This window comes from Phascolarctos cinereus, unplaced genomic scaffold, assembly GCF_003287225.1.
Source record: "Phascolarctos cinereus isolate Bilbo 61053 unplaced genomic scaffold, phaCin_HiC Scaffold_9;HRSCAF=440, whole genome shotgun sequence".
In the NCBI taxonomy this organism is placed as follows: domain Eukaryota; kingdom Metazoa; phylum Chordata; class Mammalia; order Diprotodontia; family Phascolarctidae; genus Phascolarctos; species Phascolarctos cinereus.
The window spans coordinates 137081046-137225224 of NW_027556402.1; the positions used below are offsets into that span (position 1 = coordinate 137081046).

At 35.2% G+C, this 144179-nt stretch overlaps 2 pseudogenes; one reads left to right on the forward strand and one right to left on the reverse strand.

The window, feature by feature from the left end:
- Positions 1-14691: 14691 nt before the first annotated feature.
- On the reverse strand, positions 14692-84187 carry LOC110217452 (NADH dehydrogenase [ubiquinone] 1 beta subcomplex subunit 8, mitochondrial pseudogene; annotated as a pseudogene).
- A 15897-nt stretch (positions 84188-100084) lies between these two features.
- LOC110217414 (protein FAM136A pseudogene) lies at positions 100085-100482 on the forward strand (annotated as a pseudogene).
- Positions 100483-144179: the final 43697 nt, after the last annotated feature.

Below are 144179 nucleotides of genomic sequence, written 5' to 3' on the forward strand. Positions count from 1 at the left end.
GCTTACTTAACAATTTCAAACTTCATAAGTGATAGCCAAATAATCCCAGCTAAAACTTCCCTTTTAAACAGACAAGATTTGGAAGTTCTCATTTCTTAAATTACAGTACTTAAAGGGAAATGTTACAAAATGGGATCATATAGAATGCTCCAACAGCCTGAACCATTTCTTTTTCCCTTTCTCAATCTAACATTCCAAATTATGAGAGAAATTACCCTTCCAACAACACAGCTGATACAATTGCTTACCAGATTACATCATATAGGAAGATCCAGAAAAATGTAAACAGTACATTAAAAATTTGAAACAGACCCCCCCAAAAAAAGAAAACTTTCTTTCTTTCTGAACCCCTCCACCAGGTCCAACAATCTCCTGAGGTCACTCCCACTCCTATAGACTGGCTTTTCTTTATTATCTATTTTAGCCCTTCATTTTCTCTTACTGCTCTGATAGCCTCCCTGACATTCCCAATCAAGACCCTTGGCCAATGGAGGCCTAGACTTCCTCTCATATGCTAGTTCCTTAAGAGCCTGGCCCATATGGCCTATCCCCCAACAAACCCGGTATTTAGCCTAAAGAAGGAATGGGTTGTTTTTTTTTTTTAATTTTCTAACTGAGGTCCTGGTATATGAGAGAATACTTCATTAATTCCAAAAACAGTACATTCCAAGTTGTTCATGATAAAATATATTTGTAGTACAGGGTATATGTTATAAAATTATTTTCACAATAGTAATAAACTTTTAAACAACCCATTTTCAATTTAGATGAATGCACTTCTAAGTCACTTTGTTTAGAAAATCATTCATCACATAGTTAATATGTTGAAACTATAACTTTAAACCACCATATATTTTCATAATAGTCAAGATTTTAAATGAAAATCTGCTATTATAGTAATTATCATTTTCATTATTACTTGCTTATAACCAAATATACCTCACGAGATATTTAACAGTTTCAAATTATCTCCTTCTTATCACTAAAAGGCCCATTCCAGGTCGAGTTACTTTAACACTACTTCTACCTCACAATTGTCCCTCAAATTTTACAATCTAAGAGACTTTTAGAAATTCAATACAATTTAGAAACATAGTAATAATTTTTGGAACACAAACAATGAATTTTAGATGACATCAATTGCATTTCCAGATCATCACATATAGAGATTATCAATCTTATTACTCTTGGTACTTTTAACAATTACATTAAACAATAATAATTGCAGGTCTAACATATGCCTTTGTATTAAGCATTTTGCAATCATTATACCATTTTTTTTGTCCCATAACAACCATTCTTTTTTTTCCTAATAGAACAGTAAACTTAAATCCAATCAGATCTGAATTTGTAATTGTTGATGATAAACATTTAAAAACATTTTTGTTTTAAATCCAATATTCTTTGGCCCTTTAAGAGGAAATATTCTCCATAAATTTTAAAAAGACATGTGGTGATAATTCCTGCTGTAAATAATTATCTTCCCTTTTCCTTCCTACTTCCTTAAGGGAGCGAAGAAAAGGTGCCCTCTTCTTTTTAAAGGCTTATCAGATAAAGCCACGCTCCTGAAAATCTCAGGCCTGTTAACCAGGCATAGTCAGTTTTACCGCCAGATTTAACAAAGCCTTCCTACAGTTTATCCTGAGAGGTGGATGGCTTTTTAACCTTTTATGACCTTATTGGTTTTCAAATTAAGTTACAACATTTTCATTTTCCAATCTTTCTAGTTAAAGCAAACCCAAACTTCCTCACACCTTCTCAACATGCTTAAACCATCTAAAGCTGACACAAAGGCACCCAGAACAACCATTCAGGGGTGGAGAAATTTTGAGCACATAGCTTAGCTCAAAACACCCTACCTCCACCAAATTACATTCACCAAGGCTGGGCAGCTTTCCTTTGCAGTTTTGAAATCTGAAGGGAGGTAAGAATTGAAAATCCAGAGAACAGCACTTTGCCTCTCTCTCTCTCTCTCTCTCTCTCTCTCTCTCTCTCTCTCTCAATCTCTCTTTCTCTCTCTCTCCACAAATACCCTTTACAAAGTTATTATGCATTTTTAAACAAGTCACTGAAATCTTAAAGTATTCACATTAAAATATAGAAAAACCCTTATTTTTACAACTTTAAACACGTTGCCTTGATATCTGATATATTGGTGGAAGGGATACAAAGACAGCAATTCAAACTCTAAGCCTTGGGATCTGACCAAACCTGAATTCAAATTCTTCTCAGCCCCTTCCCTCTCTTGCAGACTCCAAACCCTTATCAGTACCTCCCTGCTTTTTTGATTTCATTACTCATTATCTAACTTTTTCTGGTATCCCAACTTGGCCAGTGTTGGGACCACCCCAAAAAAAATCTTAATCTCTCACTGAAAGCCTAAAGTGGGAGTTCTTTCCCACTGTTCTTTCTCTAATTTCACTTAATTTTTTTTTCTGGTAGACATAAAACATTTACGTACAGAGAGACAGACAGACAGACAATGTGCACACGACTCTAATTCTAACCTTGACTAGTCTTTCCTTCCAGTAGGAAGCACATTCTGACTCTCCCCCTGCCCCCCTAATAGTTTCCATTATCCTGTTTAGTCCCACTACCACAATTTGCTAGCATTCTCTACCCCACAGTGGACTATTTCAGGGAATCTTGGGCAGGGGGTCCTCCTTCCCCTCCCTTGGCACCTTTTCCTTTGAGCTCCTCTCTCCCATTTCTAGGTTGTTCCTCTAAAAGCCCCACCCAGGCTAGCCTCAACAATCCCCAGAAATGAGGTTCTCTAGACCAACAAGGCAGGTACTCTAGGCACAAATTTGTCCCTGCTTTAATCGACTTGTCGACTTTACGTGGTCTGTGGCCTGTTCTTCCCTTCTTCCCAGGATTTGTTCAAACACTCCATTTGGCAAATACTAAAGTCTCAGGTGTCATGTGCAGCCAAGGGGAGTCAGAGAGAAAAGCAGAGGACCACCAAAAATTAGTGGAAGCGCTCTTCCTCCACTTAGCCCTCAAATAATCTGTCTGGGGCCTCATGATATTTCAGACCAATTCCTCACATTTGTTATAAAAACCCCAGATTCAATTCAGAATTCAGCCAGAGACTGGGCTTGGTGAATTCCCCGGACAAGAGTTAGCTGTGTCATAAGGAAATCACAGTTGTGGAGTTAGAGAAGAGTTACCTTTACTGTCAATTCTCATGAGAACTGGGTGTGTTCCCTTATAAGAATTACACACCTTTACAGGATCACAGCAAGTGGTTATATAGGATTACTTGGCTTTAACCTCTAACTTGTCCCAATATTCCTCCATGTCTCATTTAGCATCTGTGTTTGCAATGTAATATCTATTGTTTCTACAGAGTCTGTGAAAACCAATCTCCCCCTCATCTTGTTTACATATTTGTGTAAACCAGTAAACTAATAAACCAACCTCACCCTGTCTTGTTTTCTTATAAATTCTGTGGGAAACAAACTGTTAGTGTTTATCACATAATCCATCGATAAATCAACAATTCACCATCTGAGACATGCCACAAACTACTCAGAGAATGTGATATGGTGGGAAGTCAGCATTGGGAAAAGCTGAGAGGACAATTTTAGCCTTAGTTTGAGATGGGAGCCTTCTGGCTCAGTTTCCCAATTATGCTCTTTTGAAAAGGAATGTTACCCACCTGGCTATTCCTGAGTGTGGCTATGAGGTGGTTTTGATACTGCATGGTTGGAAAACAGAATTATCTGAATCCAAACAGAGCTAAGAATGTTTTATCCTGTCATTTGGGCCCTGCAATCTTTTCTCTCAGATTTGTGTCTTCCAGATTACAGCCCATTCACCTACAATTGATAGGAAATAGAGGGTACCAGCCAATGTCCCCCCAAGGCTTCCTAGATGCAAGCTCTGCTTGGTTCCAGGAACCTCCTCTTTGGGACCTCCTTGAGGCAGAGACGGCTCTACATCGCTTGCCAGCAGGAAGCAGTTTCAGAAGCTGAGACCTTTGTTCCTCACCCCAAAAAATTTGGGCCCCATTTGTTTTAGGGGGGAATGATGAAGATGGGAGTTAGACCCCAAAAAGGAAAAACCCTGGACTTTCCCACATGGCCATATCTTTGGCATTCACCTGAGGCTATAATCCCATCAACTGGCCTTTCATTGTGGTGACACCCAATCTCCCAATTCTGTTATTCTTAACCTAGCCTAGCTTTCCATTGTCTTATCTCCCAATGGCCCCAGGCCATTTCCCACCCTTACTCCTAGCTAGGCTCCATTCTCCCTTGGGCATGTGGTCCAGATAAGAGGAGTTCTGTTCACCCCAGCTTACTGGTCACCCCATCCACATCCTCTTTAGACCCCTCCTCCAGTCACCCCAAACTACTTGGCCACTCCTAGATCCCTCCCACAGTCTTTCTGTACATAAGTCCATCTTGTCTCCATTAAGATGCTCAAATTCTTGTAATCTAGATATAGGCTCAGATTCTTACAATCTACCACTGTTCAGATTCTTATAATCTAGCCAATAGCTTACTAACGTTCAGACTCCTTAAGAGTCTGCCCAATATGACAGATGTTCTAATAAACCTTGTCTTTGGCTGAAAAAAAAATAAATCAACAAATGCTGGTGGGGATGTGGGAAAACTGGAGCACTAATGTACTGTTGGTTGAGTTGTGAACTGATTCAATCATTCTGGAAATCAATTTGGAAATATGGCCAAAAGGCTATAGAAATGTGAGTACCCTTTGACCTAGCAATAACATTACTAGGTCTGTGTCCCAAACAGAGTTTAAGAAAAAAAGACCCATATGTATAAAAATATTAATAATAGTTCTCTTTGTGTTCACAAAGAATGGAAATTGACAGGATATCTATCAATTAAGGAATGGCTGAGCAAGTTGTGGTACATGATTGTAATGGAATACTAATGTGCTAGAAGAAAAAAAAAATAAGCGGGGTGGTTTCAGAAAAAAACCTGGAAAGACTCGCATGAACTGATATAAAGTGAAGTGAGAAGAACCAGGAGATTATTGCACACAGTAACAGCAATATCATATGATCATCAACTATGAATGACAGCCATTCTCAGCACTACCATGATCTAAGACAATTCTGAAGGATGTTTGTTTGTTTGTTTTATGAAAAATGCTTTCTACTTCTAGAGAAAGAACTGATGCAGTCTGAATACAGATCAAAGAATACTTTTTAAATTTACTTTTTTTTGGTCTGTTTTTTTTCACAACATGACTAATATTGAAATATGTTTAGCATTACTGATGATGTATAATCTATATTACTTGCCTTCTCAATAAAGGGGGAAGAATGGGGGAGGATATAATTTCAAATTTAATTTTTTAAAAAAAAGTAAAATTTGTTTTTACATGAAATTGGGAAAAAAATAAATGTTAAGAAAGAACTAAAAGAAAACAATATGAAGTAGAGAAGTAGGATAGCCTCATAAGTCACCTAACAGCAATCCACATAGGCACTACCTCTTCTTTTGTCCATATTAATTTTCATTCTTCTCCTCATCTTTCAGAGTCATAGAAACATTCCAGCACACAGGATTTTGTCTTCTTTCCTTAGTTCCGCACTCTTTAGTTGTGTCTTCATCGCAACTTGTTGGGCTCTAGTTATTCTAGAGCAAGGAACCAATGGGCACAGTAAATAAGCCAGAGAAGGTAATATATATAGACATCTGTCTTAATAAGTTAAACCTGTACACTTTTAAATAGGTATACTCTCTTCTCTGGGGAAAGAAGGGAGTGGATAGATAAGAAAATGAAACTAAATTCTCTTAGGAAGACAAGGAGAATGTGATAATTTACTTATTAATATGCATTAGGTAATTTTAGACAAATAGACAAAGCTTTCCACTCCTTCCCTTCCTGAAAAATTTGCATACTGAGGTTTCCTATTCTCCCCACCTTATGTTTGATGTTTGATGAAAAAAATGTTACATTTAAAAAAGGAAAAACTGTTGTTGTTGTTGTTGTTGTTGTATTTGTTCTTCATTCTGGAAGAGGATCATGACATCAGGAAGGTGATGACATGACTTGCAATTGACTTTGATTGGGGGGGGGCGCTGTGCAAGGTCACCAGCTCCATTTTCTCCTCCAGAACATCTGCGTCCAGTGGCTAGCTATTCATCATGATGACTGGGGATGGCCCACGATGCAACAGAAGACCCTGGCCCTTTCAAGCTAAGGTCTTTTTCAGGTTCTCACTTTGAGTGAGGTTATGTCAATTCAATAAATAGGCCTCTTTAAGAAGTGAGTAAAGGAATGGCCCCTTTAATAATAAAAAAAAGTCAAACTGAGAGGGGAAGACCCTCAGGGTGGCTGGCCAAAAGAGAAACAATTACTATTTACATTCACTGTGAGCCAGGAAGACCCAAAAAAAACAGCCATTAAGTGGTGCTTAAGCAGGTACCTATTGCATGTATGTGCTCAAATTTCTTTTGACTGGTTCAAATAACAGTGCATATGCAAATAATAACATATGTTCAAAAAATAGGCAAAAGCAGAGAAAGGCTAGAGAGAGGTATAACAGAGTTTAAACGGGATGTGGAATTAGAGAGGAAGTTAGTACAAAAAAAATAAATTTCATTGAAGGACCAATCATAAGTTTTTAAAAGGAGAAAAAGAAAATGTAAAGACCAGCATATCAGATAAGTGAAAAGAGGAAAAACAAAGGGATAAGATCAGACCACTTCAATTTGAAATTATTATTACTAATCTCATTCCTTTTATTTCCATGGCTTCTGTTTAATTTTTAACAGAGGATGCAGGACAAAGAAAAGCAAAGATAATTAAAAATATAAGGGAGAGAACATATGCAATTAAGAATCATATCCATGAATATGAATGGGATTAATTCACTCATGAATAGAAGAGGGTAGCAGAATAACATAAACATATTATGTTATAGAAGAAGAAAATAATGATAATAAAATTCTTGCCTTTGTGTATAAGTTGAATAGCCTCTAGGGAAATAATATTAAAAAAAAAGAAAGAAGGAATAGTGTACCAGATCTGAAACTACAGTACAAAGCAATAATCATCAAAACTATTTGGTAATGCTTTAAAAAATAGAAAAGTTGATAGAAGTAACAAATTAGGTACAAAACCCCCCAGAAGTAATCAAACATAGTAGCAATTTGTTTCACAATCCCAAGGACACCAACTATGATGGTAAAGGCATACTATCTCCAGTTTGCTGGGGAAACTGGAAAACAGAATGCAAAAATTATGTTTAGAGAAACATGTGGCAGCATAAAAATAATCAACTCCAAATGGATATGTGACATATATGTGTATATGTTACATGTGAATACATATACATACACACATATATCCACATGTAATAGCTAAGAGGAGAAGGTAAGGAGATACTTTACTTAATTATAGATGGGAGGAATTTTTTGAACAATGGATAGAAATGATAATAAGCCATAAAATGAATGGTGCTAATTATATAAAATAGAAAAAAAAATTCATATCAAAAATAATGTTATTAGAAGTGAAAGAATCATTGGTAAAATTATATATATATATATATATATATATATATATATATATATATATATATATATATAAAATTTATCACATAAAAATTTGAGATCCAATGTACATAGGGAATTCATACAAACATAAGAATAAGATGTATTCCTGAAGAGATAAATTATCAATTCTATAATACTATCAGTTTTCAAAAGAATTGAAAGAAATGCCAGATTCCAGTTTGTAGGATACAATGAAAGAGATGAAGATATAGTCTGGTAGTCAAAATGAAAAGCGTGTCCACAATGTATAATAAATATATTGTTTGATATTTTTTAATTGTAATGTTTTATTATTATCATTATAATTATCATCCTTATTGTTGTTGTTGTTGTTGTTAGTAGTAGTAGTAGTAGTAGTAGTAGTAGTAGTAGTAGTAGTAGTAGTAGTAGTAGCAGCAGCAGCAGTATGCAACCATCTGTTAATGATAGCTAGGCCTAAAAAGAGGAAGTCAGAAGTTTGGAGAATACATCAATATAGAATGTCATGAGTGGCCTCTCAGGTAAAAAATCAGGAGAGATAATTAGAAGTCCTTGAAGATCCTTTTATACTTAAAAAGCCCTCCCAGGCCATCATACTCATTAGAGTATGTATTCTTTGAAATAAGACCTTACAATTACACTGATACTTTCTTTTAAAATTATATGAAGAAATCATTCATAATACAAGCTAATGCAATATGGTCTAGTATATGTGATGCTCTCTAGAAATCTGCTACCAAAGAATCTGAGTTCCCCTTCTCCTCATAAAAGGCATTGAATATTCTAACAATGGAAAGAGCATTTCAAGAAAAAGAGAATAATAACCAGTCAAACAAACACATTCATCCTTTCTCCCTGGCCACCACAAACCAAGTTCTCTCCCCACCCCCCAAAAAAGGAAAAATGTAAAGATAATTCCCACATACAGAAAGTCAAATTTTAGGGATTAAAATGAATTCTTTCCTAATAGGATTAAGAGCTTCTAAGTGCCACAGTGGATGGATAGAGTGCGAGACCTGAAGTCAAGAAGACATATCTTCTTGAATTCAAATCCAGCATCAGACATTAGCTATGTGTCCCTGGGCAAGTCACTTAACCCTGTTTGCCTCAGTTCCTCGTCTGTAAAATGAGCTGGAGAAGAAAAAGGCAAACTACTATTGTATCTTTGCCAAGAAAACCCCATAGGGGGTCACAAAAAGACAGACATGACTGAACAATAGGATTAAAGGGTCTTTATCTGATATAATCTTTGGTTAATTGGTAGCGGAAAAGTCAAAATAACTTTACCTGAATTTTTGACTGAAAAATAAAACTTATTAGAGCTTCAGTTCCTCAGTGACCCTCATTCATTTATTAAATTTTCCCAAGAATGATCATTCTTCCCACTTTGGTTCTGTTTCCAGAGTCTGTGATTCCCTCAGGAAATTCTGCCTTCTTTGCAGATTAATGAAGTATTAAAAGGTATTAATGTAAAAGAGAAGTGGTACCTGGGGAATGTGAAAACAAGTATGGAGTTTGAGGTTCATAAGGAAGAAATAAAGTTGAGAATTATGTGGAGGAATTTGTAGTTTCTAAGATAAGAGAAGGTATTGAGTTTTGTAGGACAGATAACAGATTTAAAGGTTGTAAGCCAGGAGAAAAGTTTGGGGTTCATTATAGGAATTGAGTGAATCAAACAGACTCCATCTTGTGATTCAATTCTGGCTCTAGCTCAGTTCCCTTTCTGTTCAGTCCTGGGTGTAATCCATTATGAGAATACTTTTTGCAATGGGAATTACGAGAAAAGTTTATTACATCGTTTTAACTTAGCTCTGCATGGCTGGGAAGCTCATCTATTGCTAGAAATTAGATTTGTTTAATGCTCAACTCACACCTAAGTTATACTGATCAAAAGTCTAGTTAGGTCCAAAGATTGATGCAAGGAGTTTTATCACAATTATACATTTCAAACAATTTATATGGCTTCTCTGAAATCTGGCTCCAGGTTGGTTAATCAGCCACTCTCTCATATTTCTTATGATTGAATGTAGATATTTGGGAAGGAGTTGAAGAGCTCTTTTTCTGTTTTCATGGAATGGCCCCTCTTTGCTTCCCCCCACTCCCTAAAATTTGAAAAATCTCTAATCTTTCTTCCAATTAGGAATCAAGTTACCTAATCTTGTATCCTGGTTTATATTCTGTTAATTGTTTTCTGTTAATGTGTAAAAATCTGTCTTCCCTTATATTCTGGGTGTAGTGTCAAGTAATGGAGGCCTGGTGCCAATTTGTTTTGCAAGCCTCATGCATTGCTTAAGAAATTGATATTCTCAGGAACCTTGAACCTTTGTTTCCTCAGTTATTTCAGATTTCACCTGCCACATCATTAGACAGAAAAAAATCTGAGGAAAGAGAAGGACTGTTATTCTGCCAGAAATTCTGCTTTCACTTTATTGTTTTTCATTATTGGTACAGAAGACAGAATGAAATAAATTACTGAGTATTTTACATTGGAATAGTTGATCCGAGCTCTCTCATTCCTCTCTGAAAATAAGTTTATCAGTCAGCTACCTCTGCCTTTCAGGATTTGGCTTATGTGGCATCTAGTACATATGAAAGGACTCTGACACAGATGATGACTTCCCATCCTGCTTCCCCCTAGCAGATCTATACTCCTTTATTCCCTGAGAGCCCTCTCACCATCCTTCCACTAGCAATAAAGTGTTCAATGTAAACTTAGACAACTTATCACCATCCAAGGTTTCTGTCATTTCAGTTAACTCACTTACTCTTGTTTGTTTGTTTGTTTGTTTTCATTTTAGGGTAGATAGATAGATAGATGATAGATAGATAGATAGATAGATAGATAGATAGATAGATAGATAATCTCATGCATTTGGAATAGTAAACCTGATTTAATTGGTATGAAGGTAAATCAAAGTTTCTTCCCTTGATACAAATGCCCTCCACTTCTGTACCTTACAATCATAGTCTTTTGCTAGGCCCTAGTTGATAGAAATGATTTTATGTTTGACCACTGATTAAGCTGTCCATAGGAATTTCTTATGTACTCAATGACTGGCTTGGTCAGCTACATTTAACATTAATAATGTGATGTTTTCAAGCTTTCAGTTTCACAAACTTCATCTATTCCAAGTATGCAAGGTTAGCCAACTTTACTAATCATAATATCTTTATGATTGATAAGAAGGAAGGGAAGAGTTCCAGTATAGACCACCTTCTGGTAGACTGCTCCTATAATAAAGCACCGCCACTCAGTCCTTCCTGAATACCCCCAGCAATATCAGATATAAGGGCAGAACCCTAGGACATCTGAAATCTTAATTGGGGGTTTACATCTCATCATACACCCAAGTCACCTTCATTTTTTGTCCATGGGATTGTAGCACAAAAATATTACACATTTGTGTGTCTATAAGTAATAAATATCTAGACTCAATCCTTTGATTATTTATATTCCTTCTCCAGTACCTCCTCATCAATGATCCCTTTACCCTTAGAGGGTTGTTTGGGGTCACTGAAAGATGAAGTTACTTGTTACCTGTTCCCATTCATAAAGTTACTATGTGTCAAAGGCTGAACTTTTCCACGTCTTCCTTATTCCAAGGGTGGACCTCTATCTATAACTATACTATCTTCCCATATAGAAACTAGTTGTTCAGTCATACCCAACTCTAAGTGACCCTGTGTACTATACTTTCCATAGGGTTTTCTTAGCAAAGTTACTGGAGTGGTTTATCATTTCCTTTTCTAGTGGATTAAGGCAAACACAGGTTAAATAACTTGCCCAGTCACACAGCTAATATGTGTCTAAGGCCAGATTTGAACTCGGGAAGCCTCCAGTAATATATGAGCAAGTTGTAACTTCTTAGAAGTTTTGATTCTTTTCTAATTTTAAAAGGTCTCTAAAGTCACTTCCAACTTGACAATTCTTTTCTATGTGAAATAGAGAATCATTGTGTTGAGAGGGAAATGAGGGCAAAAGAGTATTGAAATTCTGAGAGAACAGAGAGAAATCAAGGTACTTAAAGTGGTGATGAAAGGAAAGGACCAGGAATAGTTGAAGTTATGGTGTAGTAAGAGGTAGAGGAATATATTTTGTAAGAGATGGGGATTTTTAAATTCAAGAAATTGGAGGTGAATTTCCCTTAAGAAATGGTAAAGTAAAAAGCCCAGAGTATAGCTATTCTTATTTTTAGAGTTTAGAAATAAGGAATTATAGGAACATAAAATAACGCTGAAGCAAATTCTGTGCCAAATAAAGAATGCAACATATTGAGGAAATCAAAGATAATTTTTATGTAAGAATGGCTTTAAATGGCTTTTTAATTAAAAATAAAAAATCTACAGTACATCATGCAAAAGTCTATAAGAAAAGAGGCATTCAATAATTTGTATAGTTTGAATTGCATTTCTAATTTTTAGCTCCATACAAATGAACCACTAGGCAGAAAAAATAAAAATGACACATTTTTCATTGTGCAAGCTTTGATGTTTTATGAGCAAAAGTCATTATTTTATTTTTGAAATGAAACCCACATGATCAAATACTATTATAAAACAAAGTGATGCCAATTACATTTTCAGATTAGTTAGTCTTTGGAAACAGAAGTAAGTTGGCTTCAGGATAATGTAACTTACATTAACATTCATTTAGAGCCAGTGAGAGAAAAATAAAATATTTTTTTCTTGACAGTATTATAGCATAAAGCAGGTTCAGCTATCGAACAGGCCCTTGTAAAATATGAAAAGTCTTACACATTCTTCTGTATTCCCCCACTAATGAGGCAGTGTGAAAAAAATTCCATATTTTAAAATATTTTGCATAGCCTTTTAAAAAAAACTTTCCCAGAGTGTCTCTCACCACTTCTTTCATCAAAATAGACTTGTTTCTCTTTGAGAAGTTGACATGACAGTGAGATTTCAAAAAACTGAGTATGTTCCTAAGTCATATGATGTTACATAATATCTATAAGTTTTTAAATAACATTTTTGCTTTCAATGACAGACATTTGGAGCACTAAGAAGGCAAGCATTCAGGGATTCCAGGGTAACTATTTAATAGGTGGAGGAAAAAAATTGTGTTTGTGTGTGTGTGTGTGTGTGTGTGTATAAAGAGTAATGAGAACAAAAGTATGGAATAATGGGTCTTTTTATGATTGTATATGATGTTAGATTAGTCTTCTACCTGCAGTTATGATTAAATAATGAGAGAATAATAGTCAGACAATCTTTTTCATGTTATTTCTCCTACACTTTGCCATCTGTCTGATCTTTGTGACCTTTAGACCACTAGACTTTGTCAGCTACCCTAATGATAGACACTCTGAATTCCCAGGCCTTGCCATTTGAGAAGGCAGTAGTCTCTCTCCACCCCCTAACCTTACCATCTATTTTTTTAAAAATTAGATTGCTTTTCTACCTGCCAAGACAAGCTCAGAAACTATATAATCACAATTACAAAACACTTTTCACACAAATAAAGTCAGATATAAACAGTGGTAAAAATATCAATTGCTCATGGGTAGGCTGAGTCAATATAATAAAAATGAGAATTCTACCTAAATAACTTATTATTTAATGTTATATCAATCAAACTATCAAAATTATTTTATAGAATTAGAAAAAATAATAACAAAATTTATCTGGAGGAACAAAAGGTCCAGACTATCAAGGGAATTAATAAAAAGAAATAAAAGAGAAACTGGCCTAGCCTTCCCAGATCTCAAATTGTACTATTAAGCAGCAGTCATCAAAACTGGTTGGTACTATCTAAGAAAGAGAGTGGTTTATCAGTGGGATGAGATAGGTACACAAGACACAGTAGTCAATGACTTTAGTAATCTACTTTTTTTGATAAACCCAAACACCCCAACTTCTGGAATAAAGACTCACTATTTGACAAAAAGTGCTAGGAAAACTGGAAAATAGTTTGGCAGAAACTAGGCACAGACAAACATCTCACCAAGTCAAAGTCAAAATGGATGCATGATTTAGACATAAAGGATGATAATATAAACAAATTTGGAGAGGAAGGAATAGTTTACCGATCAGATATATGGAGAAGGGAAAAATTTATGACCAAACAAGAGACAGCATTATGAAATATAAAATGGATAATTTTGATTACATTCAATTAAAAAGTTTTTGTACAAACAAAGCCAATACTACCAAGATTAGAATGGAAGCAGAAAGCAGGGGAATAAGCTTTACAGCAACACTCTCTAATAAAGGACTCATTTCCAATACATATAGAGAACTGAGTGAAATTTATAAGAATACAAGTCATTCCCCAATTGATAAAGGGTCAAAGGATATGAACAGGCAGTTTTCAAATGAAGAAATAAAAGCTATCTACAATTATATGAAAAAATGCTCTGAATCACTATTGATTAAAGAAATGAAAATCAAAACAACTCTGAGGTACCACATCATGCCTATCAGATTGGCTAATTGACAAAACTGGAAAATGATAAATGTTGGAGAAGATGTGGGAAAATTGGAATACATGCATTGTTGGTGGAGTTGTGAACTGATCCAACAATTCCGGGGAACAATTTGGAATTATGCCCAAAGGGCTATAAAACTCTGCATACCATTTGAACCAGCAATAACACTTCCAGATCTGCATCCCCAAGAGATAAAAAAAAATGCAAAAAGGATGCACATGTACAAAAATATTTATAGCAGCTCTTTTTGTGGTGGCAAAGAATTGGAAATTGAGGGGATACCCAACAATCTGTGAATAGCTGAACAAGTTGTGGTGTATGAATATAGTACAAAACTCTTATGCTATGAGAAATGATGAGCAGGAGGACTTCAGAAAAACCTGGAAAGATTTGCATGAACTGATGCTGAGTGAAGTGAGCAGAACCAGCAAAACATTGTTCACAGGAATAGCAACATTATGTGATGACCAACTTTGATAGACTTAGGTCTTCTCAGCAACAGAAGATCTAAGACAATTTCAAAAGACTCACGATGGAAAATGCTATCAATATCCAGAGAAAGAACTATGGAGTCTGAATGCAGATTGAATTATACTGTTTTTCCTTTTTTTCTTTTTTTCTTTTTTTTGAGTTTCATTAGGTATTTCATTAAGGTTAAATCTTCTTGATTGAGTAGGCTTGCACAGGAGAAAGTCAGTGGCCCTGCAGGCTAGGTCCTTCAGATTTCATTCACAGTGTATCACATTCTCTGGCTCTGCGTTGGGATCACCCCCTTGCTGCAAGTATAGGTTGTTGTAAGGATATCGCTTTGCTTTGGAACCACAGGCCGGTAGGAGGGAAAAACCTTTACTAACCAGAAAACGAACATCATGAAGCCGAAGAAGCCAAAGAAATGCTTACATGTAGTGTTCCAGGAGACAGGTGTGGGGGACATATCAGCACGATTCCGAGTGTACACATCGAAGTCAAAGTGCATCGGTTCACCCCAATTCATCCTCAGTTCTGAATGGTCCTAGTCATACCATGGGTCTCGTTCATGCTGAGGGTAGTCTGGAACCTTGGGATATCATACCCGAAGCCATTGTCCGGTAGGGCTCCTAGTCCACTACCTGCGTGTTGTCCTTCGTGGCAGCAGTGGTGCGCTTCTCCGGCGTGCGGGTGTACGGTCCTGGGAGCATGTCCTTCCTGAGGCCCGAGGCTGTCCGGGCCTGAGAGGGGTCACCCGCCAGTCCGCTGCCCCCAGCCATGGGATTCCCTGGGACGCAGCCATGGAGGCCGCCCTCTTAACTTTCTTCCTTCTTCAAGATTCGCCAGCGCAGGCGCTGCCCCCCGCTTTTTTTTTTTTTTTTGTCTTTTCTTTCTCATGGTTTTTCCCTTTGGTTCTAATTCTTCTTCACAATATGACTAATGTGAAAATATATTTAATATAACTGTGCATGTATGGCCTATATCTGATTGCATGCCATCTTGGGTAGGGGAGAGGGGAAGGAGGGAGAGAAAATTTAAAACAAAAAATATTATAAAAGTGAAAGTTGAAAACAAAAAATAAATACATTAAAATTTGCAAATAGGCAAAAATAATTTATTTTAAACTTAAATACTAAAACAAATAGAAAAGAAAAGAAAGAGAAACATATAATAACAAAATAAGAAAAGAAAAAAGCATTGTCATGTGCACAACAGAACATGAGATGATTCACAGTATACAGCAATAAATTTCCATTTCAAGAAAGCCTATCTAACAAATACTACACATCCTGTTCAGAACTGCCCATCTTTTCTTTGCTTCCTTGTAAGTTTTCTTTTGTTCTCTGCTGTGTATTTTTTACTTTATTTTTTTCTACCTTTCCCCACCCAAGAGAGCTGCAATCAATTGTGTTTCTGTGTATATGTGTGTATATGTATGAATATGTATGTGTATGTATATATACATATATATGTATGTGTGTATGCATATATGTATTATATATACATATGTACGTGTATATAGCTATATATGGGTATATACTATATGCGTATATAGCTATATACATATATATACTATATACATACACACATATGTATGTGTGTATATATGTATGTATGTATGTGTATATATATACATACACACACACACACACACACACACACACACACACACACACACACACATATATATATGCACAGAGAGAGAGAGTGACTTGGACATATGAAGGAAAAGGTTTTCACCAACAGAGAAACAGAGGACATTCAAGTCTAGTACAGTTTTACATAGATGCATATGAATGCATATGTGTATATGTTAGTATATATGACATATATGTGTATAAGTGTATGTCCCCAACTCATAATTTCCTATACCACAGCAACCTTATACTGTTTGGTTATTTTAAATAGTTTAAAATAATATTGATTAATATGACTGACGTATAACCTTATTTTTCCCTTTTGATTAAATCTATTTTAGCTTTAACTTTGATATCATGATTACCACCCCTGCCATTTTTCCCTAATAAATTGTATTCTGATCTTTATTTTGTTTGTGTCTATCACATATTTCTCATCCCTCCTGACTGCTCTACTTCTACCCACTACCTTGCCCTCCTATTTCTTAACCTACTCCTCACATCAAAGATCCCTCCTTTATCCTCTCCCCCACCCTAAAACACATCTTTTATCCTCTTCCTTCCTCCCTATCTCTTTAGCCTTTTATTTCTATCTGTATTTAGAAAACTTATATGCCCTTCTAGATATATATGTATTGTTCCCTTTTTCCTTATCACATATTTTGAAAGCATCTTTCCAACCAGTAGGCCATGCTCTCTTCTCTGTCATTGATGCTAGGGGCCATCAGGCTTTGCCATTTCCCTTGAAACTGAATCTTTTTATATGCACTGACTGTCCCTAATATAATATAAACTCTTTGAAAGCAGGGACTATATTACTTTTGTCTTTACATCCTTCACACTTGGCATTTACTATACACAATAACCTCCAATTATCAACAACTATAGAATATTGAGATAATCTAGTTAAGACAAAAGGAGGGATGATACAAATTTGAAGTTCCAAAAATATGGAAAAAAAATGATGAAAGGGATGTTTGAAGGGATCAAACTTTCAGACCCAATCTCTAGTCAATCTTAAGGAATCTTAATTTTAATGAATCTAATTATTTTATGGAAATCCAGAGAGATAACAGAAATACAACTTCTTAGAGGTGAAAGGATGATTTAGTGCAATCTTCAGAGAGTTAAGAAGCTTTTCTTCAAAATCCCTAATGATCTCTTAAAATGGCAAAAGTCAAACTTTTACCTCTAGACCTCCAATGGAGGAGAATCCAGTACATTTTGATATAACATATTGCACTTTAGAATGTTCTAATTGTTAAGCAGTTTTCCCTTTTATCAAACCCTAATTCTTTCTTTCTTTCTCACAATTCTGCCTTTTATGTGGCCAAGCTGAATATGTTTATCCCATGTTCTTGATGATTAACCCTCACCTGAGTCTTCTATTCTGGAAGCTAAATATCCCCAAATCATTCAACCAACCAAATTTACAAAGCAATATTCACATAGATATAGATATATATCAGGCACTATGCTAGACACCGAAGATACAAATACAAAAAAATAAGACAATCTCTAATTCAAAAGATTTATATTTTCTGGGAGAGACAACATGCATGCATGTTTATGTGCATACATATACACACATACATGTTATATCCTATATATTCATTTATATATGTATATCTGTATGTGTGTATGGTTGTCTCTGCCTCTGTCTCTGTGTCTCTGTCTATATTTAAATATAGATATCTAGAGAGGGATAGAGAGAGAGAGAAATAAAATAAGTATATATGGAATAAATGCAAAATAATTACAATGTAGGACAAGGGAGACCATTAGACATTTGAGCCATTTAGGCAAGGCTCCATGTAAAAGGTGGTGCTTAAGGTGGATCTCAAAGGAAGAGAGGTAGTCTATGAGATAAAGTTGTGTACATATGCATGCATGCATATATCTATGTATGTATGCACTTATGAGATCTCTATGTGTCTTTGTTTCTGTCTCTGGGTCTCTGTTTCTATCCTTCTCTGTCTCTCTCTACACACACTCACAAAGTACATATGAAACAAGTGAAAAATAAATACAAGGCAGATTAATACAAGGTAGTGAAGCAAATCACTAGGAGTTGGGACTACTTAGGAAAAGCTCATATAAAAGGTGGTGCTTGAGGTATCTCTCAAAGGAGGAGAGATAGATAGTCTATGAGGCAGAGATGAGTTGAGAGTACATTCTAGGCATGGAGAATGGTCAGTGTAAAAGTACAGAGAAGGAAAATCAAGTACCATGTGTGAGAAACAGAGTTAATATTACTGACTGTAGAAAGTGAGGAGAGTGATATATAGTGGTGCTGGAAAGATACTTTGGGTTCTGACTGCAAGGTGTGAAAAGCTTTAAAAGCCAGAGATGTTTTTATTTTATATTTTCCTAGTGATGATGGTGAGCCACTAGAGTATATTTATTGCTGAAATGTCATAAACACTACAGGAGGACATCTGGGTTTGAAAATCATTTTGGCATCTACGTGGAGGATTTCCCACTGGAGGGGGGTAAGGCAACAGGGAGACCAGTAGGGAGGCCATGTAATAGTCAGAGGAAAAGGTGAGAAGAAGTTAAAATAAGGTGGTGCCTGAGTGAAAGAAGAGGAGTCAGATTTGAGAGATGTTTAGAGATAGAAATACCAAGATTTGGCAATGGATTGAATATATGGAGTACATAAGAATAAGGAGTAAAGGATAATGTCAAGGATACAAAGCTGGGAGACCAAAAGGATGGTGATGTCTTTGAAAAAAATAGGGAAGTTTGGAAGATGAGAGTGTTTGGAGAAAAGGTGAATCCAGTTTTTGACATGTTGAGTTTTAGATATCTATCTCCAAGACAATCAGTTTAAGCCATCCAATTAACAATTAGTGATGAAAGGCTTGGGGGAGATATTTGGGTTCAGTATATAGAACTGTGAGTGTTCTGGACAGAGATGATAAATTAAGTCCATGGAAGGAGGTGAATTCATAGAAGGAAGAATGAGAACAAGAACAAGAAGAACAAAGAGGAGGAGAACAAGGATGACAACAATGAAGATGACAAGGAGGATGATGACAACAATGACACAGAGAAGGTGCTTTATTGCATTTCCTGACACAGTGCCTTATACATGTAGCCACATGTGAATTCCATTAGACAAAGCAAAGGACTAATTAGGCTGTCTCACAGCAATGGTTTATCATTTCTTTCTTTGCCCTTGATTGCAACTGGTTCAATTTCACTGTGGCCTTGAATGGTCCTTTAAAATCTTCCTCTTAGCAACAACCATTGCAGTGTCTATAAAATTTATGGAATGTGCATCCTAGGAAAGAAACAGGAGGTAGAATGTACTACAGGTCAGGCCAACATCACCATCGTGAACACCATCACTCCTTAGACAACTCATGGCCCAAGAGTTTTGGAGATGTCAAATCTTCCAGCCCAGTAACCTTAGCCATTATTCTGGGAAGTAATTCAGGAAAATGAAGGTTGGTAAGTAATCCTATAGGTGCTAATTAAGGAAGATCCAGAAAAGAAAGGGTTTTTTTTTTTTTATCATCAAATCTCTGCCATTGTCAAATGATTCAACATCAGAAAGGAATGTGATTTTCTTAATACTAAACACAATGAATGAATATCTGTTTTGCCTCTGTATCCTAAAAACATGTGATCTTTCCATCTGACTCACAGCTGAAACCATTCATGTGTGTTTCCTCTATTAGAATATGTCCTACAAAACATGTACCGCTTTACTTTTCTAATTATATCCTTAGCACATAGCACAGTGGTTTGAGCATAGTAATACTTAATGCATGCTTCATTCATTCATTCTTCTATTTATTATTCAAGACCTACAACTTGTGGTGCATATTTCCCTGGAGTAGTCTCCATCCTTAAAAACTACATGATTTAAAACAAAAAAAGGAGTACAATGAATCAAATTACTGTGGCACCAAATCTACCACTGACAGAGAAATAATTAGAGGGGATATCAACTCAACCTGGTGTCAACTGTGCAAAGTCAGAAGTTGAGTTAGCTCAATATAAGTAGAACATAAACACACATCACACACACACTCACAACAATTACTCAATCACAATTATTATTATTGTCCAAAGACATCCACCCTGAAATTCTCTTTTATATAATGTTTTAAGGTTTGCAAAGGACTTTATAAATGTTATCTCATTTGAGTTTCACAGCAAACCTGTAAGGTTGATACTATTATTATCCCTCTTTTAGAGAGGAGGAAAAAGCTGAAGGAGGTTGTGACTTGTCCACAGTTACATAGCTGGTAAGTATACGAGCAATGATTTGAAATCAAGTGTTCTTGAGTCCAAAGTTAGCATTCTATACTCTGTGCCACCTAGTTACTATACATACCACTTCAGTAGGCATTTAATCAAATGCTTTTTAGTTTATTGAATTCTGTTTGTTTTGGAATTCAATATATTTTTTAAACTTTTTTCTATACTTTATAGTAGATCATTTACTTTGGCTGAGCAAATAAGGAAAAAAAAGTGTAGTATTCTATTCTCCATTTTCCATTGATATAACACTATTGATGGCATTCTGACTATTTTTTTTAACATTTCAATGTAATAATTTTTATACAAAATTACAAAATGTTTATGGTGTGTATGATGCAAATGTATTTTAAATTTATGCTGAATTATCATCTGGAAAAATTTAGGTTACAATTGTGTAACACATTCCTTAGTTTAATGGTACAAAAATTGTGTTGTCATTGTTGTTGTTTTGAAGAAGGAATGTGAATTAAATGGTGTGGCAGATGGACTTGGAGTTGAGTTACTGCTCCAGACATCTAAAAACTGTGTGACCTCAGACAAAATCACATAACTTTTTTGAGACTTAGTTTCCTCATCTATAAAATCAGTGTGTTGGGCTCAAATATGTATTCTAAATATATGATCATATAATACTTTTTCAAAAGATAATTTTCATAGGCAAAACTTTGGTAAATTTTCTAACCAAAAAAACAAGATTTATAATATGATTATATAATTTTAAAATATGAAAATTATTTCAATCATTTGAATATAAATCATGTTTGAAAAATTTCAGGAATCGCTTTTGGGGAATAATGCTTTTATCTTTATCTATATCATTATATCTTTGTCTAAAGTCAAATTCTATAAAAAGTTATATTAAGTAAAAATTTCTGTCAGAATCAGTTCTGCTTTTTGTAAAGGCTAAAGGTAAGTTCATATGCTTGGTAGTTCAAGAAAAAAGTACACTCATATTACAAAATATATTTTCCATTTTCAGTGTAATGTCTTTGGGTTTCTATGACATCTACCTTCCCTTATAAGTCACTCATTTCTTCAAAGGAATAAGTGTAATTTCAGCAGCAGCAGTGTCAAGAGCATTATTTAGGCACATAGAAGTGGGGAGAATCACAAAATTCTATGCTGTCATTCTGCAAGCATCTCAGATTTTTTTTTAATAGAGTCATTGAAGGTATGGAGTATGCAATTTCATTTTTATATTGATCCAAATAACAAAACGTCATTTTTTAAAATGGCTCCTGAAAATGAAGAGAAACTGTTGATAAAATCACAACAGCCTCATCTTAAAAATTAGTAAGAAGAATAATTAATGTCAACATCTTTACATTCTGTTTCACTTTCATTTTTAAATAAGTTTTTAAGTATTATCTTAAATGCCTCATTACTTCAAGAATGTATGATTTCCTCTGTATTTTCACTTCTTACACCAAAATAGATTTCATCCTCACTTTAACTTAGAAGTTATTTGTTCACTACTGTGACTGGAAAAAAAAAATCATCCTTCAGTCAACTGGTTATGAATCCCTCTAAGTATAGCTTGGTAATTCCTTAAATATTAGAATTCATCTCTACCTCAATATACAAAACCTTTATTCTTTTGGCAGTGATTCAACACCCATTTGGCAGGGTAGATGACTATGCCACACAATGAAACATCAGAGTATTATTAAAGTGGAGTTTTATCTTATAACAATGAGAATATGTTCATGGAAAACTAATTTTAAAATATGTGACGTGGGTAAGTATCTCATTTGATCTAGTTTTAGTGTCTTGGTTTTAGTCCCTTGAGCATGTAATATGTGCCTACATATAAAAATGTTCTACATATAAAATACATACATAAAGATGTTCTACGTATAAAAATAGTGTAGTGGAAAAAGCGCTAAATTTGAAATCAGAAAATGTTTTTTGGGATTCAGTGGGTTGGCAGCTCACTTTCACTTAACCTCTGTGGACCTTACTTTCCTTAAATATAAATTGAAAGGAATTTACTAGTGAATTTCTAATTAAGTATTGCTTTATGAAAATTGTTAGTAATAACAACAAACAATATAGAACTTCAAGTTTTCCAAAGCATTGTACATGTTATCCTATTTGTTCTTCATGACAACCCTATGAAATTGATACTATTAATTTCATTTTACATAGGAAGAAACTGAGGCAAACAGAGGATAATTGACTTGCCCAGGCCATAAAACTAAGCAGAGTCTGGGGCAGGATTTGAACTCAGATCTTTTGACTCTAAGATAGGACTCTGTCCACTGTGTCAAGGTGTCTTTCACAATAATACAAGGTCCCTTTGTTCAGGGAGTTCATTATCTATTGAGAGAAGTGAGATATACATTAACATAGTTTTTTATTGGAGGTAACCAGACTTAAGTGACTTGCCCAGAGTCACATTGCTAGTGTCTGAGGCCAAATTTGAATTCATTTCCTCCTTACTTCAGGGCCAGTGCTCTATTCACTGTACCACCTAGCTGCCCTTAAAATAATTTTTAAAAATAAAATGAAATATACTAAGTACATAGAAATAATTTTTCCTGTGTTATGATGTGTTCATGTTTAATTATATGGATGCGAAAAAGATGTGCATACTTTGAATAGTATTTGTACTAGGAGTTCAAAAGATTTTATAAATCGTTAGGTTTGGGAGAATGCTCAGATTTCATAGAGACTCAATCCTCAGCTGTAGGTTGACTAATTTACTAATAGATTTGTGAATAATGAGATGGATTTTTTATTTAAATGAGTATTTTAAAAGGCAAAACAAAATGTTTAACACCAATGAAATTGCAAAAACAATTAAACAAAACATCAGTTTTATGGTGGTATAAAGTGATGAAGAGATTCAGATTGTTGTAAAGAGTAGAAGTTTAATTACAATGTTCTAATTTATAGAGAAATAAACTAATCTTTTCAAAATTATATTTAATTTTACTCATTGTTGCTACTCACAGTTTCAAAGGTGGCATTTCCTATGTGTGTGCCATGACCAAGAATAATACTTTGACCAAACAAATCAGACTATCAAGCAAACTGGGAGAGCAAGGAATAGTTTGCCTATCAGATTTGTGGAAAACAGAAGAATTCGTGAAAAAATGGGAAATAGAGAACATTACACAAAGCAAAACGGATAACTTTGATTGCATTAAATTGAAAAGGTTTTGTGCAAACAAAGCCAATGCAACTAAGATTAGAAGGAAGGTAGAAAACTGGGAAAGAATTTTTACAACCAGTCTCTCTGATAAGAGCCTTATTTCTAAAATACATAGAGAATTAAGTCAAATTTATAAAAATACAAGTCATTCCCCAATTGATAAATAGTCAAAGGATATGAACAGGAAGTTCTCAGATGAAGAAATTAAAGCCATCTATAGTCACATGGAAAAATGCTCTAAATCACTATTGATTAGAGAAATGCAAATCAAAACAACTCTGAGGTACCACATCACATCTATCAGATTGGCCAAGATGACAAACCAAGAAAATGACAAATGTTGGAGAAGACGTGGGAAAGTTGGAACACAAATGCATTGTTAGTGGAGTTGTGAAATGATCCAACCATTTTGGAGAGCAATTTGGAACTATGCCCAAAGGGCTATAAAAATGTGCATACCTTTTGACCCAGCAATAGCACTTCTAGGGCTGTATCGCAAAGAGATCATACAAATGGGAAAAGGACCCACATGTACAAAAGTATTTATAGCAGCTCTTTTTATGTTAGCAAAGAATTGGAAATTGAGAGGATGCTTATCAATTGGGGAATGGCTGAACAAGTTGTGGTATATGAATGTAATGGAATACTATTGTGCTATAAGAAATGATGAACAGGTTGACTTCAGAAAAACATGGAAAGACTTGTATGGACTGATGCTGAGTGAAATGAGTGGAACCGCGAGAACGTTGTACACAATAACAGCCAAGTTGTGCAATGACTAATATTGATAAACTTAACCCTTCTCAGCAATACAAGGATCTAAGATATCTCCAAAGGCCTCATGATAGAAAATGCTATCCACATCCAAAGAAAGAACTATGAAGATTGCATGCAGATTGAAGGATACTATTTGATACTTTTTTTTTTCATCCGTGGAGTTTTGTTGCCTCTTTCTGGTGGTTCCTCCTATTGGTTCTAATTCTTACTTACAACATCACTAATGTGAAAATACGTTTAATAGGAATATATATGTATAGACTATATCAGATTGTGTGCCGTCTTGGGGAGGATGGTGGGGAGGAAGGGGGAGAAAATTTTAAACTCAGAAGCATATGGAAGTGATTTTTAATAAATCAAAATAAATTAATTAAAAAAAAAGATTCTTAGATTCTTAAAATATAGCCAATACTTGAAGACTCCTAGATTCCTTAAGAGTCTGGCAATATGGTAGATCTTTAGTAAATCTTGTCTTTGGCTGAAAAAAAAAATAAATCAGATTGTCATATAATTATTCCAAAATGTTTATCCAAAACAAAGCTCTACCTGTGATATTTAGGTGAAACTGAGGTCTTGGGAGCTATGCTAAGGATAATATGAACACATTTTGCCCCAGTAGAAAGAATGAAGTACAATTCTGGTGGTAGATTGAAAGTGCTGTCTGAAGACAAAATTAATTAAATACAGTTTCATCACCAATGGTCTTACATTATAAATGAGGCTTTTAGCTATGGTAAGCCAAGAAACAAACACACAACAACTAAAAATGAAAAACCTCAAATACCTGTGGCACCCATCTGTGACAATGGGGGCAGAACTATAAAAAAGGGGACAGAAGACTCTAATGATAGAATTTTTGGAATGCTCATATACATTAGTTTAACTGTAAAGTACACTACATGCTACAATGACCAGTGAACTGACATACTACTAAAATGACTGAAGCATATCAATCTTGTTATTCTCAGGATAAATTGAACCAGAAAAGAAACTAGAAGCTAAGTGGAAGAATGGCTCACACATTTTCTTTAAAATGGAAGAGTTGGAAGACCTGGTTTCATTGTCTATCCAAAGACTACAAGAAGTATAATTTGTTTCCACAATTGCTTAGGTCTTGGAGTACTCATGGTGAACATAAGCTAAAAAATGTTTAGGTAATATGCTAGGCACAGAGTAGATAGATAGATTGATACATACATACATACATACATACGTACATACAAACAGGCATGAATAATCATAACTAACACAATCCATAAAATGCTTCAATGTTTGCAAAGCAATTCACATATTTGATTTGACCCTTGCAATCACCCTGCAAATGGTATTATATACATTTTCCTAATTAGGGAATGGAGAATTAAAATTTGAGCTAAAATATTCCTTATTCAATGTCCAGTTTATTTTTCAAGAAGAACTTTTCAGAATAAAACAATGGAGCCCTTGGACTTTCCACTGGTTATCCATTGTTCTCTGCATATCATTGATCATTTTTTTTTCCAGTTCTACATCTCCCTGTGTATAAGATACACATACACAACTTGACATTAGAGAGATTGTAACAAACTACTGAAGTAAAGCAAATTAGGTTTTTCCTAGTAATAATTAAGCAGGTATCCCTTAACTAAGAAGACTCCTTCATCCAGATCCCAGGACAGTTTTTAAGAACATAGTAAGGTTTTAATATATGCATGTTGACTGATTGATTGCTTCAAATCTGCATTTCAAAACTGCAACAGATTTGGGTGCTTCTTTTGAAGGTGAAGATTGCAGCCCACCCACACTTTCTCACTCAGCAGAATACTTGTCTATAAAACCTCCGCAGGAGATTACCCCAGTGTGCTAGGAGCTGTCCTCTGGATCTATTACACATGCATATATATACAAGGAGAGATATACCTAAACAGTCACATACATGCTTGTTTATGTATGAATTCATACATTGATAACAGAGAAGTGGAACAAACACAGAAAAATCACTAGCTTCTGGAATACGTGCTATCATCCTCAAAGAAACATTTTAATATAATAAGTACCCACTGTTTTTGTCCCAAGGTTGTTCTGTGCTGTGCTGATGTTTCCTGTCATCAACCCACTATGTTCTTGCAGTTTGCTGTGCTGTTCTTTGTCATCCTCGCTAGTTTTCCGTGAGAACATGGAAATGATCTGGAATTTTGCCCAATGTCCTCTCCCTTGTCTAAGATATCATCTGCCGTTCCTAGAATCCTGATGTTTTGGGTTTGATGTAAGTTTTAGTCCAGTGCTGTCCCTTTGTTTGTTCTTAAGCTCTTTATCCTTTTCCTGGCTGCTTAGTAACCCTTTTCACACAGAAGTTTCACATGCATTAATAAGCACTTAAAGATAGTCCCTATATTTCTGCTTCCTTGTAAAGAATTAAATTATATTCAACTTGGTTTTTTTGATACCTACTCATTTGATTAATAGAATGGGCCATGTTAGTTCTCTAAGATAACTACAATCCATTTTCAATTCATTAATGAAGTGCAGTTTTCATTTCTATTATAAGTATTAATATATCAACTATTAGCTGTGTTCCACTGCACCTCTCATGCCTTGAATTGAGAAGGTACAAAACATATAGTTATTAATTGATAGGTAGCAGGGAATATTATATCCAAAAATCACAATTTTAAAGCTAAGAGATACTTTGAGACCTAGTCTAATCCTTTCAATTAGAAGAGAAGGAAATTGTGAAACAGAAAGGCTAAGTAATTTATCTATGGTAATATAACCAGTTAGTATCAAAGTCAAAAAGAGAACCCAGGTCTCCTGACTTCTTATATGATGTTGTTTCCACTCTACCAAGAATTAATTACATTGTAAGTTGCAGTTTTCCCTTCTCTTTTAAACTTCCAAGAACTGCTATGTTATTTTGCAAACATTTTTTCTTCCATTTTCTGCATTCATGTCCTGACAATACATATATACACAAACACAAACACAACCACTTTAATTATGTAATCAGGATTGGATGAGCTGGGGAGAGAAAAAAAATTACCCATACATAAGAAAAGTTTCAGAGTGGTAAAACTCATAACATACATATTCTATCTTTTCTTTTAAGGTCATATTTTGTAAATAAAGCTCTAGGTTTTATTAAAAACCTAGATGCCAGTAAATGCCATAAGAATTTTATTGCTTCTGACAGAAAAACTACATATCAGTCTCCTTAAAATAGTTAAAATAAGATTAAGGATTCCAGTGGAGGGGTGGGAGAGGAGCAAATCTCATGAGAAAGGTAAACTGTAGAATGAAGCAACACTCCAGGATTTGCATTGTGCATATTTGCATGTGAAAATGACAGATGTCTTCCTGAGAATTGCTTGTCTTCTACAATTCAAAACAAAATAAAAAATGCACTTTTTTTCCCTTCCCAAAGCAGCGCCAACATGATTTTTCATCAACTGTGTCATATGTGTATAGCCAGTGGTGATATTTGTAGTGGGGCAAATGGGAATAGGAACCCAATAAGAAAAGCTTTTTAGTTCTGTTGTTTAGAATGTGTGTGCATCTGATCTGTCATTTACACAAACTGTTAAGGTTTCACTTTCCTTGACAGGCTTTTGAGGCTTTGGGAGGTTTCTTGTCTTAGGGCAATAACTCTCGATTATTTTCAGGAAATGTGCCTTTGGGTGGAAAGGCATCAATGTCTCGGGAATAGAACTAGGAAGTAGTGGAAAGAGAACTGGTGTTAGAATCAGGAAACTTGGGTTCTTGCTACTAATTACATACTACATTGGGCAAGTCATTTAATTCCTCTAGGGCTTACTTCCCTCTCTTAAAAAATAAAAGAAAGTTATATTAAAATTCCATGAATCTTTATGATTATATAGGGTTGCAACAACTAGCAGATTCATCTTGGACAAATCTGTGATTCTGATATTAAACTTTCCTTCTCAGGGCAAAAGATTCCTAGAAGCATAGATTCAGATTAGAAAAGTATATTAAAGGAAGTCTAGTCCAAACCCCTAATTTTTAAGGGAAAGAAATTGAGACCCTGAGAGGTCATCACTTGCCTAAGATTATATAGGTATTACATGACAGGGAAAATCTCCAGGAAGGAATAATTGCAAAGGAAGAATAGCAAACTATTAATGAAGTGAAAGAATTCTCTAAATTGCTAGTACTAAGAGAAATGCAAATTAAAATAATTCAAGACAACCTATACACAGAAAACAGGAAAACATAACAAAATATGGGGTAGTAATGGATATTCCTTATTACTGCATCAAGTAATACATTTTTTGATGCATCCTTAGAAGTCCAGGTCTTTTTTTTCTTTTGTAAGGGAAGGGTGATAAAACTGTTTAAAAAGATATGGATTAAGGGCAGCTAGGTGGTGCAGTGGATAGTGCACCAGCCCTGGATTCAGGAAGACCTGATTTCAAATATGGCCTCAGACACTTCACACTTGGTAGCTGTGTGACCCTAGGCAAGGTACTTCACCCCATTGCCAAGAAAGAAAGAAAGAAAGAAAGAAAGAAAGAAAGAAAGAAAGAAAGAAAGAAAGAAAGAAATGGAGTAAAATTCATTTGCCTAATACCATAAAGTACAATAGTCTCAGTGGTTCCTCTCATCTATGCAAGAAGGAAGAGGGTTAAATTTGCAAGAATTTAGTATTGGTGGGTGCTTGACAATGTAGATGGTATATAACCAGAAGAGACTCATTCTTCTCTGGGAAAGAAAGTATTAAGATAGAAAGCATTGCAAACAGCATATCTCAAATCCTGGAACTGTTCTAGTCACCTCCTGCAAACTTGGTGCAAGGAACATGGAACAATTCTCCTTAATAGAAAATATTCTTTTATATCTATGTCTGGGATGTCACATATTGCACAGCACCAAAAGGCGATTCAAAATATTCCAGTAAAAGTAAAATTACTTTGAAGTGTCTAGTCAAGAATTTCCTGAATATTTACTACACTTCTTTATTCATACCAGTTATTATTTTTTAAAAAGATACTGACAAAGCTTCTTTGCAGGGGGAAATTGCTTACTTCATTAGTGTGCTATAGAGAGATTTGTAAAATACCTATACACACTGAAAATACATGGAAAATATGACCACAGGTATACCATCACTTTTGAGTGTAAGGAGCAACATTTTAGGATTCACCTAACTTTATAAGAAGGAAAATCTTTATTTTCACAAAAAGAAATGAGTCAAAGTAGTAGAGTAAAATACAATCAGTTTCATGAAACATCATGAGAATATTGTGTATTTTTGCTCAATTTCACACTCTCTGAATAGTTTTTCTATCTTGAAAACAATAAATAAGCCTGTTCCAAAATATAAATACCTCTCAAAGAAGTTTTCATGCTTTAAATATTCTTTGTTCATATATCAAGATTTCTACATTACTTGCATTAAAATTTTCTTGATCACAATAAATACCTTTACACTTACAAAGGTATAAAGAACAAATCTTTTCAATTGTGTAAGTTTGAATTTGTCTCTTAGGTTATTTTAATTACCTCAGTCAAAGCAATTCAGTTAAGATACATTAGTCAATTATGAAATTAGCAGTGAACATTTTTGTGGTTGAAATGTTCTTATAATTATAATAGATAAGAATAATATTCTTATTTTATTAAGAATTAAATTCATCTTCAATATCTTGTTTAGATCTTCTAGATAATTTTTTTAGAAAATACCAATTATGTTGTATAATATTGTCGGAATATTTCTTTTTGCACTTTGTTTCTTCGAGTTCTTGATACTCATTCTATGTTTTTAAGAAGCAAGTGGTTCCATGATATGCTTATGAAACCCCAGATCCACTGTTCTCATTTTCATTTGCCCATACCCCATAATTTCATATTAATAGCAAGCATATAAATGGTTTTTTTGCAACAGTATAGATTTCACTAAAAGTGTGTATTTTTATGAAACTTTACAAAGTGTTGTCTATTTATCAAACTGCTTAGGGGAAATATGCTAAATACATTCCTTTCCCATACCACATACAGAAAAGCACTCTGCCCTAGATCTCTCCATAGTGCTCTTTTCCCCTCTCTCATACATGCATTGTCTGTGACTTATGATTTTTTAAAATTATTTTTGGTCTAAAATCTATATTCTAATTGCCAGAAAAATCCAGTTTGAATTATAAATTTCAGTGAAAAAAAATTTTTTTGGTGGAGACATAACTGATTCCCATGTGGAAATATGAATCTTAATATGTACAATTTAATTCCATCTAAAATACTCCCATCTAATCATAGTCTGATTATCACCTGGTATAGCTTGTTGACATTATTATTATTATTATTATTATTATTATTATTATTTATTTTTTTGGTGAGGCAATTGGGGTTAACTGACTTGCCCAGGGTCAAACAGCTAGTAAGTGTCAAGTGTCTGAGGCCAGACTCAAACTCAGGTCCTCCTGACTCTAAGGCCAGAGCTCTATCCACTGCTCTAACTAGCTGCCCTTGAAATTATTTTTAAAATACCTTTTGGAGTCATACATGTTAAACAAATACTCTCCACAAAAAAAAACCCCACCAGTTTTCTAATTAAGCTAGTAAAATCTTTAAGGTCTAGGTGGAGAGCTACTATCCAAATAGAGAACTGGGCTGGCACAATTCACTGGAAGTTGCTGTCAGGACTGCTACTATAGGAAAATACTCTAGAAATTTGTTTCAGTTAAGTAGGGCTCCACTGCCATTAGCTCCTGCACAGTCTATCCACTTTTTACATCATTCTGTCATGGATTCTTATCAGGTTTAAAATCTTCTTGAACTCTCCAATGTATATATGATACTAGGTAATTCCTGCTCTGTAATTGGTACAGACAATTATCAAACCGGTTTGCATTCTCAGGAATAGTATAACATGATGGCCAATCTTATATAGATGGCCTTCAGGAAATAAGTTTCCAGAGTGAAAAGATTTTAGAATCTCATCAGAATGCATGTTCGAATAACAGGGAACTACATGAAACTAAAGAGTCTAAAAGTATTTTTTTTATTTAGATTCATGAAACTGTGGTATTTACAAGAGTTGCCTCAGAGCCCAAGTACAAGTTTGAAAGTATTTGATAAAATACATAAAATTATCCAATTAGTTAGCAGCATATAGTAGAAAATTACTTCCAACATATTCTAAACAACAGATCTCTGAGGACAATTGTAGAACATGATCCAGTGATAAGACTTGGAGATCAGGAGTCTTGGGCTAAGCTATAAAAGACAGAGTCTACAAGAAGATATAGTAAAATAAAAGACAAAGAATGACTCTAATAATACCCAACTTCCTCTTAAGTCACATAAGATTCGTTGACATTAAATTAAGGTGGTAGTCAATAGTTATCCGGTGCATGCTAATTCCAACCTTGATGCTAGGCACTATATTGAATACAAAGAAATGCACAAGATAAACAAGAAAACTTGAACAATAGAAGATGTGAAAAATTGTATTAAACAACAATAAAAGAGATGTCACAAGATGTGCATCATGTGGCATAGTGGAGACAGTTCTGGACATTGTGTCAGCAAGGCCTGGGATTAAACTCTGCTTCTGACACTTACTAGTTGCATAACCCTGGATAAATCATCCTACCTCTCTGAGTTACAGTTCCTTGAACTATAAAATGGAGATATTCTCAATTATAAGACCTGTCTCACAGGGTTGTTTAATATTGTTACCATAGTAAGACAGGAAATCTCTGGGTCCTAGAGAGGTTTGTGAAGTTATATATGCCAGACATAGTATCAATCATAGAAGTCCGTCAAGTTTTTGTGGCTTTATTATTTCTTTTGGGTTTCTGTAGCTCTATTTTGCCATTATTAATAAGATGGGATTTTTCCCAGAGCAATCATTTACTTTTCTTTTGAGGAGACCTATAATTTCTTTACCATAGGGAATTCCTGGGGAGGAACAATATCTACCAAAGCAAGTTGGCACTTTCAATGAAATTTATAGTCCTATGGTGTTGGTTAGGGGCATTGAGAGAAACTAGATGACTTGTCCAGGAAAACACAGACAATGCGAGTCAGAGGTGGGCCCTGAAACTAAACCTTCCTGAGTGCAAGGCTAGCTGAGTATACACAGTTCCATCTTGCCCTCACAAAAGCAATTTGCAATAAGTAATAAAAGTATTATCTCATGAAGGAACTCTGTTAATGTTCAGCACAACGTATCTGACAACTGTGATACAGTACTTGCATTTCCATAAGTCCACAAAATGAATTTGGTTTTGTTATTATGTACAGTTATGAATTTCTTGACTTCCATGCTGTCTGTGAAGCACTTAAGTTTTAACAAATGTAAGCATAGATTGACACTGAATGTCTGTTGGAAACAATTCTAAAAGAGCCACTACTGGAACCATTTTCACTTGTATCCATTTTGCTTTAATCAAACATATTTGTCAGCTACATCTGTATCCAGGCTGCCTAAAAATGTCCTTGTGTTCTTTTCAAACTAAGAAAAAGTGCATTAAGTAATAAAAAATTTGTTAGATGATGGGCTACCTGTAAAATTTGTTAGTTTTATGGACAGCAGAAATTGAAAATTAGATGAAGTGAGTGTGTGCCTTGGGGTGAATTCTAAGTTTTTTAGTTAATATTATAATTAAACCATAATATTTTCAAATTGTGTTTTGCTTTGTTTTTTGGGTTTGTTTTTTTTAGGCAATTGGGGTAAGTGACTTGCCCAGGGTCACACAGCTAATAAGTGTCAAGTGTTTGGTCTAAAGCTGGATTTGAACTCAGGCCCTCCTGCTTCCAGGGCCGGTGCTCTATCTGCTGTGCCACCTAGCTGCCCCTCAAGTTGTGTTTCACAAGAATACACAACAATTGCCTAATCTGCTGAACAAATATCATTTATGGTGCTTGAGCAAAAAGACAGTGTAACATATTCATCTTTCCCTTTGTTGAATTCAGCTATTCAGGTATGAAATAACTAGAAAGGAAGATCTATATTTAGATCATCTCTGACAAAGTCCCAACGAAAAGCAGACTAAAGCATTTTGCTCAAGGTATATTTATTTGGGAAGAGTATATTTAAAAAATTTTGCCCTTACAGTAGCCAAACTTTTGTGATCACATACTCTTACCTGAAAATTATTTGAAGATATATATGTATATATATATATATATATATATATATATATATATACACACATATATGTATATATATACACATATATATACATATACACATATTTATATATAAATGTATGTGTTTATAAATAAGATGTATGTTATTGTACTAATAATCATGTGTATTGCAAATTTACGAAATAGAGAAATTTAAGAAAGTAAGCTAAAGATATCTGATACTAAAGTCAATATTAGTGAATCGTTGGTGTATGGATAGGAGAGTAGAAATGCAAAGACTTGAGCTTCAGTAAAAAATCACTTTGGAAACTATGGGGTGGATGGATTGGAGAGGGGAAAGGCTTAAAGAAAAGAAATAAAATTCAAGGCCATTACAACAATAGAGGCAAAAGGTGATAAAAGCCCAAACTTAGGTTGTAGCTGGGTAGATAGAGAAAAAGGAAGAGATTTGAAAAATGTACAAGCAAATCCAAAAAGATTTGGCAATTGATTCTATAAGTAGGGTAGGGAGACTCTCAGGTTGTGAGAACTTGGGAGTCTGAAAAGAAGATGTTGCTGAGGTAAAAAGGAATTTTGAAAGATAAGTGGATTGGAAAGGGAATAGGAGATAGCATCAAAATATATTTAGTGTGGACCACAACTGTCAATGTCTATTTATCTTGTTTCCCACTCAGAATGAAAAGTAGTATGCAAGGCTCTTATCAATAAGCCAGTGCCTCCAGTACAGTGCCTGCTCTCCAAAAGTGCCTCCTATGGATTAGGAGGTACAGAACAGGAGACTGGAGAGGAATTTTCCAAATAGCCCTAACACAGCTGTTACTATGAGTGTCTGGAAGTCCAGAGGCGCTAATGACCACATCTGAAAATGAAAGAAGAGAGCCTTCATAGTGAAAGGGATAAGATAATCATGGCAAATAAAGGTAGAAATAATGGTATAGGAAACAAGACCCACAAAATTGGAGTAAGCCTGAGATATGGCCTGTCTTCCCAGAATCTGATTGGTGGAGCATATACTTAACTGGGTTCAGTTTACCTTCTACCCTTCCCCGAGGCCACAGACCCCATGGAATTTTGATTCCCACTTTGGAGACCACTGGGGTTTAGATAATATTTCTAAAATGCAAAGAATACTTTGAATTTTTACATATTTTGAAGGCATTAAAGATGAATAAATTGTTCTCTTAAAGGATATAATTTTAATTCAATAAAGATATGAGTAGAGAAGCAGCTGTGATTATTGAAACCACTGTTACTTTATCAGCTCAGCTAACTCTATAGGTATGGGAGCTTCATCCATGCAGTAAGTCACTAAATGAGTATTTATTTAGTACCCACCATGTGCCAAGCAGGATGTAAAGCACTAGAGATATAAAGAAAGCCCAAAGACAGTCCCTGCCCTTAAGGAACAGACAAACACAATTGACTAAGAACTGAATGAAGCTGCTTGGAGCTGACTAGATTGTGGTCACTCCCAGCCTCTGATTATTTTGTAAATCTCCTAAACTTAATTGCCAAACTTTCTTTATGGATTTATGCTTGTTATGTAAAACAACTTATCTTGTGAAACTGTGAGATGCCTAATCCTCCCACCTACAGCCCAGTCATTCTCTGTGCCTTAGTATGCTATATAAACCCTGTTCACCTCTCCTTCAGTACCACATCACTTACTGTATGGTGCCTTGAGCTGCAACTTATCTGTCCTGACTAAAGACCTCCATTTTGTTTTTTCACTGTTTTCATTCAAATTTAAATCCACAGAACTTACTTATGAGAAAGGATAAGATGACACAAAAAAAGAAGAAGGAAAAAATATAGTGGAGAGGAAAGTTACTTGGTGGGGAAGAGGTTATGATAGAGAAGTCCAGAGGAATGTGGCAGAATGGGAAATAAAGAAGATGTGCCTGATCTTAGTGCCTTAGAAGTTCTGGAAGGAGTTCTTCACCCTCCAATCAGACCAAGCAGCCCTAAAGGTCAAAGGGTACTGATGATAAATGGATTCCATGAGGTACATGGATGTATAGAGTGACTCAGCCAGGATCACCTAGGTAGTAAATGTCAGAATCCAAGTCATCCTAATTCAAAATAGTACAGTACCAGGCACATAGTAAACACTTCTAAAAAATACTTGTTGAGTCTGAACTCAGCAGTACCCTATATACCAAAGCAGGCTATCTCCATTTTTATTCTATACAAAGGGACAATAATTATATATGTATGTGTGTATATTATGCATATATATACATATATATATGTATATATATACATATAATTGCTCCTATTCTTTCATCATTTTTTTTCTAAAAATTAACAAGGATTTTTTTCTTCTGATTTCCCCATTACATGGGTGGAAAAAGAAAAGAAAAACTAAAAATTAAGCAAAATTTATCTTTCTGATGTTGAAGTTACTCAAAATAGTTTCTAATTGCCATAAAGGGATTGTTATGTTATAATCAGTGGCTAGTGGCTAGTGGCTAGCGGTCAAGGCAGTTCTAGTATTTCGTTAAATAATTATCACACCATGACTTTTTAAAATTAAAATAAATAAATGTGTCTATAATTCTTTTGATTCAGGAAAATATTTCAAACTGACAGAGGAAAAGATTGAATTATCACTTCCTAATGTTGAATACAAATTCAATAGCATGAAGCCAAGGAAAAGTTGAATTTGTAGGCCACACAATCTTTTTTTTTTTTTAAGACAATAGGAGTGTATTGTCATACAAAAGCATCAAACAGTTGAAGTAGGACTGGGGCCACAGAATTCCAACTGTGAACTGCTTTTATAGAGAGGGGTAAAATAGTTTATCTGTAAGAATAACACAATCTTGCTTGGTAGAACTCTCAGACAGAAGGTAGGATTAGTCCCACTGAAACTCCTTCCCATTATGGCATCACTGGAAGATAGGATTAGTGCTAAAGAGATGGGAGTAGCCCTCAGGAGATGGGATTAATCAGCAGGAGATGGGAATAGTTTAAAGGGTACTCCACCATCTCCTGTGAACTGTCTGAGTTTGGTACCCAAAGGTTGAGCAAGGTTAAAATATGGGAGTCACTCAGACTGATTCTGTCCAATGGCTGACTTTACACAATCCCCACTTTGGTGCTAACTGTATTCATGGTGCAGCAACACAATAAGATTATTCCTCTATCCTTAAATGAATCATCCTAATCTCTGCTGTTTGTACCAAATCAATTTGAGTAAGCATTAATGGCTATAAAATGAGGAACCTACACTTGTAACCAGAAACAAGTGTAATGTGGCCATGACTGTAACAAAAACCATACTCTCTTATTTCCTTCAATGTCATGAAAATTGAATACTCATTATCTCATACATTTCTTAAGGAGATGCTTTTTAAACAAACTCTACAGGTAAACTAAGTCAGGTTACAGAGTAAACCACTTAGAGGCCTCAGTATGTACTAATTTGAAAGGGCATATCTATTACCATAGTCACCAAGAAAACTCAGTAAATATAAACATTAAGAAACAAAAAAAAACTGGAGGAATATAGTAATGATCATTAATATTAAATAACGTTAAGTCTTCTTGTAACATGGTAACCCATTTGCAACGTTCACTTAATAAGTACATTTCATCTTCTCCATTTGTTGTAACCAATGGTTACACATAGAGATGATGTGGTTATTAAGCAAAAATTAGCACAAGCAACAGAGAACAAATCTATACTTGGTTACGTCTCAGCTTCAGAGGCTGCATTGAGTGCACAATCATCAGTGAACTAAAAAAAAGTCAAGCACCAACTCTCACTACACTTAAATCTTGGCTTATAGCCTTTTCAAGTCAAATTGTTTGCCATCAGTACAGTAGCTGACCTTTACGCTGTGTTTGTCCTCATTGAAGATATCTAACAACATTGTTGAAAATGTCATACTAAAAAGCATGAGAGCAAGCATAAAAGTGTGAGAGCATCATCCATTATCCAGAACCTGTCAAGCACGCTGTCATGAAATTGACATACAATATTGATGATCTTCTCCAGGCAACCAGTTTTTGACATAATTTTCTGTAGGCCCTTATGACTGACAAAAGCCCTTAGTCAGTTCTATGAACTTTGTATGCAGACCTCTGTTCTGCTTCTGGGATTTCTCTTGGAGTTGTAGAGTGGCAAACACCATAGCAACTGTTCCTCAGCCCTTTCTGAAGTCACTCTGGCTCTCAGGTAGATGATCATCTTCCAGGTGAAAGATCAGGCTATTAAGGAAGACTCTAGAAAGAATCTTGCTATACTAAGAGGGAACTCCACCGCCTCCCCACCATAAGATTGTGATAGGACAATTTATCTCCTTTACCTTTTTAGAGATGGAAGCGGAGGCATCCTTGAACTCCTGAAGGATAACGTCCTCTTGCCATAGAAGCCAGAAAATTTCAGTCAGCTTTTGTATGAACAATGGATCCCCACACCTTATAAATCTCAGCTGCAATAGTATCAGCACCAGGTGCTTTGCCACAGGAGAGAAATCTAATGGCATGCAAAATCTCTTCTTCAGCTGGAAATTTTGCTAGAAAGAGATTGACTTCAACCCCCTGAGATAAATGGTCAGTTGCTTCAGCATTGATTGATGATGGTCTGTTGAGAACACTATGGAAGTATCCAGCCCATCTCTCCACGATCATGTCCTTATCACTAATCAATGTGGCTCCATCAGCACTGAGTAGTTGAAATACACCATATATCTTTGGCCCATGAGCAGCCTCCATGGCATCAAAAAAGTACTTTGGATTGTTACCATCAGCATGAAACTTAAGTTCAACTTCCTTCTTACTAAGCCAAGAACCATCTGTAACCACTGGTTATAGCAAATGGAGAAGTTTAGAATACTGTGAACAAATTCACTTACTTTCCAGGGATATGTACATTGATAATCACGTTTGATTTTTTTCATTGCCAAACTAGCCAGTTACAGTCACTTACATTGTAACTTGATTTTAGCATACTGATGTCATTTTGGTCATCTTAGAGAATGAAGGACAACAATTAAACAACATTTCATCCTGAGTCCTACAAATGTCTCATGTAGTCCTCCGACCACTGGTAACATGTCCTTTAGACATTCCTGAATAGGCCTTATCATCAAGGCAGTTCTTGAAGAGGGCTTCTCTGGTTCCAAGTCTCCTAGAGAGATCCCTAGGTAATTTTTATTAAATTTACCAGTAACAAAACTCAATACAATTTAGTACAACCTCGTAAACTTACTTTCCCTGTAACGAGTTCATGTAGTGAAAAATGACTCAGACTTTATGGTTCTAATTCTATAAATAATAGAGCTATAATAGTAACAAATTAGGAACACATAATTCACCTGAAACTACAGAGATTTTCATGTTTTACATAATGTTTGTTCTTTCCATTTTTATCAAAACCCTATATATGATATAGATAATGTCATAAACAGGCTGAAGGAACAGTGCCTTACTTGGAAAATGAGCCCTCCTGTTCCTTAACATCACATGGATACTTCAAAATAGAAAAAGAAAGGGGGGAAAAAAAACCTTTTACAATTATTAATGCAATTTTATATGTAAAATCCATCAAATTTGAAGAACTTATTACTAAAACACACTCAAATCACGTATTTCCTTTCAGAAACATTTGGAAGCTAAAATACCTATACACACATATCCTAGTTCTTAAAGAAAACAGTCTAATCTTGTTGCTTCCTCAAGGTTTACAACTCCATTAAATTTTTAAAACTCTTACATCTTTTTTCTTATGCTCCTCCCTTTTTTTTTTAAAGGATATGCATATTATCTTCTTATCAACCTGAAAGAATGAGTTATTTAAGGACACAATGTTATACGTGAATATATAACTATTAGCAAGGTGAAGGTAAGTCTAAGAATTCATTTACCTAGTTGCATAAGACATGGACTGGACTTAAAATACAGATTAACAAAGTCAAATCTTTTATATTTGTATCCTATTTCAGAAACTCAGATGTTTTCATATTAATCTATTAATTAATAGGCATAATATCAAAATGGCAAAAAAAAAACCCTCCTACAATTCACCTGCTCTGATTATAGAGATTTGCTATGAAAGGGGAAAAAAGAGGGGAAGAGCAGCTTCGTTATGAAAATATAAAGACTGTTCTTTTAAGGGCACAGATCAACTTGACACAAGCCACAAAAAAGGGAAAAAAAAAACCCTTAAGCTCTGTTTATTCCAGGCAAGCCAATTACACAACAAAGTTCTACATTATTTATAGGGTATCATAGCCAGGCTCAGAATTTACCAGATGGATAATTTTCCTGTTCCGATAGCACAATGGGAAACTGAATCAAGAGGATCCTACCTCTGCATACATAAGGTAGTCCCCTCAACTTTCCCAGGCCCAGACATCTAGCTGAAGCTGTTCTCAAACTGTACTCCCTTTGGGCAGCACATGTCATTTTGCTTGAATAGTGGACTATTGGCTCCATGAGAATTCAGACAATCATACCTGAAATTGAAACTTAAAATGATGTCAAATTACAGTCCCAAAAGATTTCACTCAAATAGCAAAATTTCACTAATCATAGATTAGGGCTAGTTTATTATGCTTTTTCTCATGTTTCAATAAGGGTGAACAATGAGTACATAGTGACATTTTTTAATCTTTCATTTATAAATTAAGAATAACAATATTCTAGAGTTTCAGATATACAGTGAATACATGATAATTCACTCGAAACCCCAGCAAAATTCTGCCTACTGTAAGCCACTGATTTGTATTTCCTGTTAACTTCTAATTAGCACTGGGGTTGAATGATTAAAATCTTTGAATCTAAGGTCTATTGCTACTAAGTTGGCTCAAAGATGTAACTTCAATGCATACTATTTATTAACACATGTAATTTCATAATTTTCCTGGCAGCGAAATAATTTATCCATTTTAGAACAAAATATACCTCATTAAATATTTAACGTTTTTCAGACATTTTTATCATATTCTTTTAGCAGCTCAGTACATAATCTAACAGCATCCAGATTAAAAGAGAAATTACTTTTCTCACAGCATTTCTGACAAAAATGGTTTCCCAAATTTCCCAATATAAAAAATAGAAAAATGATAACATACAAAATAACATATATTTAAAACACAAAATAAAACTCAATCTCAGTCAGATGACATGATGCTTTTCCCACTGTTGCACGCTAGTTTCCTACATTTAGATAAATACATTAAACAAATCATTCAAACCCATTAAAAGATTTGAATTACAAAGTGTCATGTCTTCCTTTCTCCTTGCCTAGATTTCTATTTATTGCTCCTTGCTGCCTTTCAAATATAATCTCAATGGTCTAAATGATTCGGTTACACAGTAAGACCAACTTAGGAACACAATATACAAATTACCAAAATCATATGTTTATCATATATGTATTTTGAAATTGATTTTGTTACAGTCTATATTCAGACTAGCCTACTCGTGAGTATGACTATCTGAAAATGAAGAAATCAACCTTTTCCAAATGCAGAAGATGTGAAATCAAAACAAAATAAAAATCTAGCACACTGTGAAATAGCTTCCATTCTATTAGAAACACGAGCATATGATTTTTAGAAATTTTTATATTTTGTTTTCAAATTAGCCTTAACTCTGTAACCTTGAATCATTTAACCCTTGAACATCTATCTGTGTATGTATATGTATATGTATGTATGTATATACTTAAATGCTGGTTTCTTTCCTTCCCTAACTACTAGTGCCCTCTTTCTCAAGTTACCTTGAAATAAATTATTTTGTGTATATTTGAATTTATTAACTTTATATTTATACAGTATATATTTGTCAAATGTACAAAATGTCCTTGTTTTTTCTTCCATTAGAATATAAACTACTTGTGAATAGGAATTGTTCCTTTCTACTTTTATCCCTAGTACCTCTCATAAAACTTGCCACATAGAAGTTCATTAATAAATACTTATGGATTGACCAATTAATCGATGGGTTCATTGAAGCTTCTCACCAATATCTCCCAATAGAAAAGGGAAAAATAAAAGAAGGTCCCATTGACAAACAACAATAGAAAACCTATTTATTACTTCATAAAATAGTAATATTGCTTGAAATAAATTATGGTTTTCAAGACTTTTAATGGCTCAAAAGCAAATATATTATGTGGTTTTTACTGATATTTCTTTTTGTAGAGAGATAAAATTCAATGTAGTGTTTTATTGCCCAAAATAAGACCTTATAAGCTACCAAAAAAGTAAAAAAGAAATCCAAAATTCCTTGGTGATAGTTTCCTTCAAAGGATGCTGTTGTTTTGGAATTTCCCCAAACAATGTTGATGATTTTGAAATGTATGATAATAGGGAAAGAAAGTAATCTGTAAATGTAAAGGTGCCCATAGGTGGAATTGTTATCACCATGGAATCCTGAGATGACTTTGAAATAGAATGGATAAAATCGACTTTGGAAATTATGCAAAGTATTCAAAACAAACAAGCTCCAAAAACACATTTCAAACTGAAACAATGAAGATTCTATTCCTCAGAGAGCCTTTATATATTCAGGATTAATTCTGCTACAATTAGCAATGAACATATAAATTTGAGAGTATGCTAAGTGTGTTGTATTCGGACCCAGAGATTATTCTCTCATGTTAGTGAGATATTACATTCAAAAATCTTACTTATTTTAGCATGCCCTACAGATCCAAACTACCGGTGCAACAAATACTTTCAGAGATAGCTTTTAGCATTAAATTAAATTCTTTTTCCCCTGAGCAACACACAGCTATGTAGCCAACTATATATTTTAAGAATGATAGCTACAAAGTGTCTCTCTGGGCAATTTGATGGTTTGCTTTACAATTATAAGTGTCATCTGAGAATAATTGGCTTAATAATCATAGTTTTTAGGGCTAATATTGGAAATTACTTTTTTTTAGTCAAAGATTAAATCATCTGGCAAAAGAGGCAATTTTATTTAGGACATAAATAGAATTAAATAAACAGACACTATTCCATTTATTAAAATGGGAAGGGATGTCAGATTCACTATTCATGCTTTTGTTGCTTCTCTTCTTGCTAAAGTGTAAAGTTGAAGACACAGGTAGTCATAATTTAATGTCTAAATAAATATGTAAATTAAATGCAATTTATTATTAAATGTAATTGTGCTCCCTAAGAGATATAGTGCTTAAGTCCATTTGTTTAAAGCACACACATCTCTTAAGCAGTTTGTTTATGAAGAAAGCCCAGTGCAGTAAATTTATAAAAGCAAAAAATCTTACTTATTACTTTGGCAAATCAATGTTCTGATAACCTTCCTAAAAATAAATACAGGACTTTAAAAGGTTTTTGAATGGCCTGCATTGTTAGACCATTCCTAATGGATTTTCAGATAAAATAGTAGCAGTAGTAGTAGTAGAAGTAGTAGTAATAGTAGTAGTAGTGGTTTTACTTAACAATTTTCACATTCATTTCTTAGTAGAACACAGTACTTAACAAAGCACTATTGTCATCACTTTATATTGCTTGTTGAATTTTCAAAGAATAAAATTTGAAATACATTTCTTAAACAGAAAAATAGGCACTATAACAGTACATCACATATGCTTTTATCCCCAGCATGAGGCACAATGTCACCTGTCCACTTAGTAAGTGAGCAAGAAAAAAAAATCACAAAATAATTTAGCAGATAAAATCGACTATGGAAATCCAACATTTTCATTAGATACACCAGCTACCATGTTTCAAAACCAAGAATACTAAAAGATTTAAATGTTTCCCAGGTAAGAACTGGATTTATTTCATAAAATACAAAGAAACTGAGACAAAAGAACTAAGGCATCATTCTCTGTCTATCCTTCCTTGTCTTAGTTTAATGTTTGGGTTCACATCTTCTACCCAATAATTACCATAATACATTCATTTATTTTAAAAAAAAGGCTTCTGTTTTGATATTCTTTGTTGCTATCATTGTTGCTGTTGTTGTTGTTGTTGTGTTTGTGTGTGTGTGCGTGTGTGTGTGTGTGTGTGTGTGTGTGTGTGTGTGTGTGGTACATGTAGGGAACGCTCTCCTTATCTTTACTCACTTGTTTTGTGGGGTACATGTGTGTGTATGTGTGTATGTGTGTGTGTGTGTGTGTGTGTGTGTGTGTATGTGCATGCAAAAAAAAGTTTGATGTAATTCCCTAAAGTTAAAGGAATGATTGATTTACACATAAATATTAGTGCCATTTCTCTTTCTGGCCTTAGTGCTTAACTGATTCTGCAAGTCATATATTTGGGCACTTTTCGTCACCTCTGTTGTTTCCTTCCTCCAGAGCTTTTTTCAGGTACTATGACTGTCCTAACCTTTCTGAAAATGTCTATCTAACTCCTTTCTATCTGCCTAGAATTTGTTTTTTACTGTCTCAACTTTGCACTCTATTACTTTCTAGTTCCATGTTCTGCATTCACCTCTACCACAAGGACTCTTACCTCTTAAGCTATGCATCAGCCCTGATTCAGTGTTGTTACTTTGCTACTCTGTTTATTGTCTGCCTGGAACTCATTTTTCCTGAGAATAGGAGAAGTCATTAATTTGGTTCAAAAGGTCTGACCTGAGTTCAAATACTGTCTCAGACACTTCCTAGATCTGTGACCTTGGATAAGTCATTTAACCTTTTTCAACCTCAGTTTCCTCATTTGTAAAATGGGATTACAATAACACCTATCTGACAAGTTGTAAAGTTGTGTGAGAGTTGAGATAGTACATGCAAAAGGCTTTACTTATGTTAGAGGTTATATAAACCACAGCTATTATTAGTTCTCAGTAGCTTAATTTTAACATATAGAAGAAGGTAAAAAACCCATTCCTTTTTTTTTTCAATGTACTTAAGGTATATGAGAAAATCAAATGAAATTGAGTTTATATTGTTCTCAACCCAAAAAATGTCAAGAAATTTGCCATAAATACTACACCACATAATTGTGGTATTAGGAAATTTTAGAAAGTTCTGAAAGTTAGGAGAATTTAGTTAGCAGAACCTAAATTTACTTGTGAATAGAACATAAGCCATGCAACTTTGCTTGTGAAAATATTGAGATATCAGAAAGTTATTAAATTTATTCTGTGGTTGGTTATGCCTTTAAAATATACCTTTTCATTTAAGGATTTATTCATCCACCAATATAGGGAAATAAAAAGGCATGGTATGTAAACATTACAAAATCAATTTTGTTATGAAATTGATCTCCATAGAAAAATTTAAAAACTAATTTATGGAAAATCATTTCTGTATAAATTTTAAAATCAATAGTGTTCTTGCTCGCAATTAAAAGTGTCTGACTTTCAAAATAAATTTTGCAAGTTCTCACAAATGATATTTCTTTTATATACCACACATAATGTTTCAACTCAAGTTTACTTAGTATTTAACTATTGGCAAAAGCCTAAATAGTAGGAAATCCAATTTTAGTTCTATATTGTATATAATATATATTTTTTTTCTTTGAAGTGATTTTAAAACACTCTTTTTGTATCCTCAATACTTCTATCTTCAATTCAAAAATAAGAAAAAATATCTTGGCATACCTTATAGAGACTATGCTGAGACTTTTGGGATATCCTGTGTGTGAATTCATGTCTATGTCTATGTAGATATATGCATGGACATATAAACACACACATGCATTTTATATAAATATATGTAAAATATACAAATGTATAAATATGCATATGCACATATACACATTTATATATACATATACACATACATACACATATACACACACATATATGCATATATATATATACATACCACATGTACATCATATGTATTTGGTATATATTAATATTCATTGAATATAAATGTATGTCTTGTATTTAGAACATATATTTGTCATGTGTGGTAGATACTTGCTCTGTTCATATATTTGTTACATATATATACACGTTTGCATGTGTTATGCACATGTACACACATAAGTGTGAAATAATAGCTATGATTAAATCCATATGCATATACATTTGCTTTTTAGACTATCCTTCTGTTAGGTGGAAGAATGAAATGACAAAGGAAAATGCTGCTAACTATGGACCAGAGAACCCATATGAAAAGCTTAAAATTAGTATAAATTTTGTAGAAGTGGCCTTGCTCACAAAAGTAAATGTTATTACTCAAATGAAAGATAATACAAACTTAACCTGTGTGTCAGATTGGGCACTTAGATTCTCTTACTATTGGCCAGAAGACTAGATTAAATCCTGGGGAACTCCTCTCTAATAATGTGGCTATAGCTCACATTTTTCCTTACACAGAAGTAAAAATTGGAAACATGGATTTGTTTTATTTCTACCTCTCCCCATAGGGTATTCAATTTGTAAGCCACCACAGCTACCAGAACTCATTTAAATACAAAATAAATGATTGTAAAGCAAAAAAAAAAAGTGGCTAAACATTAAGCCTTGGTTGACTAGGGAACAATATAGACAAAAGTCCTAAGTTACCTAAATGCAAATTATTTCAAAGTTCCCCAAATTATATAGCACCATTGAATGAAATCCCTACTTCAGCAGTAGAGACGTCAGTAAAAAGACAAATTTGTGTTTTGCAGTTACCTATCCTAGGTAATAGCTACATTCCTAGATCTATCATTCATGCACCCAAAACTGCAACTCATCACTCTTTATCTGTGACAAACCCTTTCTTTACTTTAAAAAAATCTCACTAAAGAATCCTAGAAATGTGAAAAAGTGACTTCTTTCTTACTCAACCATGCCTGCTACAGTGAGGAAGTACCTTTGTGCCATATGTTTTCTTATGACACCTTTATTTTTCATAATCCATAAAGTAGCTTTTTTTGTTTTTTTTTTTACTTAGCATGACCTACCTTCTCCCTTTCATTTTATTTCATTTATTTTTAATAAACATGTATGGAAGCACTTTTGATTTTCCAGATTATGTTTTTATGTTTTCATAACAACTTTCCATTAATAATAGCAGGATTATTTCTTTAAGAAAAGTGTCTGGGAGTCAATTCAATTCAACAACTATTTATCAAGAATTCTTGTTACATTCAAGTCACTGTGCTAGGCACTGGGGAAACAAAGACAAAAAGAAGTAGTACCTTTTTATTTAGATAATTATATATAATATAGTTTCACAAGAAGAGAACACTAGGAAGTGAGGATGGAGGAAATAGAACCAAGGAAGGTACCAGATAGAAAGTGGTACCTGTACTGATCCTAGAAGGAAATCAGGAATTCAAAGAAAAGATTGTGAAAATGGTGTATAGGGGAGAGGGGTAAGCCTATAAAGATCATGGACAAGGAAGATACAGGTATAAAGGCTTTCATACAAGAGCAATGAAGATGATAAAGGATCTTGAGTTCATGCCTAGAGTGAAAAATACCTAGATTCAAATACTATCTTTGAATCATCCTAGTTATTGATATGTTTAAGTCATATAAGCTCTCAGCATCTCAATTTCTTCATGAGACAAATATGAGTGCTAATATCTTATCAACAGCAAATGGTTATTGTGAGACACAAATGAGAAATTTTTGTTATAGTGATGCATGTGTCAGTCATTCTTGAAAACAAAATCGGCTAAAGTTTCAAATAACAATTTTCACTAAAGAACTGAGAATGAATGATCCCAACTAAAACATGATTTACTTCTCTATGATCTCTTCACATTTAAAGAATCTCAGTTCCTTATTCCAATATTGTGGTAGATTCTAGTTTATGCAACAAGGCATGAGATTTCAATTACCCTTTCCAATGATTCAAATTGCAATCTATCCATGTATGTATGTCCTCTATCACTCTCATTCACACCTTCCCATAAATAGTGAATCCATCCAGTGTTCTGGGGCTTGGGTGATTTCCTCACACTTTAACTTTATGGGGTTAACATACATTACATAAAGGCTATGCATTGGTTGTTCCTTACTCTCACTACCTAAAAAGCCCATTATTTTTAAAACTATGTTTTATTGATGTCATATGTGCTCATGTTACAATCATTTCTGGGGAAAAGTATTCCTTTCTCACATTACCTTCTTCAAATTGAATTCTCCATTTTAATCAAAAAGGAAGGAACGAAAAAGAAAAGAATGAACAAAAATGCCAGTGCAATGACCCCATTTGATGCACATATAATTCTTTTTTTTTTGATGTATTTTTTATTTGCTTTGCTAAGCATTATCCAATTACATTTCAATCTAGTTCCCTCCACACTGGCTGGCCATAAGTTTGACACCTCTAAATGAGATTTTTAAAGTTCCATATAGCTCTAAATTTGTATACACATAATTCTTCACTAATAATATTTCCTATTCTATTGTTTTGAGGAGAGAGAAACAGACAGAGAGACAGAGACAGAGAAAGAGAGGCTTTACTATTATAACTTATTTGGGGGATCTTTTTTGGAGAGTGCATATTTCTCTGGTAATATACTTTATACTACTTCTCCTACATGTTTCTTTATTTGTAATGTATTGACAGCCTGATCGTTGTCACCATGTGCCTCTCTACTGGGTTTAGATAATTCTCAAACTAAATTTTTAATAGACTGCAGTATTCTAAGATGTGCAATTAGGGAAAATCACAGGATAGTTACTTATTCCTATCTAATTACTATCTAGTCATTAGATACTCAAAGTGGTAAAAAATAAAGTAAGAAGTATTGAAAAATAAAGAATTTTAGAACTTCAAAGATCAGTTAGGAAGGCAGTATTGTATTCCCAACTAGGATTTTAAGATTAACAATGTAGAGCTGGAAGGAAGGTCATGGAGTCTACCTTCCTTATTTCAAAGATGAGGAAAGTTAAACATAGAGAAGATGGAACTAAAATTACAGTGGTGAAGATGGAAAGAAAGTAATGATAGCTAAGACATTGCAAAGGATGTTTTAATAGGACTTAGTGACTACCTGAGTACAGAAAATAAAAGCTAGCATTCAAATAGAGTTTTAAGATTTGCAAACAACTGTACATATATTATCTAATTTGATAGCCTGTCCCTTGAAAGAAGTCAATACCTTAAAATTTTTCAGCCTCGAGATTGCATTTCCAATACAAAATACTTTACCAAATATAAGGGCAACCAGTCAGCATGTTCATTATGCCTAATTCTTACAAATATGGTTCTCAATAAGTATGCCACTGTAACTCAGATCTCCATGGCTAACTCACAGCAAAGCACAGGGTATTTTATATGTTTGAGGATAACACAGAAACATTCAAGATCTTTCATCTGTCAGACACCACAAGAACTACTAGCTCAAGATATGAACTAGCACCTTCTTCATTAAATCACGTTTTGATGACATTCTCAAATGTTTGAAATATGTTTTTATTTGTTCGTACTTTTTATAATATCAGTAATTTCTAATTTTTTTTCATTTGTGATATTTTGGGAAAACTTGGTTTTCAGAAGTTGCTATGATAAAAAGCAAATGCTGCATGAAATCAATGTGGAACAGCAAATGAGCATACTGATTTCCAATCTGACTCTGTAGTTGAGAAGTTTTGCAACACTCAACAGGCATACATGTCACATTAGTAAGTGTGGTTATTATGGTTATTTAAAAATGAAATACATATTTTTGCAACTAATATGAATTATTTCTCAAACAGCTACAAAGTTTTTGTGACATAAATACTTATCAAATTATTTGGACACAACCACTCAATAAGCAGAGCCATTAGGTCTAGGCATTGTGAAAAAAAAATTGCTGAAAAAATAAGGGCACTGTGAGCCAAGACTGTTTGTCTAAGAACCTCTCTTAGACAGTGATTCATCTTCAGCTTTCAGCATTATTGACCATTTACATTTTTATTGTAACTCTCTTAGTTTCCAAAATACTAAACCATTCTGGTTGTCTTCCTAGCTGACACTTCTCTTTCTGTCTCTTTTGAAAGCTTCACTTTAATCTTTACCACACCCATCCCATCCCAAGCTTAGTCCTTGGCCTTTTTCCTCACTCAAATAATACTTTTTTTCTGTTTTCTTGAAGTTCTCATCTATTTTGCTTTCATTTAAGCTACTTTTCCAAAAAGGATATTTATAACATCTTTCATCTCCCACCCCTACCTTTGTCCTGATTTCCAGTCCTGACTTTCTAACTGACTTCTGGGCACTTAAACCACCATCTATTGAAAACCAGTGTTTAAAATCAAACTCAATCATTTTACTGCATAATTCTTTTCTCTTCTAACTTTTCTGTTTCTGTCATTGCTACTAGTTTTCCAAACCCAATTTTTCATGACTGGAAAACTTAAAGATTATTGACTTTTCCCTCTCCCTTGACTTGCTTATGATCTGGCAGTGCTTCCTTTATAATGTTTCTTGCATCCCTCACTTTCTTTCCATTCTCATTGTCCCCATACTAATATAATCATCTTACCACTAAGTTACTGTACTAGTCTCCTAACTGATCTCACCACCTCCAAATCTATATTTCTTCCAATATCGATTGTGGTACCGTTAGTTTTTTAACTTCACTTGATTTTACTGGTTTCCAATTAAGAAATACCCTCTCCCAAAGCAAAGAAACAGCTATTATCTACCTTATAACCTGAAAAAGTTATGTGAGACACTGACAGATTAAGTGTCATGGCCTGGATCACACAGTCAATATATGTCAGAGGCTAGACTTGAGCTTAGAACTTGACTGGTTTTCTAAAATATGGCATATAGGACTTATATAGGACTTAACATATCACTCTAGAGATAGTTTAGAAACCTTATATCTCTTTCTCACCTTGGATATTACTTTTTTGTTTATTTTATTCTGGACTTAAGAAATAAAATAAGCATTTCCATAACATAGTGGAATAGAAAAAAAAGATGATTGTACATGAAACTACAAATCTATTTTGTACAAATTGTTTTCCTTTTAAGTATACAATTAAATTATCATATATTTTTCCCTTTTTTTCTTTTCTGCCTCTCCCGCCCCAAAGGTGGCTGCCATTAGATACAATTATATATACACACACACACACACACACACACACACATATATATACACACACATATACATATATGTGTATGTATGTATATATAGATATATACACACACATACATACATATATATGTCTATATGTATATATGTATATCTATCTATCTATCTATTTATATCTATCTATCTATCTATATGTATATATATATATATATATATATATATATATGTAAAATAACTCTAGACACACTTCTATTTATCAGCTCTTTCTCTGGGTGCTCTTCCTTCATATGTCCTTTGTAGTTAATTTGCATATTTATAATACTCAAAGTTGTTCTTACTACAATATTGCTGTTACTATAAACAATTATTTTAAAAAGTGTTATAGTTCTGCTTAAAGGGTCCTAAGTATATACTATCATCTCACTCTGTTAGGTCATATTGAGTTTGCACTTTTTTTGGACTTTTTTCATGTGAACGTTTCTCCAGCCATACTCCCCATCTTGTTCTTGTGAAGTTGAATATTTGAATATGAGTGTGTCATACTTTGCATTTTTAACAGACTTTTTATCTTGCAGCTCATAGAGACAAAAAAAAGAATCATAAATGTTCAAATTGAATGTGCAGAATACATTATTCATATGATTATCCAGCTAATTCCATTACTTATGGTGATAAACCACACTTTGACTAAAACATATAGTTAATATGTAGTCAAACAAAATCAAAGAAAATTTCCATCTTTAGCTTTATCTGTAAGAATATAAACTACCCAAAAATGCCAGTATAGTATTATACTCTGTATAACCACATTTTTCTGTAAAATGTTGTGACCCATATGATTATTTTTTCTGCAAATGCTAGTTAAGGGTTTCCAGTCAATTAAGTGGTATAATGTTGAAAATGGAATACAGTGTATTGATTGCTACTGAAAAAAGGAAAACCATGTGTGTTGAACTGAGAAGTTTTAAGGGCCATTTAAAGCACTATTTTATGACTGCTTTGATGAATGCTGATGCTATTATAGAGAAAAGAATAATACTGATTACATAGAGATATATAGGAATGACCTGAAACGAGAAATAGAGGGAAGGTATACCAAAAAACTCCAAATAATGCCTTAAAACTATGGATGATTTAAAAAGATTAATTAACAATGACATATAATGTTATTAACAATGACATACATAAGTAGAAAAATGCAATGTTTAATTATTAGTTTTAGTGTTTCCTACTTGTTTTATATGTATTATGTAGTTTCATTTTCACTTAAAAGACAGACTGAAACTTAGCAAGTGATGAGGAGTTATGAATATAAAAAGCACAATTTTTTTGCACTATTAAGTAGTGGTGCTGACAAAATATTAATATTCAAAGTTGTAAATGAAAAGACAAGAGTGTCTTCTACTAGAGATGACCCCTTGTACAACACAAGTCAATTCTACTTTTTGCTTAAACTGGGTTATCATAGTCTTAGGTCGGTAGCCCTAATTCACTACCCTTGTAACACTTGCAACCATATTTAAATTTGCATATTAAATTTTTAAGAATCAATGTAACCAGTATTTTTTGTTGTTTAATTAAAAGGAGAAAACTGTCTTTATTGTGCTGATGTAGGGGGTGAGAGATGCCTTGACCTGGTTTCATAGGATCATAGATTTCTAGTAGAAGAGGACCTTAGTTCTAATATTAAAACAATTTATAAATGAGGCAACTAAAACTAACAGAGACCAAACGGCTTGCCCAGGGTGATACAGACAGTAAGTAACAGGGCCAGAATTCAAACCTGGATTCTTTGACTCCAATTTCAAAGGGAAAAGAGAACACTAAAAACTTGAAGTGATCAAGAAGAGACCTATAAAAGAAAGGAGAACTTGACCTGAGCCATAAAGGGATCAAGGCATTACAAGAAGGAAGGACAAGGACTGAGAAGTACTTTAGGAATGTGAGGCAGTTTGTACAAAGGAAAAGACATGACAAACAGAATGGTTTGTAAAGGGAAGAGCAAAAGACCATTTGTAATGTAATGTGTGAAGGGAAGTAATATGAATAAATAAATCTAAAAGATTGATTGAAGCCAGGTTATGAAAGTCTTTAATCACTAAATATAGGAATTTATTTTTTAGCCTAGACACAACAAAAAGGTACTGAAACTTCCTGATAAAAGTAGCACATTTTGCTACATCATTCAAAAAATTATATTGTTGAACAGGATTAGTAGGTATAGATGTTACTAATTACATTGTTGAAGGGAAGTCATGAATCAATGAGATCACACAACCATTTGAAAATCTGAGTGTTAAAAATTAACAAAAACATGATTTGTCACTGTGTTGATTAACTCTATTCCTGGAACAGGGTGGTGTATCTCAGACAAAGTTTATAACCTTTCAAAAGTTTGGTCTAGTCATCCACATAAAAAACAAAATAAAGATATGAAGATTATCCATCTAATTTTACACTATAGAAATATTATCATTAATAGATGTGCATGCATATACACATACATATACATACCACATATAATACATATATATGTGTATACCACATATAAACACATATTGGCTTTTTACCTCTCACTCTGTCTTCCCTTATTTAATGCTACTCTTATTCCATACTATGACTTCTAATTGCTAAACCTTTCAATCCTCTCCCATTACCTACAGTTGTTAATGTCTCTTCTTGCCAGTGTTCCTCCTTGGTGAACCAATTTAAGTCTACACAGTCTTTCTCTATTGAATTCCTAAATCCCTTATCTTATCTCCACTCAAGCCAAGCTAAGCCTCAGGCTTGGATCACACCCATCATTTGTCCCTTCCCACCTACGCATATGCAGCTAAAAGACTATGGAGACAATCACAGAGACATTGGACTGGATCCACTACAAATGTATATTTATATAACCTCAACTGGACTTTCACTGCTGCTAGGCAAACCTGCTATACCTCCTTTATCAATTTACTACCCCACTCTCCATAAAGGCTCTTATAAATTTTTTTTTTTTTATAAACCCTTCTCAAGTCTCCCATGGCTCCCTCTCACTGCTCTCTCTCTCAACTGAGAATGTTGTCTCATACTTTACCGGGAAAAAAAAGAGGCCATTCACTATGAACTACTCTTTTCTACCCTCTTCTTATTTTTCTACCCTCTATTATTTATCTGCCCTCTGCCACTTTCTCCTTCCCATCCATGATAAAGTGCCTTATTCCTTACTGAGGTTAACTCTTCTGCTTGTTGAAATGATCCCATTCCATCCTGTCTCCTCCAATAAATGGCTTCCTCTGTGATCCCCATGCTTTCCCTTATTTTCATTCTCTTCCTCTTTACTGGCTTATTTCTTACTGTCTATAAGCACTCACATGTTTTCCCTATCCTGAAAAGAAAACTCTCACTTGATCTTTTCATCCTTCCTATCACCCTATTTCTCTTCTGCCCTTTATAGCTAAATTCCATGAAAAGGCTGTCTACAATAGATGCTGATGGGGTGTGGGTCCAAGCTGAGATCTTCGCCCCTTGCCCCAAAAGGAATCTGGCTCTATGGGCCCAGCTCCTCATCTCCCTTTGAAAGCCCTAGCCCTACCTTTTGATCTTATTCTGATGTTCCTTTGCCCCTTGATCTAAAAAGAATCTGGTTCCCACTTGTCTACAAGCCCCAGAAAGCCCTTAAACTTTTAGGTTCCTTATTGATTTCCCTTACCTCTCTTTGAAAGCCCTAGCTCCACCTTTTGACCTTATGCAAATGCCTTTCAAACTTCTTCCTTTCAGTTCCCTTCATTATGTATTCCCATTGTCCATTCAATCTCTCATACCTTCCAATGGGAATTTGCACCTAGACCCTTTTCCCAGCCTCCTGCTCTGGCCACCCAAAGTTGCTTCAGTGCATATAAGATCCACCCTGGTCCCCATTCAAACACTAAGAATCTCTCATGCCCAAAAGGCTAAGCTTTTCTCATGCCTGCTTGTCCCAATGGGCGTTACTAATGTTCAGATTCCTTAAGGGTCTGGCCTATATGAGTTATCTCTAATAAACTTTTCCTTTAGCTGAAAGAAGATTTGGGTTGAATTCATTCAGGCAGCACCTGCATCATGATCTTGGGATTCCAGCACCCCAAACCTCTAGACCTCTTCAGGTGCCGTCACTTTTTCTTCTCTCATTATCTTCTTAACATCTTACAATCTAGCTTCTAACCTCATTCCCCTGAGACAACTCTTTCCAAAGTTCTTTGTCAAACTCAATGGCCTTTTCTCAAAGTATATTTTCCTTGACTTCTCTGCACACTGTTGGTTACTCTTTCCTCCTTGATACTCTCTTCTCTCTGTGTTTTTGAGACACACTTTTCCTGGTATTCCTTCTACCCATCTGAGCATCCCTTCTCTGCCCCTTTTGCTGGAATTTCTTCCAGATCATGCCTTCTAACCATAAGTGTCCATCAGGGTTCTTCCCTGGGTCCTCTTGTCTTCTCTATATGTACTACTTCACTTGGTAGTCTCATATGGTGACCATTCTCCTAGTCCCTCAGATTCACAAACTGGAAATAACCCTAGATTCTTCACTATCTCTCACCTTTAATATCCAAACTCTTGCCAAGGTCTGCAGCTTTATTTTTGCCACATCTCTCCAATATGTCCCCTTCTCTCTTCTGACATGGCCACTGATCTAGTGAAAGTCCTCAGCTTCTCACACCTGCCAGTGCAATAGCCTGTTAGTGGAACTGCCTGCCTCAAATCTCTCCCCACTCTAAGACATTCTCCATTCAGCTACCAAACTGATTTTCCTAAAACGTTGGTCTGATCATGTCACCCCCACACTCAATAAATTCTAGTGGCTTCCTATTCCCTCCAAGATCAAATATAAAATACTCTCTTTTGCATTCTAAGCCCTTCATAAACTACTCCTCTCCTAAGTTTGCAGTTTCCTTACATCTTACTCTCCAACACATATTCTTCAATCCTATGACAATGGCCTTTCAAGAACAAGACACTCCATTGCTTGGCTCCAGGCATGTTGTTTGGCTGTCCCCCATGCCTGGAATGGTCTTCATCCTTCACACTGACAGTTGACCTCCCTGGCTTTTTTTAAGTCCAAACTAACATCCTACCTTCTACAAGACTTTTCCTAAAACTTTCTTAATTACAGTGCTTTCTGTCTTTAAATGATTTCCTATTTATCTTCTTTATAGTTTGCTGTGTGTGTCTGTGTGTATACACACACACACACACATATATATATACGTACACACACACGTATACACACACATATTATATATGTATACATACACACATACATACACACATATATGTATACACACATATTATATATGTATATATATACACATATACATATATACATATACATACATATACATATATACACATACATATACGTATATATGCGTGTGTGTGTGTGTGTGTGTGTGTGTGTGTGTATATGTCATTGCTTTCCCCATTATATAGTAAGGTCTTTGAGGGCAGGGACTATTTTTTTGCCTCTTTTTGTACCCTCAGTACTTATCACAGTCCCTGGCACATAGTAGGCACTTAATAAATGTTTATTGATTGATTGATATGTATACATATGCATGTATATACATACATGCATACACACACATATATGTATATGCACAGGCATAAAGATATTAAAAATGAATAATTATCTGGCCTAAGAAATGAATAAAAGGAGAACATTAGATTTACTTAGGGCTTTTAATGATGGAAAACTTGTCCCTGAAGCAAAGACATATCTTCTTTAATAACAATCTATGAGTACTAGCATATGGTTGATAGTTGTAGAAAACTTTGGTTTACTAAGAGGAGAATAGAGAAGTACATGGTATATAGGAACAAGCTGTATCCCATTACAAATAAGGAACTATGAAGAAGAAGAAGAAGAAGAAGAAATGCTGTCATTTTTTAAAGTATGAAATACAAAAATTGAGATGGGCTGCTCACAAGTTAGAACAAGGGGTAACTTATAAATTGCCTATGTGCTCCATTAATAATTTAGTAATATTAAGAAAAAGCAGTAAAGCTCCAGAATTTTAGGTGGAACCTTGTCATGACCTCACACAAGGTAATGGACAAGAGTCACACAGGTTGGATGAGCAAAAAAGAATTGCAATCTGCATCAGTGAAAGGAACATCAATATGTTTGAGCTCGCAGCTACATTTAAATATTTACATGTAGATTACTATAAACATAATTCTTAATTAGAACTTCTGAGTCTGAAGAGTAAAAAGTATGAAAAAAATTAGATAGTACTGATAATGACATCTTACAGAAAAACTCTTAATAGAAATAAATATGGAATTTATGTATACTTTTTTATTAAATTCTTTTACGTATTATATCAATCATCAACTATAAAATTCTTAGCTACTCTCAACAACACATTGATTTGAGAGGATTCCAAAAGACTCATGTTGAAAAATGCTATCTACTTCTAGAGAGAGAATTGATGAAATCTGAGTATAAATTGAAGTATTTTTTTACACTTTCTTCATTTTTGTTGCTTTTTTGTGACATGGCTAATGCGGAAATGTTTTGCATGATTATACATGTATAATTGACATCATATTGCTTGCCTTCTCAATGGGTTGAGGAGGAACTGGAAAGAAGGTGAAAATCTGGAACTCAAAATTTTTAAAAAGGAGTCTGAAAACTAAGTAAAAACCAATAGAAAAATAAACTATCTGCTCTCAAACAGAAGTTAATCTAATCCTTGTTATGTCATCTAGTGTTGTAAAAAAAAATAAATCATATTGCATCTTTAGTTTGAGTTATGTCCCTTTATAATACACATCTTATGGTGGTTAATTTCTGTCAAAACCATACCAGATTTTTTTTCAACTTCTACTTGTATTGTGCCCTTATGACATCAGTGATCCTTCTTGATCAATCAGATGTTTTTCAGCAATCTACAAGAGCTGGTCTCAAAATGAGTCAGTCAATAAACATTTATTAAACACCTAGTATGTGTCAGGTACTGTGTTAAGTGCTGGGGATTAAAAAAGAAAGAAAGAAGGAAGGAATGGTGTTGAAGAGAAGAAAAGGGAAGGGAATGGGGGAAAAGGAAAGAAAAAAAGAAGGAAAAAGAAAGCCTTAGCTTTTAAGGAGCTTATAATTGAATAAAGGGCAAAAAATACCAAAGTAAACTAAAAAACAGTGGCTGGCCTAGGTGCCCTCCTTAAAGGAAGTCTCTGGGAGGATTTCTCCAATCAGAGTGAGAAGACTCAAAGGTCAGGAAGTAGAGATGAGGTATAAGTTCAGGGATGAAGAGATCTAGACAGATGATTAGGTTCCTGTGTCATGATGGAGAAGTCCAAAAGAATCCTGCCTCTGACACATACTGATTTTATAACCTGGAGGAAATCATTTGACTCCTAAAATCTCTAGGGCCCAATGATATCAAACTCAAATAAAAATGGGGGCCACTAAACCATACTTAAAATTCCCTGTGAACCACATAATAACTTAAAAAAACTGCATACTGACATGATCTGTCTCTTATTCTATCTAGTTATTTGTTAAATATTTCTCAAATATATTACAATCTGGTTCAGAGGAACTCAGGCATGAGTCCCTCCAGTCAGTCATTTGACACCTCTGCTCTAGAGAGCTCTCTAAGAAAATAGAGAGAAATTGTTAACCCACATTAGCAGGGGGAGTTTTCTCACCCAGGGGTAACCTAAAGTAATGAAATTGCAGGTCTAGTCCCCATTTCTCCCTGTTTTACCTATGGTTTCTCCTCTAGCAACACAAGGAAGAAACTATGTAGTGTTCTAACATTTTCCTCGTTCCTCTTCTTCCCAAGTGAATGGTAATGATATTACCCAAGAGAATGCTTGACTGAGAATTTTAAAAATTCCAACATTCCCCACAGACTTAACAATTTAGCTAAGGTTGATAGCTAGCAAAAATAGTTGATAGCATTGAGAGATTTGAATAAATCTGTTCAATTGTTGAAAGAAGTAATTAGGGAGAAATTAAGGTGCTTTGTCGGTTTTTGAATAGATGGAGAATATTCCCTGGAATCAGAAGGAAAAAGAATGATATGATTCGTAGTCTTTAGAACATTGTTAGATCTAGAAAAAAATTTTAGAGGCTTTCTATAATTTACCTCTCTTCTTTTATAAAGGAAGAAATGAAGGCACAGAGCGACAAAATGACAGTGCTGGCATTTGAACCTTGGTGCTCTGTCGCAAAAGCCCATAGTCCACTATAGGACACATGCTTTGAAGCTATGTTGTTTCAAGAACTATAGCAGCCCTGCTCCATGGGAATTTTTTCCTCCTCCTCTCTTACTTGATTTTCAAAATCTTTTTTGAGCTCTTCCATGGCCTGAGACCAATTCAAATTTTTCTTAGAGGCTTTGGATGTAGGACTTTTTACTTTGTTGTCTTATTCTGAGTGTGTGTTTGATATTCCTTGTTACTATTGTCACCTTAATCAGAATTATTTTTCATTGCTTGCTCATTTTCCCAGTTTATTAATTGACTTTTTAAGTCTTTGTTCAGGCAGGACTCTGCTTTTAGGGTGAAGGATGTACCATCCCAAGCTTCAGGGGTTTTGTGCAGCTGTTTTCAGAGATACTTCTAGGGACCTGTAAGTTTTCTGTCCTTCCGAGGCGGTATGATCTAAGGAGAGGTGTTTACTACTCTCCTGGCCTGAGATTTAGTCTGTGAGCAACCACAAGTACTCTTTTCTGTCCTGGAACTGTGAGGAGGGTCCCCCCTCCACTGTGGCCACAAGTTCTGCTATTCTAGTTCTCCTCCTTACCCTTGGACTGCTACCCAGGCATGTGACCTGAATCTGAGCATCAGCAAAACAACAGCGTCCTGCCTCAGTGCTACCAAAGAGACCTCTGTAATATCCTTCTGACCAGTTATTAAACACACTTGCCGTCTAAGGGGCTGAGAGCTCCAGAAGCAGTTGTTGCCTCTGCCACATTGTTGATTCAGTTTCTTCCAAGGTCTGCTCCTGGTTTGCTATGGCCAGAGCTTTGCTGGTACAGTCTGTGTTGAGCTGTGTACCACTTTTACCAGGTGTGACCTGTGCTGCTGATTTTCTAAGTTGTCTTTGGCATCTGTGGGCTGAGAGGTCTGGAAACTGCCACTACTGCTACTGATTCAGTTGCCCTGAAGCCTGCTCCTAGTTCTTTTTCACCCTCGTGCAACAGACCTTTTCTACCAAACTTCCAAGTTGACTTGGCCTGGGAATTTATTTTATTCCATCTTTTTATGGGTTCTGCTGCTCTAGAATTTGTTTAAAGTCATTTTTAAAGATTTTGGAGGGGCTGGGGGACAACTCAGGGGATTCCCTGCCTTTACTCTACCATCTTGGCTGCACCTCTATGTTTTCTCAAATTATTTTATTCTTCTAGTTTCCTTTGAGTCATATATGCTTTTTTGCCATTTTCAGAAACTCTTCCAGTGTTTCAGAATTAGTTCATTGGAGAAGAAGAAAAATTGACTTAATAAATTAATGGACAAGTAGGAGAGATTTTTAAAAAGACAATAGAAAATAAAGAGTAAAAGGCAGGATTTGAACCCAGGCCTTACTGGCTCATTGTCATGCTGCCTCTTTTAAAGGTCTATGAAATAGTGATTATGCCTTCTGAAGTAAAAAATGAAAATATTAAATGATCACATAGTTGATTCCAGGGTTTTTTTTAGCATAGGTTGCCCCTCACTCCTTTTGGAAGAGTTTGTCAAATCATTGAAATATTTGATTATTTTCTGGCATAGCTAGTAATATTTTATTTTATCCTTTAAAACAGCTATATAAGTTAAATGAATTATCTTTTTTTTTTAATCCTTTGCTTGCAAAAGGAGAAAAACCATAATGGTGAAAACTGACAACCTCATAGAAAAAGCCACCATATCTAAAGCAAATTTGCATCTAGTTACAATATGAAATAGTAGCTAGAGAGTTAGACTTCCTTTTGCGTGGACTTAGTTTCAGATCTCTCCTATCTACCTATTGCCTATGTGACTTGGGACAATTCGCTTAACCTCTCTGAAGCTCAGTTACTCTTTAAAATGGATATAGTAATACATATAGTAGCTACCTCACAGGATTGTGAATGTGAAATGAGTTCATGTATGAGAAGTAATTGACAAACTTCATGGCACTATATGCATGTTAGTTATTATTTCTTTAGGTAAATTAACAGGAAATGGGTCAGGTATGTTGGGGGGTACTTAGAATAAATTTAAAATCATTCTAAATTCTTTTTAAGGTGTTGTTTGAGGAAATGAAAGAATATGCCAAGTACATCAAGGAGACATTTCAAATCACACTTACTGAAACTGTCCAACTTCACAAGGATTTAAATCACACTGAAAAGTGGCAGCATATGCCAATTCAAACACTTTCAAAAAGTCTTCCTGAAAGTCCTAATTTCAGGCGTTACCAAGGAAACAGAGGCCAGTGAAGTAAATCAATTAACAACACAACAAATATGACATGAGGGGTAGAAATTTACATTACAGTAGAAAAAAGGAAAATACACTTCTGATATAAAACTAATATTTCAGATCTTTCAACTTATGGAAACTCAGAATATGAGTAAAAAAGTAAACAAAGTAAAACAGATTTTTCAGGCAGAATCTTTAATACACCAGATGTTGCATCAATTTTGGGGAAGCACTGAGAACCATATTGGGGGGGAAATAATGACTAACATTTTGAAGAAGAAAATCATGGGAACTATATTAAATCATTGAAAATCTCTGTAAATTAGCAAACTAGACCTGTATCTGAATGTGATATATCAATTAAAGGATAATTGGGAAATGGTGGAGGAAATGTAAGGAATAGGATATTTACTATTCATTAAGCCATAAATGGACATAGTACAATATGCCCTAGGAAAACTAGAAGGAATAAAGACAAGGTCACAAGACTAGGTCACAAATACCATCACATACCATCACATACCATCACATCAAACCTAGAGTATAAATAATTATACTCTTTCTAAGGAAGATAATTGAAAGAGAAACAGAATAATTTTGGAATTGAAGAGGATGTATGTTAAAGATCAGTTGGGACAAACACCTCCTTTTGCACATTCAGAGACTGAAGCTCAGTGAGGTTAAATGGCTTGTGTAAGTTAACTCATGTGGTGAGTGGGAGAAAACAATTTAGTATTTAGGGGTCTTAATTCTAAGCCACATGACTCAATGCCACAAGATCACATTCTTTTGCATATTGTATCTTATTTACGTGCATCCTATGCTTCTAGAAGTCAAAACAGATAAGTCTAAATGAATGAACTAAAACTCTTTCCAGGGAAATAGGAATTTCTTAAAGTTATATCAAGCAAAATAAATGGGGTAAAGGAAAATATGTTCAATGGGGAACACTTTTAACAATAGGTAATCCAACCAATTTTTTTTCCTTACTGTTTAAAAGTTCCTTTCTACTTTTGAAAGCATAAATGAAAAAAAATATCTAATGATAATTGGTAATTCATTATGAAAGAACACTTAATTAGATTGGATAAATTTAACTTAGATCTTTAAATTCTTTCTCTCTTCTAGGACAATTAAACCATTACAAAGGCTCCAAGACGTGGATATTATGGTTTAACACATCTGAAACCTCTTGCTATTTTTTTTACAAAGCCATTTAAAATCAGCTAGCATGTTGATGCAATATTGATCAGCTTCTCCTCATTATAGATCTTATTCTTAAAATGATAATTCTTTGAAAGGAAAGTTATACAAACGCACTAAAAATTGAATACAAAATTTTTACGTAAAGACAAAACTTCTTGGAAGAACCACGTTTTCTTGTTGATTTCTAAAAGTGAGAAAATGAATTTTTGCCCCACAAACGCAAATTTTATGTCTTACAACATCAAATAATGATATTGGGAGTCTAGAGAATGGAGGATCCTAAAATGTCAAATACTTATGGAAGACACGACTTTAAAATATGGGGAAAAAATCCTTTAAATTTGATTTTATATGAAAATGTGGCCAATCGAACTTTTAAATCTCAAGGACATGTGCTTTCATTAATGGGGAACAAACAAAGATCTCAAACAATAGCCTTAGAAAATTGACTGAGGCTCATGAAGATGATTTGACTTACTCATGGTTGGGCAATCAGTAAGTTCCAAAGGAAGTATTTGAAACTATTTTTTTCTTGACTCCATATTCAGCACTCTTCATACTACCTATACTATCCTAAATTCTCAATATTCCATAATTTTAAAACTCTGTAAATACCTTTGATATTCTTCACTTCTTTCCCTCATCATGCATCTCTTTGATGACATCATTAATGGCACCTCTTGCATACAATTTGTTTCTGATATTACACTCCAACCTATTAATGACCTCTTTTCCTTTGCCCTTTAGGGGAATTACAGATTTTGAGTATTCAGACATTTTGGTATTCCAAGATTCAGAGATATATAACACAAGCAGCAGAAAATTGATGTCAAGAAACCAGTAATTGTGTTGCTAATATTAACATATAATAATCTAGAGAAAAATCACAGCTCCCCCAGGCCTTTTTTGTCTTGCTCCAAGACTATTTGCCTGGCAGTCAGGGGCATTATGGTGGTTAACCTAGTCATCTTTTCTTGGTGCAATTCCTTTGAAATTTTGGTAAATGGAGTTCTTGGAATGTTTTGAAGGAAAAAATATCTATTTAATCTAATTAATTAGAATTTAATTTATCTTTCTTGTCTAGGACAAACTCCAAAATAGCTAGGCCATTTCCTACTTAAGTCTCTATATTGTCCAATTTACCAAGTAATATCTCTTTATTGTTCCAAATTAGGTACAAAATAAGAAGGATTATTACATCCTTCTCCATTTCTGAAAGATGAAATTATAAGCAAAACAAAAGGAGAGTCTGTACAAGATATGAATTTATTGTCACATTGGCTTTGTTCTGACCCATAATTGAGTGAGAAAGAAGCTTAACCTCATAGGAAAAACAAAGTCTAACCACTTCCTTAAAAGAAGTGTGTTTTCCTTGTTGTTGGCATACATTTGCAAAGCTCCATTAGGACTGATGTAAAATTACACTATTATCTTTAGGTATAACATTGTGATAGATTTGTGTGTTCTCTGGTGAGCTAATAATTTTATTTATTTAAAAGCCCATGTGCTCAATAGTTCAACTTGTAACTAGATATGTGTGTATTCATTACTCTACTAAGAAGTCATTTGTTTCATGGCCCCCATTAAATGCCTTTCTCTCTAAAAAAAAAATAGACTTTGTAATTGTGAGAAATGAAACTGCAAATAAGGAGGGGACTCTGGCTCAATTATGGGTCAGAAGAAAGCCAATAGATAGATAGATAGATAGATAGATAGATAGATAGATAGATAGATAGATAGACAGATACAGATATATGTATGCATAAGTGTATACACACACATCCATATTTTCACTTTCAGCTTTACTGGTATTCTATGTCTTTTGGCTAGAAGACTGTAAAAGTACTCTCTGCCAGCATACCTAGAAATCAGGAATGGATTATGAATTAGAAAATCATTCCATAAAAATGGTAGTTAAAATCCTGTTAGAAAATGAGATTGCCAAAGGATAAAGGGTGAAGAGAGAAAAGAATAAAAGGTATATGCATAGAACCTTGGTGAACACCTATATGATTGAAATGGAAATGGTATGAGAAGGAAAACAGACAGAGAAGCAGAAGGTAAAAAGACTAATATAAGAAAATTAAATTAATATGTCATTTACAAAGCTGAAGAACAATATATACATGTGTGTATGTATACATATATACATAGATATGTATGTATGTATGTATGTATACATATATACATAGATATGTATGTATGTATGTGTGTATGTATGTATGTCCCATATCTTAAGATCTGGGATCCAAAAACCAAGGATCTAGCTCTTCTAGATTCTGCCACTTACTAACATAGTATCATTATTATACAAATAACTCAACCTTTACAAACTACCAGAATGTGACTAGTAAGGTCCAAATGGGGCTTTGCAAATGTATGCCAACAATAAGGAAAGCACACTTCCTTTAAGGAAGTGGTTAGACTTTGTTTTTCCTATGAGGTTCAGCTTCTTTCTCACTACTAGTTTATCAGACATTGGGGTTGTCTACCAAGGATTCTCTGTCTGATCAAAGGATCATAGATTTAGAGATGGATGGGACAAGAGGCCAAATAATGTCATCCTCTCATTTTACATGTGAAGAAACTGAGGCCCAGGGAGGTTATATGACTTGCCCCAGAAATCAAAGGTAATAAGGATTAGAGACAGGATTTTAACCCATAATAGTTTGCCCCTTTTCCTGTTGTAATCATGCTTCTGCAATCTCAGTCCAGGTTCTCAATGTGTTGCCACTAGATTCTTCCACATGCCATAGAATAGAGTCCTTGTACTTTGTGCTGGTAACCTCTTCCCTCTGCTCCATACCTGTGCCACCTTATTTCTCTCAAAACTACTGCTTCCTCTTCCCAAACTATTTCTGTTACAGTTGGAAATTCTTGGTTGTCTCAGTTTACTTGAGTTTTTCATCTGTAAAAATGGAATTATAACAATAACACAATACTATAACTACTTACCTAAAAATGTGTTGTAAGAATTAAAGGAAACATGTAAAGGGATGTGTAGTTATAAAGCATTGAGTAAATACCAGTTAATACAACTTATCTTGTCCAGTGACTAGTTTAGTTTAACGTCTCTCACTTACTAGGGCTTTGGTAAATGTCTGTCGAATTGAACTACATTAAATTGTTAGCAAAGTAAAAAGTGACCATCTTGGAAATAATTAATAGCACTGCTACCAGTGCTTGGTATCTTGGACTATGTGATTACTTTTTAAAAATTGCTTATAAAAGTGATGATTAAAGAGTTCTGTAATTTTTAGCCAAAATTTTTTTCAAATTACAATCAATAATACACTATTATTGGAAAGCAAGTTGGGCCAGCACTAGATCTTATTGACTTTTTGCACTGCAATATTTCGTAGAATCACCTAATTAGCTACTTAATTATGTAGATAACATATGTTGTTTTCATTATATATTCAAGACAAAAGTTTATAAGTTCATAGATTTAGAGCTAAAAGGGACCAGAGAAGCCATTCAGTTTAAGTTACTTGTTTTACAGGTGAGTCTGTTGATCAACAAATATTTAGATAAGGGAATCTGACACAGAAACATTAGGTGACTTGCCTTTGATCGTGCAGGTAGTGTGAGAGACAAGATTTGAACCCAGGTTTTCCTGACTCCAGGTCAAGTCTTCCAACATATTTTTAGTCAATTCTTTCTGAATTATAACATATATCTTACATGAAATTATGGACACAGGTTAAAGATTTGAATATTTATATTTTTGCTCCATTGCACAAAACTTTATCACAATATTATCATCCAATAACAATTGGTATCATTGAGCTCGAGAATGCATCTAAATTCAGAGAAAACTGAGCAGGATAAGGACAATAATTTATGGGATAAAAATGATATAACAACTAACTGAAAAATTTTAGAATTATTTGACACAATAATAAATCATGAGTCCTAAAAATGAAGATGAAACATGCCACTCCTTTGTTAACAGAGAGATGACAGATGTAAAATTCAAAAAGATACATAAGTTAAGACATGGTCAATGTGGGAATATATTTTGCTGGATTATGTAGTTATGTATTAAGGTGTGTGTGTCTGTGTGTCTGTGTGTGTCTATGTGTGTCTATGTGTGTGTGTTTAATTTGTTCCATAGAGGCAAGGTATTGAGAATGACAGATTAAGAAAGATAAAAGCAAAGGGTATTATGCTATGATACAGCACATGGATTGCATTATAATTTATTGCTGTGCAGTAGTTTTACTCTGAATGGAAAATCAGGACCTGAACCACACTGCCAAAGAGGAATTGTGAAAATGAGGTATTTCAGTGCACTGCTTTGATTTGATTGAACTGCTTTTGATATTGATGGTAATGAAGTGAGAGTATTAATTGAAAATAAAATGTGTTACATGTACATGATTTAGAAAGGACATCATTTGTATTTTTAAATAATTGCAGTGTTGGTATATGTGTATGTATATATATATATGCATATATATATGCATACATACATATAATAGTCTAATGAAATTTTAAAAAATAATCTACAGAACATCAAATACTTTAGACAAAAATGCAATAAATTATTTAGTGTTTAGGCATTGCTAAGTGTGAAAAATCTAGGAAGATGGGATTTTTACAGCTGGGAGGGATTTTATATGTCATCTAATCTCACAATCTCATTTTAAAGACAAGGTAGGATGATTAGTCCAAGGTCACAGGTAATGTCAAGGTGACTTTGTTTTTTAGAATGAGGTTTTGGAAATATGTATTTGTTAAAATATATTTGTCATCTTTGGAATGATGCAACTCAGTCTTCAATGGTTGAAAGTAATTATTCTCAGGAGTAATAGTATGAATAAAAACTTCTTAATAATGTGAATATAATTAAACCTATTTTTAAATAATTTCATTAATGCTGTGAAATTACTTTTGCTCAATCTCTTCATACATAAAGTCTGCACCTCATTAAATATTATTGAGTCAGGTCTTGCCATTTTGTTCAAAATTATGTTTCTGGCATTTAACTATTCAGCCCTAAATGTTAAGAATGTCGATTATATGAGCATCCATCTCTTTCACTACTGTCTCCTATCAAACATTAATGGTGGAAGCTCTAATTCATTTCATACTCTTTCAGTTATCTACCCTGGAGAAGGTTGAGATTGTAACAGTGTTCTGACAACCTCTGGTAAGTAATTACTCTTAAAAAATATCTCAGTAAACTCAATTTACTCCAGAGGTCTTTAAAATGATATCTCATTAAAATGCAATGCTTTTTCAAATGACAAGGTCATCCAAAAATGCAAAATTGTTCTTTAACTACATCAGACAAATACTGTTTTCAATAAAAATCTTACAACTTAAATTTCCAACTAGGATGAGGTGATTCTTTCTTGAAATACAAAAAAAAAATGTTTCTCTTTACAGTTACAATAACAATGAAACATCAAAGTAATGCCAAAGAATACATTCAAAATTGCTTACTGTAGGCTACCATTATTTAATATCGTTCCCTTAATTTATGAATGTTTCCTTGCTCTTTCAGTAAAATTTACAGTAGGGCTAGTATGAGTCATAATTTTATGTAGAATGGTGCTTGGAAAAGAGACCCAAACTTGAATTCAAGAAAAGCCTGGATTCTGATCCCACTTCTGAAGTTTACTAGTTGTATAACCTTGGTCAAATTACTTATTGTCTGTGTGACTAAATTTGCTAGTCTGTAAAGCAGACACAATAATATATGGGGAATCTGCATCACAGGCGTATTTCTGAGCTGAAAGGAGATTGTTAAGTCTTGCAAAACTTCAATTGTTTTAATGACTATTGATAGCTATGATTATTATTTACCATCTTTGTTTATGTTGTTATTAATATTGCAATCCTGTCTTGTTTATTTTTAATATTATTCAGATAGAAATGGCAGTGAAATGAATTTTTATCTTATTGTTAATTTGTAGAGATAATTAGATGGGGTGGTGGATAGAGTATTGGATTTGGAGTCAGAAACACCTACTCTCAGCCTCAATGTCCTTATCTGTAAAATGGGGATAATAATAGCACCTACCTCCCAAAGTTGTTATGAGGATCCAATTAATTGACATATACAATGCTTTGCAAAATCTCAACTACATAAATGCTATTATGCTTAATGTTGTAATGACTATTACTCAGGTGTGTTAAAGACCTGGTTTGTGTAATTGCATAAAAGTATTGAGATATAAGCTTATCTTTGGTAGGGTCACTGAAACCATCTTTTGTCCTCGTCCTGTTTCCATATAGACTTGATCTCTTCTAGAGGGTCTCTAAATTTTGAAAGCTTTTCATTGCACATAGCTTTTAAAAATTTGAGTATTTGATATAGTTATACCTATTAGAATATTATTCTCAATATACCAATATTACATTTGGGAATTATAGGAAATAATTCTATCTGTAATGATGCCATGATACAGGTACAGTATTTTAATTGAATTTTCTGGAATGTTATGAGTTGAATATTTATACTATGAATATGTCATCTGTCAATCTGTAAAAGATAGCTAGCTTTTGATTTATAATTCTAGCCATGAAGTCCTGTCTTGATAAATATTAAATAGGAATAAATTTTTACAACTTTCTACGATGTGCTGCACAGTTGCTTTATATAATCTACATCAGTCACTGTCTGGACTATGTAAGAATAAAATTCCTTTAATTTTAGATGGCGATGACTCACTCCTCAACCACTGTCCTCCTAAACCCCTCTATTTCCAAAAACATAGCCTCATGACCCAGTGATTTTCTTTTCTTTTGTTTTTAAATTTTTTCTTTGTTGACATATTGTTGGTTCAATTCAAGTGGTGGTCACCTATGGATTGCTTTTTCATTTTGTTCTTGGATCTTAGCCGTTTTATGGCTCCATCCAGAGGTTCTTTCAGTTACATTGGACATATCTAGTGTTATATTCTTATTATCAGCCTTTACTTTTGCTCAATGCAGTGACAGCTTATTTGAAAAATATTTTTCCCTTCTACATAATATATGCTCTAGAAATATCTGCCAATAATATTCTTTCATTTTTGTTAATCAAGGTTTAAATATCCATTCTATAATTGCTATAGAAAAGGCCAGGGCCATCTCCAGTCCACCTGACCTTTATCTCACCACTGGACCCAGATAATTCTGGAGGAAAAAGTGAAGCCGGTGACTGCACAGCCTTCCCTCACTTACATCCAATTCAATTGCATGTCATGGCTTCACCTCCCTGATGTCATGGTCCTCTTCAAGAATGAAGAACAAACAAAATAGAAAGTGACAGGTAGGTGGCATAGTGGATAGAGCTCTAATCCTAGAGTCAAAAAAATTCATCTTCCAGAGTTCAAATCTGTCCTTTAATACTTACTAGCTATGGGACTGTGGGAAAGTCACTTGACTCTCTTGGCCTCACTTTCCTCATTTGTAAAATCAGCTGAAGAAGAAAATGGCAAACCATTCCAATATCTTTGCCAAGAAAACCCCAAAGGGGTCACAGTGAGCTAGACATGACTGAAACAATTGAACAACAATATAGTTGCCTTAGGCTGATGATGGACCCTGTGTTTCAGTTATATTATTTGAGTTTTGTTAGATACTTTCTATATCTGTTATGGTCCATTTTACAGTTCCCAAGGTATAAATTAAGACTGGTAATATGTGGGTGTTAATTGTTTTAAATGTATTCTTTTCATTGATCTAGAATTTAGGATGTCTGTAAGTTTCTTAATGTATTCAGCCAGAGCTTTCACTTGTTGATATATTTAGTACATCTTGACTGGTGCAGATCAAGATATTTGTGTTATTTTCATTCATTGATTCAATATGATTTCAGGATTTGGGCTCAAATTTTCCTTTCACTATCTTTTCTTAGAGTACATTTAAAAAATCATTTATTGAGTCCAAATGAGTTTTTATATAAAGATTCTATGAAATAAAAGAGCCATTTCATGTGTTTTTGATTGAGTTACATAGCTTGATATGACTCATGTACATAAAGCAATTAATAAAATGCTTTGGATTGACTCCCTCTTTAATTTGGAAGCCATGCTTAGTTTTATTTAGGAGACATAATAAGGAATTTGAGTCTAGGCAAAGGCAAAATGGACCTCTCAGAAAAATCACACATTTTATATCACTTGTTTTTTACACTAATGTATTAGTGGTATGTTTCCAATACGGAACAGGTTTCCATGTGGACATAAACTACTCTCACATTCATACTGTTCTTGTGGCTATTTTATATGTATGTCTTGAATCAATAAAACACAAATGCAGAAATGAGTAAAAGGCATTGTGATCGTTCAAAAAAAGATCAAAAATGTTATGAAGCTTTAAGAAAGCTTGTTCAATTATCAGCAAATATATAATAAATACTTCATCCTATCCTAGGACTTCCTGGAATACCATTTTTGCTCCTGGGTCAATGAATTATACGTGTGTGTGTGTGTATTATGTATATTTATACAAACTGTGAATTCTTTCTATAAATTATGTAAACCATAAAACTGACTTACAGTTCGAGAGGTCACTGAAATTCTTCTCTTTGATATTAAATATATGACGATTTGTGTACAGGATGTAAATTCACATATATATGTTTGAGAGGAAGTTGGTAATGTGCCTTAACCAGCAATCATGTGCCACTGTGAAGTGTTTGAGGCAATAATTATAGACCTCATGCAGTACCACTGCTTTCAAATGTTTCAGAGAAGCTAGTTTTAGCTATCTCCCTTGGTGTAAAAGTTATATTGTTAATTATATTAACAGTACGCAAGCTTTTTGTTTGTTTGTTTGTTTTTCATTTAATCCAACTTACAGATCCATTGAGTGAGAATTCTGTCACTCAGACAGACCCCGAATTGTAACACATCCTTCTTCTTTAGGGATTCTGCCTTACATCTGACTTTTACAATTCTCAAGCTTCTTTCTGTAGGAAAACTTTTGTCTGATGTTGGGATCATTTTTGTTTTTTGATCTACTTTTATTTCATCACCTTAACTCTTCTACCTTTGCTTTCAATTGCTATTAAGATAAACGAAAGTTTCTGGTGTTATTTTGTTTCCTGAGTTCTTTTAACAATTTTTGTTGTTGTATTTATATTGCAATATAATATCAATATCATGTTGATGTTTTATAGTCTGTTTACCAGCTAAATAGTGATATAAACACCAAATGCCTTTCTATAGATCTTCAGTAGCCTTACTTACACATGTTTGACAGTCTGGGAAAGCCTAAGCACCATTCCTCAAAAGAATGTCTGTTTTATTTTTAATTCCTATTTTAAGGAAATGCTACATTTCAGTTAGAGGACAGTGAAAATAAATCCATATTTTTCCCATCCATATTTGCAGACCCTTCTATGGATGCCACATTAAAAACAACTGGTATAGTGGCAGCTAGGTGGTACAGTGTATAGAGCACTGGCCCTGGATTCAGGAGGAACTGAGTTCAAACGCAGCCTCAGACACATAACACTTATTAGCTGTGTGACCTTGGGCAAGTCACTTAACCCCATTGCCTAACTAAAACAAAACAAAACAAACAAACAACAACAATAACAAAAAAAAAATCCAAATAAAAACTACTGGTATAGAACAAGATCAAGAAAAATAAAAATTTGCCCATATCAAGTAAATTTCCATGAAAACTTGAATAAAAGGAAAAAAAAATTTATTCATTATTGACAAACCACTTTTTATTATGAGTATTTTATTTCTGATGTACATGCTATTTTGCATGATTGTCTCAATAATCATGGCTCTGATTCATATACTGCTTTAAGCTTTGTAAAGTACTCCACTTATCTCATTGTCTCATTTGACAGTTGCACTAACCCTATGAGGTAGGTGCTATTTATTTTTGTTCTTGTTCAGTCTAATCTTTGTGATTTCATTTAGGGTTTTCTTGGCAAAGATGGCTTTGCCATTTACTTCTCCAGCTCATTTTGCAGGTAAGAAAGTGACTTGTTCAGGGTCACACAGCTAGTAAGTGTCTGAGGCGAGATTTGAACTCAGGAAAATAAGTCTTCCTGACTCCAGTTTCGGCACTGTGTCTCTTAGCTGCCCAGGTGGCATTTTACACATGAGGAAACTGAAGCTCAGAGAGATTATGTCACTTGCTCAGGGTTACAAGTTTAAAAAAATTCATCTGTAAAATGGGGATAATAATAGCAGCAATATCATAAGATTGTTGTGAGAATCAAAAGATATAATATCTATAAAACACTTTAAAAACTTAAAGAACTATATAATTTATTGTAATTGTTGCTGCTGCTATTATTATTTAATTGATTGTTTGGTAGTAACAGGATTGAATCTGACTCCAGATTTTCTGACTCTATTCATAGCACAATACTTTTTCAATATTTCCCACTTACTTTCAAAATAAGGTCTTAAAATGCTGTCCTAAAACAAGATTAATGAATTGGTGATTCTAATCCATTATAAGTTTTTAATATAGGAAAGAAGGAAACAAGCATTTATTAAATGTATACTATGTGCCAGGCAACATGCTAAACACTTGACAAATATTATCTTATTTGATCCTCACAATATCCCTGAGAAGTAGGTGCTATAATTATCCCTATTTTATGGTTGAGGAAATTGAAACAAACACAGGCTAAGTGATTTAGCCAGGGTCACACAACTATTACCTGAAGATAGATTTAAAGTCAGGTCTTCCTGATTCCAGACCCAGTGTCCTATCTGCTGCACTACTTAGCTGCTTTGATTATAATAATAACATTAAGGATAATGTGTCCTCATAAAACTCCCTAGAACCGTATATTCCCTCTTTGTATCCTTCCTGGGTGTAGGGATTATAGTGGTCCTTGAAAGTCATGTTTTTACTGCCTAATAGAATTAGCATAGTTTATTCCTCTGAGACTGGGCCCACCCATAGTTCTAGGGTATTTGACCTCAATACCTGTTCTATAGCCTGATATCCATTATGGATTGTTCATGTGTTTCTTTACAACAAGATACTTCTTGGAGCCAAATTCCCATCCAGCATATACATAAGAATCCTTAGAATGTTCAGTTTCATTTGAAATCACGCCAGCATAATTGAACAGGGGAACTCAAAAGAGTGATCTTTTTCACATACATTTATAGCAGTTCTTTTCCTCTGTGTAAATTGAGATGACTGACACATTATTTACAATATCAAAGCTCTCTTCTTCTAGTACCTAGAAGCACTAAGAATTGAAGATAGGCACAAAATTATCTTTATCTTAAACACTAAAAAGAGCAGTTAATATGTAGTAGAGGTGGCCCTGGGTTGTCAAATCCTTGGTTAATAGAAAGCAATGAATAGCCAGGCACAAACTGGGTCTAAGCTAGTTTAAGAGAGACATGTCACTGGAAAGATGCTTACCTGGTGATATGGAGAGAGTCTTGGAATCTCCAGAGTACCTGGTTATGAATCCTATCTTGGACACATGCCATCTGTGTAACTTTGGGCCAGGTTGGGCCTTAGACTCCTCCTCTCCAAAATGACAGAGTTTAATGAGGTGGTCTCTGAAAACCCTATCAGCTCTAGAGCTCTGGTCATATGAATATATTTAGTCAGAGCAACTCAAAGACTGCCTATTAAATCATGGAGATGTTGCAATCAGTGTCAATGGAAAAAAAATGATCAAGGCACTCATTAATTTAAAAAAATATTAGGCATCTACTGTGAAAGAAGGATAACATGGACAAGCATGAAAAAGGGTATATAGGGCTGGATGGGCTAAAATTTGCATGTATGAAATATGAGAATTCCCATATTGATGATATTAAAATCTACTGACACATGAAGGAGTGTGCTGGGCATTGAGCAAGACTCATAGGATTCAAAGATGAAGAACACCACAGCTCTTTCTTTCAAGATGATTGCAAATTAGTAGGTGGAATGCAACATGTAAACAAACAAGTATGATACTACATAATGTGTCGTAAGGCCTCAAATAGAAAATAACTTTTAGCATAAAGGGATACAGGAAGAGTTTCATAGAGGAGGCAGGCCATGAAAATCAGACACTTTTAAAAATTATTAAATCATATTGTTTTCTTTCTGAATAAGTACGTTCAGCAGAGACGCAGTTTGATATAACGAAAAGTGTACTTGTCAGGAGCCAGGAGAGTACCAGGTTCAAGTCTTAACTCCAATGTTTGTCAATTGTATGGCTGTATTCAAATCACTCAAACAGGTTGAACCTCAGTTTTCACAACTTTAGAACGGGGATAACAATAGTACCAACTTCATGGAGTTATTATGAGCCTCAAATGAGCCAATATGTGTAAAGTACTTTGCAAATAAAGTGCTATATAAATGTTAGCCATTATCATTCTTGACTCTGTCTACATGCAGTATGGGATAACAGTTCTAAGAATCATTCTAATATGACCCCTGATGGTAGGAAATGGTAATATCAGTAAATCTGAAGCTCTGACTATTCCACTCTTGTCATTATAGATAGATAGATGGATAGATAGAGAGATATAGGTAGTCATTTTGACAAAAGACCCAAATTGTGGTTACAGTTAGTTGCATCTTCAGAAGTATTCAACTCCTCTCTTTGTAAACAGTGTTATTCTCACTTGAATATGAGTGAATAATAAACAAACAAATATAGAACAAATACTTCCTATGCATTTCACAGTGTCCTCGGAACTATAGAGACTAGATAAGAAATACACTTACATTTCATTTCTTTATTATCTTGCCTTATCAGAGAATGAAGGGTCCTACATCAGTAAATTTTTCAGGTAACTAGAATTTGTTCTGATAAGTCCTAAAATGTTCAAAAATCATTTAGGTTGGGGATATTCATAAAATGAATTAATATTCATTTACAGGGATAATAGAAAATTCTTAATTGTATATGCAACAGACTAGTTGGATAAAACTTAGATGATTCTGTTTTCATTATCAACTTTGAAAGCATTGCCATCCAGGCTAAATTGGGTCTAAACCTTTTTTATCACCATTACTCCAGATCAATGAGTTCACCTTGATCACATTGATGTTACATAGTTGATTATTCCCTGATCAACGGGATGTTCTTTGATCTTAACATCCGGGATGAATGCTAGGTGTATTACTGCCATCAATCATCTGCATAGCTGACTCAATGGTCAGAGGTTACTTGGTGATGACAGAGTGAGAGAACTCATTCCTCTTAAAGCTGACTTTCCAAAAGCATTTATGATAACTAAGTAGAATTATCTTATCTTCCTGGAAAGTAGGAAATGTTCAGATTTTCTTCATTTTGTGGCTGTTGATACAGTTCAAAACTGACTTTTTGGCCTCTGGGGCTGTTGAATTATCAGTAGGGAGATGACAAACTTCTGTCTTAGCCTTCAGTGCTTGCTTAGGGGAAAGACTTGTTAGCATTATACAAACTTATAATGCTAACCCACATTCAACCCATGAAAGAGTTCTTTTCCAAAGCCCTTCCTTTGTCACACAGAATATACTATCGTGGTCATTGTTTATGAGCATCAACTTTTGTGCTGTGCTGAAATATAGTTACACTTCTGGAGACTATGTAGTATGCATGGCTATTTGTGCCTGTACTTAAAGGCCCCAGACTGCTGTACTTTACTTTTTGAATTGTTATCTGCTTTTTATAGTTGCACTACCTCCTCCCTGTCAGTTTCAGGGTTGTTATTTCTTGCTAATATCAATATTCTTTCTTCACTTTATGATCCTTCAAATTTACTACAGTTCAACACTAGTCTGGGAAAACACATAACAACTCATTAGAATTATGTGAAAAATAAGAGTAAATATACTATGAGTGGGGGTTTTTGATACATCTCCTGAATAAAGGGCACAAGGCTGACTTTCTAGGCTTCATGTCATCTACATTGGTTGGTCAAATGTATATTTTAAAATTACTATTTTCATAGATATACTTAATAAAGGAGATTGTTCAATATGTCCTCTGGAAAAGTAAATTGATCTTTATATAAGTCATTATAGTCCTTGCCCTTAAGGACCTAACAGCCTCAATGGTGATCCCATCCATAGCAAGTAAAACCTCAAATAATAAAAGGCAAAAACATGACTATGTGTTGATTTGTGCAGAAATTAAAGATGAATGAGAGTTAATATGGCCAAGGAAGACTTTGTAGACAAAATGATATTTGAACTGGGTCTGGAAGAAGGTAGGTATTTTGCAAGCTAAAGTGAAACTAGAGAATATTCCATGAAAAGGAAAACACTAAAGCAAGCAAATGGGAGAATCTACTAAGCAGCTTAGTATTGAACCCAGTTAGAATGAGAAAATGAAAATCAGGACATGGACACTTGTTTCTCATATAAAATTCTCAAATTATTATCTCTTCATGTTTAACGAATAATAATAGCTAAGATTTCATTTTGCAGTGGTCCAAATCTTCGCCCGTCTGACATCTAGCAGGACTTGGGGTTCTCCCTCAATTCTTTACAGGTCAACAATTTTCTGAAAATACTGTTGAATTTGCATTGCTCATGAGAGCACATTCCTATTTCATCTGAACCATTTCACCTGTTTATGATTCCTGGTAAATGTATTTGACTGCCAACTTTCCTGTTAATATTTTAGTTTATGGGATCCCTGATAATGCAGTATTCTCATATCTGCATCCTGTCAAGTGCCTGGATTTAACTGTATGCATTTAAATTTCATCATTATCATTCAAAAGTCCTTTATTGAAGAGGATACAGTGGCTGCATATATGCCATACTAAGATACTGAGGTAAAAAAGCAAAAAAAAAAAAATGCAGAAAGCCACAGGAATATTTGGAGTCATGTAAATTAGGCATCACGATAATTAGAACTTTGTAGTGACCTGAGGGATTTCCTGAGCCCTTTATTTTCAGAAGTGGTTGGATAGGCTACAGCAGACACTAATTTCTGAAAACTGCTTAGTGCCTTCATGTAATGGAAACTATTAGGCAATAAATCGTTAATATATCATTATGTATGTTACCAGTCAGTTGTGGGCTCTGACAATGTCAACACTACCACGTGTATTCCTCTAGAACAAAAATGTCAGTCAAATACTTCAGAAAGGATTATGAAAGATCTGAGTGGCTTCTCAACCACTTGCCAAAGTTAAAAACCAACCACTCCTTAACTCAGGAAAATGTAACCGAGGGTTCAGGCTGTTCTGGAAAATTCCCCAGCCTTTATCTATCCTCTTCTCCTTAACTCCACATCTTCTGAATGTTATCCTTCTGTGCTAAGCTGCCTTGCCCAGGCCTCCTATCTCCTTTCCCATTAATAGAAAAACCAACTGGGACTCAGACATCCACACTCCAAACTTTATCTTTTCCTGAGGGAAAAACATCTGCTTCACAAATTATGTTAGGCTTCACTCCTGTTCCTGAAACTCATAAAAACCAGTCTTTATCATCTGGCTTACTACAATGACTTACAGATTTTAGTTATCACACCAAAGGCAACATTGAAGAGACCTGTCCCTTTTACCACTTCCATCCCCTAATTGTTTGATACATGAACAAAAATAATTTTTAAAATAACCTCAATAAATAAGTTGTTATTTTGAAGAACTAAAGGGAAACATTCCTTTAGAAGTTCAAATTGAGACATCAGTGTAAGAGACAGAAGTGTCAAATGATTAATTTCAAAGTGAAAAATTGTACATGCATCAGTTTTCAGATCACAATTCAGTAAAGTTAAATCTAAGCAAAAATAACAATAGAAAAAATCATAAAACTGCATGGAACTGGGGAAATGATAAAAATGATGGAGTTAAGAATAAAATCAGAAAAACAAGGGAATACTTAAAATACGTCACATACCAAAACTTATGGAATGTGAACAAAACAGTACTTAGGAAAATATTTATATAATCTCATACCTACACTAATAACAAAGAAAAAGGGTAAGTTATAAGAAATATACCTGTTAAAAACATAATTAAAAAAACCAAATAAAATTTGAAAACAACATTATGAAGCTAAAAAGAAAAATGAAATATTAAAATTTTTAAAAATCGAATTAATATTTATTTTTTTAAAAAATAAAGCCAGCAAATTTAATTCAAAAAGAGAGAAAAAATTTGAAAAAAGTTTTTTTTAAAAAAGGAAGTAGACACAATAAATAAAAAGGAAATAAAAATGTTATTATGCACATAGCTCTCATCTAAAAAATTAGAGGGATATAGATTGCTCAAACTGATATATGGGAAACAAATATTCTGAATAAACAAATATAAAGGAAAAGACAAGTCATCAAAGTATTATAACATAAAATACTATTTGCCTTGTAATTTTCACAGTTAAATTCTTTTAAATTTTCCAAGAACATATAAACTCTATGATAGACCAAACTTTCTGAGAACATGTCATTTCTATGGTAACTATTATAAAAAATAGTATATTATCAATGTGGATATAGAAAAATATATTGAGTATGTTACTCAGTACCCTGAATGATAAATTAATTTAAAATTAAGAACAGTTTAAAAAATATAGATCAATTAATTAATATATGTTTATGCAAAAATAAATAGCTAACATGCTACTAAAATATAATAATTACATTATTCATCCTAAATATAGAATTTATGCCAGTCATAAAGAGCTTATTTAATATTAGAATGATTGCCTACAACCTCAAAACCTGGTATAATTATAGCAAAAGAAGCATAAAATGCCATTAAACTCAAATACTCATTGATTTTTAAAATGTCCAAAAAATTAGATATTGATAGATTTTCTTCATCAACTCAAAATAAAGCATTTATCTTGATCCAAAACAAACACAATAATATGCAATGGACAAACATTATAGACACATTCCCAATAAAATAATCATAAATCAAAGTTGGATACTCATTGTTTGGTTTTGATATTAGGAATTCTAGAATTTCAATAAAACAAGAGAAAGGTATTAGAGGAATTAACCTTGAAAATGAAGATGTCAATATAATCATTTGGCAATGGCATTTTAAAACTCTAACCTCCTCAATCAAAAAAAAAAGAATGAAGATAAAAAATATTGCAGTAAAACTGAAGGATTCAGCCTCGACAAGCATGCCCAATAATTTGCATTCTCCTTTACTACTTAAAAAAGATCAAGAAAACATTTTAAAAATGTTTCATCCTAAAACACCCATCTATCTCTCTGCCATGCTGTACCTTTACCCATTAGTGAGTTCCTCCCCCATGCTTGCATTTGAAGGAGGAATCCAGGATGGCCAGACTTCATACTCCTCCCAGCTCTGCTTCTGAATTTTCCATATATCAGTTGCATTTCATTCTGGAGCTATCTTCAACACCTATGGAGTTTCTACCCTAGAACATCACTCCACCAAGCTGTCCCACATCTCTCACTGGTGAGTTCTTCTTAGTCTTCCTTATCTTGGAATATCTATTTATCCCCGTGGCTTTCTTATCTTGTAAAATCCTACAATGCTCACCCCTTTTCCCATTCCTAGGATCCCAGAGACCTAACTTTAGGAAAGAGGCCAGGATAACCAAACTCATTCTTCTCTTCTTCTGGGGTTATGGACTTCAAAACCATGCTCCTAATCTGTTACCTTAACATGCATGCATGCATATGCACACACACACACACACACACACACACACACACACACACACACACTTCAGGTTCCTTCTATATATTGTAAAATCAAGTGCAATTGTGTCTTCAGGGCTTTGCACAGTCCCTGGCAAATGGAGAGCACTTAAATGTTTGTTACCTCCCTCACCATTCACAATAACATCAAATTCTTGAGATTTCATCTAGTTGCAATTACACTGGACCTATATTAGGCCAACTATCAACCTGTAATGATCAAAATAAAGAAAGACCTAAATTACTGAAGAGATACATTACAATGACAGTGCATCCCAAATTAATTTATATATTCAATGAAATTATCACAAAAAAAGAATTTTTTAGAACTAGACAAACATATGAAGAATTTCATACAAATAATCCAGTAAGTATCAAAACTGTTTGACACAGGTTAAGAAATAGAAAGGTAGATCAGTGGAACAGAGTAGATATACAATTTATGATTGTAGTAACCTTTTTTTTTTTAACAAATGTAAAGACTTAAGTTTTGGGGAAAATAATTATTTGGCAAAAATAAAATAATCACTATTTGATTAAAAAAAAATACTGGGGAAGCTGAAAAGTAGTGTGGCAGAAATTGAGCATAGACCAGTATCTTATGCCATTTACCAAGATAAGGTCAAAATGGATACATGGACACAGATATAAACAGAGATATTACAAGACAATTTGAAGAATATGGAACATATTACCTACCTGACTTATGGATAAGTGAACAAGTTACAAATAAACAAGAGATAGATAGCAGTGTGAAATGTAAAATAAATAATTTCAATTATATTAAATTAAAAAGCTTTTGTACAAAAAAAAAATAGAAAAGTAGCCAAGATCAGAAAGAAAACAGAAAACTGGGAGGAAATTTTATAGACATTTTCTCAGATAAAGGTTTCATATCTCAAATATATAACATTGTCAAATATATAAGAATAAGAGTCATTCCCCAATTGATAAATGTTAAAAGGATATGAAAAGGCAGTTTTCCAATGAAGAAACTGATATATATATATATATATATATATATATATATATACATATATATATACATATATATATATATCCATCTGCATGAAAAATGCTCAAAATCATTATTGATTAGAGAAATGCAAATTAAAACAACCTTGATATATCATTTTACACCTATCAGATTGGCTAAACTGATTGAAGGGGAAAATTAAGATTTTAGAGGAGAGGTGGAAAAATCGGGACACTAATTCAGTGTTAGTGGAACTGTGAATTGATCCAAGCATTTTGGAGAGCAATCTGGAATTATGCCCAAAGAGTTATTAAACTGCCTATACCCTTGGACTCAGCAATATCACTACTAGGTCTATTTCCAGATATAATTAGGGAAAAAGAAAAAGAATCCATATGTTCTAAAATATTCATAGCATCTGTTTTTGTAGTGACAAAGAACTGGAAACGGTGGGGATGCCATCAGTTGGGGAATGGCTGAACAAGTTGTGGTGCATGATCATAATGGAATACCATTGGGCTATAAGAAATGAATAACTCAATGATTTAAGCAAAACATGGATAGACTTGTGTGAAATGATGAAGAGAAATTATGAAGAACTAGCAGAACTGAGAGAATGTCGTATACAGTGATAACAAAAATGTTTTAAGAACAACTTTGAGCAACCAAGTGATTTTGACTATTATAAAAACCAAAACTATGAAGGACTTATGAAGGAAGAAACTACTGGCATCAGAGAAAGAACTGATAAATGCAAGTATGTACAGAATAATTTTGCACACACACACACCTCACATCACATCATACATATATTTGTATCTAATGGCAGCTATGTCTAGAGTTGAATAGCAAGTTGTACAAAACAGAATTGCAGTTTCATGTGCGATATTCATTTTTTTTATTCTACTGCTATGGAAATGCTCCTTTTATTTTTAAAGTTCAGAATAAAAAAGTAAAAATGAAACAAAAAAGAAATTGATACAAAAAGTTGGCAAAAATGTCCAGGGGGAACATTGAAAATAAATGCTGATGAAGGGAGGGTCTGGTATTACCTGACTTCAAAGCATATTGCAAAGTTTTGTCATCAAAAGTCGCTAGTGAAGATAGACATTACATCAACATAATAGAATGAATACTCTAGGTGTCAAACATAAGAATTTAAACTATTAATAATACTTGACAAAACATTAAGAAGAAAATGTGGGGAAATCATTATTTCACATTGTACTTGGGAGTTTCAGCTCCTTTTTTCTTGTTCAACAAATTTAATGACTTGTTGCTGATGCAAATTTTAAAAGAGAAAATAACAGATTGGGAAAAATAATTACAACAAATATACATTTTTAAAAAGACACAGTAGTAACACCTAGTCCAGAAGTAGGGAACTTGTGGCCTTCTAGATACTGAAGTGTGGTCTTTTGACTGAATCCAAATTTTCCCCAACCAGGCCTAGTCCATCTTGAAGCATTTATTAAGTACCTATTACATGCCAGGAACTGTGCTAAATGTTGGAGAAAGGCAAAACAGACAAAAAAAGCAGGGACATGCTCTCAAAGAGTTCATAGTCTAATGAGGGAGTAAAAGTGTTAAAAATAAACTGTGTACAAACAAGATACATTCAGGATAAATTAGAGATAACCAAATGAGAGAAGAGACTAGCGTTAAAGGGATTGGATAAGGTTTCTGACTGAAGGTGGAATTTTAGCTGGAACTTTAAAGAAGCCAAATATACCAAGAGTCAGAGATGAGGAAACTGAAGTGATACTTTGAAACTCTGTCATTACAAAAAAAAAGCTGGTAGTATTGCCATTTAAAGTTAAATTTCTAATGCAGCGTTTAATTTCAAAAATAAATTTTATAGCATTAAGAATTAGCCCAGTACTCTGAACTGCCAAGGGCTTTTTGAAATTTTATTTTGTTGTCTCACATGAGAACTGCCTCTTCTAGCATTAAATTATCTGTAATTTAAAAAAAAAAAAACATTTATTGTTCCATTTTTCCCCAATTACATGTAAAAACAATTTTGAACATCTTTTTTTTTTAGTTCAAAATTCTCTCCCTCCTTCCCCAGCCCCCTCTGCTGTTAAATCTTGTGTTACCCTGACTGTGGCTCCACTCTACTTGAATTCTTTCTCTGGCTGATTACAATATTTTCTCCTTGACCTCGGAGCTCTGGAATTTGGTGGTAATATTTCTGGTAGTTTTGTTTTGGGATCTCTTTCAGGAAGTGATCAGTGGATTCTTTCAATTTCTATTTTACCTCTGGTTCCAGAATATCAGGGCAGTTTTGCTTGATAATTTCTTGAAAGATGATGTCTAGGCTCTTTTTTTGATCATAGCTTTCAGGTAATTCTTAGTGGATTTTTAAATTATTTCTCCTGGAAATATTTTCCAGGTCAGTTGTTTTTCCAATGAAATATTATACATTGATTTTTATTTTTTCATTCTTTTGGTTTTGTTTTATTTTTCCTGATTTCTGACAAAGTCATTAGCTTCCAGTTCCAAATTTAATTTTTTTTTTGTTTGTTTTTTGTTTTTTTGGCTAGACAATGGGGTTAAATGACTTGCCCAGGGTCACACAGCTAGTAAGTGTTATGTGTCTGAGGCTAGATTTGAGCTCAGGTCCTCCTGAATCCAGGGCCAGTGCTCTATTCACTGCACCACCTAGCTGCCCTTCAAATTTTAATTTTTAAGGAACTATTTTCTTCATTGAGCTTTTGTACCTCCTTTTCTATTTGGCCAATTCCACTTTTTAAAAAGTTCTTTTCTTCAGTGACCTTTTGTACATCTTTTTTCCATTTGTCCAATTCTGCTTTTCTGGCATTCTTCTCTTCATTGGATTTTTGTATCTCTTTTACCATTTGGCGTATTATGGTTTTTTAAGGTGTTATTTTCATCAGTAATTTTTGTGTCTCTTTTACCAAGTTATTGACTCTTTTTCATGATTTTCTTGCATCATTCTTATTTCTCTTCTTAACTGTCTTCTACCTCTCTTATTTGATTTTTAAAATCTTTTTTGAGTTCTTCCATGGCCTGAGACCAATTCATAATTTTTCGTTGGGCTTTGAATATAGGAGTTTTGACTGTTGTCTTCTGAGTGTGTGTTTTTGTCTTCCCTTTCACCAAAGCAACTTTCTATTGTCAGATTATTGTTTTTTCTGTTGTTTGCTCACTTTTCCAGTCTATTTCTTGACTTCAGTTCTTTGCTAAAGTGGGGCTCTGCTTTCAGGGTGGTGGGCTCATTGTCTCAAGCTTCAAGGGTTTACAGCTGTTTTCAGAGGTACTTCTAGAAATCTGTAATTTTTCAGTTCTTACAAGGTGGTGTAAGCTAAGGAGACATATATTTATTACTCTCTTTACCTGTGCTCTGTTCAATGAGTGACTACAAGCACTCTTTTCTGCCCTGGAAATGTGCTGAGAGTCCCTGCTCCACTATGATAACAAGCTCTGGTATGCTAGTGCTCCTCCTCACACTGGGACTTCTACCCAGGACTGTGACCCACATCTAAATGTGGACAAAGCAACAGAGTCTTGCCTCTAGTGCCACCAAAGAGATTCCAGTAATCTCCCTCTGACCAGTTATTTGATCCCCTTACCATCTGTGAGCTGAGAGCCCCACAAGCAATAGGTGTGCTGCTGCTATTGCTGCTGCATCTGCTTCTGAAGCTTCCTTCAGAAGGCCTGCTTCTGGTTTGCTGGGGCCTGATTTGCACTGGTGTGGCCTTCACCGGACCAAGTTCCTCTCTCATCCTGGTATAACAGACTTTTCCTTCCAACTTTCTAAGTTGTCTTTGACTGGAAAATTGTTTCGCCCTGTGCTTTTGTGGATTTGGACACTCTAGAATTTGTTTTGGGGCATTATTTAAAGTTGTTCATAGGTGTTTCGGTGATAGCTCAGGCAAGTCCCTGTCTTTTCTCTGCCATCTTGGCTATGTCTCTCCATTTGTAAATTTGATAAGAATGCCATCTATAACCTTCTGCAAATCATTGCTCAAAATTTGAAATAGAGTTTAGTACAGATCACTGGGGCACTCCACTAAGTACCATTTACTTCTTCCTAGCTTCATGATTGGATTGTAAAAAATTATTTTTTTGGAACAAAGCCATTCAATCTCACCTGCCTTTACAATTATGTAGTTCATTTTTTCCATCTTTTCTTTAAGAATAGCATAAAACATTTCTTGAAATGTATGCTGAAAATCTTGGTAAACTATACAGAAAGCATTTGATATACTAATCCTATTAATAATAATTAAAATAATAATAGGTAGCATTTATATAGTACTTTAAGGTTTGTAAAATACTTTGCAAATATCTTAAGTGATACTCATGATAATTCTGGGAAGTAATTACTATTAATATCTCCATTTTACAGTTGAAGAAAATGATGCAGAGAGAAGGTCTATGATTTACCTACAATTAATATCTGAGACCAAATTTGAACATAAGTCTTCCTCACTCCAGAACCAACACTCTTTACACCCTCTTGCAGAACTATTTTTGAGGAAGATTTCCTGGCTTTTTGTGATCATTATTTCCTTTCTATAAGTTTACAATCTTGTTAGTCATGTAAACTCCACTTACCAAACTCTAGGTAACAAATTCTAATCTCTTACTTTAAAAAAGGGAATATTTGCCCTTTATTAGCCATAAAGCAACACCTCTCATACTCTCTGTGGTCATTCAAAGACCACTAGCAGTGCTTCAACAAATATATTTAACCATTATCTCAACTAGTTTGTTTGGGCCTGGCAGCATAAACATTCCTAAACCAGGTAGCCTTGCTTCAAAACCAGCTGTGCTCTCTTAATATAACCTTAATTTTAAAAATAAAAAGAAATATCCTTAATTTTCTTATGATTCAACTCCTCAACTTTGCTTATATCTTTTGTAGCACAACACAAAGATTAATCTCTTTGGAAGAGAAAAGAGAGGCAGTTAGTAAGTGTTTCCTTCTCTCTACCATTAGTGGTCATCTTATATACTTTGCACCATGTCTCTGTACCTTCTTAGATCCTCCACCTTTTCATCAAATATTGTACTAATTAGTTTTGTCTCAATCTTTCTCATTTTTAAATTCTTATTTCACTTTTTTGTAAAAATTAAAAGTTTTTTTTAAACTCATTAAATATTGTAGACAATCACCAGGTTGAAGTAATTGATTGGCTTTCTATCAATACTTTAAGTGATAAAGACTAAAAAACAGAAGAGGATTTATAGCCAAGATGACAGAGTAGAGAAGCACTCTGCCAAGCTCTCTCAAATTGCTATCCAAACAGCAATAAAATAATGCTTCAAATGGAATATTAGGACAACCATCAATAACAAAAAAAAATAAAAAATCATGTGATTATGTCAATAGATGGAGGAAAAAAACTTTTGACCAAGTGCAATTCCCATTCCTATTAAAAAAACTAGAAAGCATAAAAATAAATGGAGCTTTCACAAATCATAAGTAGTATCCATGTAAAACCACTGCAGTATCTCTGACATGAAAACTCCAAATGGGGTCACAAAAAGTGAAAAAAACCCTGAAAATTACTCAACAACAACACATTAATGGAAAAGATTAGGTATGTAATGTACAGTAATATATGAACATATTAATGTAGTGTTTGTTAAGCCCAGAGAGCTAAGATTTTGTGGCAAGAAATCACTATTTGACAAAAATTACTGGGAAAACTGGAATGGGGTTTGGCAGAAACTAGGTTTGTTGTTCTTCAGCCATTTCAGCTGCATTTGACTGTTCATGACCCCATTTGGGGTTTTCTTTGCAAAGATGCCAGGGTAGTTTGACATTTCCTTCTCCAGATCATACTGCAGATGAAGAAACTGAAACAGTGTTAAGTGGCTTGGACAGGGACAAGTAAGTGTCCTTACTGGTAAGTACTAGTCTAATATGTGTCTAAGGATGTATTTCAGCTCAGATCTTCCTGACTCTAGGTCTGGCTCACTATATAACACTCCATCCAGCTGTCCTGCAGCTAGGTATAGATCAATATCTCATACCATATGCCAAGATAAGGTCAAAATTGGTGCATGATTTAGATATAAAGCAAATATATCATAAATTTATATCACAAGCAAAGCAGGGAACATGAAATATTTTACTTTTCACATTTATGGATAAGTAAAGAATTTATGAACAAACAAGAAATAGGATGGATTACAAGATGAATAAATAGATAATTTTAATTGCAAGTTTTTTAATAATTGCACAAATGAAATCAATGTAACCAAGATTAGAAGGAAAGCAGGAAACTCGGAAATGTATTACATTAAATTTTTCTGATATAGGGCTTATTTCTCAAACATATAGAAAACTGAGTCCAATTACCATTGATAAATGGTCAAGTGATATGCACAGATGGTTTTTGGAAAAAAAGAAATCAAAGCTAGTTTTTAGGGGAAAAAAATCAAAGTTATGTAAAATGCTCTAAATCACTATTGATTGTAGAAATTCAAATTCAAATATCTCTGAGGTACCACTTCATACATATCACATTGGCTAATATGACAGAAAAAGAATATGAGAAACATTGGAGGGGATGTTGGAAAATAGTGATATTAATGCACTATTGGTGGAGCTTTGATCTGATGCAACCATTCTGGAAAGCAATTTGGAATTATGCCCAAATGACTATAAAATTGAGTATACCCTTTGACCCAGAAATACCATAACTTGGCCTGTAACACAGAGAAGTTAAAAAAAAGGAAAAGGAAAAGGACCTATATGTATAAAAATAAAGCTCTCTTTGTAGAGGCAAAGAATTGGAAAATGAAGGGATTCCCTTCAATTGAGGAATGGCTAAACAATTTGTAATATATGAATGTGATGGAATGTGCTATAAGAAATGATGAGGATACTTTCAAAAAAACTTGGGAAGATGTACATGAACTCTCATAAAGTGAAATGAACAGAACCAGAACATTGTACAGAGTATCAGAAAAATTGTATGATGATCAGTTGTGAATAACTTAGGTATTCTCTAAAGGGCAATGACCCAAGACAATTCTGAGGGACTTATGATGAAAAAAAAAATGCTATGCACCTCCAGAGAAAAAACTGATGAAGTCTGAATATGGGTTAAGGGTTTGTTTTTGTTTTTTTATCTTTCTTGATTTTTTTTTCTTTTTTCCTCATTTTATTTTGCAACACAGCTAATATGGAAATGTTTTGCATGATTGCACCAATATATATTCTATAGCAAATTACTTGCCTTCTCAAAAGGGGGTTAGGGGAGGAAGTGAGGAAGAGAATTTGGAATTTGAAAAATTTTTTTAAAAGAATCTTATATTTATGTCTACATGTAATTTAGATAGAAATAAATGCACTTCATACTAAAGTTGATTTTAAAATTAAAAATTTCAGGGAGCAAACGTAAATCAAAAGAGAAGATGACCATAGATCTCTAGAACAGTAAAGGGAAAAGAAAGAAATGAGTATTTATGTTGAAAGCAGATGATCAGAAAACTATAAACATTGAAGATAACTTTCTCTCCAACTTCTCAAGAGATTCTCTTTTCACCTTATCTGTCATTCAAGGCACAGAGCAGACACCCTTAAACAAAGATATCATTCTCATCTATCTGATCCTTATTTTATTTGTGAACACACCGGTGTTCTCTGTTTCTCTTGACAAAATCTTCCTAGATTCAATTTTTCTGCTTTAGAGAAAAAATGCATTTCATTCTTTTATGGAGGAAATTTTGACATTTTGCAGTACCTTTGACACATTGTATTAAATGTTATTTTTCTATGGAAGTATATCTTTGATTAAAGTTTTGTTGACCTGTCTGGGTACATATTATTTTTCTATACATTTCATAGCAATGTTTTTAGCCAATTAGTGCCATTGTCTCCCCATCCACCCATAATTTCTACACATGTAATAGTGTCATTTATTGAGCCTCAAATTGGATAAATTTGCATTTCTGTTTCCACTCATTTGTTAAATGCCATTCTAGTAACAAAAAATAAAACACTGGAATCATTTTCAGGAAACTTATTTACAAAAAGCTTTTCCTGTCTTGTTAATCAGGCACACTTTAGAATAAATATAATTCATTTTGTCTCTATTTTTAAATTCATTTTTTAAGACTGAAGATTGCTTTTACTGTGGAAGGCATATCTTTAAAGACTATAAAATTTTAACAAATTTTTAAATATATATTGTAACCTTTTGGATATTTTACATTTCTAGTGTCTTTGTCCCTTTCTATTTAAATTGGCCAAGAAACTCTAAACAGCAAGAAAATGGGGATGTCCAGTGAATGAAGATATAGAATAGAAAAAGGTCAGTGTTGTATAGTTTATTATCACCTTTGGAAAAATATATGATGCATTAAAATTCATATGCCACATTTTTGAAGGACCTGAGGATGAAGGGAGAATTATTCAACATGAATTCCTACTCATGAAAGTAATTTTAAGCAATTGAGATCCTATGAGACATTTTTGCAGGACTTTATATCCAATAAAACTCTGAGAGATCCCATCAATGGGAATACTTCTTCCACCTATGCAATATACACTTATCCATGCCTTCACAATCTATATACCTCCTTTAAAATCCTGGACCAACTGTCATCCACTGGGGGAAGGAGAAGGGATTGAGTGAGCCATTAATCTTCTTTATATTACTAATATGCCAACCATTCACATAGGTAGTGCATCTATTATCTCTGAGTCTCACAAGGATACCTAGAGTTCTGGAACTAGAGTTAGGAAGACCGAAATTGAAATCTAGCCTCAGGCTATTACTAGTTTTGTGATGCTTGGCTAGTCATAACCTCAGGCTGTTCATCTGAATATACCTCCCAAAGTTGTAGTAAGCTTCATATGAAATATTTGCAAAATAATTTGCTAACCTTAAAACACTATATAAATTCTAGTTATTACTGCTGCTGCTGCTGCTGCTTCTACTAATACTCTACTAGTAGCAGTCCTAGTACTGTTGCTGTTACTGCTACTGCTGCAAGGTTGCTAGACTGACCTACTCTCCCACTAAAAAATGTAAGATTCTTGAAGTCAGTGACTGCCTTGATTTGCCTGGCATATTGTAAGCACTTAACAAATGTCTTTTCCCTCCCTTCCTTCCTTCCTTCCTTCCTTCCTTCCTTCCTTCCTTCCTTCCTTCCTTCCTTCCTTCCTTCCTTCCTTCCTTCCTATTTTTTCTCACTCATTGACTTCAGAGGAATATATTTCATATATTTATGTTTTTTACCACAACAAAGTTGTGTTCCTTTAACTCACCTACAATGGTACTACTGATGACTTCTGTCTTTATTTCATCTATGGGACATGTCTTCTCACTATTCAACAGTAGCCAACTAGACTTCGTGGATTTCAGTTGCTCTTAGTATACTGTCTGGCATATAATAAGCACTTAATAAAAGTTTGCTGTCTTCGCTCCTGACATCACTTTTCAATTCTAGAGATGCTTTGATTGAAGGATTTTCCTTGCTCATTACTGATAGCAACTAGATGTTCTGGGAAGAATTCCAAATATGAATCCAAGAAATGGATTTTGAGTAATACTACAGCTTCACAGAAAGATTTGAGAACAGTGACATTTTCTAGGCAATATTTGTTTCCTATGATTTTCCCTCCAAAATTTTTTTTTTGTTTTTATAAAAATCTATAATTATGGTTTAGGTATGAGGACCATATTTTTACATCACAGGAATTAGGCAGGATGTTTGTTTGTTTGTTTGTTTGTTGCTATTTTGAAAAGTTTGTATAGTATTGAAATTAATTATTCTTTTGAGTATTGGATAAAATACTTATTGACCAATTTGGTCTTATTCTCTTCTCACCCACACCCTTTGGAGTCCATTTATGACTTATTACATTTCTTTTTCTGAGACTAGATTTTTATAAATAGATTATTTCTGTTAATCTAGCTACTTCATATCTTTGTAAATATTCATGCTTTTCTTTGCAGTCTCTAGATTTATTTACATATACTGGGACAAACTAGTTTGTAATAATTTCTGTTATATCTTTTTTTTCAATTTTAGGAATTTTTTTTTCATTTTTATACTAGTAATTTAATTTTCCTCTGTAAAAAAAAAATGAAATTACCTAATGGTTTCTTTTTTATTGGTTTCAAGGATTAATAAAGTTTGGTATATAGTCAACTTTAACAGAATGATACTATTATGCCATAATAAATGGCACTTTGAAGATATTGAATAAAGAAAGTTTTAGGGAAATTTGTATGAACTGATAAAGAGTTAAGTGAGGAGAAGCAGAATAATTTATACAATAACAACATTTTAAATATAAACATCCTTTCTAAATACTTTGAAAGACCTATGAACTGTGAGTACCATTCACATTCATGGCATTCCTAGCATAGAGGTGATGAACTCAGATGCAAAATGACAAATATATTTTTATATGGCCAATGTGGACAATTGTTTTACTGCCTTATGTATGTCCCTTAATAAGATTTCATTTTTCTTTTTCCCCACTGGAGAGGTGAGAGGGAGTAAAAATAAGCTTATTATTTTTTAAAAATTATTTCTAAGCAATGCTTGCAATTTAATTAAAGCATTTTCAAAATGTGTTTGAATAATTCAATTATTTAAGGACCTACGTATAACTCCTCTCTTATTTTGGCTTCATTGGTTCTTAGAAATTTACTTTTCAAATACAAAAACTTGTACTTTTTGATCTATCACCTTAACATAATTTTTCTGGTGTAACAGTGACTCTTCTAATCCCTACCCTCACTGTCTGAAGACCAAATATGTTTACATTTAACTGCTCCCTCAGTATTCTCCTATAATTTTAAGGAAAGTGGTGTCTGTCTCTGTTACTTGCTCAAGCTCCCACTTATTATATTCCTTCAATTTTAGAAGTCCCCAGAACTCCAATTCCATCAAACTATTTAAACAAAATTTGCTTTTACAAGCAAACATTTACATCAAAGGCACAGCAAGAAAAAAAAAACATACCAACAATCCCCTCCACAAACCTGGTAGGGAGGGGAATGATCCCCCATCCCTTATACAATTTCTGTTTCTGAGGAGGGAAGGAAGATTAGAGTCACACCTTAAGTCTGCATACAGCATTAGTCCCATGAAGTTCCAAGCCCAAAACCACAAGGAATTGGCATCTCTGCACACTAAATTCTTAGGCTTCCCTGCTAAGCTGCTAGCAATATTTGCCTGATTCCAAAGTTCCCTTTGTTCAAAAGCAGAGAGAGAAGGTAGCCTTTCCTTGTACCTAGCTTGGTGCAAGGTGCCCATGATGGTGATGAATAATACTTTCATTCCTGGATGTCTCTGAATAGTAGGATCATTATTAGTACTTTTACAAATGGAGCCAGTTCCAGCTACACAGGCAATTGAAAGAGGCATCTCTCACTCACGTAGTATGGAAATACAGAAGCCCTTCTAGAAACAGGTCCCTGGTGTCTCCCTAATGAGAAAGGACTATTTTCATACTCAAAGCTTTCAAGAGAAATTTAACATTTTAAACATGATAATGCCCTCTTGTAAGCAGTCCTATACTTTTAGTACAGAAACTAAAAGTAGTTTGATTTTTAGATAATCTAAGGTCATGAATAAACAAGGTCATATAGCACTATTTGAGTATTTAAATGGGGATTTGAGGTCAGAAATTTGCTTCAATGGTAGGTCAGTACATTGTTGGCCTCCTAATTTATCATGTTGAATTTTACTATTCCAATGTGGTTAGGTTCATCTCCATCATCCAAATGACAAGTTTCTGGTGGTATCCATAAAAGTAATTCTTCACTGTATAAAATCAATCTTATAACACTTGGTAAATTCTGATATTACAACATGTGTTTAGGCACAAGAGTAATTCCTGAACTATTTATTAAGTAAAATGAATGATACATTGGCTAGAATGGTTTGCTCTCCAAATCCTACCACACATTTGATATCCATATATCCAGTGAATCAAAGAAGTTATAAAGCATGTGTGAGGGGCCCAAAGAGCTTATAAATCAAATTAGAGTGCATGTGTTTTTTTAAACTGGTTGAGTAAAGTTTTGTTTTTGAGATGTAAAAGTTAAAATACTAAATGCAATAAGACATAAAGATTTATACAATATATGAAAAAATACTAAGTATAAAATACTTGAAAATGGGATTAGAAATAAGAATTATTTTTACCAAGTGGTGACAAATATGAAACTGACAGAACAATCTGATACATATTGAAGCTTCACTGGCTGTCTGAACATGAATGAATATATCCCAAACTACCTTACCATACAGAACCCAAGCAGGAATTTCAGTATAAAAGACTGAGCTAAATAGACACTTCTCCTTTAACACTACCTCCCCCCCAACTCACAATCAAGCACTATTATTGCTTTTGTTGCATAATCTATAAAAAAAAAATTCCCTTCACTCCATAATGGCAGAGGAGAAAGAAAACAATTTGCATTTGGTAATTCAAAATCAAAAACACATATGCAATATCAAGAAATCTCCATGTGATAAAAATGTATGTTGAACAGTAATCTAATCCATTCCTCATTCTCCAGTCATGAAAACATTGAAGGGATTGTAAATAAGTCACCCCTTTGCAAAGAATATGACTGCCATAAAGTCAAAACCATCCCATTCATATTCATATAATTTTTCCATATTAGTGATATCACCATGTAGCTGGTAATTGTGTCCCTAATTCCTGGTTTGTAGTGTTCAAATAAAATGGCTGTATTTTCTTCACTACTGACCTTAAACACCTACTCTAAAAAGGTATATTTTGCTAAATCAATGGTTTCATAATGAAATGTAATTTTTTTACTTGTATCTATCATCACAAAATCCATGATACTTTGCTGACTGTGTTTAAAATCGTTAAATACAATTCCCTAAGATTCTAAAAGATATTGCTATATGAAAGAGGGCTCTTGAATTAGAAAGTTCCAAAGTAATTCTGTTTATTCTAGAATTGCTAAAAGTTTTTTTTTATTTAAAAAGTGAAATAGAGAGAATTTAAGGGTAGAAAAATGCTTGTGAAAGGAAGGCATTTTAATTACAATGTGAAGTACAAATTATTGCAATATTTACCCATGATTTTATTCCAGACTGTCAAAAGGTGTCATGGAAGTGCAAGCTAATTAGATTGTCTTATGAATTGAACATTTGACTGAAAGACACTGTAAAAATGTTTCACTTTTGCAACAATCAGCATCCTGGGTTCATATTATCTTTATACCTTGCTATGGTCCATTTATAGGGGGTGAGGAAAGGAGGAGAGAGACAGAGAAAGAGAGGAACAGGGAAAGGAAGATAGGAGTCTATTTAAATCTCAAAAGAGTCAACACAACAAAGATCATATACAGTTCCAATCATGCTTTCAGAAATAAAAATTTCATCCAAATACGGAATTATGGAGATTTATCAAGGAACCTTTCATAATGTTTGAAGAGGTTTAGAGGTTTGCAGTGCTGGAACCCCAAGATCGCGGTGCTGGGCCCTGTCTGAAAGAATTCAACTCAAATCTTCTTCCAGCCAGAGGAAAAGTTTATTAGTGATGAATCGCATAGGTCAGGTGACTCCCAAAAGGATGAGCAAGCAGGCATGAGGGTTTTAGCTGAATGTTAGTAATGCCTGTGGGGAAGAGTGGGCATGAGAAAGTCTCAGCCTTTTGGGCTTAATATTCTCAGAGTCTGAATGGGGGCCAGGGCAAATCTTAAATACAATAAAAATCACTTTGGGTGGCCAGAGGAGGGGGCTGGGAAAAGGGTCTAAGTAAGAATTCTAATTGGGAAGGTCTGAATAAACAATGGGAATAGCTGATGGGGGAAGGGGAAGGCATTTGTCAAAGGGAGATAAGGGGAGTCAATACAGAACCTGAAAGTTTAAGTGTTTTATGGGGTTTGTAATGGAGGGAGCTGGAAGGCATCTTAGTAAGGTCAAAAGGTGGAGGCTAAGGCTTCCAAAGGGAGAAAAGGAGCTGGGGTCTGTAGACAAATGGGAGCCAGATTCCCTTTGGTGTAAAGGTGGGGGGGAAATCTCTGTTTGAGCTCACCCCATCAATGTTTATCTGCTTCATCAATTTTGCTGAAAACAACCTTCCCCCATGCCAAGGAAATAAAGAAAGAAAAACAAAGGAAAATAAAATCAAGTTTCTTATTTCAGAAGGAACCCTGGTCACTACAGAACTTCCCAAAACATATGGGGATCTCCCCACAAGGATTTAGCACTTGATGTCAACTGAAAATTATCTTTTCATCTTGAGAAGAGAAATCAAAATTTCCTGATGAACAACAATAACAACAAAAACTATTCGTGATTTACCACCACAGAGAAGAAATAAACAGGAATCCAGAAAAAAATAATAATTATGTCTCTGTCTGGATAGGACATGTCAACATTTTTTCCAGATATTCCTATACGGCAATCATTCCTTTGGAGGGTCAGGGAACTTGATTCCTATTACAAATTTTCTGGAAGGTATCCCTGATACTACAGAGCAGTCTGAATGAAATACCAAACTCAACCAAGTTTAGAAGAACAGATTCATCTCAAGGACAAAGTAAACAGGATTAGGTTACCCCCTACCTGGAAAAGGCCTACAGCATGAGATTTGATTAGTAGGTCAGCAGGTAAATCTTATTGTCCCAATGACCCCAGTTTATAAGGATCTCACAGAAAGGCAATATGGATCTTTTAAAGAGCAAAAACTAGGAAAGGAGGGAGGGGTGATATATTCTAGGTGCCAATATTTTAGTATTTATAAATACTCCTTATATTAGCTACATACTCATCCAGCGCACAATAGTACAACACATATTAGTATATAAGCATCAAACAAGCAAAAATTATCACAATCTAATCCATTTATAAAACCAACTACTGAACAATTACAATCTAACACAAAAGATGGAAAAATATTAATTTGATCCTAGTAGATTACCAAAATATTCAGTAATGAGAGTCCTGAGTGGAGAATATCTCCAATATGTCCTTGCAAATATAAAGGCCACAAATTTACCCATACAAAGAGCAGGAGCATTAATCCTATACAAACCTTCTCACTGTAAGTGTTTGTAGGTAGTAAGTAGTGTGAAAGATGATCTCTCAGAAGTGAAGCCTCCTCAGGGAATCCATGGTTCTTGTTAATATTTCTTGATGCTTTCAAAACCCTCCCCCACTCAGAACCTGTTTTTTTTTTTTAATGCTTAGCAGAAAGAATAAGCCCTGCCCCCAACCTGATCTGTTTTCCCTTGCAAAAACTTCCCAGCTGTTTCTTGTCTCTGGGCAAACTTGAGCAACTACCTTTGTTCTAGATTTCTGTGAAAAGATTGTGCCCCCCTCCCCAAAGCCCAACCAATGGGATAAGGGGAAGGGAGTTAGGGAGGAGGAGCTCACGTTAAGGAATAAATAAGCCTTTACTTCTGTAAGGAACTCGTACTCTCCTGGCCCACAACAGGGACTAGGGGGGTACCCTTTCTCATGAGAAAGCAATAAACTCCTTTCTACTTTCAAGGTGTCTAAGTCTTTGTTTTTAATTTTGAGTAAGCGGTCTCTGAAGTGACGTGTCATTGTTCATGGAGAGCTGCAAGGTTAGGAAGACCTGGATTTCAATGCCTGCCATCCCTGACAAGTACTAGCTCTGTGACCTTCTTTACATCATTTAACCTGTCAATTCCAGACAGCTCTCACACTATAAAATGTAGAATGTTTATTGACTGGAATTGGTAGACAGATTTTCCTCAGTGGGGAGATTTCTATAATAATGAAATCATAGGTCTATACCATCTATATGTATTTTACATCCTCTAGAAATAAATCCAGCAACAGGGTCCATCGGGGCAGAGGTGAGAAGGAAAAGGTGTTACAATAAAGAATGAAGCCTTTTTAAATCTGTGTATGTGTATTATGAAAAATTACTTATTTTAGTAATCATTATCTTGGAGAATCAGAGCTTCCCCCCCATCCCCCTTTCTCCAAAGTTCAGTTTCTTCTTCAGAAGGACATTGAGAGGTCTGTTCCTGCTCATTGTGTTGTGCTAACAGGTCTGGGAAAATGTTGATTCCTCCCTATTGTTAAGACAAGTGATAGGGAAATTTATGGCTCTTTGACCAAGATTAAGTGGACTCTCATTTTAATATAGCCCACCTCCCAGTGTGTTAACCAATCAGAGTTGATTGGCACCCCTTGGTGGAACACCTACTCTGTACCTCCGACCCCCAAATCAAGCCAGTTCTGTACTGGCTGTCTTAGGGGGGCCAGTTCTGGACTACAACTCCCATGCAATGCTTGCCTGCTGCCAGCTTGAGAGAAATTAAAAACATTGATGGAACCTAATTTTGTTTGTTTGTCTCTTAGAACTCTGCTAGGTTGAAAGTACATATATATACATATACACACTTATACTTATTCGTACATAAATATACATATTTTAGACTCCCCTAAATGATTTAGCATCTACAAAACTGGTCACCCATCTCCCCCCAAACTTATTTCTCCATATCTTCCATAACATTCAGAACAATCAAATAGTGTTTAGCCACAGAATTGCTATCAGATAGTTGGCTATGGATGTTCCAATGTGATAAAAAATTTATAACAACAATTTGGTGGTATAATATAGTCACATTTTATGCCTGTTCATGAAAATGATGTTGCCTGGCATAAATAAACTGAAAATTGATTGTAAATATATAGTGAGATACCTTATACTGCAATTAATAAATATTTGTTGAATTGTAATTTTAGTAATGAATAAACTTATTTTCTCTATTCATTAAGAAGTCACTGTTCCATAGAGACTTTTATTATTAAGAAAAACTTCCTGAATGTAGGTCCAAAAATTGGCCTTCTGAACAGTTCTCATTTCTAGTCTGACTTTTAAATTAATGATCTATTGCTAAACAAGAAATTCTAATATTATCCATAAGGCTTCATTCTAACACTCATAATTCAGCAGTATGTTCTCCTCATATGTCTACTTCACACATTTGGGATCTTTCTGAAGAATAAAGAGATGAATGCAATTTCATTTTCATCAGTTATCCTGGAATGGAAGTAAGCTTTTTGAAATCTTAATGTATATGTCAGTCAGTCAATAAAAATGTAAGTGCTTATTATGTGCACTTATTATGTGCACTGTGCTGAGCACTGGGGATACAAAGTAATGCAAAAGATGCTGCCTGCCTTCAAAGAGTTTAAAATCAAAAGGAATCCTTACTGAAGATAGTGATTATATTCAGCCTATAACTGGAAAATGTATAATGGTAGGCATTTTATGCAATGTCTTATTTAATGATTTACTAATTTAAGAAAAAATTCCTAATATATGAAATATAAATAAATTCTTAGGATGCTTTAGTAAAGGAACAAGCCATAAAATTTTACTGCCTATGTTTTATTAAAGTGGAGCCCACTGTAGCAGATGCCTTAATATTCCTAGCTGTTTGGGAAGCTGATAAACTGGCATATCTCTCCAGTTCCTGGGTTCTGAGTTTAAATGAAGTAAACCATTCGGATGTCTTTATCATCTGACATCAATGTGGTTATCTTTGTAAGCCAAGGCCCTCCAAATTACCTAAGAAATTGGCCAACCTGGTTAAAAGGGTCAAAGCAGGTCAGAAGGGATAAACTAGTTAGAAAAAGGAACAGGTCAAAGTTTTCATGCTGAATGTATCCTTTCCAGCCTCTTTAAGATGGAGACACATAGTTATCATCATCATTATCATTTTAATAATAATAATCTAATTTTTAAAAGATAATCTGTAATCCCCTAGATATTTGTGTTGTTGTTCAGTCATTTTTCCATCATGTCCAACTCTCTGTGACCCCATTTGGAGTTTTCTTGGCAAAGATACTGGAGTTGTTTGTCATTTTCTTATCCAGGTCATTTTACAGATGAGGAAACTGAAGCAAATAGGGTTAAGTGACTTGCCAAGGGTCACAAAGCTAGTAAATATCTGAGGCCACATTTGAATTGAAGATGAGTCTTCCTGTATCCAGGCCCTGCACTCTACCCACAGAGCCACCTAGCTGACCATGCTAGACACCAGAAAGTGTCTTCTTTCATTCAGAGTGGTATGTATTACTTAGAAATGAAGATAAATTGCTTCATTTGTTGTTTTGGGGGCAGACACACAAAGTAAACTGAAAATGAAATGACAGAGCTAGATAGCAATTTCTGAGCCAGAGATGAATGTCATATGCCTGCAATTGTATTAATTCTCAACGCTGTGAACCAGCTTCCATTGTGTGTGTCCTCATTATAAAGTACTGCGTAGGAGGAGCTCTTCCACAGAGATTAACTTCTACCTTGAAGTAATTGATTCTGTTCAATTTTTATTCTGGTTTAACTCATATATTTATAATCATTACCAAAATACCTTGTTTTTCTTGTACAAAGGTGAATAAAAAGGTTGGGGAGAGAAGAGAGGTAAAATAACTTGCTAACATGAGTCACATTCTTTAAAGAAAAAAAATCACTGAAATCTCATATATGGTTTTTAAAAGCTTCATTGTAGGTGGTCTTAAAACTTCATAAAAGAAGTCCTTGTTAAAATGTAGGTATAGTCTTGTGTGGGACAGCGACCCACACCCAGTTAAACTCAGAGACCTCTCAAGGTGGAAGCAAAAGTCACTCTTTATTACAATCTTGGGAGAAGGGGCGTCTACTCTGGTGCACTACTAGCAGGAGAGAGGCCAGCCACCACAGAAAGCAAAATGGGGTTACATACCCTAATGTAAATAAACCTCTACCCACTGCTATCCCTTCTTGTTCCCATCGGCTGGGAGGAGGGCTTACAATCTAGGCACGGAAATCCTTCCCCGGAGACAACGAACAAGGACACAGAGCATAGCCAGTCCAAACATCCATGTCCTTATTTAGCAAACCTCATGCTGATGTGGCAGTGGTGTGCTGATCAAGGTGGGGGAGGGCCCAAATCCCCATAAGTTTAGGTAATTTCTAAGAAACCCAAACTTAGGCCTGTTTGTTCTCTCAGAGCCTATCTCTAGTTTCGAGACAGTCTCTTTATCATCACCCTGAGAAGTCTTCACAGAGGTTATATCTCACTCAGTCTTCTGTCTCTAGAATTCAAATCTTAGAAGTTTTTGCTTCTGCTTTGTTGTTACAAGGCAGACACCAGAGCCTATAAAACATTCACTGTATCATTTTTGTTGCTTTCTAGCATCATTCACTTTGTGTTAAATGCATTGTACCTAACAGAATTATTTTTGATCATAACATGTGAATGCCTATCGTAATTTGGCCTAATCTACAGGAAGGGCATTCAAATTATTTTTTTTCACAATTTTTTTTTTAGGCAATTGGGGTTAAGTGACTTGCCCAGGGTCACACAGCTAGTAATCAAATTATTAAAATACATTGCCTAGGGCAATCTTTAATCATTGATTTTTCAAAATTGAAGCAACCTACCTAATCTTTAGTCCTTGTGAACACTGTCATTTCATGGCATACCTCACTGAATCCTTCAATCATATTTTCAGATGTGGAAATTTACAGAAAAGTTGCTTCTAGGATTTTATTTTCCCCATAGGTAACAGAGAAAAAAAATAATAAACACAGAAGTAGATTTCATTAAAATACTTGTGAGTAGGTTCAAGTAGGGAGTGAGGGGGTGGGGGAAGGGAAGGTTGGTGGTATTGGCACATGCTTCATGAAAAAGTCACAGAAGCTGCAGGTTCAGGAGGCAACGGACACCACGGTGAAGAAGCTGGAGTGGAAGAATATCTACAAGATTCAGGGCACCATGTTCCAGTGCAGTGCTCAGGCCTCCATGCAGCAGGTTCATCAGTGAACTGACCATAGACACGCACCCTTGGCCCAGGCCCAGGCATTTGTGACCAGCAACTAGAGAAATTCCAGTACCACCTGGTTCTAGGCATCATGCACTGAAATGACAAAGCCAAAGACTTGATGAATGCCAGGAGCAAGGAGCAGCAGGTGAAGAGGCAGCTAGAGTTCTGTGTGACCAAATGTTTTGATGACCACATGTACCTCATCCCCATGATGACCAAGAAGATGAAGAATTCCATGGCATCTATTGTAAAATAGTCATCATCAGTAGTCACGGGGTGGGGCAATGGGTCTACTTGTAAAAATATGTGGAAATTTTTACCTTTCAGTGAAAATTTAAGAATGAAGAAATTGAGGCTGTTAGTTCCATTATATGCTTCAACCCACAGGTAAAGATATGGAAGAAAGTGGTGCTCAGATCTGGATTGGAGGATGCATAGAGGTCTAACAGTATGCAGACCTATATTGTCAATGAAGTTGATCCCCTAGTCCAGATATTCTTAAAGTTTTTCCATTCGTGACCCCTTCAGTACTTCTTAAATTGTGAGTCACAATCCTACAGGTGGTCTGAATCCACAGTTTAAGAAGTACTGCACATGTTGGAGCCATTAGTGGCATTCAGCTAGTTCAGAAGTATTCCATTCCTGGAAGCTGGACTAGCCCCTTGTCTTTATGAGTATTACCAATTCCCCTCCCCAACCTGTCTCCTGCCCTGTGAGAGTCCCTAAGGTTGCCATCCACTTTGCTTGGTGCCAACTTCATGTGTACCTCATTGAGCCATTTCCCACAGACCAAAGCAGCAGCCTTGAGTCCACTACTGATTGAAAAAGAGAAATACAGCTATGCCTTTATTCCCAGTACAAGAGGCTGATATTCAGGAAGAAGTCTGGGGAAACAGGATTATTGGGAATAGAGCACTGAGAATCTCCCCAGTGATCTTTCATTTGACAGAGACAATGTTCCAGCCAGCTTTCAACTTGAACACAAGCAAGAGTGTACAAGGGAAATCTCCCACCATGCATGACAAGCTCTGGTTCCTTCAAATTGACTTCTCTAGGACTGATGCTCAGGTTACCTATTCTTGCCTTTGTGGAAGGTAGTACAGGGATGACACCAGTTAAAAGTATTTTTTGAGACTAACATGAAACAGTTTTTAATTAAGATCAAATAAAATGGTTTTTTTTTGTTTTTTGTTTGTTTTTTTTTCCTTGCAGAACAAGCTTAAGCCTCTTGTTTAAGGCAATGATAGATGACTGATTTAGGGGTAAGTTAGTTTTCCACAAAGTAGAAAAAGATGTGATAGACATCACCTTGACCTTCCTTATTTGAACTCTTCCACAGAAACAACTTGTTGAGAGGGACCTCTGAGAATAGGAAAGGATAGGAAGACAACTTAAACTTCTGGAGGGTAGACAGGTTGCAAGGAAGAACTTTTGTTTCTCCAGAGTATAGGAAGCAGCTGGCACTATTTACCTATTTATCACTGTTGGTTAAAACCTTTGAGCAACAAGCTAGCACCAGGCATGGTGTTATAAAAGATCTTATTCTTTTTATACATTTTATTGAATGTAATCAAAATAGCCTTCCTGTTCATTGTTTCAAGGTCATGTCATATTTTCCTAGTGCTTTGATTAAAAGATATATACAGATTGATTTTTTTTGAATGAAATGACACACTTGTAAAAATCTGTGTCTGTTCACATACTATCAATGAATTTATTTATTGATATACAATTCATCTTTTTTGCAGCATAGTATTAATTATCAGCCTTTTGACTGATTCGAAGTTTTACAGAATAAATCTTTTTATTTAAAGGATTTGTTCTGTGAATTTTGGATTTAGCCAAAGGGCTGCACTTGAGGACCTAGAGGGCCATATGTGGCCTCGAGGCCACAGGTTCCCCACCCCATTACACTGTAACAGATAGAAAGCCAGCATCCAGGGACACCTGGGTTTTGCCTTTGACACATATTGGCTGCATGGTTCTGGGCAAATCACGTAACTGCTCAGTGCTCCTGTAACTTCTTTAAGAATATAAATTGCATAGAAGGTACCCAACTGTATTTTGAGTGGGAGTTTCCCAAGCTAGGAATTCTCTACTATGCCAGCAAAATCACAGATCTAATCCCTAACATTATAGAATGGCCTAACACCTGTTAAAAATGATTTCTCTTGGTAATCTGTGTCATAGAGACTTAGAGCTCTCCCCACCCCATCCCATCAATCTTCTGACCAAAGTTCTTCAGAAGGACATCTCTAATAATGAGACTGCATTGAGTCTTCTTATTTTGGTCAAATTCCAACGCAGGCCTGAACTGATCTTATCCTACTCAGTTTTGGGTGGAGACAAACTTCCAAGATTGAGAGTAGTATTTCCTTTGATGGCAGGCAGTATGGGCCCCTGTAGACTGAATGAAATAAGAAAGCTGCCCACCTCCTAGTATGTTGACCAATCACGGTTGATTGACACCCCCTTGTGAACACCTACTCTTCAAAGCACATATAACTCTGTAACCCAAAATCCCAAACTAAGCCAGTTCTGAACTGACCCCCTTAGAGGGGCCCAGTTTTGAACTGAACTCCCATGCAATGCATGTCAAACCACCTTGAGAAATTAAAACATGGACATATGTACCCCAATTTCATTTGTCTCTTTCCTAGAGCAGACTCTGTTTCAAATTGAGGTTCATGGGGTTTGGGGTTCACACCTCTAACCTTTATTCTGTTACTTTATCATGGTGTGAAAGTGAAATACAGAATATAGTTGGCTAAAAGAGCAGCTAGGTGTTGCAGTGAATAGAGCTCTGGCCTTGGAGACAGGAGGAACTGAGTTCAAATCCAGCCTCAGACACTTAACATTTACTAACTCTGTGACCCTGGGCAAGTCACTTAACCCTGATTGCATCACAAAAAAAAATAAAATAATATAAAGTAATTTAAAAAAATGTAGTTGGCTAGTCTTTTTTTAAAAAATTCAGTTCTTAGTATAATGCTTCAGAAAAGAATTAAAATAATCTCTTTCATAATAGTATGGCACCTGGAATTATCATGGCTAAGTTGGGTCATCTGTACCTTTGCAAAGTTTCTAATAAATCTACCCTTCTCTACAATCATATAGCCATTAGCCTGTCCCAAGTTCTTATCACCTCCAACTTGGATTATTCTGGGCCCATTCCACCTTCTGTTTGGTCTCCCTGCCTCTAATCTCTTCACTCTACATCAGCTTCCAAAATGAACTTTTTTTTTAAGGCAGTTGGGGTTAAGTGACTTGCCCAGGGTCACACAGCTAGTAAGTGTTAAGTGTTTGGTCTGAGATTGGATTTGAACTCAGGTACTCCTGACTTCAGGGCCAGTGTTCTATCCACTGCACCACCTAGCTGCCCCCTCAAAATGAACTTCTTAGAGTGAATGTCACACCCCATCATTTCCCCCAAAATTCCAATGTCTCCCTATTATATAACTCCAAGATCAAATGTCAATTCCTATTTAGTTTTTAAAGTCCTTTATAAATTGGATCCTTTGTTACTGTTCTAGCATTCTTACATTTTACTCCTTCCACAAACTCTATGATCTAGTGATACTGGCCTCTTTACTCTTCCCTTCACAAAGTATTCTATCTCCTAATTACAAATTTTCACTGTCTAACCCCAGTGTCTGTGATCCTCTCTTTTGTCTCTGCCTCCTGGCTTACCTATCTTCCTCAAGCCTCAGGTCAAATGCCACCTACTGTAATAGACCTTTTCCAGGTTATCCCCAGTGCTAGTGCCATCCTTATGAGATTTCCTCTAATTTACCTCAAATATCTATCTATCTAGCTAGCTAGCTAGCTAGCTATGTGCATGTTGTCTCCCCCATTAGAGTGTCAATTCCTTGGGGATAATTTTTATTTACTTAATTTGACTTTAGCTTTAATAAAAAATAGAATAGATGTGCTCTCTGAATATTTTTTATATTCTTAGGAAATGATTCAAGTACTATTTTTATATCCCATTGAACTAAAGATTGTGCTGTCATTATCTTAGTTATCTGGAAAGCTGAAAGATTTAGGGTTTATAATGCTATAGTTTTATTGTTATTGTAGCTGGTGCTGCTGCTGCTGCAGTTGTCATTGTTTTGGTAACCAGCTATCTGCTTCTTCTGAATGTTATGTAAAAATTAAGGGCCTATCAAGGAGAAAACTTAAACTTAGGTTCTACTTCTAGGAGCCAAGATCATGTAGTAAGAAGTAATTCACTCTCACTCTCCCTTATTAACCTCTGCAATCTCAGAAAATATTACCCCAGGAAAAACCATGGAACAGTTGAACAAGCAGAAAGATGGAGTGCAGCAGTCTTATGGCCCAGGAAGCTTGAGGGATTAACAGGAAAGGCCCCTCTTGCCCTGGGGGAGGGAGAACAGTACAGAATGAGAGATGTCCCAGAAAGCTAGCAGAAAGCCCTCCTCAGCATACCAAGGGGAGATCCTGAACCCCAGGTGGCAGAACAGGCAAGCACCAACACCAGGACCCCCAAGTGCCTCAGTACAGGCAGGGGAACCAGTGGAAACCAGCTCAGAAAATCACCACATGCCACAGTGTTCTCCAGCAGCCAAGTCTCCCAATGCTTCAGCAAAATTCTGGGAAGCACAACTCCAAAAGGGAAGACCCCAGGTGGAGAAACATCCTGCAGAACCAAAACATTCATCTGCAATGAGCCAAAGAAAGTGAAAGGCCTGAGTGAATAGGCAACCTCCAGGGGCCACACTACCCACCCCTACCCCTACAGCTCCAGTGTTGCTGATTCCAGACCAGGTAAGCTACCACAACTCTACAGCTTCCAATTGCCAGCATCTGAGGCCCCAGAACACAAAGCCAGGGACCAGTCCCTGGGATCCCAGAACAAGAAGCTTGGGTCAGTGCCTCCTGCTCCCCAGCAGAAGAGCTCAATATTTTTCTTAAAGGCAAAGAAATAAACAAACACCATGAGCAAAAACAAACATACCAAAGATTCTTATAATAGGGACAGTGAAGATCAAGGCAGAAATTATGAAGAAGAAAACATTGTCAACAAATTCACATCTGAAACCTCAAAAGGAAATATGAGCTGGTCTGAAGCCCAACAAGCCTCCTTAGAAGAGCTTAAGAAGGATTTTAAAAGTCAAATAAGAGAGGTAGAAGAAAAATTGGGAAAAGAAATGAGAGGTATGCAAGAGAGAGTCAAAAGCTTGGAAAATGAAGGACAAAAATTAACCGTAGAAAATAAGTCCCTAAAAAATACAATTGGCTCACTGGGGAAAAAGTACAGTGAAGAAAACAACTCCTTAAAAAGCAGAATTGGCCAAATGGAAAGGGAGAAACAAAAACTCACTGAGAAGAACTCCTTAAAAATAAAATTGGCCAAATGGAAAAAGAGGGGTAATATCTAATAGAAGAAAACAATTTATTAAAAATTGGAATTGGGCAACTGGAAACTAATGGCTCTATGAGAGAGCAAGAATCAGACAAACAGAAACAAAAGAATGAGAAAAAATAGATGAAAATGTAAAATACTTCATTGGTAAAACAAATGACCTGGAAAATAAATCCAGGAGAGATAATTTAAATAATTATTGGTCTATATGAAAATCCCAATTTAAAAAGGAGCCTGGACAGTATCTTTCAGAAAATCATCAAGGAAAACTGCCCTGAGGTCCTAGAACCAGAGTGTAAAATAGCCATAGAAAGAATCCACTGAATCACTTCCTGAAAGAGATCCCAAATTGAAAACACCAAGGAATATTGTAGCCAAATTCCAAAATTACCAGGTCAAAGAGAAAATACTGTAAACAGCCAGAAAGAAACAATTTAAATATCATGGAACCACAGTCAGCATTATGCAGGACCTTGAAGCTTCTATATTAAAGGATCATAGGGCATGGAAAATGATATTCAGTAAGGCAAAGGAGCTTGCATTACAAACAAGGATCAACTACCCAGCAAAAATGAGCATAATCTTTCAGGGGAGGAGATGAACATTCAATGAAATATAGGCCTTCACAACCTTCCTGATGAAAAGAACAGAGTTCAACAGAAAATTTGATCTTCAAATACAAGACTCAAGAGAGACATAAAAAGGTAAAGAAGACCGGGAAAAAAAATGTTATTAATAAGGGCAAACTGTTTCCATCCCTACAAGGGAAGATGACACTCGTAACTCTTGAGAACTGTCTTGTTATTACACCATTTTTAAGGGGCATTCATAGAGGGGGTGAGTACAAGTTGACTTTGATGTAAGGATAAAATTATCTAATTAAGTAGGTTAAATGGATCTAAGTAAGTGGATTAATCTGATCTAACTAAAAGATTGTACTAGGAGAAAAGGAAAAGAGGAGGTAAATTAAGTTACAGGAAAAGGCACAAAAAACTATTCTGGTAGAAGAAAAGAAGGGAGGGAGATGAGCATTGTTTGAACCTTACTCTCATAAGATTTGGCTCAAGGAGGGAATAACATAATTCAGTAAGGTACGGAAATCTAAACTTGTCCTATTGGCAGTAGGAGGGAAAAGTGGAAAGAAAAGGGAAGGGAGATAGAAGGGAGGGAAGAAGTATTAGGGCTAAAGAGGAAGGAAGAGGAGGGGGCTAATAGAAGAGAGGCAGGACTGAGGGATGTTGTGATCAAAAGCAAAACACTATTGAGGAGGGAAAGGGAGCAAAGGAGAAAGAAAAGCATAAACAGGGGGAAAATAGAATGGAGGGAAAGACACAGATAACAACCATAACTATGAATGTGAATGGTATGAACTCTCCCATAAAACAGAAATGGATAGCAGAATGGATTAAAAACCATAATCCTACAATGTGTTGTTTACAGGAAACACATTTGAAAAAGAGGGACACACACAGGGTAAGGGCAAAAGGCTGAAGCAGAACATAGTATGCTTCAGCTGAAGTTAAAAAAAAAAAGCAGGGGTAGCAATTCTAATCTCAGGCAAAGCAAAAGCAAAGAGAGATCTTATCAAAGGAGATAAGGAAGGAAACTGTATCCTGCTAAAAGGTACCACGGACAATGAAGTAGTATCATTATGAAACATATATGCACCAAATGGTATAGCATCCAAATTCTTAGAGAAGTTCGGAAAGTTACAGGAAGAAATAAACATCAAACTACACTATTGGGGGACTTCAACCTCCTCCTCTCTGAAGTAGATAAAGCTAACCAAAATATAAACAAGAAAGAAGTTAAGGAGGTGAACAGAATTTTAGAAAAGTTAGATATGGTAGACCTCTGGAGAAAATTGAACAGGTATAGAAAGGAATATACTTTTTTTCTCAGTAGTACATGGCACATACACAAAAAAATGACCATGTGCTAGGGCATAAAAACCTCACAATCCAATGCAGAAAGGCAGAAATATTAACTGCATCCTTTTCAGATCATGATGCAATAAAGATCATATGTAATAAGAAAGCTAAAACTAAAAAAAAAAATTAAATCCCAAGAAAAACTAATAAATAGGAATATGTCCTAAGTTTCTTATTCCACACTGAGCACTGATTAAACTGGAACATATTTTCATATCTTTCCCCTAATGTAGACTTTGTGGAGGAGAGATTCAGCTATTATGTTGAAGGCACCATGCTAGGTAGTGGAAACACAAAACAAATAATCTTTTCCCTCAAAGTGCTTATATAAAATAGGGGAAGGGGATGCAGAGGAGAAGAAGAAAAGGAGGAGAAGGAGGAAGGAGAAGAAGAACAAGAACAAGAAGAGCAGGAACAAGAAGGAGAAGGAGGAGGAGCAGGAGGAGAGTGAGAGTGAGAAGAAGAAGACTGGGAGCACTAAAAGAATTAGAAAGGAAAAAGGCTCCCCATAGGAGGTGGCCAATGGCATTTATTTTAAGTGAAGCTAGTTATTCTAAAAGATAGAAGTGAGATGCACTGTAGGCATTCATAATCTCTGCATCAACATGGAGGTGGGAGATAAAGTGAGAAATTTGGGGAAGTAGACCTGGTTTGAAATATAGAATGTATAAAATGAAAGAATGCGAACTAAACCAAGGAAATTAGCATGTATCCAGATTTTAAAGGATTTTATATGCCAAAACTATTACTTTAGTTAATTAGTTAATTATCTTATCCAAGAAAAAGCAAAAATCACTGAAGGTTTTTTAGTTGGGGAATAACTGGTTATTCTGGTGGTCTCTGATGAATCTCTTAGCTATGTCAATGATGGGCAGTTGTTTGGCTCAGTGGATAGAGTGCTGGGCCTGGAGTCAGGAATGTCTTCCTGAGTTCAAATTCAACCTCAGACACTTACTAGCTATGTGATACTGGGCAAGTCACTTTCCTCAGCTTCCTCATCTGTAAAATGAGCTGGAGAAAGAAATGGCAAATCACTTAAGTATCATTTTCAAGAAACCCCAAATGGGGTCACAAAGAGTCAGACAAGACTGAACAACAAAAAGTATTCAATAAATACTTATTCCCTTACTTTCTACATAGAAATGTTTCCAGTGATTTCTCAAGATTTGTAGGATATTTTATCTTAGTATGACCTAGCATTTTGCTGCAAAAGAACTACTAAATAAAAAGCAATTGTAGGTCTTTATTTACACTATAATTTTTTAATTGTTATTAGATATAGTTCTTTAAATATGATTGTAAAGTTATTAATATCACTTATGGCTGTCTTTTTAACCTACAAGTACTTTCTAATACTATGCTCTTATGTTACAAGAAACTGTAATATATTATATTACATGTAGATGTAATGTAAGCTATTTTATTGTAAGGAATTGTTAAAGTAAATTCTTAAAGAACATTTAGTTTATTGAGACAAAAGCACCAAATACAAGTCAAGTATGTGTGGTGACTTTCTCTTTTATTTCCATTTTAAAGAAGTAGCAAGGAACAGTGGATATTGTTGGGTTTGGAGATGAAAAGACCTATCTTTGACACATAGCTATGTGACCTGGGCCAAAAATCACCAAGAACCTCAAAGAATTTCTCAGCAATTATCTATAAAATCATGGATAAATTGCAATATACACTAGTAGAAGGAGTTTCAATAGGGACTTCCAAGAGATAAGATGGCAGAGTAAAAAGTAAGTCACTCTCACCTTATTGACCTCTGAAAGCTCAATAAATATGACACCCCCCAGGAAAAACCTTGAAACACCTAAGCCAGCAGAAAGATGGGATACGGGAGTCTGGTAGTGCAGAAAGCTTGAAGGTTAACAGGAAAGGCCCCTCTCACCCCGGGGAGGGGGAGCAGTACAGGACAAGAGGCATCCCAGCAATCCAGTGTCAAGCAATACCTCAGCAAACCAGGGGGAGATCCTGAACCCAAGGTTGGTGGAGCAGGCAAACACCAACACCAGGACCTCCAAGTGCCTTAGCACAGGCAGGGGAACTGGTAAACACCAGCTTGGAAAACTACCACGTGTACTGGCATTCCCCAGCAGCCAAATCTCCCAGTGCTTCAGCACAAATCCAGGCTGGCAGACATCCTTCAGAAGCCAAACATTCAAGTGCTTTAAGCAGGTGAGCAGGCATCCCCCAGGAGCCAGACTCCCCACCCTTAACCCCAGCTCAGCACCAGGTAAGCTGCCGACTCCTACAGCCTCCAGCTTCCAGCACCTGAGAGCCCAGCACACAAAGCCAGTGACCAGGTCCTAGGATCCCAGCACAAGAAGCTTGGGTCAGTGCCCCTACAGTCTGGCAGGAGAGCTCAACTTTAAAAGTCAGGTAATAGGCAAACACCATGAGCAGAAAGCAGAAACAGACAATGACCACAGATTCTTATTATGGGGACAGGGAAGATCAAGGCACAAATTCAGAAGAAAACAGCATTGTCAATATACCCACGTCTGAAAACCTCTGAGGGGCATATGAACTTGTCTCAAGCCCCAAAAGCCCCCTTGAAAGAGCTCAAGAAGGATTTTAAAAGTCAAATAAGAGAGGTAGAAGAAAAATTGGGAAAGGAAATGAGAGGTATGCAAGACAGAGTCAATAGCTTGGAAAAGGAAGAACAAAAATTAACCATAGAAAACAAATATTTAAAAAGTGAAGTTGACCAAATGCAAAAAAAGAAAAAAGCACACTAAAGAAAACAATACCTTAAATAAAAATACAATTGGCCAAATTGGAAAAAAAAAAGTACACTGAAGGAAAAAAAACTCCTTCAATGGAAAAACAGGCACAAAAAATCACTGAAGAGAAGAACTCCTTAAACAGTAAAATTGGCCAAATGGAAAAGGAAGGACAAAATCAAGTAGAAGAAAACAACTTGTTAAAAATTAGAATGGGGCAAATGGAAGCTAATGACTCTGTGAGATATCAAAAGTCAATGAAATATAAAAAAAGAAAGAAAAAAATAGAAGAAAACATAAAATACGTCATTGGTAAAACAATGACCTGGAAAATAGATCCAGGAGAGGTAACTTAAGAATTATTGGTCTACATGAAAACCATGAAGAAAAAAAGCCTGAACAGTATCTTTCAGGAAATCATCAAGGAAAATTGTCCTGAGGTCGTATAACCAGAAGGCAAAATAACCATCAAAAGAATCCACCTAATCACTTCCTGAAAGAGATCCCAAATTGAAAACAACAAGGAATACAGTAGCCAAATTCCAAAATTACCAGGTCAAAGAGAAAATACTGCAAGCAGCCAGAAAGAAACAATTTAAATATCATAGAACCACAATCAGGATTATGCAGGACTTTGCAGCTTCTACATTAAAAAGATCAGAGGGATTGGAATATGAAATTCCCTAAGGCAAAGAAGTTTGGATTACAATCAAGAATTAACTACCCAATAAAATTGAGCATGATCTCTTAGGGGAGGAGATGGATATTTAACGAAATAGGTGACTTCCAAACTTTTGTGATGAAAAGACCGGAGCTCAACAGAATATTTGGCCTTCAAGTACAAGACTCAAGAGAGGCATAAGAAGGTAAATAGGAAAGAAAACAACAAAAACAACAACATGTTATTAATAAGGGTTAACTGTTTACATCCCTACAAGGGAAGATGAAACTTGAGAACTGTATCTTTATCATAACATTTAAAAGAGGTATACATAGACAGAAGGCATAGGTACATGATCTTTGATATGATCATAAAATATCTAATTATGTGGTGCAAAGGCATTGTTCTGGGAGAAAAGGAAAGGAGGAGGCAAATAAGACTAAATTATATCACATGAAAAGGAACAAAAACCTGTTATAATAGAGGGAAAGAAGGGAGGGAGATGAGCATTGTTTGAACCTTATTCTCTTCAGATGTGGTTCAAAGAGGGAGTAACATAATCAGTTGGGTATAGAAATCTAACTTACCATATAGGAAATAGGAGGGAAAGGGGAAAGAAGAGAGACAGGGTAGATAGAAGGGAGGGAAGAAGTAGTAAGGGTAAAGGGGATGAAAAGGGAGGGAGGGCTGATAGAAGGGAGGGCAGACTGAGGGAGGTGGTGGTTGAGAACAAAACTCTAATGAGGAGGGAAAGGAAGAAAGGAGAGAGGAAAGCATAAACAGTGAGGTAAATAGGATGAAAGAAAGACACAGATATTAATCATAACTGTGAATGTAAATCAATGAATTCGCTCATAAAAAGGTAGTGGACAGCAGAGTTTATTGAGAACCATAATCCTACAATATGCTATTTAAAAACCTGAAAAGACTTAGACAAACTGATGCTGAGTGAAATGAGCAGAACCAGGAGAACATCGTATATAGTAACAGCCATGTTGTGTGATGACTGACTTTGATAGACTTAGCTCTTCTTAGCAATGCAAGGATCTTAGACAAGTCCAAAAGACTCATGATAGAAAATGTTATCCACATCCAGAGAAAGAACTTCGGAGTGTGAATGAAGATGGAAGCATACTATTTGCTCTCCTTTTCTTTTGTTGTTTTGTTTCTTCTTCCTCATGCTTTGTCCCATTAGTTCTAATTCTTCTTTACATAATGACTAATGTGAAAATATGTTTAATATGAATGTGTAAGTAGAACCCATGTCAGATTGCACCCCATCTTGGAGAGAGAGTAGGAGAGGGTCAGAAAATTTAGACACTTTTTTTTCCTTTTTAGGTAATTGGGGTTAAGTGACTTGCCCGGGTCACATAGCTAGTAAGTGTCAAGTGTTTGGTCTGAGGCCAGATTTGAACTCAAGTTCTCCTGACTTCAAGGCCAGTGCTCTATCCACTGCACCACCTAGCTGCCCCGAGGGTCAGAAAATTTAAAACTCAAAATCTTATGTAAGTGAATGTTGAAAACTAAAAATAAATAAATTATTTTTAAAAACTTTCAACACAGAAACTTCCCCAAACTCACCAATTCAAAAATACTTCATTTACTCATATATTCCCATGTTACCATTTAGCATTAAGATTTTTTGTTATTGTTGGTGAGCTCAATTATACTTAAGGCCTATTTCATGAAGATCCAGATCTTTCCCCTCCTTTCCTTCTAAAAAAGTAAGTTAATATTATTATTTTTCTTTTTCTTTCAGAAGTTAATAATGTTAACAAAGATTTCTTGTAGTGTATATACCTTCACTGGTACAGTGTAATGCTATAGTTCTTTTTACATTTTCTATTCTATTTTTTTTTCTTCCAGGCTTCCAGAAAAGAACTCCTTAAACAGTAAAATTGGCCAAATGGAAAAGGAGGGACAAAATCAAGTAGAAGAAAACAATTTGTTAAAAATTGGAATGGGGCAAATGGAAGCTAATAACTCTATGATATATCAAAAGTCAGTGAAATAAAAAAAAAGAAAGAAAAAAATAGAAGAAAACATAAAATACCTCATTGGTAAAACAATGACCTGGAAAATATGGGCCAACATACAAAATTTGTCACAAAGACATTTTGTGCAGATTTTGTGTTGGCAACTAGCAATCCTAGTGACTAATGTATTTGTTTGCAAACAAAGTCTCATTAGACATCCTTTTACTATGAGTCTTCCATTTCACATATTTATTGTATGAAAATTGTGACAAGAAAAGTAGCCTCACAAATACTCAGAACAAAATAGAAAGCACCATCATAAAATAGCAAGAAGCATGAAAATTTCCCCATCAAATCTCTTCTGAACTTAACTATATCCCTGTATTTATGACACGTGATTGGTTAATTGGACATTTTTTAACCTGGACTATTCTGATGCTTTTTTTTTTAAACTCAGGTCCTTTTCCTGTCTTTTTTCTTTATTTCAGTTAATAATGCTTGATTTCTATTGCTGTCATGCTTCTTCCTTCCTTCCTTTCTCCTTCCTTCTACAGTCCCTTTTTTTCTTTCTTTGTTTCTTTGTTTCCTTCATTTCTCCCATTATGGTATCATTAAATTAACTTTTGTTCTTGAAATATTTGTTTATGCACAATTTTTCACATACTCTTCAGAAATTAATTCTTGAGGACAGGGCTGTTCAACACTTCTTTGAAGAAAGATAAATATTGAAGATGTTATTACCAAGTGCAATAATTCAGAAAGGACCATAGCTCCTTAGAGGGTAGTAAAACTGAAACTTGGAAGTAAATTAAAAACACTACACCTAGTTCACATAAATATATCTGTTGAACCATCACAACTCTACTTTCTTGGTTCAATCTGTCAATCAATTAATAAAGTTTTCTAAGTACATTTTATAGAAATTATTGGGAATAGCAAGACATAATCTTTTCATTTGTGGAGCATTGACATTTCTGTGATGGCATATCCATAAAACAAAAGAAAAAAGGTAATGGACAATAGATAATAAAATACTACATTGTGTTATAGGTATTCAAGACATAGAAAGTTCGGTGTGGGCTAGAGTGATGCAGGAAAGTTTCATTAAGGAGGCAAAACTTATTCTAGGACTTAAAGTTTCACAAGAATTTACACAAACTGAGGTGGAAGTATGCATTTTGGATGAGGCAAAGAGGAGGATCAAAGACAAGACAGGCATAGTCAGGAAGGCTTCCTGTAAAGGGTGAGATTTTACTTGGGACTTAAAGGAAGCCAGGGAGGTCAGCAGTCAGAGAGTTCTTCAAAGAAGGAGAATGTTCCAGGCACGAGGGACATCCAGAGAAAATGCCAGAGCCAGGAGGTGGAATGTTTTGTTCCTGGCACAGCCAGGTGGCTGGTGTCTGTGGATAGAAGACCACCTGTCAAGAAGTGAGTGAGGATGAGAAGACTGAAAAAGTAGGAGAGGCCTAGGTTATGAAAAGCTTTGTACACTATAAAGAGCAATTTGTATTTGCTTCATCCCCAAAAATCAAAACAAAACAAAACACAGTCTGAAAAAAAAATCCTTCTCTCAAATTTACTCTCAAAAAACTACAAGTATACAAATTTAAAACTTAAATCTAACTTTTTATAGGAGGAAAAAATAATCCTAATTTAAACTCAGGCAAGAAAAAAAGTTTAAACAAACCCAAACAAATAGGCTTCTTAGAATTGAAAAATTGGACTTTTGGGGTCCCATTACAGTTTGAGTGGCCTGGGGCAATTTGGGTTAAAATCTCTACTCACTTTAACCATTCTAAAAACAATGGGCCCCAGTAGAGGCAAAACGCTGTAGAACCTCAGAAAGACAGCATTAAAAAATGTCTAAGGCTTTTAGGGGGAAAAAACAACAAAAGCTACAAATTCTTTAAAAAAAAAGGTGACAAAGAATCTTTGCTGTATTTCTGCAGATAGGCACACATACAGGTTGTGTGATATGAACCTATGTATCTATTTATCTGAATTGCTAATTCATTCATGAGATTATGAAATGTGGCAGGCATGCCTGATTCTTGGCGTACTCTTTAGGAATTGAGGCTGCAATCACATTTTAACAAGGCAGAGACTGCAGAGGCAAATAGCATAGAAAATAGAGACAAACAGTGTAAAGAGAGGGTACAGCATGTCAACCTTCAGAGTTAGGTCTAAGAAAAATGAACAGAAATAGGTTGTACCCATGTTTGTTTCTCTCAAAGCAGGCAGCATGCATTCATGCATCCATGGATTAGAGCTGCCATTTCAAACTGAGCTACATTTGGGGTTGGGGTGCACAGTTTATATACCATTCCAACCTCAGCTGATATCACTCCATCATCATTTCACCCCAGAGAAAATACCACCCTCAGCTGTCTCAGACTACTCCCAGCTATACCAGAACACTCTCACACTTAGGCTAACTAGGCTGTCTCCACCAAAGCTTAAGTAGAACACCATGAGTTTCCCTACTTTAGATTAAATTAGCAGCAAGCTCAAGTGGGGGCTGACTAGCATAAAGAGAGTCAAGGCAGTCTCATTATCAGTAATGTCCTTCTGAAGAAAAACTGAATTTAAAGGTAGGATTTTGGAAGGTGGGGTTGGGGGCAGGGGAAGCTCTGAATATCCAAGATATTGGTTACAGGAATAGAATGATGAAGAAAGGAAATCAGCATGAGTAAAACGATAAGGAGTGGCAGAGGCACAGAACATCACTCATATAACCATGCATTGGGGTAGGTAGCTAGCTCAATGGATAGAGTGCAGGCCTGGAGTCAGGAAGGCGAATCATCATCCTGAATTCAAATCTGGCCTCAGACATTTACTAGCTGTGTGAACCTGGGGGAGTCACTTAACCCTCTTTGCTTCAGTTTCCTCACCTGTAAAATGAACTAGAAAAGGAAACTGCAGTAGTTTGAGGTCTCATTTTTCTAGGGTTTTCTATGCAACATTTGGGTTAGTTCATTAACATCTCCAAATCATCTCAAAGCTGTCAGTGAAACTTTGAAGTTAATGTCCACATCATCTCAAAATTATCAGTGCCACTTGGCATTCTGCTGGTCTTACTGAAGATGCATGGATTTTACTTGAAATTTACATATTATAGGACCAAAATGCCCTGACAGTAAAGCCTAGTTGGCTTCCCCTGATTTAGCACCTATTACTTGGATATGCATATATATGATTCATATAGGCTTGTTGTTCATCCTTCATTCTTAAAGAGGACCAATGACATCAGGAGGGTGATGTCTTGACTTGCAAATGAATTGGATTTAAGTGAGGCAAGGCTGGGTAAAGTCATCAGCCTCATTCTCTACTCCACAGCCATCTGAGTCCAGAAGCAAGACATAGGTCAGGATGACTAGAGATGACCCTAGATGCATTCTGAATGGTGGATGAGAACAGTCTGTAGTATATCACAGTGTGAAGTGCTATAAAGGATGCCATCAGAAAAACTTACAATGGGAAATAAAGAAGTAAAGGTAATGGATAACTGATGGACAGCTTACATGCTCCATTAGTATCCACACAATGTCAAGAGAATGAAAGGACAAAGAGAATGTTAGGTGGACCTCCTGTGGTAAGCAAGATTTAGTGATAGCAATAATAACATTCATTTGGGAGAACAAAAGGTCCAGAATATCAAGGGAACTACTGAAAAGAAATGCAGGGGAAGGTGGACTAGCCATTCTAAATCTTAAATTGTATTGTAAAGCAGCAATCATCATGCTTAGTACTGGCTAAGAAATAGAGTGGTAGATCAGTGGAATAGGTTAAGTATGCAAGACACAGCAGTCAATGATGATAGTAATCTAATATTTTATAAACCCAAAGACTCTATCTTCTGGGATAAGAACCCACTCTGACAAAAACTGCTGGGAAAACTGGAAAAGAGTACGGCTGAAACTAGGCATAAATCAAAATCTCACACCATATACCAAAATAAAATCAAAATGGGTTCATGATTTAGACATAAAGGTTGATACTGTAAGCAAACTGAGAGAGCAAGGAATACTTTACCTATCACATTTATGGAGAACAGAGGAACTCACGATGAAATTGGGATAGAGAACATTATGAAAAGCAAAATGGATAACTTTGATTACATTAAATTGAAAAGTTTTTACACAAACAAAGGCAATGCAAGCAAGATTAGGAGGAAAGTAGAACACTGGGAAAGAATTTTTACAACCAGTCTCTCTGATAAAGGCCTCATTTCTAAAATATATAGAGAATTAAGTCAAATTTATAAAGATAAAAGCCATTCCCCAATTGATAAATGGTCAAAGGATATGAACAAGCAGTTCTCAGATGAAGAAAATAAACCATCTATAGTCACATGAAAAAATGCTCTAAATCACTATTAATTAGAGAAATGCAAATCAAAATGATTCGGAGGTGCCACATCACACCTATCAGATTGGACAAGAGGACAAAACAAGAAAATGACAAATGTTGGAGAAGATGTGGGAAAATTAGAACTCTAATGCATTGTTGGTGGAATTATGAAACGATCCAACCATTTTGGAGAGCAATTTGGAACTATGACTAAAGGGCTATAAAAATGTGCATACCTTTTGATCCAGCAATAGCACTTCTAGGGTTATACCCCAAAGAGATAATACTAATAGGAAAAGGACTCACATGTACAAAAATATTTATAGCAGCTCTTTTTGTGGTGGAAAATAATTGGAAATTGAGAGGAAGCCCATCAATTGGGGAATGGCTGAACAAGTTGTTGTATATGAATATAATGGAATACTATTGTGCTGTAAGAAATGATGAACAGGCTGACTTCAGAAAGACCTGAAAGTCTTGTATGGTGTGATGCTGAGTGAAAGTGAGCAGAACCAGGAGAATGTTGTGCGCCATAACAGCCACGTTGTGCAATGACTAATATTGATAAACTTAACCCTTCTCAGCAATACAAGGATCTAAGACATCTTTAAAGGCCTAATGATGGAAAATGCTATCCACATCCAAATAAAGAATTATGGAGTTTGAAAGTATATCGAAGCATAATCAAAGCATATTTGCAATTTTTTTTTCATTTTGTTTCCTCTTTCTGATGGTTCCTCCTATTGGTTCTAATTCTTACTTACAACATCACTAATGTGAAAATATGTTTAATAGGAATGTATATGTATAGCCTATATCAGATTGCATGCCCTTTTGTGGTAGATGTTTGGAAGGGAGGGGGAGAAAAATTTTAGACTCAAAAGCATATGGAAGTGATTGTTGATAAATCAAAATAAATTAATTTAAAAAAAAAAGATTCAGTGATAGTCCCAGTGGCAAAGTCTTCAATTATTTTTTTTTTAAATGTGAATAACCTTTTGGTTAGGAACTTGAATTTTCCTCTTCTAGTTGAATTTGATCTCTTTAGAGGCATTTTACTAGTTTATTTAAAGAGATTGAGGGAAAACTGTGTCCTAGATTACATCTCACTATGCCATCTTCCCAGGATTCCTCCACTGATCTTTTTTTATTTTTTGGACGTGACCAATAGCATTAGAAAAGTAGACCACAGTTACTCTATAAAATTTTTAAATCCTACAATGCTGCAATTGTTAATATATGACATAATTTCTAAATTATTTCCTTGGGTATTTGGGTTGTTAACCTGAAATAAAGAATACTACCAAAGTAGCATGAGGCCAGGGGATTACGATCTGGGGCCACCACAAAGCACCAAAGTCCTGGAGTGCCCAAGAGGGGCAGAGGCAGAGAAGGGTTACATACACTTTAACAGGGTCAGAGAGTTCCATGGGAAACAACGCCTCAGAAAGCTGCCTAGAAAGTTTTACTTAACAACCATAAGTCCATGGAGAAGGCTGGGGGTGAGAGTGGTAACATCTGGTCAGAATTAGGGATCCCTTCTTTTTTTTAAGCCATTTCCAGAGTTCTTCTTTCTCCTGGTTTCTAGAGCCCTCAGGCAATTTGTAGCTCTGGGATCAGGCAACGGTCAGTTCACAGTCAGTTGCATTCCATAGTTGCAATTTATATATGACTTCTAGGTTCCACTTTGCAATATTACTTTTTGACATTGTTACTTTATGGTGGCTACTTACAAAATTGCTATACAGACCAGAAAAGGGGTCTAGAGCAGGGCTTCTTTAATTTTTTCCACTGAAGACTTCTTAAACTTTGGGTCTTGACCCCATGGGGACCAGAACAAGATACAATTTTAACATGTTAGTTATACAAATCCTTATAGCAACATTATTGGAGGCAAAAGGAGCCTAATTATGTGAGGCTGCTCAGGCACTTTTCTTATCTGCAAGATTGAGTAACAGAGACAGAATGTCAGGTGATTTGGCGAGGGGGAACATCTTAACCTTGGGGTTGTAATTTGTTAACCTTGTTTATTGTGTCAGAAATTACCAAAAATCAAATTTACTCTGGTGGGAATGATTTCTAGGTAGTTAATCCCATCAGACCATTTTGGTGGAGTTGGTAGGTGACTAGTTTATCCCATCTGAATAGATAGGTATACTTCAGAGATATTGAGGGTTCATTCCAGACTACTGCAATAAAGCCACACACTTTTTTTTTTGGTTTCCCAGGGCACATAAATGTTATGTTTACACATATTACAGTCTATTCAGTATACAACAGTATTATATCTAAAAAATAATTTACGTACCTTAATTAAAAAACTTCATTGCTAAAAACTGCTAACCATCATCTGAGCCTTTGGCAAATCACAGTCTTGTTGCTTGCAGAGGGTGCTGAAAGGAAAATTCTTTGTGCTTTTGCCCTGATTGACAAGGCAAAACTCAGGACAAGGAGAATTAAAAGGAGTTTATTAAAAGTACATTAAGTTAAAACACATTGACTAGCTGATCACTGGAGGTCAACCAGGGTTTCAGGATGGGGGCAGATTTTATCTATAACTTTTATAATGAGATAAACACAATTTAGATAGGCCCATGTCAGCAAAAGGGAGCAGGCTGTTGCATCTCAGTTACTCCCAAGGTAGCAAACACATGACATTTTGCCAGGTACAAACAGGTAGGGAGTGACTTAGTACATGATGAATTGCAGATAATAGAAAGCTGCAGACTGAGTGACTCTTCCTCCATTACTCATTGACAAGTATGCCTGAGAACAATGGGTCACTGAGTCAGTATAACTTTTAATAAAGGTTTTACTTTGATGTTGAAGGCTGCTGATCAGGGTGGTGGTTGCTGAACATTGGGGTGGCTGTGCCAATTTCTTAAAATAGGACAAAAAAGAAGTTTGCCACATTGATTCACTGTTTCTTTTACTTGAACATTTAGAAGCCATGTATGGTTATTAATTGGCCTATTTTCAATATTGTGTCATAGGGAATAGGGAGGCCTGAGGACAGGGAGAGATGGGGAACTGCAACTAGGTAGAACAATCGGAACTCGCACAACACTTATCCATTAAATTCAATATCTTATATGGGTGAGATCCTTGGTGCCCTGAAACAAGAACAACAGTAATATCTCAGATCACTATAACAGATATAATAAGTTTGAAATATTATGAAAATTACCAAAATGTGACATAGAGATACTGCAAGCATGTGCTGTTGGAAAAATGGCACCAATGAACTTGTTCCATGCTGGGTTGCCACAGATCTTCAATTTCTGGAGATAGATAGATAGATAGATAGATAGATAGATAGATAGATAGATAGACAGACAAACAAAGAAATAAATAACCAGTATCTTTGAAGTGCAATAAAATGAGGTGAGCCTGTAGTGTAGGCATCTTTCAAGACAGAATTGGTGACCTTACCCTTTTGTTGAATAAAATAAAGACTGACTACTACACAGCCCTGTAACTCCCTTTCTTTGACCTTTAAGGTTACTTTTTTGGGAGAGACATTTCTTCCAAACTCATAGCACCAAGGTGTTAGCCATTTCCTCCACATATTCCATTAGTTAATCACCCTGAGGAGAATCAGGAACATAGTATTTGCTCTCTGTAAACTGGAAAAGCCAGAAAATCAGGATGTCTCCCAATTTCTTGCCAAATATGCCTCCTAATGGGATCTATGAGCCTTGAGTAATCAATCTCTACCAATGAGAAGAGTCTTGGGCAAATGAAATTTGAGCTGCGAATACGACTTTATTTCCTCAGAGCATCTAACAAAAAAAACCATTTAAATAACAGGCAAGTTTCTTAATAATTTTATCTGGGAGCCAGATGTGCTCTCTAAAGAGTCATAATTTATTTTTTAAAATTTATTTTGATTTATCAACAATCATTTCAATATACTTTTGAGTTTAAAATTTTTCTCCTCCCCACCACCCTCCCCAAGACAGCTCAAAATCTGATATAGGCTACATATTTACATTTCTATTAAACACATTTTCACATTAGTTAAGTTGTAAGTAAAAATTAAAACCAATACAAGGAACCATCAGAAAGAAGAAACAAAACTCAATAGAAGAAAAAAAATTATGGCGATTGCACTTCCATAGTTCTTTCTTGGGATGTGGATAGCATTTTCCATAGGATTATGGTTTTTAATCCATTCTGCTATCTGCTTCCATTTTATGGGAAAGTTCATCCCATTCACATTCACAGTTATGATTACCATCTGTGTCTTTTTCTCCATCCTTTCCCCCCCAATCGTTTATGCTGTTATTTCTCCTTTCTCCTTTCCCCCCCACTAGTATTTTGCTTTTGACCATTGCCTCCTTCAGTTTCTCCTCCCTTCTATTATCCCTTTCCCTTTTCTTCCCCTTTACCCTTACTGCTTCTTCCCTCCCTTCTATCCCCCTCCCTTTTCTTTCCCCTTTTCCCTCCTACTGCCTATAGGGCAAGTTAGATTTCTATACCTAACTGATTATGTTATTCCCTTCTTGAGCCAAATCTGATGAGAGTAAAGTTCAAACAATGCTCACCCCCCCCTTCTTTTCCTCTGCTGTAATAGGATTTCCTGTGTTTTCCTGTAATGTAATTTACCTTGTCGGCCTCCTCCTTTCTCAGTACATTTTCTAAGATCAGACTAATCCACTTACTTGGATCCATTTAACCCACTTGATTAGATTTTTTTTTATCATTACATCAAAGTCAACTAATATCCACCCCTTTATGTATACTCCTTTAACATGGTGTAATAACAATACAGTTCTCAAGAGTTGCAAGTGTCATCTTCCCTTGTAGGGATGTAAACAGTCCACCCTTATTAACAACATATTGTATCTTTCTGTCCCATTTACCTTTTTATGTCTTTCTTGAATCTTGTACTTGAAGATCAAATTTTTTGTTGAGCTCTGGTTTTTTATCAGGAAGGTTTGGAAGTCCCCTATTTCACTGAATATCCATCTCCTCCCTTGAAAAATCATGCTCATTTTTGCAGGGTAGTTGATCCATGGCTGCCATCCAAACGCCTTTGCCTTATGGAATATCATGTTCCACACCCTTTGGTCTTTTAATGTGGAAGCTGCAAGGTCCTGTGTAATCCTTACAGTGGTTCCATGATATTTAAATTGTTTCTTTCTGGCTGCTTGCAGCACCTTCTCTTTCATCTGGTAATTTTGGAATTTTGCTATTATATTCCTTGGCATTGTCAATTTGGGATCTCTTTCAGGTGGTGAGCAGTGTATTCTTTCTATGGTTATTTTGCCTTCTGGTTCTAGGACTTCAGGGCAGTTTTCCTTTATGATTTCCTGAAAGATACTGTCCAGGTTCTTTTTTTCATCATGATTTTCAGGTAGTCCAATCATTTTTAGATTGTCTCCCCTGGATCGATTTTCCAGGTTGATTGTTTTACCAATGAGGAATTTTACGTTTTTGTCTTTTTTTTTCATTTTTTTTGTTTTTGTTTGATTCTTGCTCTCTCATGGAGTCATTAGTTTCCATTTTTCCAATTCTAGTTTTTAACAGATTGCTTTCTTCCGTTAGTTTTTGTACTTACTTCTCCAATTGGCCAATTGTATTTTTAAGGGATTTGTTTTCTTCAGTGTATTTTTTTTCCAGTTTGCCAATTGTGCTTTTTAGGGATTTGTTTTCTTCAGTGCATTTTTCTTCTAATTGGCCAATTGTATTTTTTTAAGGACTCTTCTACCTCTCTCATTAGACTTCTAAAATCCTTTTTGAGCTTTTCTAAGAAGGCTTTTTGGGCTTCAGAGCAGTTAATACTCCCTTTTGATGTTGCAGATTTGGGTTTGTTGACAATGTTGTCCTCTTCAGAATTTCTGTCTTGATCTTCACTCTTCTCATAATATGAATCTCTGGTATGTTTCTTTTTACTCATGGTTTCTTTATTTCCTGACCTTTAAAAACATTGAGCTCTTCTGCTGGGGAACAGAGGGCACTGACCCAAGCTTCTTGTGTTAGGAGTCTAGGTCTTGGTCACTGGCTTTGTGTGCTGGGGCCTCTTATGTTGGCATTTGGAGGCTGTAAGTTTCTGGCAGCTTACCTCGTATTAGGCTGGAATCAGCAAGGCTGGAACTTTCAGGCAATTCTAGTTTGCCTGCTTTTCCTTTCCTTTAGCTTTCTTCAGCTCCTTTTAGATGGGTGCTGCAGGGTGTTTATCTACCTGTGGCCCCTTGCAATGCTGTCTCACTCCTTTCTGCTAATGCACTGGGAGAATCCTTTGAGGTATAGTGCCAAGGCACCTGGTGGTTTTTTGAGCTGGTTTCCACTGGTTCTCCCCTTCTCACTGAGGCATTCAGAGGTCCAGGTGTTGGTGTTTGCCTGCTCTACCACGTGGGCTTCAGGATCTCATCCTGGTTGACAGTTGGAGGCTGTAGGGTTCTGACAGCTTACCTGGTGTTGGGTTGGAATCAGCAAGGCTGGGACTTTAGGAAGACTCTAGGTTGCTTTCTTCAGCTCCTTTCAGATGAATGCTGCAGTGTGCTTATCTCCCAGGGGCCCTTTGTAGTGCTGCTTCTCTTATTTTTGCTGAGGCACTGGGAGACCTGTTTGCTGGGCTGCTACACTGCTGTTCCCAGTCTTCAAGTTGAGCTGTTCCAGGGTTTTTTTTGGGGGGTGATATTTCCTGGGTTTTCAGAGGTTGATAGGACAGGGTGAGAGAGACTACCTTTTTACTCCGACATCTAAAGAGACATAATTTAGAGGAAGCAAATCAAGTTACTTGAGGAAGAATAAGAGTAGTAAAGTGAAAAAGAGGAAGATGAGAGGCTCCCAGGGAAATATACAAGAAGGAAAACTGCTCATCTGCTCAGTCTATCTTTGGGAGAGGCCCAGGCTGACCTAACCTCTAGCTGTGATTCTGCCTTTCTGCCCAAGCTCCTTTATGGAGTGCCTTTTCCCCATACCTGGCCCCAGGACTTTGGCTCCCTTTACTGTGTTGTCTCACCAAATTTGAATGTAAGCAATCTGAAGGCAGGGACTGGCAATTGGGGGTTAAATAACTTGCCCAGAGCCACACATAGCTAGTGAGTATTATTTGTCTGTGTTCAGATTTGAACTCAGGTCTTCCTGACTTGAGGGCCAATACCTTATTCACTTTGCCACCTAGCTGCCCCAAGAAGATTGGCTTTCTTTCTACTTATGTTTGTACCCCCGGTGGAACAATGTTACTGTAACATAGTAATGTTTAATAAATGCTTGTTTCCTGCCTGCCTTGGGGAGGGAGAGAGAGAGAGAGAGAGAGAGAGAGAGAGAGAGAGAGAGAGAGAGAGAGAGAGAAGCTTATAGTGCTGCCTTTCAAGAAGGGAACAAGTCTTTTTCTGTATTCTGTTATCTCCCACACTCAATAATACCAAACACAAAAGAAATTTAAAAAGCAAAAATATTTCAACATCAACACTTTCCATGTCTTTTAATTCAACACCTTGAAATGGACTCCTTTAAAACATAGAAATCAACATATATTACTTTTCTTTTAATCTCTTCTGGCAAGGAAAATTAAGGCTTTTTTCCTTTATCAAATCCAGTAAAAGTATATTCAGGGCAGTTGTAAAACAAGCCTTTCCTGAATACTGATTCGAATGACAAACTGGCCACTCCAGGAAAGCTGAAGTGAGACAATTATAGCCCCATTTCTTTCTTATAATAGGCACATTTATCTAAGAAATGACAAATTATACTTCAATATAGCTTCACTGTAAAGGTTCATTGCTCAAGTTTCAGATTCAGTCTAACCTTTGGGAGTCAGTGATGGAATGGACCTTCAGGATTTTCTAGGGGTCAAGCTAAATGAATAGCCTTACAGCTGGCAGGTTATCAAAACATGCTCCAACTTCAAAGAGGATCTCTGCTCAAATAGTGATATAAATGCTAACCTGACCCAGACAATGCAAAAAGTAATACAACAACAATTATTAAAATAATTTATTATTGTCAGCCAGAAAGAAAGATTGAACAAAGAAATGAAAATTTTGCTGCTGAAAAATATCAATACCAATAGCTAGGAGCAGAGTACAGATTGAATTTGAGGGGCAGGTAGGTGGTGCAGTTGATAGAACACTGGCCCTGGATTCAGGAAGACCTGAGTTCAAATCTGGCCTCAGACACATAACACTTACTAGTTGTGTGGCCCTGGGGAAGTCACTTAACCCCATTGCCTAGCCAAAATAAATGAATAAATAAAAATTAAGATTCAATCTGACAAGTGAAAAAATATCACTGATTTTGATAAAGTGTTGGTATTATCTTCCTAAGGTGATTCACTCTAATTTTTATTCCTTTATACATATTTATAGTTTTTCATTTAGCATCTATGAGATTTTTGAAATCTACCCACAAGAATTGCTAATTAGTGACGATACAGTATTTGTATTTTGACTTCTGAACTTATTTACAAAGCATTGATTTTTTTAAACATACTAAGTTGATAAAATGATTAAAAAAAATACCTTATGACAACTTTGAAACTTCTAAGATATGTTGGTCTTCAACTGTTGATATTAACCTTACCTCCAGCTCATTCAAAAGCAGCCAACATTATACCTTGAGAAAGAAAAGCTAATTACCAAGTGGAAATTTTCTACTCAGTTTTGCTGAAGTAATTTATGATGAAGTATAAAATAAAGATATTTAATAAAGGACTAATCATATGAAATAAGAGTGATTTGGGAAAATCAGCAATATCCTGCATCTAGGAAAATACAATTAAACATATTAAGAAAATGAGATGATATTTTATAAAGAAAGCAAAGAAGTAAGAGGAGGAAGAGGAGAAGGAAGAAGAAGAGGAAGAGGAGGAGTAGAATGAAAAGAAGAATGAGAAGGAGGAGGAGAGAGAAGAAAAAGAAGACAGCAAAGTGCTGAGTCAGTTATAAAACGGCTGAGTAAATGGCTTCATTTATATATAGTCATAAAAGACAAAAGTTATGAGGAGTAAAAGGTAAGTCAGTCTTCTCTTCATTTAGTCATGAGGATTTCCTTCAGTCCTTTGCAGTCTAGCTTCTGATCTCTCTGCTCCACTAAACCTGCAGTCTCTAGTTGCCAATGATCTCTCAAAATCTGTAAGATCTGTAATTGTTATTTTTCTCAGTTCCAACCCTTCTTCACATATTTGCTAAACACTATTGACCACCTCTCCTCTTGGCTACTGTATTCTCTGTGGGTTTTCCTGCCACTTATCTGTCCTGATTGGCCTCTTACTTTGCTGGCTCTATCCATAGCAAGTCCCCTAACCATGGGTATTCTTCAATGTTTGTTCAAGGTCATCTCCTCTTCCTATATTCTCTCTCAAATCACTTTACATATGTAATCTCGTTTGATCCCTCACAATAACCATGTGTGATAGGTGCTACTTTTATCCTTGTTTTCAAGCTGAGGAAAAAGAGGCTAAGAAAAGTAAAGTGACTTGTCCAGGATCACACAGCTAATAAGTATCTAAGGATTTAAGCTCACTTCTTTCTGATTGCCAGTCTAGTGCTCTATCCTTTAGGTTATAGCTGCTAAATAAGAAGAATGAAAATTCTGTGGGTGAATTGGTTCTTTTCTGAAGATTACAGGAGAAAAAAGGGAAGACAGGGCTAAAGGAATACACTAATGCAGAAAGAAGGAAGAAGGGAACTTGCTATCTCTCAGAACTGGGACTTGTGAGAAGAGAAGTATGCAAGCACAGAGGAAGAATTTGGGAAGGAGATACCTCATTTATGTGAAATGGACAAAGGAGGGTTCGATACATACACAGAATGGTATGGAAATATATCAAACTCTATGGAAGACACTAGCAAGGATTGGATGATGGGCACTAAGAGGGAGTATAATACCTGGCAGACTTAATCAGAATAAAGCAAAACAAACTTTCTGACCCTGAAAAGGCAGGGAGGAATACTCAAAGGGGGCTAAGGAGAGAAAGAACTAGAATCTAAGAGTGTGCTTTTGTTGGGGATCTGTAAGGATGTAGAGGTCCACAGGCTGTTTATGAGGTCTCACTGACCCTCTCAGGTGACTGATCTATGAGCAAAAGTCGCCTGCTTCGGTGCTCCATTCTATGGATCTTTAACAATCTTTAACTCCCCTAGTTATTGTATGGTCATTAGCAGTCTATTCTGGGATTGAAGTCAGATACGTGCACAGGACGTGCATGCACTGTCCTTGAGCACAGCATGGGCTATACAGCATTGTAACTTGAGAAAGAGTTCCTGTTATTTTACTATATAAGTAAGTGCTTTGCTAAAAATAAACGGAGTTGCTTCCATCCTGCCTCCCACCTCATCAATGTGCATTTGAGATAGAAAATCAAGCTGGTCTTGATTCATCAGGTGATTGGGAAATCCTAGACCCTAGGTAGGTTCTATAGCCAAGTGAACTAGTTGTGCACAACATGCTTTATATAACCTCTTACATAATTGAAGAATTTCAATTGAAATTTTAAAAAACTCTCCATGTCTGCATAATACTTATGAGGAAATTACCTACCTCCTCACAGAGAGCTGATGAACACAAGGTGCATTAAGACACATACTGTTTGGGATTTGTTTTGCTTGACTGTGCTTACGTATTTGAAGATTTTGTTTGTTTTGTTTTGTTTTCTTCTTGGTAGCCCACTGGTAGGTCTGCCTGACTCAAGTCTCTTTTTACTCCAATTCTTCCTCCATTCATGCACTAAAATGATTTTCCTAAATCAGAGGTTGAATCATGGATGGGATCATGTCACACACACACACACACACACACACACACACACACACACACACACACACACATACACAATAAACTCCAATAGTTTCCTACAGTCTCCAGAAGCAAATTAAAAATGCTTTGTCTGGCATTAGAAGTCTTTTAAAATCTGAATGCATCCTTCCTTTTTTTTCCCATTCTTTTTACACCTTACTCCTCAGGAGACACTGGTCTCCTACCTGTCCCAAGAACAATATACTCCATCTCTTGGCTGTGGGCATTTTCCTCTCCCATTTTCTGGTTTGAATATTGACCTCTGTGGATCCCTTTAAATCCCAAATAAAATCCCAGCTTTTATAGGAAGCCTTTCCTGAACCCTCTTAATTCCAGTACCTTCCTTCTTTTAATTATCTCCTATTTATCCCATAGCTCACTTTGAATACATTTGTTGAATGTTGTCTCCCACATTAGATTGCAAACTCCTTGAAGGCAGAGGATGTCTTTTACCTCTTTTGCTATCCCCTGTGTTTAACACAGAGCCTGGCACATAATAAGTACTTAATAAAAGTTTATTGATTCATTGATTGGAGGGAGTCAAGGATAGCCAACAATAGTGATGAAAAAAATTGTAACATTTCAATGTTATTTGATGATAATACATATATAAAGATTCTTACAGTAATAATAAGCAGTATTTACATAGAACTTTAATGTTTATCCTCACAATAACCTTCAGAAGTGGGTACTCTTATTATCACCATGTTATAGAGGAGGAAACCTAGGCTAGAAGAGGTAAAGTGACCTACCCAGGGTCACACAGCTAGTAAGTGTCTGAAGTTAAATTTGAATTCACGTGTAAGATAAGGAATACCTAACAGAAGGAGTCCTGTTTCCACAGATCTTGCCAAATAAGGAATTTGTTAAAGAATGGTATGTTAACAGATAAGCATATCCTGTTTTGCAAGATTAATTACGGCCCCTTAGCTTCAGGGTACAAGAGGGGCTGAGAATGTGCAAAACAGCTCAAACTCAAGGGTTCATATGTGGTCACCATTGTCTTAACTACTGCAGATGCTTAATTAGCTTCATTAATACTAACTTCTCCACCTGGAGGGGAGCAATAACACAAAACTAGGCACATTTCATACGTTAACCGAAGGGAAGATATGTTAAGGAGTAATAAGAAGTGGGAGTATCAGGAAGATTGTAACCAGGAAGAGCAGGGACCAATCCCGGCTCTGAAGGGAGGGACAAGAAGGAACTGCCTAAAAGGCTTGCTCTGGCATCTGTCTCTGTGTGTGTGTCCCTCCCAGATACCATAAACCTGCTTCTTGCAAGAACCATAAACAAACACTTCCTTCACTCACTTTGGTTCAGTTTCGTTTCCTAAAGGAGAGCAGAACTCTGACGGTTTGCAACTAGGGAAGCAGTAGGCTGCAACAGCTTGCCCTTACCTCCCTAACTCTACCAAGTAGTGTCTGAACCCCATTTCTTACATCAGGTTGTCTGAACCCCATGCCCAGTGCTTGTCTGCTGACACAACCTAGCTGCCTCTACACCGTGTTTTATTCTCTATTATGCCTAAACTGATTTTTCCATTATTCTTATAAAATATTTTTACTACTCAGATTTGAAAAACATATTTTCATGTATTTATCCTTTTCCGCCATTGAATTCTCATTGTCTTTTATGAATTAAATTTAATGTTTTATTGCCACACCTGTAGTCACCTTGAATTGTTCCTTTTCTTTCTGGGAACCGTCAGATTCTTTTTTTGGGTGAGGGGAGGGGTTCTTTTTTGCCTCCAGTTCTGTGCTTTATCCAATCTCATTCTTTGTTTCTTTAGGCTTTTTTCACCTTTTTCTTTCTCCCTCTTTAGAATTTGTGAGCCTTTAAACACAAAAACCCTAAAAGGAAGGAACTAAAAATACAGGGTTGACCTAAGTCCTTTGTGACATTCCCCAGATAGCTGTGCCAATACACTTCAACTCTGACCCTCAACACACCAACTGTTGTTATTCATTGCCACTCACAAGTACAAAATTTTTCCACTTATGGAGCGCTTCTATGAATTGCAAAGATGAAATATGAAGTGAGGCCTAACTAATTTCAGTAATACTTGTGACCTAAAGAAATAGTTTAAGCTAGGGCTTCAGAATGAAGAAGTTTGTGTATGAAAGTTCTTTTCCTTAAATACTTATGGAATAGATTCTTAACTCCTGAAACTTGCTTAGGTCTTAAAAATGATTGTATCATTGTAGTTGAGTCATAGTTATGGAGTCTATCAATTCAAGACTTCTTAGAAACAGAGTTGCTATGTTCCTCTCATATCTGAGTCACTTGTGCTACAATCTTACATTACAGAAATTTGACCTGCTTACATTATTGACCCCTATTTGAATGTAGATGAGTATTTGGGACAACTAGGTGGCGCAGTGGCTCTGGCCTTGGAGTCAGGAGGACCTGAGTTCAAATCCAGCCTCAGATATTTAATAACTTACTAGCTGTGTGACTTGGGCAACAACTTAAGAGGTAAAAGTTAAAATTGGGCAAGTGGAAGCTAATGATCAAGCAAATGCAAAAGAATGAAATAATGGGAGAAAATGTAAAGTACCTCATGGGAAAAACAACTGACCTGGAAAACAGATCCAGGAGAGACAATATCAGAACCTCTGGACTAACTGAAAGCCGTAGTCAAAAGGAGGATCTAGGCAGCATCTTTCAAGAAATTATTAAAGAAAACTGCCCTGATGTCCTGAAACCAGAGGGCAAAACAGGCATTGAAAGAATCCATTGATCACCTCAGGAAAGAGATCCCCAAAACAAGAACTCCAAGGAATATTATAGTCAAATTTCAGAACTAACAGGTCAAAAGGAAAAAGAAAAAAAAAACACATGGCCAGGAAGAAACAAATCAGGATCACACAGGACTTAGCAGCTGGAACATTAAAGGATTGGAGGTTATGGAACAGGATATTCCAGAGGGCAAAGGAGCTAGGACTACAATCAAGAATCACTTATCTGGGAAAATTAAGCATACCACATCAAGGAAAAACAATGTTCATTCAATGAAACAGAAAGATTTCAAGCCTTTATAAGGAAAAGAACAGAACTAAACCAAAAATTTGGTGTCCAATATAAAGATGCAAGAGAAGTATAAACAAATAAAAAGGGAAAAGAAATCAGAAAGGATTCAATGGAGCTAAACTTCCCTATATGGGAAGGTGATACTTGTAACTCTTAAAAATTGTATCAGTAACAGTACAGATAGAAGGAATAAATATAGAAAAGGGAGTATGGACCTCACAGTACAGTGCAGAAAGGCAGAAATATTAAATGCATCCTTTTCAGATCATGATGCAATAAAATTTTTTTTGTAATAAAGGGCCATGGAAAGATAGACTAAAAAATAATTGGAAACTAAATAATCTAATCCTAAAAAATGATTGGGTCAAACAACAAGTCATAGCAACAATCAATAATTTCATTCAAGAGAATGACAATAATGAGACAACATACCAAAACTATGGGTTGCAGTGAAAGCCGTTCTTAAGGGAAGTTTTATATTTCTAAATGCTTACATAAATAAGACAGAAAAGGAGGAGATCAATGAACTGGGTAAACAACTAAAAAAAACTAGAAAAAGAACAAATTAGAAATCTTCAACTAAACCCTAAATTAGAAATATTGAAAACCAAAGGAAAAATTAATAAAATTGAAATTAAGAAAACTATTGAACTAATAAATAAAACTAAGAGCTGGTTTTATGAAAAAAAAAACAATAAAATAGATAAACCTTTGGTTACTTTAATTAAAAAAAAAGAAAGAAGCAAACCAAATTACTCATATCAAGAATGAAAAGGGTGAAGCTACCACCAAGGAAGAGGAAATTAAAACAATAATTAGGAATCATTTTTCCCAACCATATGCCAGCAAATTTGACAGTCTTAGGGAAATGGATACATATTTACAAAAATATAAATTGCCCAGATTAACAGAAGATGAAGTAAAATACTTAAATAACCCCATCTCAGAAAAAGAAATTGAAGAAGCTATTGATGAACTCCCTAGGGCTGGATGGATTTACAAGTGAATTCTATCAAACATTTAAAGAACAATTAATTCCAATAACATATAGACTATTTGGGAAAATAGGTGAAGAAGGAGTCTTAACCAAATTCTTTTTATGATACAAATATGGTGCTGATACCTAAACCAGGAAGAGTCAAAATAGAGAAAGAAAATTATAGACCAATTTAATGAATATAGATGCAAAAATTTTAAACAAAATACTAGCAACTTATCACAGGAATACTACACTATGACCAGATAGGATTTGCATCAGGAATGCAGGGATGGTTCAATATTAGGAAAACTATCATCATAATTGAGCATGTCAAGACCAAAACCAACAGAAACCCCATGATCATCTCTACAGATGAAGAAAAAGCTTTTGACAAAATACAACACCCATGCCTATTAAAAACACTAGAAAGCATCGGTCTAAATGGAGTCTTCCTTAAAATAATAAATAGCATCTATCTAAAACCTTCAGCAAGCATTATATGTAATGGGGACAGGCTAGAAGCATTTCCAATAAGATTGGGGGTGAAACAAGGATGTCCATTATCACTACTGTTATTCAATATTGTACTGGAAATGTTAGCTTTAGCAATAAGAGAAGAAAAAGAAATTGAAGGTATTAGAATAGGCAAAGAAGAAACAAAGCTATCACTTTTTGCAGATGACATGATGATATACTTAGAGAATCCTAGAGAATCAAGTTAAAAACTGCTTGAAATAATAAGCAACTTCAGCAAAGTTGCAGGCTGTAAAATAAACCCACATAAATCATCAGCATTTCTATATATTACCAACAAAGCCCAACAGCAAGAGATAGAAAGAGAAATCCCATTTAAACTTACTGTAGACATTATAAAATATTTAGGAGTCTACCTACCGAAACAAACCCAGGAACTCTATGAACACAATTACAAAACACTTTTCACACAAATAAAATCAGATCTAAATAATTGGAAAAATATCAGTTCCTCATGGGTAGGCCGAGCTAATATAATAAAAATGACAATCCTACCTAAGCTAATTTACTTTTCAGTGCCATACCAATCAAACTACCAAAAAATTATTTATAGAGTTAGAAAAAATAATAACAAGATTCATTTGGAAAAACAAAAGGTCCAGAATATCAAAGGAATAATGAAAAGAAATGCAGGGGAAGGTGGCCTAGCAATTCCAGATCTTAAATTGTATTATAAAGCAGCAATCATCAAAACTGCTTGGTACTGGCTAAGAAATAGAGTGGATCAGTGGAATAGGTTAAATATGCAAGACACAGTAGTCAATGACTATAGTAATCTATTATTTGATAAACCCAAAGACCCCAGCTTCTGGGAGAACCCACTCTTTGAAAAAAACTGCTGGGAAAACTGGAAAAGAGTATGGCAGAAACTAGGCATAGACCCAAATCTCACACCATATACCAAAATAAAGTCAAAATGGGTTCATGATTAGATATAAAGCTGATACTATAAGTAAATGGGAGAACAAGGAAGTTTACCTATCAGATCTATGGAGAACAGAAGAATTCATGACCAAACAAGAGATAGAGAACATTATGAAAAGCAGAATGGATAATTTGAATTACATTAAATTGAAAAGTTTTTTCACAAACAAAGCCAATGCAACTAGGATTAGAAGGAAGGTAGAAAACTGGGAAAGAATTTTTACAGCCAGTCTCTCTGATAAGGGCCTGATTTCTAAAATATATAGATACTTAAGTCAAATTTATAAGAATGCAAACCATTTCCCCAGTTGATATATGGTCAAAGGATATGAACAGACAGTTTTCAGATGAAGAAATTAAAGCCATCTATAGTCATATGGAAAAATGCTCTAAATCATTATTGATTAGAGAAATGCAAATCAAAACAACTCTGAGATACCACATCATACCTATCAGGTTGACCAACATGAGAAAACAGGAAAATGATAAATGTTGGAGAAGATGTGGAAAAATTGGAACACTCATGCATTGTTGGTGGAGTTGTGAAATGATCCAACCATTTTGGAGAACAATTTGGAACTATGACCAAAGAGCTATAAAAATGTGCATACCCTTTGATTCAGCAATAGCATTCCCAGGGCTATATCCCAATGAGATGATACAAATGGGAAAAGGACCCACTTGTACAAAAATATTCATAGGAGTTCTTTTTGTGGTGCCAAAGAATTGGAAATTGAGAGGATGCCCATCAATTGGGGAATGGCTGAGCAAGTTATGGTATATGAATGTAATGGAATACTATTGTGCTATAAGAAATGATGAACAGACTGCCTTCAGAAAAACCTTGAAAGACTTGTGTGGTCTGATGCTGAGTGAAGTGAACAGAGTCAGGCGAACTTTGTACACAATAACAGCCACATTGTGCGATGGCTAATATTGATAAACTTAACCCTTTGCAGCATTACAAGGATCTAAGACATCTTCAGGTGCCTTCTTATGGAAAATGCTATCCAAATCCAAATAAAGAACTATGGAAGTCAAATCGCTATCATTTTTTTTTCTTTCTCTTCTGTTGAGTTTTGTTTCCTCTCTCTGATGGTTTCTCCTATTGGTTTGAATTTTTCCTTACAACTTCACTAATGTTAAAATATTTTTAATAGGAATGTAAATGTATAGCCTATATCAGATTGTGTACTTTCTTGGGGAGGGTGGTGGGGAGGAAGGGGGAGAAAGATTTTAAACTCAAAAGCATATGGAAGTCATTATGGATAAATCAAAATAAATTAATATTTTTTTTAAAAAAAGAAAGACTATGTGTATAAGATGTATTTGAGGCAATGACATAAAAAAATAAGGGATGAGAAAGAGAATTATAATGGGTACAGAAGGAAGGGTGAGGTGGAATGGGGTAAGTTACCCCATGAAGAGGCAAGGAAGAACTATTATGGTAGAAAGGATGATGGAGTGGAAGGGGGCTTGATGGGTATTGCATGATCCTTAGTCTAATCAGCATTGACTCAAAGAGAGAATAACATATACAATCGGATGAATATAGAAATCTATCTTACCCAACAGGAAAGTAGGAGGGGAGTAGATTAAATAATGGGGGAATGGGGACTGACAGAAGGGAGGGCAGATTAGGAGAGGTGGTAGACAGAAGCAAAACACTGTTGATATGGGAAATATTGAAACGAGAGAGAGGAGAAACGGCAGGAGTAATAAGATGGAGAGAAATACACAAATAGTAATCATAATGGTGAATACGAATAGATGAACTCTCTCATAAAATGAAAGTGGATAACAGAGTGGATGAAAACACAGTATCCTACAGTATGTTGCTTATAAGAAACACACTTGAAGCTGAGAGACACACAGAGTAAAGGAAAACCTGGAAAGACTGATGCAAAGTGAAAAGAGCAGAACCAGGAAAACACTGTACACCGTAAAAGTAACACCAACATCATGTGATGATCAACTATGAATGAGTTTTTCTCAGCCACACAATGACAAGTACAAAGGACTCACCAAGGAAAATGCTATCCATATTCAGATAAAGAACTGATGAGCTCTGAATGCAAAGTGAAAAATTTTATTCACTTTCTTCTTTCCCATGTTTTTTCTAACTTTTGATCTGTTTCTTTTTCTACAACCATGATGAATGTGGAAATATGTTTTACATGATGACATATTGATAAGCTATATGAAACTGCATACAATTTTCAAAAGAGGGGAGAGGAGGTAGGGAGAAAAATTTGGAACTCAAAATCTTATAAAAATGAAAGCTAAAAATTTTCTTGATTTGTAATTGTGGAAAAAAATAAAATACTATTTAAAGCAAAAATAAAAATCCAAAGAACGGAAAGCTCCCTTCTTGAAGTTATACTTTAGAATTAATCATTATTTATTTAAAAAACCTTATCAAGCATAGATATTACATACCAAAAATAGTACCTATTGAACATGTTAACTAACCACATAAAGGCCATTGAGCAAAAAGCATGGCTAAGAGGAGATGGGACAGAAGAGTGGTAAACTTTGTGTAGGGGAGGAAATCCATATACTCTAGATCCAGCATAAGAACTTCCTTGTTAGAAGAGGTGCTTCAAACTTCCCATTTTAGGCATGAGAAAACCGTGGGGAATGGAAGTAAATGATTTGATGTAGGTCACAGAGGCAGGTGTGGGATTTGAATTCATAACTTCTTACTTTACAACCAGTGCCTTTTTCACTATTTTATACCATTACAGAAATAAACAACAGGATTTGTATGTTTTGAATCTTTCAATCAATTTGTGCCTCTGAATATGTGTCTTGGGAAACATTAAAATTTCTTTTTAGTTCAACTAGAAATATTAAGATATTAGATTAATAATGAATGAAATAAAAGTGTTTCTGGCAGACATGCCTAAAACACATAATACAGTATTAGTAGTCTTTTTTTTTTCTTTCAATAATCTACTGTAGAAAGTGATCTTTGAAAACCTGCTATTTATTTTTTCGTATTTTCACCAAGGGTATCCTTGATGTATGCATTGATCATTCTCACAAAGATTTTCTAAATATTACAAGGCAGATTTATATACTTGCCATGTTGTTTCTATTATCTCAGTAGCCTTGTTGGCACAATACAGTATTTGTGCTCTTTTGTAGAGGGCCATCTCTGAAGATTTGGAGGGCTTAGGCCAGCCCGGGTCTTACCTGCAGCTTGTACTAAGCCTGACAGCTGTGAAACTCAGGATGTCGGCTCACCACCCCCCTGTTCTGTCTCTTGAAAACAGGATGCAGGAAGGGAGGAAACAGAAAGGGTGCAGGACAGGATGCAGAAAAGAAAGTAAGAGACAAGGTACAAGGAAGTAAGGAAATCACTTAATTAGGTTTGTGCTTTTCATGGAAAATAATGTTACTATTGCTTGATCCAGTACTATATAAGCCTGAGCCCTCAGATCAATAAACAGAGTTTGTTCTTCACATCTTCCACCTGGCCCGTGTTTCTTTCTCTCTTCACACTCTGCCAGCATCAGACCACGGCCACCGACATAGGCGCTCTCAGCATTTGGCGCCCAAACAGGGACCTGAAAGGAAGGCTTCTCCTGGGAGAGTGGCCCTGGACAAGGTGGGCTGTTTGGCCAACAGCCCTAGAAAAGAAGCTCCCATCGTCAAGAGAAGACAGCTAACAAGGTAGGGTGATAATTTTCCTATACAGTTTTTTATTTTCACCAGGTTAAGCGGGGATTAAAAAGAAACGAGACTGCCGCTTTTTGGCATATCTAAAAGTGAAAGTAAACTTAAGAATGAGACTGCCGCTTTTTTGTCATCTCCGATTTAAAGTGAAAGCAAACCATATAGGCGGGGAAAGCAAACCGCACAGGCGGGGAAAGCAAAAACGTACGGGAGGATAAAGTGAAAGCAAACTGCACAGGTGGACAAACGAGACTGCTGCTTTTCCATGTCTCCTATTTAAAGTGAAAGCAAACCTTACTGGCTAAGTAGTGTCCTATAAGATAGTTAGCTAATATGGGGCAGAGCTCGTGGGCAGAACAGAGAGACAGACAATATTATCTGAAAATGTTCAAATAGAGGGGACACGACTAGAATTTCAGCATGCAAATAAGAACATTGTCTTTCTTTAAATTGTCAACTTCATCTTTGTCATTTCTATTCAGAACAAACCAAGTGCCATTCTGCTACTGAAATCTTTGCATAAGATACCTGTACTGTCCAGCCATGGCATTGCAAGTCATAGCTGAAATCAGTCCACTGTATCACCAAGACTCAATCTGCTGACTTTTTGCTTGCCTATTCCAAGACTGTACTAATACCAACTTTGATTACACTAGGAAATGGCAGCGCTCAGTCTTTATGGTGTTGCAATTTTCACACATTTGCTATTTTATTGCCTATTGTTTAAAATAATAGTATTGTATGAGAACTTAATGATTATATCTTGGAATTATTTTGTATATAAAATATACTTAGAAAAGTGGTTACCATGCTGCTGTCTTGTTCTTGTTAAAAAGTCCCATGTGTACAAATACAGTTTCCTCATGTACAAGAGTCCTTTTTTCAGGTGAATATTAATTATTCTTCACATAACATTAAAACACAGCATAATTCTGGTAATTTTTTAGTTGTTTGAATACAATCTACCAGAAGTTCTGGAAAGTCTTTTTTGGTTTCCTGGGTGCAATTTTATGCAACATATATAAAAACTGAAGTGAGATTCATAAATATTCAGGACATTGCCAGCTGATCACATTTATAAAGTCAGTGTATAAGTGAAGTTATTACTCCCTCCATAATGCCTTATGGACAAGCAGAAGCTGTGATGTGAAGCTACATTGTATTTCCCATTTTATATATGTCTCCCTATTTGATTTTATTTAAGTTAGAGTACATCCTGAAAAAGTTGGCCTTAGGTGTGTGTCGTTGTGGCATGCAAAGAGTTACGATGAGTTTACATTAAATGTTAGAATTTGTTGTTTTTATGACATTAGAAATTTTTGTGGTTTTCAATAGTGTCAAAGAAAATTGTATATTAACAGTTTTGTCAGCCATCACATTTTCAAAGAGTAGCTTAAAAAAAAAAAAGGTAAATGTGATATGGCAGATGAGCAGACTAACCAAAATCAGTGATGAAGGAGATTTCATTTTAGATCCTTTTTAATAATCAAAGAAAATGGGACATTTGCCATATATATATACATACATATATGTATATATATGTATATATATACATACATGTGTGTATATATGTATATATGTATACATGTCTATCTATCTATCTATATGTATATATATATATAAAGTTTTATTGAAGTTAGAGCTAAAATAGCATACTTAATTTTATAGCCTTTGTAGATACATGTCCTTTGCAACCTTCCATTCATTTCAGATCAGTTTGTAAATCAAGAATTCTATCTTATGATAATTCTACAAAAATAAAGCTTGTATCATTTTATCTAAAACCACCATTTAGGTAACTTAAAAATTACATTGGTATTCAATAAAGAAGAGCATTACTTAAGAAGCTAAGTTATATCAATAATTAGAAAACAGATCAACTTGTTTTCTTAATCAGGTTGGGAGGAAACTTCAAGGGTAGGAGTAAATAAACTCTCTGCTTTAGAAATTTGACATGAGCAATTTGTGTGTTAAACACAGTTTAATGCACTGTATGTACACAAAAATTTCCAGTAAAATGTAGCTTGCCAGACCTCAGCAAAATGTTATTGAGAATCTAGACAGATGTTTACTGATATGGCGGGCAGGTGCAAGGCTCTAGGATTGGATAACTGTATGGCAAGGCCATGCCCTGATGTACATCACAATCTCTCCATGTTAGATTGGTTTCAGGAGTGGCTGTGGGCCCTCAAAAGTAGGGGGTGAATCACATATATGTATATTTATACACACATATCATGGAAACTGCCTGCCTTGTTATATGGTCTGGTCAGTTCCATGGAAAAACAAGTATATGACCCACATTTATCTCAAGGACATTTCTAATTGCACCCTTGCCAAACCTTTTGCTTTGCATAAAAATATGATGGGGTGGCAGGAGAGAATCATTTACTTTTTTTCCTAGAGGAAACCTGCTTATATGTACACAATGTTAGGGAGAGTCTGGTTGTAAACTTCCTTTATTTCATATGAGTGTGTGATTCATGTTTTTTAAGGGTAATAACAATGTATGTGTCAGAGTATCCACAAAAAAAAAGTAGGGTAAAGACGAATATCATATGAAGACAAGCAGATACTTTGGATTAGTTAGATATTTTAAGAAGGACATAAGCAATATCATTTCTTGTTTTGCCTTAGTATTCTTGGCAATCTAAGACACCTCAAGACTGACAATGGTCCCACCTATACTAGCAGGAATTTAGCACAATTTTGTCTCACCTATAATATCACTCACTCTACTGGCATCCTGTACAATCTTACTGGACAAGCCATTGTTGAAAGGTGCAACAAGGATATTGAAATCCTTCTTGATAAACAGAAAAAAGAGGGAATAGAAAATAGGGTAAGAAGGAGATTGGATGAGGTAATATATATATCATAAATTTTTTGACACTAGATGATCAGGGATGTACTCCTGCACAAAACATTTTGCAGGACAAAAGAACAGGTTGATAGATGAGCAACCAGATATCAAGGTAATGTGGAAGGATCCAAAGACGGGTAATTGGGATGGTTCAGTAAAATTACTAACCTGGGGTCGAGGTTATGCTTGTGTTTTTCCAGAACATTCAGGAGAACCAGTCTGGGCCCCTGAGAGGAACATTTGCTCCTGTAAGCATACTGACCAGAGGGATAGAGACCCTGAGCATCAAAGGAAAAACTGGTCAGAGAGACAAGAGGAGGAGGAAGCTGAGACCGAGAAGATGAAAAGCCAATAATAAGATGTTGACTGTCCTTTTTGCAATGATGACTGTTGCGGGTGTCTCTGGGATGGAGTCATGATTACATTGGACTTATATGCCTTACCCCTCCTTAGGTTAAGCCTGTAACTTGAAATGTGATTACCACTATACTTTTGTTTGTGTAACTCCCTATTTGCTTTCTAATACTACCAATGTAACTCCTGATCAAATATTGAATAAGCTTCGGGGAGCTTGGCATTCCAAAAATATAACATGGATGGTATTGATCCTCAAGATATTGTTCATAAGCTGTTGTACTATATCAAGCAACTTAACAGTTTCCAGAATATTTCAAGTTTGCTCTTGCATTTCGTACCCTGATAGTATTCTTCTTACTCTTGAGTTTTCTCCCGATGTACATCCCACATTCTCAAGCTAGAAGAGAAGGAAGGGGGAGACATAGAGGGCTGGCTCTGGGGAGTTGGAGGTCTTACCTGTAGTTTGTACTAAGCCCGACAGCTGTGAAACTCAGGATGTTGGCTCACCACCCCCCTGTTCCATCTCTTGAGAACAGGATGCAGGAAGGGAGGAAACGGATGGGGTACAGGACAGGAGGCAGGAAAGAAAGTAACAGACAAGGTACAAGGAAGTAAGGAAATCACTTAATTAGATTTGTACTTTTCATGAATAATAATGTTACTATTGCTTGATCCAGTACTATATAAGCCTGAGCCCTCAGTTCAACAAATGAAGTTTGTTCTTCACATCTTCTACCAGGCCCGTGATTCTTTCTCTCTTCACACATCTGCCGGCATCAGACCATGGCCGCAGATGCAGGTGCTCATGGCACTCTTTAAAATTACTTTGAAAACTTATAAGTTAGTATCTGTGCAAAGGATGGAGATGTAGATTTCCATGAAGCATTTGATAAGATTATAGCAACTCGGCAACTAAACTGATACTTGGTGACTTCAATGTAAAGGACAGGAAAGAGAATGTGGAAAAAGTATGATGGAAACTATAAGTGAGATTAAAGAAATGAAAAAAAGGTGGTGTCTCCCCTATTAATCACAGAATCTCAGAGTTTTAGCATAAGTAGGGGTGACTTGGCCATCTAGGTCAACTCACAGTTGAAAGGATGCACCAGATAAGTGATCATCCAATCTCTGCTTGAATACATACAATGAGGGTAAACTCACCATCTACCCATTGCCCTTTTGATCAGCTTTACCTGTTTGGATTTTATGTCCCTGAAATCCAGTCTAAATTTTCCTCTTTGCAACTTCCACTGTGCTCGTGGTTCTATACCCTAGGAGGAAATAGACCAAATTTAACATTCTTGTACATGAGAATCTTGAAGACAGCTTTCATGTCCTCTTTGAATCTAGCTTTCTCCAAACTAAATATCTCTACTTCCTTAAATATGTCCTTGTATGACAGGGATTCAAGGCTCTTTTATTATATCAAAGAACCATAAATGTAGAGGAGGAAAGGATTGTAAGGACATCTTTTTTAACTCCATCTTGCAAATGAATAAGTTGAGGCTGAGAGAGCAAGAGTTACTTACCCAAGGATTTGTGATGAGGTGGTCTTTCTCCTCACCATGACCAATCCAGCTAACTGTAGTCTTGTTTCCATGCTCCTCCTATGTCCTCCAGTATGCTTCTCCTTCAATCTTTAATCTCCTTGGATATACTGGTTCCTTTTTTGCTTCCCATAGACGTTCTGGGTCTTCTTTATCATTTAAAGAACCCCACCGAAACCTACAGCTAATCTCTTACGTATCTCTACCCTTTAGTTATCAAACTCATGATGGGGAAAGGAAAGAATTGTTATGCTCAATAGCTCCTCTTCTTCACTCCCACAGATTTCTTAATCCCTTAAAACTCAGATTTCATTGAAATAAAATTACCCAATTTACACATTAATTATCAAATTTGATTGTCTTTTTCTTAATATTCATCCTTCTTCACTTCTTATATTGTTCTCAACCTATTGACCACCATCTACTCCTGGGTGCTCCTTCATCTTTTGGTTTTATACTCTAAATAGTCATAAGATTATAGATTTAGATCTGGAAGAGACCTTAGCAGTAATGTGCTGGAGGTAGTTCTTATGGGCTCATTAGAGCCAAATGTTGAAATTTCAGTGTGAACATTTACATCTCAGAAATTATTAAATGCTATAAGTCAGGTTTGATTTATTTATTTGGTTGATTGTCTAGACTTAAGATAGTGATGGAGAGAACATTAATAATGCAGATTAAACTTAAAAGTGTGCATATATTTTCCCCCAGAGCATTGTGACTGACTCTTTCTGACCCCACTGAGGTTTTCTCAGTAAAGATACTAGAACAATTTGACATTTCCTTCTCCAGCTCATTTTATAGATGAGCGAACTGAGCTAAGTGACTTGCCCACCTAGTGGGCAACACCTAGTGTCTGAGGCTAGATTTGAACTTAGGAAGATGAGTCTTATTAATTTCAAGCCCAGCATTCTATCCATTGAGCTATCTTGTTGCCCCTAAGAGCTGCTGCCTCTAAGAGCTACTGCACATAGTGTTAGTTATGAAATATTTACCAGCAGGCCCCTGGACCTTAGAGGACAACAACTATAATCTTTTGATTTTACAAATGAGCAGTTGGGTCCAAGAAAGCTTTAATGGCTTGCCCAGGGCTAGAAAGCTAGTTGAGTTTCTGAAATATGATTCAAACCCAGGTTTTTCTGACATCAAGTTTAGCAATCCATTCACTATGCCACATAGATAACTAACTCCCTCTTAGTTCTCCTTTAGCCCATATAATTGTTTCTTTTCTGTCCCCTTTTGTGGATCATCATTCATGACCCAACCCTACCTATTGAGGTACCCCAAGGCGCTGACCTGGGTCCTGTTCTCTTCTTCTTCTTCTTCTTCTTCTTCTTCTTCTTCTTCTTCTTCTTCTTCTTCTTCTTCTTCTTCTTCTTCTTCTTCTTCTTCTTCTTCTTTTCTTCTTCTTCTTCTTTTCATTTTATCTCTCTGTTGCTGACATGATTATATCAATCCCCTTCTACTCCAAGAGCCAACTTCAAGTTTAGGCTCTCATAACCTCTTTTACAAACACAGCCCCCTAGTTAGTTGTCTGTCTGAATCTATTCTTTTCCCTTTTATATTCAGTCCTCCTCCCCACAACTGCCAAATTGATATTCTTTTAAAAATATTTTAGTTAAATATTTATTATATGTATCCAGCCCCAGACTCTCCCTTGTGCTTCAGTTCTACTTTTACTGCTTATTAGAATGTAACAAGAATATAATCTCTTTGAAGAACCCAGGGATTATATCATTTTTTGTAATCCCAGGATTTAACATAGTGCCTGGCACATAATAAATGCTTCTTGACTTGATTTGACATTATCCCTGATGCATTACAATGCTACTTATTGACCACAGAATGAAAAGGTCAGACCTGTGCTTTTAAGAATATCAATTTTCTGATTACATAAATTTTTTTTGCACAAAAAAAGAACTGAATGTAGATAAAATTAGCAGGGAAAGAGTTAACTAGGAACAAGTTCGGCAGAAAATTTCTCAGATAGAAGTCTCATTTCTAAGGTACATAAAGAACTAAATCAAAGCTAAAAGAGTAAGAGTCATTTCCCAATTGGCAAATGGTCAAAGTATATGAACAGGTAGTTTTTCTTACATGAGGCTTTTTTGATTCATCTCAGTCACAAGCAGCTCCACTGACCAATTTACACTGCATTTCCTTTGTATATATTTTGAATTCAAATAAATGAATGAACTGAGAAAAAACTAATATATCAAGATTCCTGATTGTTTTATATGCAAGGATAATTCATCT